General features: G+C 45.3%; 3 protein-coding genes and 1 long non-coding RNA gene across 6 annotated transcripts; 1 reads left to right on the forward strand and 3 right to left on the reverse strand.

Moving 5' to 3' along the window:
- Positions 1-57,894: 57,894 nt before the first annotated feature.
- LOC142917316 (E3 ubiquitin-protein ligase CCNB1IP1-like) lies at positions 57,895-68,178 on the reverse strand. Of its 2 annotated transcripts, none has more exons than XM_076061949.1 (5): positions 68,099-68,177; positions 65,439-65,572; positions 61,200-61,562; positions 60,034-60,373; positions 57,895-59,464 (listed from the first exon to the last, which is right to left on the reverse strand). In XM_076061949.1, the coding sequence occupies exons 3-5, from the start codon at positions 61,494-61,496 to the stop codon at positions 59,250-59,252; spliced, it is 852 nt and encodes a 283-aa protein (XP_075918064.1). In that variant the 5' UTR covers positions 61,497-61,562; positions 65,439-65,572; positions 68,099-68,177; the 3' UTR covers positions 57,895-59,249. The 2 variants fall into 2 exon arrangements, with proteins under 2 accessions (XP_075918064.1, XP_075918065.1); XM_076061950.1 differs by having other exon boundaries at positions 59,385-59,464; positions 60,044-60,373; positions 68,099-68,178.
- Positions 68,179-72,102: 3,924 nt separating this feature from the next.
- Positions 72,103-100,600, forward strand: LOC142917300 (uncharacterized). Its single transcript, XM_076061932.1, has 8 exons — positions 72,103-72,196; positions 80,687-80,792; positions 83,432-83,850; positions 89,627-89,633; positions 92,255-92,467; positions 94,803-94,963; positions 98,661-99,796; positions 100,312-100,600. Exons 2-8 carry the CDS (start codon positions 80,687-80,689, stop codon positions 100,598-100,600), a joined length of 2,331 nt encoding a protein of 776 aa, XP_075918047.1. The 5' UTR covers positions 72,103-72,196.
- Positions 90,315-95,990, reverse strand: LOC142917317 (uncharacterized). The gene is made up of 4 exons (XR_012936965.1): positions 95,883-95,990; positions 94,633-95,188; positions 94,012-94,145; positions 90,315-92,323 (listed from the first exon to the last, which is right to left on the reverse strand). It is a non-coding gene; the product is annotated as an uncharacterized LOC142917317 (long non-coding RNA).
- Positions 100,601-108,877: 8,277 nt separating the features above from the next.
- LOC142917318 (uncharacterized) lies at positions 108,878-113,446 on the reverse strand. 2 transcript variants are annotated; one of them, XM_076061952.1, is made up of 3 exons: positions 113,075-113,446; positions 112,116-112,249; positions 108,878-111,239 (listed from the first exon to the last, which is right to left on the reverse strand). In XM_076061952.1, exon 3 carries the CDS (start codon positions 111,223-111,225, stop codon positions 110,347-110,349), a length of 879 nt encoding a protein of 292 aa, XP_075918067.1. In that variant the 5' UTR covers positions 111,226-111,239; positions 112,116-112,249; positions 113,075-113,446; the 3' UTR covers positions 108,878-110,346. The 2 variants fall into 2 exon arrangements, with proteins under 2 accessions (XP_075918067.1, XP_075918068.1); XM_076061953.1 differs by having other exon boundaries at positions 112,111-112,249.
- Between the last annotated feature and the right edge of the window lie 5,225 nt (positions 113,447-118,671).

Consider the following 118,671-nt stretch of genomic DNA (forward strand, 5'->3'; position numbering starts at 1 on the left):
CTTGTGTTGTGGTTATTGCAAACATGATGCCTTGAATAAAGGTGTCAGTTTTTGTGCCAGTTAAAAGGGTAAAACCTATTCTTATATCTTGTTTCTGGCAAAGGAGGTCTCATAATGTTAATGCTCACCCCGAGCCCTCAATGGTCTGAGAGTGCGCTGTTTTTGAGTTGTACGCCTTTTGGCGTCTTCTGGTCCAACACCAATGGAGACTAGGCTCTAAGAAAAGCTGTCTCGGGTGTGGACCAATCAAATTCAAGGACAGTGCATATTATTATCAGAGTTGTCTTTTTTGTTTGCATTTTGACTGCTTGTGTTGTGGTTATTGCAAACATGATGCCTTGAATAAAGGTGTCAGTTTTTGTGCCAGTTAAAAGGGTAAAACCTATTCTTATATCTTGTTTCTGGCAAAGGTCTCATAATGTTAATGCTCACCCCGAGCCCTCAATGCTCTGAGAGTGCGCTGTTTTTGAGTTGTACGCCTTTTGGCGTCTTCTGGTCCAACACCAATGGAGACTAGGCTCTAAGAAAAGCTGTCTCGGGTGTGGACCAATCAAATTCAAGGACAGTGCATATTATTATCAGAGTTGTCTTTTTTGTTTGCATTTTGACTGCTTGTGTTGTGGTTATTGCAAACATGATGCCTTGAATAAAGGTGTCAGTTTTTGTGCCAGTTAAAAGGGTAAAACCTATTCTTATATCTTGTTTCTGGCAAAGGAGGTCTCATAATGTTAATGCTCACCCCGAGCCCTCAATGCTCTGAGAGTGCGCTGTTTTTGAGTTGTACGCCTTTTGGCGTCTTCTGGTCCAACACCAATGGAAACTAGGCTCTAAGAAAAGCTGTCTCGGGTGTGGACCAATCAAATTCAAGGACAGTGCATATTATTATCAGAGTTGTCTTTTTTGTTTGCATTTTGACTGCTTGTGTTGTGGTTATTGCAAACATGATGCCTTGAATAAAGGTGTCAGTTTTTGTGCCAGTTAAAAGGGTAAAACCTATTCTTATATCTTGTTTCTGGCAAAGGAGGTCTCATAATGTTAATGCTCACCCCGAGCCCTCAATGCTCTGAGAGTGCGCTGTTTTTGAGTTGTACGCCTTTTGGCATCTTCTGGTCCAACACCAATGGAGACTAGGCTCTAAGAAAAGCTGTCTCGGGTGTGGACCAATCAAATTCAAGGACAGTGCATATTATTATCAGAGTTGTCTTTTTTGTTTGCATTTTGACTGCTTGTGTTGTGGTTATTGCAAACATGATGCCTTGAATAAAGGTGTCAGTTTTTGTGCCAGTTAAAAGGGTAAAACCTATTCTTATATCTTGTTTCTGGCAAAGGAGGTCTCATAATGTTAATGCTAACCCCGAGCCCTCAATGCTCTGAGAGTGCGCTGTTTTTGAGTTGTACGCCTTTTGGCGTCTTCTGGTCCAACACCAATGGAAACTAGGCTCTAAGAAAAGCTGTCTCGGGTGTGGACCAATCAAATTCAAGGACAGTGCATATTATTATCAGAGTTGTCTTTTTTGTTTGCATTTTGACTGCTTGTGTTGTGGTTATTGCAAACATGATGCCTTGAATAAAGGTGTCAGTTTTTGTGCCAGTTAAAAGGGTAAAACCTATTCTTATATCTTGTTTCTGGCAAAGGAGGTCTCATAATGTTAATGCTCACCCCGAGCCCTCAATGCTCTGAGAGTGCGCTGTTTTTGAGTTGTACGCCTTTTGGCGTCTTCTGGTCCAACACCAATGGAGACTAGGCTCTAAGAAAAGCTGTCTCGGGTGTGGACCAATCAAATTCAAGGACAGTGCATATTATTATCAGAGTTGTCTTTTTTGTTTGCATTTTGACTGCTTGTGTTGTGGTTATTGCAAACATGATGCCTTGAATAAAGGTGTCAGTTTTTGTGCCAGTTAAAAGGGTAAAACCTATTCTTATAGCTTGTTTCTGGCAAAGGAGGTCTCATAATGTTAATGCTCACCCCGAGCCCTCAATGCTCTGAGAGTGCGCTGTTTTTGAGTTGTACGCCTTTTGTCGTCTTCTGGTCCAACACCAATGGAGACTAGGCTCTAAGAAAAGCTGTCTCGGGTGTGGACCAATCAAATTCAAGGACAGTGCATATTATTATCAGAGTTGTCTTTTTTGTTTGCATTTTGACTGCTTGTGTTGTGGTTATTGCAAACATGATGCCTTGAATAAAGGTGTCAGTTTTTGTGCCAGTTAAAAGGGTAAAACCTATTCTTATATCTTGTTTCTGGCAAAGGAGGTCTCATAATGTTAATGCTCACCCCGAGCCCTCAATGCTCTGAGAGCGCGCTGTTTTTGAGTTGTACGCCTTTTGTCGTCTTCTGGTCCAACACCAATGGAGACTAGGCTCTAAGAAAAGCTGTCTCGGGTGTGGACCAATCAAATTCAAGGACAGTGCATATTATTATCAGAGTTGTCTTTTTTGTTTGCATTTTGACTGCTTGTGTTGTGGTTATTGCAAACATGATGCCTTGAATAAAGGTGTCAGTTTTTGTGCCAGTTAAAAGGGTAAAACCTATTCTTATATCTTGTTTCTGGCAAAGGAGGTCTCATAATGTTAATGCTCACCCCGAGCCCTCAATGCTGTGAGAGTGCGCTGTTTTTGAGTTGTATGCCTTTTGGCGTCTTCTGGTCCAACACCAATGGAGACTAGGCTCTAAGAAAAGCTGTCTCGGGTGTGGACCAATCAAATTCAAGGACAGTGCATATTATTATCAGAGTTGTCTTTTTTGTTTGCATTTTGACTGCTTGTCTTGTGGTTATTGCAAACATGATGCCTTGAATAAAGGTGTCAGTTTTTGTGCCAGTTAAAAGGGTAAAACCTATTCTTATATCTTGTTTCTGGCAAAGGAGGTCTCATAATGTTAATGCTCACCTCGAGCCCTCAATGCTCTGAGAGTGCGCTGTTTTTGAGTTGTACGCCTTTTGGCGTCTTCTGGTCCAACACCAATGGAGACTAGGCTCTAAGAAAAGCTGTCTCGGGTGTGGACCAATCAAATTCAAGGACAGTGCATATTATTATCAGAGTTGTCTTTTTTGTTTGCATTTTGACTGCTTGTGTTGTGGTTATTGCAAACATGATGCCTTGAATAAAGGTGTCAGTTTTTGTGCCAGTTAAAAGGGTAAAACCTATTCTTATATCTTGTTTCTGGCAAAGGAGGTCTCATAATGTTAATGCTCACCCCGAGCCCTCAATGCTCTGAGAGCGCGCTGTTTTTGAGTTGTACGCCTTTTGTCGTCTTCTGGTCCAACACCAATGGAGACTAGGCTCTAAGAAAAGCTGTCTCGGGTGTGGACCAATCAAATTCAAGGACAGTGCATATTATTATCAGAGTTGTCTTTTTTGTTTGCATTTTGACTGCTTGTGTTGTGGTTATTGCAAACATGCCTTGAATAAAGGTGTCAGTTTTTGTGCCAGTTAAAAGGGTAAAACCTATTCTTATATCTTGTTTCTGGCAAAGGAGGTCTCATAATGTTAATGCTCACCCCGAGCCCTCAATGCTCTGAGAGTGCGCTGTTTTTGAGTTGTACGCCTTTTGGCGTCTTCTGGTCCAACACCAATGGAGACTAGGCTCTAAGAAAAGCTGTTTCGGGTGTGGACCAATCAAATTCAAGGACAGTGCATATTATTATCAGAGTTGTCTTTTTTGTTTGCATTTTGACTGCTTGTGTTGTGGTTATTGAAAACATGATGCCTTGAATAACGGTGTCAGTTTTTGTGCCAGTTAAAAGGGTAAAACCTATTCTTATATCTTGTTTCTGGCAAAGGAGGTCTCATAATGTTAATGCTCACCCCGAGCCCTCAATGCTCTGAGAGCGCGCTGTTTTTGAGTTGTACGCCTTTTGTCGTCTTCTGGTCCAACACCAATGGAGACTAGGCTCTAAGAAAAGCTGTCTCGGGTGTGGACCAATCAAATTCAAGGACAGTGCATATTATTACCAGAGTTGTCTTTTTTGTTTGCATTTTGACTGCTTGTGTTGTCGTTATTGCAAACATGATGCCTTGAATAAAGGTGTCAGTTTTTGTGCCAGTTAAAAGGGTAAAACCTATTCTTATATCTTGTTTCTGGCAAAGGAGGTCTCATAATGTTAATGCTCACCCCGAGCCCTCAATGCTCTGAGAGTGCGCTGTTTTTGAGTTGTACGCCTTTTGGCGTCTTCTGGTCCAACACCAATGGAGACTAGGCTCTAAGAAAAGCTGTCTCGGGTGTGGACCAATCAAATTCAAGGACAGTGCATATTATTATCAGAGTTGTCTTTTTTGTTTGCATTTTGACTGCTTGTGTTGTGGTTATTGCAAACATGCCTTGAATAAAGGTGTCAGTTTTTGTGCCAGTTAAAAGGGTAAAACCTATTCTTATATCTTGTTTCTGGCAAAGGAGGTCTCATAATGTTAATGCTCACCCCGAGCCCTCAATGCTCTGAGAGTGCGCTGTTTTTGAGTTGTACGCCTTTTGGCGTCTTCTGGTCCAACACCAATGGAGACTAGGCTCTAAGAAAAGCTGTCTCGGGTGTGGACCAATCAAATTCAAGGACAGTGCATATTATTATCAGAGTTGTCTTTTTTGTTTGCATTTTGACTGCTTGTGTTGTGGTTATTGCAAACATGATGCCTTGAATAAAGGTGTCAGTTTTTGTGCCAGTTAAAAGGGTAAAACCTATTCTTATATCTTGTTTCTGGCAAAGGAGGTCTCATAATGTTAATGCTCACCCCGAGCCCTCAATGCTCTGAGAGTGCGCTGTTTTTGAGTTGTACGCCTTTTGGCGTCTTCTGGTCCAACACCAATGGAAACTAGGCTCTAAGAAAAGCTGTCTCGGGTGTGGACCAATCAAATTCAAGGACAGTGCATATTATTATCAGAGTTGTCTTTTTTGTTTGCATTTTGACTGCTTGTGTTGTGGTTATTGCAAACATGATGCCTTGAATAAAGGTGTCAGTTTTTGTGCCAGTTAAAAGGGTAAAACCTATTCTTATATCTTGTTTCTGGCAAAGGAGGTCTCATAATGTTAATGCTCACCCCGAGCCCTCAATGCTGTGAGAGTGCGCTGTTTTTGAGTTGTATGCCTTTTGGCGTCTTCTGGTCCAACACCAATGGAGACTAGGCTCTAAGAAAAGCTGTCTCGGGTGTGGACCAATCAAATTCAAGGACAGTGCATATTATTATCAGAGTTGCCTTTTTTGTTTGCATTTTGACTGCTTGTCTTGTGGTTATTGCAAACATGATGCCTTGAATAAAGGTGTCAGTTTTTGTGCCAGTTAAAAGGGTAAAACCTATTCTTATATCTTGTTTCTGGCAAAGGAGGTCTCATAATGTTAATGCTCACCTCGAGCCCTCAATGCTCTGAGAGTGCGCTGTTTTTGAGTTGTACGCCTTTTGGCGTCTTCTGGTCCAACACCAATGGAGACTAGGCTCTAAGAAAAGCTGTCTCGGGTGTGGACCAATCAAATTCAAGGACAGTGCATATTATTATCAGAGTTGTCTTTTTTGTTTGCATTTTGACTGCTTGTGTTGTGGTTATTGCAAACATGCCTTGAATAAAGGTGTCAGTTTTTGTGCCAGTTAAAAGGGTAAAACCTATTCTTATATCTTGTTTCTGGCAAAGGAGGTCTCATAATGTTAATGCTCACCCCGAGCCCTCAATGCTCTGAGAGCGCGCTGTTTTTGAGTTGTACGCCTTTTGTCGTCTTCTGGTCCAACACCAATGGAGACTAGGCTCTAAGAAAAGCTGTCTCGGGTGTGGACCAATCAAATTCAAGGACAGTGCATATTATTATCAGAGTTGTCTTTTTTGTTTGCATTTTGACTGCTTGTGTTGTGGTTATTGCAAACATGATGCCTTGAATAAAGGTGTCAGTTTTTGTGCCAGTTAAAAGGGTAAAACCTATTCTTATATCTTGTTTCTGGCAAAGGAGGTCTCATAATGTTAATGCTCACCCCGAGCCCTCAATGGTCTGAGAGTGCGCTGTTTTTGAGTTGTACGCCTTTTGGCGTCTTCTGGTCCAACACCAATGGAGACTAGGCTCTAAGAAAAGCTGTCTCGGGTGTGGACCAATCAAATTCAAGGACAGTGCATATTATTATCAGAGTTGTCTTTTTTGTTTGCATTTTGACTGCTTGTGTTGTGGTTATTGCAAACATGATGCCTTGAATAAAGGTGTCAGTTTTTGTGCCAGTTAAAAGGGTAAAACCTATTCTTATATCTTGTTTCTGGCAAAGGTCTCATAATGTTAATGCTCACCCCGAGCCCTCAATGCTCTGAGAGTGCGCTGTTTTTGAGTTGTACGCCTTTTGGCGTCTTCTGGTCCAACACCAATGGAGACTAGGCTCTAAGAAAAGCTGTCTCGGGTGTGGACCAATCAAATTCAAGGACAGTGCATATTATTATCAGAGTTGTCTTTTTTGTTTGCATTTTGACTGCTTGTGTTGTGGTTATTGCAAACATGATGCCTTGAATAAAGGTGTCAGTTTTTGTGCCAGTTAAAAGGGTAAAACCTATTCTTATATCTTGTTTCTGGCAAAGGAGGTCTCATAATGTTAATGCTCACCCCGAGCCCTCAATGCTCTGAGAGTGCGCTGTTTTTGAGTTGTACGCCTTTTGGCGTCTTCTGGTCCAACACCAATGGAAACTAGGCTCTAAGAAAAGCTGTCTCGGGTGTGGACCAATCAAATTCAAGGACAGTGCATATTATTATCAGAGTTGTCTTTTTTGTTTGCATTTTGACTGCTTGTGTTGTGGTTATTGCAAACATGATGCCTTGAATAAAGGTGTCAGTTTTTGTGCCAGTTAAAAGGGTAAAACCTATTCTTATATCTTGTTTCTGGCAAAGGAGGTCTCATAATGTTAATGCTCACCCCGAGCCCTCAATGGTCTGAGAGTGCGCTGTTTTTGAGTTGTACGCCTTTTGGCGTCTTCTGGTCCAACACCAATGGAGACTAGGCTCTAAGAAAAGCTGTCTCGGGTGTGGACCAATCAAATTCAAGGACAGTGCATATTATTATCAGAGTTGTCTTTTTTGTTTGCATTTTGACTGCTTGTGTTGTGGTTATTGCAACCATGATGCCTTGAATAAAGGTGTCAGTTTTTGTGCCAGTTAAAAGGGTAAAACCTATTCTTATATCTTGTTTCTGGCAAAGGAGGTCTCATAATGTTAATGCTAACCCCGAGCCCTCAATGCTCTGAGAGTGCGCTGTTTTTGAGTTGTACGCCTTTTGGCGTCTTCTGGTCCAACACCAATGGAAACTAGGCTCTAAGAAAAGCTGTCTCGGGTGTGGACCAATCAAATTCAAGGACAGTGCATATTATTATCAGAGTTGTCTTTTTTGTTTGCATTTTGACTGCTTGTGTTGTGGTTATTGCAAACATGATGCCTTGAATAAAGGTGTCAGTTTTTGTGCCAGTTAAAAGGGTAAAACCTATTCTTATATCTTGTTTCTGGCAAAGGAGGTCTCATAATGTTAATGCTAACCCCGAGCCCTCAATGCTCTGAGAGTGCGCTGTTTTTGAGTTGTACGCCTTTTGGCGTCTTCTGGTCCAACACCAATGGAAACTAGGCTCTAAGAAAAGCTGTCTCGGGTGTGGACCAATCAAATTCAAGGACAGTGCATATTATTATCAGAGTTGTCTTTTTTGTTTGCATTTTGACTGCTTGTGTTGTGGTTATTGCAAACATGATGCCTTGAATAAAGGTGTCAGTTTTTGTGCCAGTTAAAAGGGTAAAACCTATTCTTATATCTTGTTTCTGGCAAAGGAGGTCTCATAATGTTAATGCTCACCCCGAGCCCTCAATGCTCTGAGAGCGCGCTGTTTTTGAGTTGTACGCCTTTTGTCGTCTTCTGGTCCAACACCAATGGAGACTAGGCTCTAAGAAAAGCTGTCTCGGGTGTGGACCAATCAAATTCAAGGACAGTGCATATTATTATCAGAGTTGTCTTTTTTGTTTGCATTTTGACTGCTTGTGTTGTGGTTATTGCAAACATGCCTTGAATAAAGGTGTCAGTTTTTGTGCCAGTTAAAAGGGTAAAACCTATTCTTATATCTTGTTTCTGGCAAAGGAGGTCTCATAATGTTAATGCTCACCCCGAGCCCTCAATGCTCTGAGAGTGCGCTGTTTTTGAGTTGTACGCCTTTTGGCGTCTTCTGGTCCAACACCAATGGAGACTAGGCTCTAAGAAAAGCTGTTTCGGGTGTGGACCAATCAAATTCAAGGACAGTGCATATTATTATCAGAGTTGTCTTTTTTGTTTGCATTTTGACTGCTTGTGTTGTGGTTATTGAAAACATGATGCCTTGAATAACGGTGTCAGTTTTTGTGCCAGTTAAAAGGGTAAAACCTATTCTTATATCTTGTTTCTGGCAAAGGAGGTCTCATAATGTTAATGCTCACCCCGAGCCCTCAATGCTCTGAGAGCGCGCTGTTTTTGAGTTGTACGCCTTTTGTCGTCTTCTGGTCCAACACCAATGGAGACTAGGCTCTAAGAAAAGCTGTCTCGGGTGTGGACCAATCAAATTCAAGGACAGTGCATATTATTACCAGAGTTGTCTTTTTTGTTTGCATTTTGACTGCTTGTGTTGTCGTTATTGCAAACATGATGCCTTGAATAAAGGTGTCAGTTTTTGTGCCAGTTAAAAGGGTAAAACCTATTCTTATATCTTGTTTCTGGCAAAGGAGGTCTCATAATGTTAATGCTCACCCCGAGCCCTCAATGCTCTGAGAGTGCGCTGTTTTTGAGTTGTACGCCTTTTGGCGTCTTCTGGTCCAACACCAATGGAGACTAGGCTCTAAGAAAAGCTGTCTCGGGTGTGGACCAATCAAATTCAAGGACAGTGCATATTATTATCAGAGTTGTCTTTTTTGTTTGCATTTTGACTGCTTGTGTTGTGGTTATTGCAAACATGATGCCTTGAATAAAGGTGTCAGTTTTTGTGCCAGTTAAAAGGGTAAAACCTATTCTTATATCTTGTTTCTGGCAAAGGAGGTCTCATAATGTTAATGCTCACCCCGAGCCCTCAATGCTCTGAGAGTGCGCTGTTTTTGAGTTGTACGCCTTTTGGCGTCTTCTGGTCCAACACCAATGGAAACTAGGCTCTAAGAAAAGCTGTCTCGGGTGTGGACCAATCAAATTCAAGGACAGTGCATATTATTATCAGAGTTGTCTTTTTTGTTTGCATTTTGACTGCTTGTGTTGTGGTTATTGCAAACATGATGCCTTGAATAAAGGTGTCAGTTTTTGTGCCAGTTAAAAGGGTAAAACCTATTCTTATATCTTGTTTCTGGCAAAGGAGGTCTCATAATGTTAATGCTCACCCCGAGCCCTCAATGCTGTGAGAGTGCGCTGTTTTTGAGTTGTATGCCTTTTGGCGTCTTCTGGTCCAACACCAATGGAGACTAGGCTCTAAGAAAAGCTGTCTCGGGTGTGGACCAATCAAATTCAAGGACAGTGCATATTATTATCAGAGTTGCCTTTTTTGTTTGCATTTTGACTGCTTGTCTTGTGGTTATTGCAAACATGATGCCTTGAATAAAGGTGTCAGTTTTTGTGCCAGTTAAAAGGGTAAAACCTATTCTTATATCTTGTTTCTGGCAAAGGAGGTCTCATAATGTTAATGCTCACCTCGAGCCCTCAATGCTCTGAGAGTGCGCTGTTTTTGAGTTGTACGCCTTTTGGCGTCTTCTGGTCCAACACCAATGGAGACTAGGCTCTAAGAAAAGCTGTCTCGGGTGTGGACCAATCAAATTCAAGGACAGTGCATATTATTATCAGAGTTGTCTTTTTTGTTTGCATTTTGACTGCTTGTGTTGTGGTTATTGCAAACATGCCTTGAATAAAGGTGTCAGTTTTTGTGCCAGTTAAAAGGGTAAAACCTATTCTTATATCTTGTTTCTGGCAAAGGAGGTCTCATAATGTTAATGCTCACCCCGAGCCCTCAATGCTCTGAGAGCGCGCTGTTTTTGAGTTGTACGCCTTTTGTCGTCTTCTGGTCCAACACCAATGGAGACTAGGCTCTAAGAAAAGCTGTCTCGGGTGTGGACCAATCAAATTCAAGGACAGTGCATATTATTATCAGAGTTGTCTTTTTTGTTTGCATTTTGACTGCTTGTGTTGTGGTTATTGCAAACATGATGCCTTGAATAAAGGTGTCAGTTTTTGTGCCAGTTAAAAGGGTAAAACCTATTCTTATATCTTGTTTCTGGCAAAGGAGGTCTCATAATGTTAATGCTCACCCCGAGCCCTCAATGGTCTGAGAGTGCGCTGTTTTTGAGTTGTACGCCTTTTGGCGTCTTCTGGTCCAACACCAATGGAGACTAGGCTCTAAGAAAAGCTGTCTCGGGTGTGGACCAATCAAATTCAAGGACAGTGCATATTATTATCAGAGTTGTCTTTTTTGTTTGCATTTTGACTGCTTGTGTTGTGGTTATTGCAAACATGATGCCTTGAATAAAGGTGTCAGTTTTTGTGCCAGTTAAAAGGGTAAAACCTATTCTTATATCTTGTTTCTGGCAAAGGTCTCATAATGTTAATGCTCACCCCGAGCCCTCAATGCTCTGAGAGTGCGCTGTTTTTGAGTTGTACGCCTTTTGGCGTCTTCTGGTCCAACACCAATGGAGACTAGGCTCTAAGAAAAGCTGTCTCGGGTGTGGACCAATCAAATTCAAGGACAGTGCATATTATTATCAGAGTTGTCTTTTTTGTTTGCATTTTGACTGCTTGTGTTGTGGTTATTGCAAACATGATGCCTTGAATAAAGGTGTCAGTTTTTGTGCCAGTTAAAAGGGTAAAACCTATTCTTATATCTTGTTTCTGGCAAAGGAGGTCTCATAATGTTAATGCTCACCCCGAGCCCTCAATGCTCTGAGAGTGCGCTGTTTTTGAGTTGTACGCCTTTTGGCGTCTTCTGGTCCAACACCAATGGAAACTAGGCTCTAAGAAAAGCTGTCTCGGGTGTGGACCAATCAAATTCAAGGACAGTGCATATTATTATCAGAGTTGTCTTTTTTGTTTGCATTTTGACTGCTTGTGTTGTGGTTATTGCAAACATGATGCCTTGAATAAAGGTGTCAGTTTTTGTGCCAGTTAAAAGGGTAAAACCTATTCTTATATCTTGTTTCTGGCAAAGGAGGTCTCATAATGTTAATGCTCACCCCGAGCCCTCAATGGTCTGAGAGTGCGCTGTTTTTGAGTTGTACGCCTTTTGGCGTCTTCTGGTCCAACACCAATGGAGACTAGGCTCTAAGAAAAGCTGTCTCGGGTGTGGACCAATCAAATTCAAGGACAGTGCATATTATTATCAGAGTTGTCTTTTTTGTTTGCATTTTGACTGCTTGTGTTGTGGTTATTGCAACCATGATGCCTTGAATAAAGGTGTCAGTTTTTGTGCCAGTTAAAAGGGTAAAACCTATTCTTATATCTTGTTTCTGGCAAAGGAGGTCTCATAATGTTAATGCTAACCCCGAGCCCTCAATGCTCTGAGAGTGCGCTGTTTTTGAGTTGTACGCCTTTTGGCGTCTTCTGGTCCAACACCAATGGAAACTAGGCTCTAAGAAAAGCTGTCTCGGGTGTGGACCAATCAAATTCAAGGACAGTGCATATTATTATCAGAGTTGTCTTTTTTGTTTGCATTTTGACTGCTTGTGTTGTGGTTATTGCAAACATGATGCCTTGAATAAAGGTGTCAGTTTTTGTGCCAGTTAAAAGGGTAAAACCTATTCTTATATCTTGTTTCTGGCAAAGGAGGTCTCATAATGTTAATGCTCACCCCGAGCCCTCAATGCTCTGAGAGTGCGCTGTTTTTGAGTTGTACGCCTTTTGGCGTCTTCTGGTCCAACACCAATGGAGACTAGGCTCTAAGAAAAGCTGTCTCGGGTGTGGACCAATCAAATTCAAGGACAGTGCATATTATTATCAGAGTTGTCTTTTTTGTTTGCATTTTGACTGCTTGTGTTGTGGTTATTGCAAACATGATGCCTTGAATAAAGGTGTCAGTTTTTGTGCCAGTTAAAAGGGTAAAACCTATTCTTATAGCTTGTTTCTGGCAAAGGAGGTCTCATAATGTTAATGCTCACCCCGAGCCCTCAATGCTCTGAGAGTGCGCTGTTTTTGAGTTGTACGCCTTTTGTCGTCTTCTGGTCCAACACCAATGGAGACTAGGCTCTAAGAAAAGCTGTCTCGGGTGTGGACCAATCAAATTCAAGGACAGTGCATATTATTATCAGAGTTGTCTTTTTTGTTTGCATTTTGACTGCTTGTGTTGTGGTTATTGCAAACATGATGCCTTGAATAAAGGTGTCAGTTTTTGTGCCAGTTAAAAGGGTAAAACCTATTCTTATATCTTGTTTCTGGCAAAGGAGGTCTCATAATGTTAATGCTCACCCCGAGCCCTCAATGCTCTGAGAGCGCGCTGTTTTTGAGTTGTACGCCTTTTGTCGTCTTCTGGTCCAACACCAATGGAGACTAGGCTCTAAGAAAAGCTGTCTCGGGTGTGGACCAATCAAATTCAAGGACAGTGCATATTATTATCAGAGTTGTCTTTTTTGTTTGCATTTTGACTGCTTGTGTTGTGGTTATTGCAAACATGATGCCTTGAATAAAGGTGTCAGTTTTTGTGCCAGTTAAAAGGGTAAAACCTATTCTTATATCTTGTTTCTGGCAAAGGAGGTCTCATAATGTTAATGCTCACCCCGAGCCCTCAATGCTGTGAGAGTGCGCTGTTTTTGAGTTGTATGCCTTTTGGCGTCTTCTGGTCCAACACCAATGGAGACTAGGCTCTAAGAAAAGCTGTCTCGGGTGTGGACCAATCAAATTCAAGGACAGTGCATATTATTATCAGAGTTGTCTTTTTTGTTTGCATTTTGACTGCTTGTCTTGTGGTTATTGCAAACATGATGCCTTGAATAAAGGTGTCAGTTTTTGTGCCAGTTAAAAGGGTAAAACCTATTCTTATATCTTGTTTCTGGCAAAGGAGGTCTCATAATGTTAATGCTCACCTCGAGCCCTCAATGCTCTGAGAGTGCGCTGTTTTTGAGTTGTACGCCTTTTGGCGTCTTCTGGTCCAACACCAATGGAGACTAGGCTCTAAGAAAAGCTGTCTCGGGTGTGGACCAATCAAATTCAAGGACAGTGCATATTATTATCAGAGTTGTCTTTTTTGTTTGCATTTTGACTGCTTGTGTTGTGGTTATTGCAAACATGATGCCTTGAATAAAGGTGTCAGTTTTTGTGCCAGTTAAAAGGGTAAAACCTATTCTTATATCTTGTTTCTGGCAAAGGAGGTCTCATAATGTTAATGCTCACCCCGAGCCCTCAATGCTCTGAGAGCGCGCTGTTTTTGAGTTGTACGCCTTTTGTCGTCTTCTGGTCCAACACCAATGGAGACTAGGCTCTAAGAAAAGCTGTCTCGGGTGTGGACCAATCAAATTCAAGGACAGTGCATATTATTATCAGAGTTGTCTTTTTTGTTTGCATTTTGACTGCTTGTGTTGTGGTTATTGCAAACATGCCTTGAATAAAGGTGTCAGTTTTTGTGCCAGTTAAAAGGGTAAAACCTATTCTTATATCTTGTTTCTGGCAAAGGAGGTCTCATAATGTTAATGCTCACCCCGAGCCCTCAATGCTCTGAGAGTGCGCTGTTTTTGAGTTGTACGCCTTTTGGCGTCTTCTGGTCCAACACCAATGGAGACTAGGCTCTAAGAAAAGCTGTTTCGGGTGTGGACCAATCAAATTCAAGGACAGTGCATATTATTATCAGAGTTGTCTTTTTTGTTTGCATTTTGACTGCTTGTGTTGTGGTTATTGAAAACATGATGCCTTGAATAACGGTGTCAGTTTTTGTGCCAGTTAAAAGGGTAAAACCTATTCTTATATCTTGTTTCTGGCAAAGGAGGTCTCATAATGTTAATGCTCACCCCGAGCCCTCAATGCTCTGAGAGCGCGCTGTTTTTGAGTTGTACGCCTTTTGTCGTCTTCTGGTCCAACACCAATGGAGACTAGGCTCTAAGAAAAGCTGTCTCGGGTGTGGACCAATCAAATTCAAGGACAGTGCATATTATTACCAGAGTTGTCTTTTTTGTTTGCATTTTGACTGCTTGTGTTGTCGTTATTGCAAACATGATGCCTTGAATAAAGGTGTCAGTTTTTGTGCCAGTTAAAAGGGTAAAACCTATTCTTATATCTTGTTTCTGGCAAAGGAGGTCTCATAATGTTAATGCTCACCCCGAGCCCTCAATGCTCTGAGAGTGCGCTGTTTTTGAGTTGTACGCCTTTTGGCGTCTTCTGGTCCAACACCAATGGAGACTAGGCTCTAAGAAAAGCTGTCTCGGGTGTGGACCAATCAAATTCAAGGACAGTGCATATTATTATCAGAGTTGTCTTTTTTGTTTGCATTTTGACTGCTTGTGTTGTGGTTATTGCAAACATGCCTTGAATAAAGGTGTCAGTTTTTGTGCCAGTTAAAAGGGTAAAACCTATTCTTATATCTTGTTTCTGGCAAAGGAGGTCTCATAATGTTAATGCTCACCCCGAGCCCTCAATGCTCTGAGAGTGCGCTGTTTTTGAGTTGTACGCCTTTTGGCGTCTTCTGGTCCAACACCAATGGAGACTAGGCTCTAAGAAAAGCTGTCTCGGGTGTGGACCAATCAAATTCAAGGACAGTGCATATTATTATCAGAGTTGTCTTTTTTGTTTGCATTTTGACTGCTTGTGTTGTGGTTATTGCAAACATGATGCCTTGAATAAAGGTGTCAGTTTTTGTGCCAGTTAAAAGGGTAAAACCTATTCTTATATCTTGTTTCTGGCAAAGGAGGTCTCATAATGTTAATGCTCACCCCGAGCCCTCAATGCTCTGAGAGTGCGCTGTTTTTGAGTTGTACGCCTTTTGGCGTCTTCTGGTCCAACACCAATGGAAACTAGGCTCTAAGAAAAGCTGTCTCAGGTGTGGACCAATCAAATTCAAGGACAGTGCATATTATTATCAGAGTTGTCTTTTTTGTTTGCATTTTGACTGCTTGTGTTGTGGTTATTGCAAACATGATGCCTTGAATAAAGGTGTCAGTTTTTGTGCCAGTTAAAAGGGTAAAACCTATTCTTATATCTTGTTTCTGGCAAAGGAGGTCTCATAATGTTAATGCTCACCCCGAGCCCTCAATGCTGTGAGAGTGCGCTGTTTTTGAGTTGTATGCCTTTTGGCGTCTTCTGGTCCAACACCAATGGAGACTAGGCTCTAAGAAAAGCTGTCTCGGGTGTGGACCAATCAAATTCAAGGACAGTGCATATTATTATCAGAGTTGCCTTTTTTGTTTGCATTTTGACTGCTTGTCTTGTGGTTATTGCAAACATGATGCCTTGAATAAAGGTGTCAGTTTTTGTGCCAGTTAAAAGGGTAAAACCTATTCTTATATCTTGTTTCTGGCAAAGGAGGTCTCATAATGTTAATGCTCACCTCGAGCCCTCAATGCTCTGAGAGTGCGCTGTTTTTGAGTTGTACGCCTTTTGGCGTCTTCTGGTCCAACACCAATGGAGACTAGGCTCTAAGAAAAGCTGTCTCGGGTGTGGACCAATCAAATTCAAGGACAGTGCATATTATTATCAGAGTTGTCTTTTTTGTTTGCATTTTGACTGCTTGTGTTGTGGTTATTGCAAACATGATGCCTTGAATAAAGGTGTCAGTTTTTGTGCCAGTTAAAAGGGTAAAACCTATTCTTATATCTTGTTTCTGGCAAAGGAGGTCTCATAATGTTAATGCTCACCCCGAGCCCTCAATGCTCTGAGAGCGCGCTGTTTTTGAGTTGTACGCCTTTTGTCGTCTTCTGGTCCAACACCAATGGAGACTAGGCTCTAAGAAAAGCTGTCTCGGGTGTGGACCAATCAAATTCAAGGACAGTGCATATTATTATCAGAGTTGTCTTTTTTGTTTGCATTTTGACTGCTTGTGTTGTGGTTATTGCAAACATGCCTTGAATAAAGGTGTCAGTTTTTGTGCCAGTTAAAAGGGTAAAACCTATTCTTATATCTTGTTTCTGGCAAAGGAGGTCTCATAATGTTAATGCTCACCCCGAGCCCTCAATGCTCTGAGAGTGCGCTGTTTTTGAGTTGTACGCCTTTTGGCGTCTTCTGGTCCAACACCAATGGAGACTAGGCTCTAAGAAAAGCTGTTTCGGGTGTGGACCAATCAAATTCAAGGACAGTGCATATTATTATCAGAGTTGTCTTTTTTGTTTGCATTTTGACTGCTTGTGTTGTGGTTATTGAAAACATGATGCCTTGAATAACGGTGTCAGTTTTTGTGCCAGTTAAAAGGGTAAAACCTATTCTTATATCTTGTTTCTGGCAAAGGAGGTCTCATAATGTTAATGCTCACCCCGAGCCCTCAATGCTCTGAGAGCGCGCTGTTTTTGAGTTGTACGCCTTTTGTCGTCTTCTGGTCCAACACCAATGGAGACTAGGCTCTAAGAAAAGCTGTCTCGGGTGTGGACCAATCAAATTCAAGGACAGTGCATATTATTACCAGAGTTGTCTTTTTTGTTTGCATTTTGACTGCTTGTGTTGTCGTTATTGCAAACATGATGCCTTGAATAAAGGTGTCAGTTTTTGTGCCAGTTAAAAGGGTAAAACCTATTCTTATATCTTGTGTCTGGCAAAGGAGGTCTCATAATGTTAATGCTCACCCCGAGCCCTCAATGCTCTGAGAGTGCGCTGTTTTTGAGTTGTACGCCTTTTGGCGTCTTCTGGTCCAACACCAATGGAGACTAGGCTCTAAGAAAAGCTGTCTCGGGTGTGGACCAATCAAATTCAAGGACAGTGCATATTATTATCAGAGTTGTCTTTTTTGTTTGCATTTTGACTGCTTGTGTTGTGGTTATTGCAAACATGCCTTGAATAAAGGTGTCAGTTTTTGTGCCAGTTAAAAGGGTAAAACCTATTCTTATATCTTGTTTCTGGCAAAGGAGGTCTCATAATGTTAATGCTCACCCCGAGCCCTCAATGCTCTGAGAGTGCGCTGTTTTTGAGTTGTACGCCTTTTGGCGTCTTCTGGTCCAACACCAATGGAGACTAGGCTCTAAGAAAAGCTGTCTCGGGTGTGGACCAATCAAATTCAAGGACAGTGCATATTATTATCAGAGTTGTCTTTTTTGTTTGCATTTTGACTGCTTGTGTTGTGGTTATTGCAAACATGATGCCTTGAATAAAGGTGTCAGTTTTTGTGCCAGTTAAAAGGGTAAAACCTATTCTTATATCTTGTTTCTGGCAAAGGAGGTCTCATAATGTTAATGCTCACCCCGAGCCCTCAATGCTCTGAGAGTGCGCTGTTTTTGAGTTGTACGCCTTTTGGCGTCTTCTGGTCCAACACCAATGGAAACTAGGCTCTAAGAAAAGCTGTCTCGGGTGTGGACCAATCAAATTCAAGGACAGTGCATATTATTATCAGAGTTGTCTTTTTTGTTTGCATTTTGACTGCTTGTGTTGTGGTTATTGCAAACATGCCTTGAATAAAGGTGTCAGTTTTTGTGCCAGTTAAAAGGGTAAAACCTATTCTTATATCTTGTTTCTGGCAAAGGAGGTCTCATAATGTTAATGCTCACCCCGAGCCCTCAATGCTCTGAGAGTGCGCTGTTTTTGAGTTGTACGCCTTTTGGCATCTTCTGGTCCAACACCAATGGAGACTAGGCTCTAAGAAAAGCTGTCTCGGGTGTGGACCAATCAAATTCAAGGACAGTGCATATTATTATCAGAGTTGTCTTTTTTGTTTGCATTTTGACTGCTTGTGTTGTGGTTATTGCAAACATGATGCCTTGAATAAAGGTGTCAGTTTTTGTGCCAGTTAAAAGGGTAAAACCTATTCTTATATCTTGTTTCTGGCAAAGGAGGTCTCATAATGTTAATGCTCACCCCGAGCCCTCAATGCTCTGAGAGCGCGCTGTTTTTGAGTTGTACGCCTTTTGTCGTCTTCTGGTCCAACACCAATGGAGACTAGGCTCTAAGAAAAGCTGTCTCGGGTGTGGACCAATCAAATTCAAGGACAGTGCATATTATTACCAGAGTTGTCTTTTTTGTTTGCATTTTGACTGCTTGTGTTGTCGTTATTGCAAACATGATGCCTTGAATAAAGGTGTCAGTTTTTGTGCCAGTTAAAAGGGTAAAACCTATTCTTATATCTTGTGTCTGGCAAAGGAGGTCTCATAATGTTAATGCTCACCCCGAGCCCTCAATGCTCTGAGAGTGCGCTGTTTTTGAGTTGTACGCCTTTTGGCGTCTTCTGGTCCAACACCAATGGAGACTAGGCTCTAAGAAAAGCTGTCTCGGGTGTGGACCAATCAAATTCAAGGACAGTGCATATTATTATCAGAGTTGTCTTTTTTGTTTGCATTTTGACTGCTTGTGTTGTGGTTATTGCAAACATGCCTTGAATAAAGGTGTCAGTTTTTGTGCCAGTTAAAAGGGTAAAACCTATTCTTATATCTTGTTTCTGGCAAAGGAGGTCTCATAATGTTAATGCTCACCCCGAGCCCTCAATGCTCTGAGAGTGCGCTGTTTTTGAGTTGTACGCCTTTTGGCGTCTTCTGGTCCAACACCAATGGAGACTAGGCTCTAAGAAAAGCTGTCTCGGGTGTGGACCAATCAAATTCAAGGACAGTGCATATTATTATCAGAGTTGTCTTTTTTGTTTGCATTTTGACTGCTTGTGTTGTGGTTATTGCAAACATGATGCCTTGAATAAAGGTGTCAGTTTTTGTGCCAGTTAAAAGGGTAAAACCTATTCTTATATCTTGTTTCTGGCAAAGGAGGTCTCATAATGTTAATGCTCACCCCGAGCCCTCAATGCTCTGAGAGTGCGCTGTTTTTGAGTTGTACGCCTTTTGGCGTCTTCTGGTCCAACACCAATGGAAACTAGGCTCTAAGAAAAGCTGTCTCGGGTGTGGACCAATCAAATTCAAGGACAGTGCATATTATTATCAGAGTTGTCTTTTTTGTTTGCATTTTGACTGCTTGTGTTGTGGTTATTGCAAACATGATGCCTTGAATAAAGGTGTCAGTTTTTGTGCCAGTTAAAAGGGTAAAACCTATTCTTATATCTTGTTTCTGGCAAAGGAGGTCTCATAATGTTAATGCTCACCCCGAGCCCTCAATGCTCTGAGAGTGCGCTGTTTTTGAGTTGTACGCCTTTTGGCATCTTCTGGTCCAACACCAATGGAGACTAGGCTCTAAGAAAAGCTGTCTCGGGTGTGGACCAATCAAATTCAAGGACAGTGCATATTATTATCAGAGTTGTCTTTTTTGTTTGCATTTTGACTGCTTGTGTTGTGGTTATTGCAAACATGATGCCTTGAATAAAGGTGTCAGTTTTTGTGCCAGTTAAAAGGGTAAAACCTATTCTTATATCTTGTTTCTGGCAAAGGAGGTCTCATAATGTTAATGCTCACCCCGAGCCCTCAATGCTCTGAGAGCGCGCTGTTTTTGAGTTGTACGCCTTTTGTCGTCTTCTGGTCCAACACCAATGGAGACTAGGCTCTAAGAAAAGCTGTCTCGGGTGTGGACCAATCAAATTCAAGGACAGTGCATATTATTATCAGAGTTGTCTTTTTTGTTTGCATTTTGACTGCTTGTGTTGTGGTTATTGCAAACATGCCTTGAATAAAGGTGTCAGTTTTTGTGCCAGTTAAAAGGGTAAAACCTATTCTTATATCTTGTTTCTGGCAAAGGAGGTCTCATAATGTTAATGCTCACCCCGAGCCCTCAATGCTCTGAGAGTGCGCTGTTTTTGAGTTGTACGCCTTTTGGCGTCTTCTGGTCCAACACCAATGGAGACTAGGCTCTAAGAAAAGCTGTTTCGGGTGTGGACCAATCAAATTCAAGGACAGTGCATATTATTATCAGAGTTGTCTTTTTTGTTTGCATTTTGACTGCTTGTGTTGTGGTTATTGAAAACATGATGCCTTGAATAAAGGTGTCAGTTTTTGTGCCAGTTAAAAGGGTAAAACCTATTCTTATATCTTGTTTCTGGCAAAGGAGGTCTCATAATGTTAATGCTCACCCCGAGCCCTCAATGCTCTGAGAGCGCGCTGTTTTTGAGTTGTACGCCTTTTGTCGTCTTCTGGTCCAACACCAATGGAGACTAGGCTCTAAGAAAAGCTGTCTCGGGTGTGGACCAATCAAATTCAAGGACAGTGCATATTATTATCAGAGTTGTCTTTTTTGTTTGCATTTTGACTGCTTGTGTTGTGGTTATTGCAAACATGATGCCTTGAATAAAGGTGTCAGTTTTTGTGCCAGTTAAAAGGGTAAAACCTATTCTTATATCTTGTTTCTGGCAAAGGAGGTCTCATAATGTTAATGCTCACCCCGAGCCCTCAATGCTCTGAGAGCGCGCTGTTTTTGAGTTGTACGCCTTTTGTCGTCTTCTGGTCCAACACCAATGGAGACTAGGCTCTAAGAAAAGCTGTCTCGGGTGTGGACCAATCAAATTCAAGGACAGTGCATATTATTATCAGAGTTGTCTTTTTTGTTTGCATTTTGACTGCTTGTGTTGTGGTTATTGCAAACATGCCTTGAATAAAGGTGTCAGTTTTTGTGCCAGTTAAAAGGGTAAAACCTATTCTTATATCTTGTTTCTGGCAAAGGAGGTCTCATAATGTTAATGCTCACCCCGAGCCCTCAATGCTCTGAGAGTGCGCTGTTTTTGAGTTGTACGCCTTTTGTCGTCTTCTGGTCCAACACCAATGGAGACTAGGCTCTAAGAAAAGCTGTCTCGGGTGTGGACCAATCAAATTCAAGGACAGTGCATATTATTATCAGAGTTGTCTTTTTTGTTTGCATTTTGACTGCTTGTGTTGTGGTTATTGCAAACATGCCTTGAATAAAGGTGTCAGTTTTTGTGCCAGTTAAAAGGGTAAAACCTATTCTTATATCTTGTTTCTGGCAAAGGAGGTCTCATAATGTTAATGCTCACCCCGAGCCCTCAATGCTCTGAGAGTGCGCTGTTTTTGAGTTGTACGCCTTTTGGCGTCTTCTGGTCCAACACCAATGGAGACTAGGCTCTAAGAAAAGCTGTCTCGGGTGTGGACCAATCAAATTCAAGGACAGTGCATATTATTATCAGAGTTGTCTTTTTTGTTTGCATTTTGACTGCTTGTGTTGTGGTTATTGCAAACATGATGCCTTGAATAAAGGTGTCAGTTTTTGTGCCAGTTAAAAGGGTAAAACCTATTCTTATATCTTGTTTCTGGCAAAGGAGGTCTCATAATGTTAATGCTCACCCCGAGCCCTCAATGCTCTGAGAGTGCGCTGTTTTTGAGTTGTACGCCTTTTGGCGTCTTCTGGTCCAACACCAATGGAAACTAGGCTCTAAGAAAAGCTGTCTCGGGTGTGGACCAATCAAATTCAAGGACAGTGCATATTATTATCAGAGTTGTCTTTTTTGTTTGCATTTTGACTGCTTGTGTTGTGGTTATTGCAAACATGATGCCTTGAATAAAGGTGTCAGTTTTTGTGCCAGTTAAAAGGGTAAAACCTATTCTTATATCTTGTTTCTGGCAAAGGAGGTCTCATAATGTTAATGCTCACCCCGAGCCCTCAATGCTCTGAGAGTGCGCTGTTTTTGAGTTGTACGCCTTTTGGCATCTTCTGGTCCAACACCAATGGAGACTAGGCTCTAAGAAAAGCTGTCTCGGGTGTGGACCAATCAAATTCAAGGACAGTGCATATTATTATCAGAGTTGTCTTTTTTGTTTGCATTTTGACTGCTTGTGTTGTGGTTATTGCAAACATGATGCCTTGAATAAAGGTGTCAGTTTTTGTGCCAGTTAAAAGGGTAAAACCTATTCTTATATCTTGTTTCTGGCAAAGGAGGTCTCATAATGTTAATGCTCACCCCGAGCCCTCAATGCTCTGAGAGCGCGCTGTTTTTGAGTTGTACGCCTTTTGTCGTCTTCTGGTCCAACACCAATGGAGACTAGGCTCTAAGAAAAGCTGTCTCGGGTGTGGACCAATCAAATTCAAGGACAGTGCATATTATTATCAGAGTTGTCTTTTTTGTTTGCATTTTGACTGCTTGTGTTGTGGTTATTGCAAACATGCCTTGAATAAAGGTGTCAGTTTTTGTGCCAGTTAAAAGGGTAAAACCTATTCTTATATCTTGTTTCTGGCAAAGGAGGTCTCATAATGTTAATGCTCACCCCGAGCCCTCAATGCTCTGAGAGTGCGCTGTTTTTGAGTTGTACGCCTTTTGGCGTCTTCTGGTCCAACACCAATGGAGACTAGGCTCTAAGAAAAGCTGTTTCGGGTGTGGACCAATCAAATTCAAGGACAGTGCATATTATTATCAGAGTTGTCTTTTTTGTTTGCATTTTGACTGATTGTGTTGTGGTTATTGAAAACATGATGCCTTGAATAAAGGTGTCAGTTTTTGTGCCAGTTAAAAGGGTAAAACCTATTCTTATATCTTGTTTCTGGCAAAGGAGGTCTCATAATGTTAATGCTCACCCCGAGCCCTCAATGCTCTGAGAGCGCGCTGTTTTTGAGTTGTACGCCTTTTGTCGTCTTCTGGTCCAACACCAATGGAGACTAGGCTCTAAGAAAAGCTGTCTCGGGTGTGGACCAATCAAATTCAAGGACAGTGCATATTATTATCAGAGTTGTCTTTTTTGTTTGCATTTTGACTGCTTGTGTTGTGGTTATTGCAAACATGATGCCTTGAATAAAGGTGTCAGTTTTTGTGCCAGTTAAAAGGGTAAAACCTATTCTTATATCTTGTTTCTGGCAAAGGAGGTCTCATAATGTTAATGCTCACCCCGAGCCCTCAATGCTCTGAGAGCGCGCTGTTTTTGAGTTGTACGCCTTTTGTCGTCTTCTGGTCCAACACCAATGGAGACTAGGCTCTAAGAAAAGCTGTCTCGGGTGTGGACCAATCAAATTCAAGGACAGTGCATATTATTATCAGAGTTGTCTTTTTTGTTTGCATTTTGACTGCTTGTGTTGTGGTTATTGCAAACATGCCTTGAATAAAGGTGTCAGTTTTTGTGCCAGTTAAAAGGGTAAAACCTATTCTTATATCTTGTTTCTGGCAAAGGAGGTCTCATAATGTTAATGCTCACCCCGAGCCCTCAATGCTCTGAGAGTGCGCTGTTTTTGAGTTGTACGCCTTTTGGCGTCTTCTGGTCCAACACCAATGGAGACTAGGCTCTAAGAAAAGCTGTTTCGGGTGTGGACCAATCAAATTCAAGGACAGTGCATATTATTATCAGAGTTGTCTTTTTTGTTTGCATTTTGACTGCTTGTGTTGTGGTTATTGAAAACATGATGCCTTGAATAAAGGTGTCAGTTTTTGTGCCAGTTATAAGGGTAAAACCTATTCTTATATCTTGTTTCTGGCAAAGGAGGTCTCATAATGTTAATGCTCACCCCGAGCCCTCAATGCTCTGAGAGTGCGCTGTTTTTGAGTTGTACGCCTTTTGGCGTCTTCTGGTCCAACACCAATGGAAACTAGGCTCTAAGAAAAGCTGTCTCGGGTGTGGACCAATCAAATTCAAGGACAGTGCATATTATTATCAGAGTTGTCTTTTTTGTTTGCATTTTGACTGCTTGTGTTGTGGTTATTGCAAACATGATGCCTTGAATAAAGGTGTCAGTTTTTGTGCCAGTTAAAAGGGTAAAACCTATTCTTATATCTTGTTTCTGGCAAAGGAGGTCTCATAATGTTAATGCTCACCCCGAGCCCTCAATGCTCTGAGAGTGCGCTGTTTTTGAGTTGTACGCCTTTTGGCATCTTCTGGTCCAACACCAATGGAGACTAGGCTCTAAGAAAAGCTGTCTCGGGTGTGGACCAATCAAATTCAAGGACAGTGCATATTATTATCAGAGTTGTCTTTTTTGTTTGCATTTTGACTGCTTGTGTTGTGGTTATTGCAAACATGATGCCTTGAATAAAGGTGTCAGTTTTTGTGCCAGTTAAAAGGGTAAAACCTATTCTTATATCTTGTTTCTGGCAAAGGAGGTCTCATAATGTTAATGCTCACCCCGAGCCCTCAATGCTCTGAGAGCGCGCTGTTTTTGAGTTGTACGCCTTTTGTCGTCTTCTGGTCCAACACCAATGGAGACTAGGCTCTAAGAAAAGCTGTCTCGGGTGTGGACCAATCAAATTCAAGGACAGTGCATATTATTATCAGAGTTGTCTTTTTTGTTTGCATTTTGACTGCTTGTGTTGTGGTTATTGCAAACATGCCTTGAATAAAGGTGTCAGTTTTTGTGCCAGTTAAAAGGGTAAAACCTATTCTTATATCTTGTTTCTGGCAAAGGAGGTCTCATAATGTTAATGCTCACCCCGAGCCCTCAATGCTCTGAGAGTGCGCTGTTTTTGAGTTGTACGCCTTTTGGCGTCTTCTGGTCCAACACCAATGGAGACTAGGCTCTAAGAAAAGCTGTTTCGGGTGTGGACCAATCAAATTCAAGGACAGTGCATATTATTATCAGAGTTGTCTTTTTTGTTTGCATTTTGACTGCTTGTGTTGTGGTTATTGCAAACATGATGCCTTGAATAAAGGTGTCAGTTTTTGTGCCAGTTAAAAGGGTAAAACCTATTCTTATATCTTGTTTCTGGCAAAGGAGGTCTCATAATGTTAATGCTCACCCCGAGCCCTCAATGCTCTGAGAGCGCGCTGTTTTTGAGTTGTACGCCTTTTGTCGTCTTCTGGTCCAACACCAATGGAGACTAGGCTCTAAGAAAAGCTGTCTCGGGTGTGGACCAATCAAATTCAAGGACAGTGCATATTATTATCAGAGTTGTCTTTTTTGTTTGCATTTTGACTGCTTGTGTTGTGGTTATTGCAAACATGCCTTGAATAAAGGTGTCAGTTTTTGTGCCAGTTAAAAGGGTAAAACCTATTCTTATATCTTGTTTCTGGCAAAGGAGGTCTCATAATGTTAATGCTCACCCCGAGCCCTCAATGCTCTGAGAGCGCGCTGTTTTTGAGTTGTACGCCTTTTGGCGTCTTCTGGTCCAACACCAATGGAGACTAGGCTCTAAGAAAAGCTGTCTCGGGTGTGGACCAATCAAATTCAAGGACAGTGCATATTATTATCAGAGTTGTCTTTTTTGTTTGCATTTTGACTGCTTGTGTTGTGGTTATTGCAAACATGCCTTGAATAAAGGTGTCAGTTTTTGTGCCAGTTAAAAGGGTAAAACCTATTCTTATATCTTGTTTCTGGCAAAGGAGGTCTCATAATGTTAATGCTCACCCCGAGCCCTCAATGCTCTGAGAGCGCGCTGTTTTTGAGTTGTACGCCTTTTGGCGTCTTCTGGTCCAACACCAATGGAGACTAGGCTCTAAGAAAAGCTGTTTCGGGTGTGGACCAATCAAATTCAAGGACAGTGCATATTATTATCAGAGTTGTCTTTTTTGTTTGCATTTTGACTGCTTGTGTTGTGGTTATTGCAAACATGATGCCTTGAATAAAGGTGTCAGTTTTTGTGCCAGTTAAAAGGGTAAAACCTATTCTTATATCTTGTTTCTGGCAAAGGAGGTCTCATAATGTTAATGCTCACCCCGAGCCCTCAATGCTCTGAGAGCGCGCTGTTTTTGAGTTGTACGCCTTTTGTCGTCTTCTGGTCCAACACCAATGGAGACTAGGCTCTAAGAAAAGCTGTCTCGGGTGTGGACCAATCAAATTCAAGGACAGTGCATATTATTATCAGAGTTGTCTTTTTTGTTTGCATTTTGACTGCTTGTGTTGTGGTTATTGCAAACATGCCTTGAATAAAGGTGTCAGTTTTTGTGCCAGTTAAAAGGGTAAAACCTATTCTTATATCTTGTTTCTGGCAAAGGAGGTCTCATAATGTTAATGCTCACCCCGAGCCCTCAATGCTCTGAGAGTGCGCTGTTTTTGAGTTGTACGCCTTTTGGCGTCTTCTGGTCCAACACCAATGGAGACTAGGCTCTAAGAAAAGCTGTTTCGGGTGTGGACCAATCAAATTCAAGGACAGTGCATATTATTATCAGAGTTGTCTTTTTTGTTTGCATTTTGACTGCTTGTGTTGTGGTTATTGAAAACATGATGCCTTGAATAAAGGTGTCAGTTTTTGTGCCAGTTATAAGGGTAAAACCTATTCTTATATCTTGTTTCTGGCAAAGGAGGTCTCATAATGTTAATGCTCACCCCGAGCCCTCAATGCTCTGAGAGCGCGCTGTTTTTGAGTTGTACGCCTTTTGTCGTCTTCTGGTCCAACACCAATGGAGACTAGGCTCTAAGAAAAGCTGTCTCGGGTGTGGACCAATCAAATTCAAGGACAGTGCATATTATTATCAGAGTTGTCTTTTTTGTTTGCATTTTGACTGCTTGTGTTGTGGTTATTGCAAACATGCCTTGAATAAAGGTGTCAGTTTTTGTGCCAGTTAAAAGGGTAAAACCTATTCTTATATCTTGTTTCTGGCAAAGGAGGTCTCATAATGTTAATGCTCACCCCGAGCCCTCAATGCTCTGAGAGTGCGCTGTTTTTGAGTTGTACGCCTTTTGGCGTCTTCTGGTCCAACACCAATGGAGACTAGGCTCTAAGAAAAGCTGTTTCGGGTGTGGACCAATCAAATTCAAGGACAGTGCATATTATTATCAGAGTTGTCTTTTTTGTTTGCATTTTGACTGCTTGTGTTGTGGTTATTGAAAACATGATGCCTTGAATAAAGGTGTCAGTTTTTGTGCCAGTTATAAGGGTAAAACCTATTCTTATATCTTGTTTCTGGCAAAGGAGGTCTCATAATGTTAATGCTCACCCCGAGCCCTCAATGCTCTGAGAGCACGCTGTTTTTGAGTTGTACGCCTTTTGTCGTCTTCTGGTCCAACACCAATGGAGACTAGGCTCTAAGAAAAGCTGTCTCGGGTGTGGACCAATCAAATTCAAGGACAGTGCATATTATTATCAGAGTTGTCTTTTTTGTTTGCATTTTGACTGCTTGTGTTGTGGTTATTGCAAACATGCCTTGAATAAAGGTGTCAGTTTTTGTGCCAGTTAAAAGGGTAAAACCTATTCTTATATCTTGTTTCTGGCAAAGGAGGTCTCATAATGTTAATGCTCACCCCGAGCCCTCAATGCTCTGAGAGTGCGCTGTTTTTGAGTTGTACGCCTTTTGGCGTCTTCTGGTCCAACACCAATGGAGACTAGGCTCTAAGAAAAGCTGTTTCGGGTGTGGACCAATCAAATTCAAGGACAGTGCATATTATTATCAGAGTTGTCTTTTTTGTTTGCATTTTGACTGCTTGTGTTGTGGTTATTGAAAACATGATGCCTTGAATAAAGGTGTCAGTTTTTGTGCCAGTTAAAAGGGTAAAACCTATTCTTATATCTTGTTTCTGGCAAAGGAGGTCTCATAATGTTAATGCTCACCCCGAGCCCTCAATGCTCTGAGAGCGCGCTGTTTTTGAGTTGTACGCCTTTTGTCGTCTTCTGGTCCAACACCAATGGAGACTAGGCTCTAAGAAAAGCTGTCTCGGGTGTGGACCAATCAAATTCAAGGACAGTGCATATTATTATCAGAGTTGTCTTTTTTGTTTGCATTTTGACTGCTTGTGTTGTGGTTATTGCAAACATGATGCCTTGAATAAAGGTGTCAGTTTTTGTGCCAGTTAAAAGGGTAAAACCTATTCTTATATCTTGTTTCTGGCAAAGGAGGTCTCATAATGTTAATGCTCACCCCGAGCCCTCAATGCTCTGAGAGTGCGCTGTTTTTGAGTTGTACGCCTTTTGGCGTCTTCTGGTCCAACACCAATGGAGACTAGGCTCTAAGAAAAGCTGTCTCGGGTGTGGACCAATCAAATTCAAGGACAGTGCATATTATTATCAGAGTTGTCTTTTTTGTTTGCATTTTGACTGCTTGTGTTGTGGTTATTGCAAACATGATGCCTTGAATAAAGGTGTCAGTTTTTGTGCCAGTTAAAAGGGTAAAACCTATTCTTATATCTTGTTTCTGGCAAAGGAGGTCTCATAATGTTAATGCTCACCCCGAGCCCTCAATGCTCTGAGAGCGCGCTGTTTTTGAGTTGTACGCCTTTTGTCGTCTTCTGGTCCAACACCAATGGAGACTAGGCTCTAAGAAAAGCTGTCTCGGGTGTGGACCAATCAAATTCAAGGACAGTGCATATTATTATCAGAGTTGTCTTTTTTGTTTGCATTTTGACTGCTTGTGTTGTGGTTATTGCAAACATGCCTTGAATAAAGGTGTCAGTTTTTGTGCCAGTTAAAAGGGTAAAACCTATTCTTATATCTTGTTTCTGGCAAAGGAGGTCTCATAATGTTAATGCTCACCCCGAGCCCTCAATGCTCTGAGAGTGCGCTGTTTTTGAGTTGTACGCCTTTTGGCGTCTTCTGGTCCAACACCAATGGAGACTAGGCTCTAAGAAAAGCTGTTTCGGGTGTGGACCAATCAAATTCAAGGACAGTGCATATTATTATCAGAGTTGTCTTTTTTGTTTGCATTTTGACTGCTTGTGTTGTGGTTATTGCAAACATGCCTTGAATAAAGGTGTCAGTTTTTGTGCCAGTTAAAAGGGTAAAACCTATTCTTATATCTTGTTTCTGGCAAAGGAGGTCTCATAATGTTAATGCTCACCCCGAGCCCTCAATGCTCTGAGAGCGCGCTGTTTTTGAGTTGTACGCCTTTTGTCGTCTTCTGGTCCAACACCAATGGAGACTAGGCTCTAAGAAAAGCTGTCTCGGGTGTGGACCAATCAAATTCAAGGACAGTGCATATTATTATCAGAGTTGTCTTTTTTGTTTGCATTTTGACTGCTTGTGTTGTGGTTATTGCAAACATGATGCCTTGAATAAAGGTGTCAGTTTTTGTGCCAGTTAAAAGGGTAAAACCTATTCTTATATCTTGTTTCTGGCAAAGGAGGTCTCATAATGTTAATGCTCACCCCGAGCCCTCAATGCTCTGAGAGTGCGCTGTTTTTGAGTTGTACGCCTTTTGTCGTCTTCTGGTCCAACACCAATGGAGACTAGGCTCTAAGAAAAGCTGTCTCGGGTGTGGACCAATCAAATTCAAGGACAGTGCATATTATTATCAGAGTTGTCTTTTTTGTTTGCATTTTGACTGCTTGTGTTGTGGTTATTGCAAACATGCCTTGAATAAAGGTGTCAGTTTTTGTGCCAGTTAAAAGGGTAAAACCTATTCTTATATCTTGTTTCTGGCAAAGGAGGTCTCATAATGTTAATGCTCACCCCGAGCCCTCAATGCTCTGAGAGTGCGCTGTTTTTGAGTTGTACGCCTTTTGGCGTCTTCTGGTCCAACACCAATGGAGACTAGGCTCTAAGAAAAGCTGTCTCGGGTGTGGACCAATCAAATTCAAGGACAGTGCATATTATTATCAGAGTTGTCTTTTTTGTTTGCATTTTGACTGCTTGTGTTGTGGTTATTGCAAACATGATGCCTTGAATAAAGGTGTCAGTTTTTGTGCCAGTTAAAAGGGTAAAACCTATTCTTATATCTTGTTTCTGGCAAAGGAGGTCTCATAATGTTAATGCTCACCCCGAGCCCTCAATGCTCTGAGAGTGCGCTGTTTTTGAGTTGTACGCCTTTTGGCGTCTTCTGGTCCAACACCAATGGAGACTAGGCTCTAAGAAAAGCTGTCTCGGGTGTGGACCAATCAAATTCAAGGACAGTGCATATTATTATCAGAGTTGTCTTTTTTGTTTGCATTTTGACTGCTTGTGTTGTGGTTATTGAAAACATGATGCCTTGAATAAAGGTGTCAGTTTTTGTGCCAGTTAAAAGGGTAAAACCTATTCTTATATCTTGTTTCTGGCAAAGGAGGTCTCATAATGTTAATGCTCACCCCGAGCCCTCAATGGTCTGAGAGTGCGCTGTTTTTGAGTTGTACGCCTTTTGGCGTCTTCTGGTCCAACACCAATGGAAACTAGGCTCTAAGAAAAGCTGTCTCGGGTGTGGACCAATCAAATTCAAGGACAGTGCATATTATTATCAGAGTTGTCTTTTTTGTTTGCATTTTGACTGCTTGTGTTGTGGTTATTGCAAACATGCCTTGAATAAAGGTGTCAGTTTTTGTGCCAGTTAAAAGGGTAAAACCTATTCTTATATCTTGTTTCTGGCAAAGGAGGTCTCATAATGTTAATGCTCACCCCGAGCCCTCAATGCTCTGAGAGTGCGCTGTTTTTGAGTTGTACGCCTTTTGGCGTCTTCTGGTCCAACACCAATGGAGACTAGGCTCTAAGAAAAGCTGTTTCGGGTGTGGACCAATCAAATTCAAGGACAGTGCATATTATTATCAGAGTTGTCTTTTTTGTTTGCATTTTGACTGCTTGTGTTGTGGTTATTGAAAACATGATGCCTTGAATAAAGGTGTCAGTTTTTGTGCCAGTTAAAAGGGTAAAACCTATTCTTATATCTTGTTTCTGGCAAAGGAGGTCTCATAATGTTAATGCTCACCCCGAGCCCTCAATGCTCTGAGAGCGCGCTGTTTTTGAGTTGTACGCCTTTTGTCGTCTTCTGGTCCAACACCAATGGAGACTAGGCTCTAAGAAAAGCTGTCTCGGGTGTGGACCAATCAAATTCAAGGACAGTGCATATTATTATCAGAGTTGTCTTTTTTGTTTGCATTTTGACTGCTTGTGTTGTGGTTATTGCAAACATGATGCCTTGAATAAAGGTGTCAGTTTTTGTGCCAGTTAAAAGGGTAAAACCTATTCTTATATCTTGTTTCTGGCAAAGGAGGTCTCATAATGTTAATGCTCACCCCGAGCCCTCAATGCTCTGAGAGTGCGCTGTTTTTGAGTTGTACGCCTTTTGGCGTCTTCTGGTCCAACACCAATGGAGACTAGGCTCTAAGAAAAGCTGTCTCGGGTGTGGACCAATCAAATTCAAGGACAGTGCATATTATTATCAGAGTTGTCTTTTTTGTTTGCATTTTGACTGCTTGTGTTGTGGTTATTGCAAACATGATGCCTTGAATAAAGGTGTCAGTTTTTGTGCCAGTTAAAAGGGTAAAACCTATTCTTATATCTTGTTTCTGGCAAAGGAGGTCTCATAATGTTAATGCTCACCCCGAGCCCTCAATGCTCTGAGAGCGCGCTGTTTTTGAGTTGTACGCCTTTTGTCGTCTTCTGGTCCAACACCAATGGAGACTAGGCTCTAAGAAAAGCTGTCTCGGGTGTGGACCAATCAAATTCAAGGACAGTGCATATTATTATCAGAGTTGTCTTTTTTGTTTGCATTTTGACTGCTTGTGTTGTGGTTATTGCAAACATGCCTTGAATAAAGGTGTCAGTTTTTGTGCCAGTTAAAAGGGTAAAACCTATTCTTATATCTTGTTTCTGGCAAAGGAGGTCTCATAATGTTAATGCTCACCCCGAGCCCTCAATGCTCTGAGAGTGCGCTGTTTTTGAGTTGTACGCCTTTTGGCGTCTTCTGGTCCAACACCAATGGAGACTAGGCTCTAAGAAAAGCTGTTTCGGGTGTGGACCAATCAAATTCAAGGACAGTGCATATTATTATCAGAGTTGTCTTTTTTGTTTGCATTTTGACTGCTTGTGTTGTGGTTATTGCAAACATGCCTTGAATAAAGGTGTCAGTTTTTTGTGCCAGTTAAAAGGGTAAAACCTATTCTTATATCTTGTTTCTGGCAAAGGAGGTCTCATAATGTTAATGCTCACCCCGAGCCCTCAATGCTCTGAGAGCGCGCTGTTTTTGAGTTGTACGCCTTTTGTCGTCTTCTGGTCCAACACCAATGGAGACTAGGCTCTAAGAAAAGCTGTCTCGGGTGTGGACCAATCAAATTCAAGGACAGTGCATATTATTATCAGAGTTGTCTTTTTTGTTTGCATTTTGACTGCTTGTGTTGTCGTTATTGCAAACATGATGCCTTGAATAAAGGTGTCAGTTTTTGTGCCAGTTAAAAGGGTAAAACCTATTCTTATATCTTGTTTCTGGCAAAGGAGGTCTCATAATGTTAATGCTCACCCCGAGCCCTCAATGCTCTGAGAGTGCGCTGTTTTTGAGTTGTACGCCTTTTGGCGTCTTCTGGTCCAACACCAATGGAGACTAGGCTCTAAGAAAAGCTGTCTCGGGTGTGGACCAATCAAATTCAAGGACAGTGCATATTATTATCAGAGTTGTCTTTTTTGTTTGCATTTTGACTGCTTGTGTTGTGGTTATTGCAAACATGCCTTGAATAAAGGTGTCAGTTTTTGTGCCAGTTAAAAGGGTAAAACCTATTCTTATATCTTGTTTCTGGCAAAGGAGGTCTCATAATGTTAATGCTCACCCCGAGCCCTCAATGCTCTGAGAGTGCGCTGTTTTTGAGTTGTACGCCTTTTGGCGTCTTCTGGTCCAACACCAATGGAGACTAGGCTCTAAGAAAAGCTGTCTCGGGTGTGGACCAATCAAATTCAAGGACAGTGCATATTATTATCAGAGTTGTCTTTTTTGTTTGCATTTTGACTGCTTGTGTTGTGGTTATTGCAAACATGATGCCTTGAATAAAGGTGTCAGTTTTTGTGCCAGTTAAAAGGGTAAAACCTATTCTTATATCTTGTTTCTGGCAAAGGAGGTCTCATAATGTTAATGCTCACCCCGAGCCCTCAATGCTCTGAGAGTGCGCTGTTTTTGAGTTGTACGCCTTTTGGCGTCTTCTGGTCCAACACCAATGGAGACTAGGCTCTAAGAAAAGCTGTCTCGGGTGTGGACCAATCAAATTCAAGGACAGTGCATATTATTATCAGAGTTGTCTTTTTTGTTTGCATTTTGACTGCTTGTGTTGTGGTTATTGAAAACATGATGCCTTGAATAAAGGTGTCAGTTTTTGTGCCAGTTAAAAGGGTAAAACCTATTCTTATATCTTGTTTCTGGCAAAGGAGGTCTCATAATGTTAATGCTCACCCCGAGCCCTCAATGGTCTGAGAGTGCGCTGTTTTTGAGTTGTACGCCTTTTGGCGTCTTCTGGTCCAACACCAATGGAAACTAGGCTCTAAGAAAAGCTGTCTCGGGTGTGGACCAATCAAATTCAAGGACAGTGCATATTATTATCAGAGTTGTCTTTTTTGTTTGCATTTTGACTGCTTGTGTTGTGGTTATTGCAAACATGATGCCTTGAATAAAGGTGTCAGTTTTTGTGCCAGTTAAAAGGGTAAAACCTATTCTTATATCTTGTTTCTGGCAAAGGAGGTCTCATAATGTTAATGCTCACCCCGAGCCCTCAATGCTCTGAGAGTGCGCTGTTTTTGAGTTGTACGCCTTTTGGCGTCTTCTGGTCCAACACCAATGGAGACTAGGCTCTAAGAAAAGCTGTCTCGGGTGTGGACCAATCAAATTCAAGGACAGTGCATATTATTATCAGAGTTGTCTTTTTTGTTTGCATTTTGACTGCTTGTGTTGTGGTTATTGCAAACATGCCTTGAATAAAGGTGTCAGTTTTTTGTGCCAGTTAAAAGGGTAAAACCTATTCTTATATCTTGTTTCTGGCAAAGGAGGTCTCATAATGTTAATGCTCACCCCGAGCCCTCAATGCTCTGAGAGCGCGCTGTTTTTGAGTTGTACGCCTTTTGTCGTCTTCTGGTCCAACACCAATGGAGACTAGGCTCTAAGAAAAGCTGTCTCGGGTGTGGACCAATCAAATTCAAGGACAGTGCATATTATTATCAGAGTTGTCTTTTTTGTTTGCATTTTGACTGCTTGTGTTGTCGTTATTGCAAACATGATGCCTTGAATAAAGGTGTCAGTTTTTGTGCCAGTTAAAAGGGTAAAACCTATTCTTATATCTTGTTTCTGGCAAAGGAGGTCTCATAATGTTAATGCTCACCCCGAGCCCTCAATGCTCTGAGAGTGCGCTGTTTTTGAGTTGTACGCCTTTTGGCGTCTTCTGGTCCAACACCAATGGAGACTAGGCTCTAAGAAAAGCTGTCTCGGGTGTGGACCAATCAAATTCAAGGACAGTGCATATTATTATCAGAGTTGTCTTTTTTGTTTGCATTTTGACTGCTTGTGTTGTGGTTATTGCAAACATGCCTTGAATAAAGGTGTCAGTTTTTGTGCCAGTTAAAAGGGTAAAACCTATTCTTATATCTTGTTTCTGGCAAAGGAGGTCTCATAATGTTAATGCTCACCCCGAGCCCTCAATGCTCTGAGAGTGCGCTGTTTTTGAGTTGTACGCCTTTTGGCGTCTTCTGGTCCAACACCAATGGAGACTAGGCTCTAAGAAAAGCTGTCTCGGGTGTGGACCAATCAAATTCAAGGACAGTGCATATTATTATCAGAGTTGTCTTTTTTGTTTGCATTTTGACTGCTTGTGTTGTGGTTATTGCAAACATGATGCCTTGAATAAAGGTGTCAGTTTTTGTGCCAGTTAAAAGGGTAAAACCTATTCTTATATCTTGTTTCTGGCAAAGGAGGTCTCATAATGTTAATGCTCACCCCGAGCCCTCAATGCTCTGAGAGTGCGCTGTTTTTGAGTTGTACGCCTTTTGGCGTCTTCTGGTCCAACACCAATGGAGACTAGGCTCTAAGAAAAGCTGTCTCGGGTGTGGACCAATCAAATTCAAGGACAGTGCATATTATTATCAGAGTTGTCTTTTTTGTTTGCATTTTGACTGCTTGTGTTGTGGTTATTGAAAACATGATGCCTTGAATAAAGGTGTCAGTTTTTGTGCCAGTTAAAAGGGTAAAACCTATTCTTATATCTTGTTTCTGGCAAAGGAGGTCTCATAATGTTAATGCTCACCCCGAGCCCTCAATGGTCTGAGAGTGCGCTGTTTTTGAGTTGTACGCCTTTTGGCGTCTTCTGGTCCAACACCAATGGAAACTAGGCTCTAAGAAAAGCTGTCTCGGGTGTGGACCAATCAAATTCAAGGACAGTGCATATTATTATCAGAGTTGTCTTTTTTGTTTGCATTTTGACTGCTTGTGTTGTGGTTATTGCAAACATGATGCCTTGAATAAAGGTGTCAGTTTTTGTGCCAGTTAAAAGGGTAAAACCTATTCTTATATCTTGTTTCTGGCAAAGGAGGTCTCATAATGTTAATGCTCACCCCGAGCCCTCAATGCTCTGAGAGCGCGCTGTTTTTGAGTTGTACGCCTTTTGTCGTCTTCTGGTCCAACACCAATGGAGACTAGGCTCTAAGAAAAGCTGTCTCGGGTGTGGACCAATCAAATTCAAGGACAGTGCATATTATTATCAGAGTTGTCTTTTTTGTTTGCATTTTGACTGCTTGTGTTGTGGTTATTGCAAACATGCCTTGAATAAAGGTGTCAGTTTTTGTGCCAGTTAAAAGGGTAAAACCTATTCTTATATCTTGTTTCTGGCAAAGGAGGTCTCATAATGTTAATGCTCACCCCGAGCCCTCAATGCTCTGAGAGTGCGCTGTTTTTGAGTTGTACGCCTTTTGGCGTCTTCTGGTCCAACACCAATGGAGACTAGGCTCTAAGAAAAGCTGTTTCGGGTGTGGACCAATCAAATTCAAGGACAGTGCATATTATTATCAGAGTTGTCTTTTTTGTTTGCATTTTGACTGCTTGTGTTGTGGTTATTGAAAACATGATGCCTTGAATAAAGGTGTCAGTTTTTGTGCCAGTTAAAAGGGTAAAACCTATTCTTATATCTTGTTTCTGGCAAAGGAGGTCTCATAATGTTAATGCTCACCCCGAGCCCTCAATGCTCTGAGAGCGCGCTGTTTTTGAGTTGTACGCCTTTTGTCGTCTTCTGGTCCAACACCAATGGAGACTAGGCTCTAAGAAAAGCTGTCTCGGGTGTGGACCAATCAAATTCAAGGACAGTGCATATTATTATCAGAGTTGTCTTTTTTGTTTGCATTTTGACTGCTTGTGTTGTGGTTATTGCAAACATGCCTTGAATAAAGGTGTCAGTTTTTGTGCCAGTTAAAAGGGTAAAACCTATTCTTATATCTTGTTTCTGGCAAAGGAGGTCTCATAATGTTAATGCTCACCCCGAGCCCTCAATGCTCTGAGAGTGCGCTGTTTTTGAGTTGTACGCCTTTTGGCGTCTTCTGGTCCAACACCAATGGAGACTAGGCTCTAAGAAAAGCTGTTTCGGGTGTGGACCAATCAAATTCAAGGACAGTGCATATTATTATCAGAGTTGTCTTTTTTGTTTGCATTTTGACTGCTTGTGTTGTGGTTATTGCAAACATGCCTTGAATAAAGGTGTCAGTTTTTGTGCCAGTTAAAAGGGTAAAACCTATTCTTATATCTTGTTTCTGGCAAAGGAGGTCTCATAATGTTAATGCTCACCCCGAGCCCTCAATGCTCTGAGAGCGCGCTGTTTTTGAGTTGTACGCCTTTTGTCGTCTTCTGGTCCAACACCAATGGAGACTAGGCTCTAAGAAAAGCTGTCTCGGGTGTGGACCAATCAAATTCAAGGACAGTGCATATTATTATCAGAGTTGTCTTTTTTGTTTGCATTTTGACTGCTTGTGTTGTCGTTATTGCAAACATGATGCCTTGAATAAAGGTGTCAGTTTTTGTGCCAGTTAAAAGGGTAAAACCTATTCTTATATCTTGTTTCTGGCAAAGGAGGTCTCATAATGTTAATGCTCACCCCGAGCCCTCAATGCTCTGAGAGTGCGCTGTTTTTGAGTTGTACGCCTTTTGGCGTCTTCTGGTCCAACACCAATGGAGACTAGGCTCTAAGAAAAGCTGTCTCGGGTGTGGACCAATCAAATTCAAGGACAGTGCATATTATTATCAGAGTTGTCTTTTTTGTTTGCATTTTGACTGCTTGTGTTGTGGTTATTGCAAACATGCCTTGAATAAAGGTGTCAGTTTTTGTGCCAGTTAAAAGGGTAAAACCTATTCTTATATCTTGTTTCTGGCAAAGGAGGTCTCATAATGTTAATGCTCACCCCGAGCCCTCAATGCTCTGAGAGTGCGCTGTTTTTGAGTTGTACGCCTTTTGGCGTCTTCTGGTCCAACACCAATGGAGACTAGGCTCTAAGAAAAGCTGTTTCGGGTGTGGACCAATCAAATTCAAGGACAGTGCATATTATTATCAGAGTTGTCTTTTTTGTTTGCATTTTGACTGCTTGTGTTGTGGTTATTGAAAACATGATGCCTTGAATAAAGGTGTCAGTTTTTGTGCCAGTTAAAAGGGTAAAACCTATTCTTATATCTTGTTTCTGGCAAAGGAGGTCTCATAATGTTAATGCTCACCCCGAGCCCTCAATGCTCTGAGAGCGCGCTGTTTTTGAGTTGTACGCCTTTTGTCGTCTTCTGGTCCAACACCAATGGAGACTAGGCTCTAAGAAAAGCTGTCTCGGGTGTGGACCAATCAAATTCAAGGACAGTGCATATTATTATCAGAGTTGTCTTTTTTGTTTGCATTTTGACTGCTTGTGTTGTGGTTATTGCAAACATGATGCCTTGAATAAAGGTGTCAGTTTTTGTGCCAGTTAAAAGGGTAAAACCTATTCTTATATCTTGTTTCTGGCAAAGGAGGTCTCATAATGTTAATGCTCACCCCGAGCCCTCAATGCTCTGAGAGTGCGCTGTTTTTGAGTTGTACGCCTTTTGGCGTCTTCTGGTCCAACACCAATGGAGACTAGGCTCTAAGAAAAGCTGTCTCGGGTGTGGACCAATCAAATTCAAGGACAGTGCATATTATTATCAGAGTTGTCTTTTTTGTTTGCATTTTGACTGCTTGTGTTGTGGTTATTGCAAACATGATGCCTTGAATAAAGGTGTCAGTTTTTGTGCCAGTTAAAAGGGTAAAACCTATTCTTATATCTTGTTTCTGGCAAAGGAGGTCTCATAATGTTAATGCTCACCCCGAGCCCTCAATGCTCTGAGAGCGCGCTGTTTTTGAGTTGTACGCCTTTTGTCGTCTTCTGGTCCAACACCAATGGAGACTAGGCTCTAAGAAAAGCTGTCTCGGGTGTGGACCAATCAAATTCAAGGACAGTGCATATTATTATCAGAGTTGTCTTTTTTGTTTGCATTTTGACTGCTTGTGTTGTGGTTATTGCAAACATGCCTTGAATAAAGGTGTCAGTTTTTGTGCCAGTTAAAAGGGTAAAACCTATTCTTATATCTTGTTTCTGGCAAAGGAGGTCTCATAATGTTAATGCTCACCCCGAGCCCTCAATGCTCTGAGAGTGCGCTGTTTTTGAGTTGTACGCCTTTTGGCGTCTTCTGGTCCAACACCAATGGAGACTAGGCTCTTAAGAAAAGCTGTTTCGGGTGTGGACCAATCAAATTCAAGGACAGTGCATATTATTATCAGAGTTGTCTTTTTTGTTTGCATTTTGACTGCTTGTGTTGTGGTTATTGCAAACATGCCTTGAATAAAGGTGTCAGTTTTTTGTGCCAGTTAAAAGGGTAAAACCTATTCTTATATCTTGTTTCTGGCAAAGGAGGTCTCATAATGTTAATGCTCACCCCGAGCCCTCAATGCTCTGAGAGCGCGCTGTTTTTGAGTTGTACGCCTTTTGTCGTCTTCTGGTCCAACACCAATGGAGACTAGGCTCTAAGAAAAGCTGTCTCGGGTGTGGACCAATCAAATTCAAGGACAGTGCATATTATTATCAGAGTTGTCTTTTTTGTTTGCATTTTGACTGCTTGTGTTGTCGTTATTGCAAACATGATGCCTTGAATAAAGGTGTCAGTTTTTGTGCCAGTTAAAAGGGTAAAACCTATTCTTATATCTTGTTTCTGGCAAAGGAGGTCTCATAATGTTAATGCTCACCCCGAGCCCTCAATGCTCTGAGAGTGCGCTGTTTTTGAGTTGTACGCCTTTTGGCGTCTTCTGGTCCAACACCAATGGAGACTAGGCTCTAAGAAAAGCTGTCTCGGGTGTGGACCAATCAAATTCAAGGACAGTGCATATTATTATCAGAGTTGTCTTTTTTGTTTGCATTTTGACTGCTTGTGTTGTGGTTATTGCAAACATGCCTTGAATAAAGGTGTCAGTTTTTGTGCCAGTTAAAAGGGTAAAACCTATTCTTATATCTTGTTTCTGGCAAAGGAGGTCTCATAATGTTAATGCTCACCCCGAGCCCTCAATGCTCTGAGAGTGCGCTGTTTTTGAGTTGTACGCCTTTTGGCGTCTTCTGGTCCAACACCAATGGAGACTAGGCTCTAAGAAAAGCTGTCTCGGGTGTGGACCAATCAAATTCAAGGACAGTGCATATTATTATCAGAGTTGTCTTTTTTGTTTGCATTTTGACTGCTTGTGTTGTGGTTATTGCAAACATGATGCCTTGAATAAAGGTGTCAGTTTTTGTGCCAGTTAAAAGGGTAAAACCTATTCTTATATCTTGTTTCTGGCAAAGGAGGTCTCATAATGTTAATGCTCACCCCGAGCCCTCAATGCTCTGAGAGTGCGCTGTTTTTGAGTTGTACGCCTTTTGGCGTCTTCTGGTCCAACACCAATGGAGACTAGGCTCTAAGAAAAGCTGTCTCGGGTGTGGACCAATCAAATTCAAGGACAGTGCATATTATTATCAGAGTTGTCTTTTTTGTTTGCATTTTGACTGCTTGTGTTGTGGTTATTGCAAACATGCCTTGAATAAAGGTGTCAGTTTTTTGTGCCAGTTAAAAGGGTAAAACCTATTCTTATATCTTGTTTCTGGCAAAGGAGGTCTCATAATGTTAATGCTCACCCCGAGCCCTCAATGCTCTGAGAGCGCGCTGTTTTTGAGTTGTACGCCTTTTGTCGTCTTCTGGTCCAACACCAATGGAGACTAGGCTCTAAGAAAAGCTGTCTCGGGTGTGGACCAATCAAATTCAAGGACAGTGCATATTATTATCAGAGTTGTCTTTTTTGTTTGCATTTTGACTGCTTGTGTTGTCGTTATTGCAAACATGATGCCTTGAATAAAGGTGTCAGTTTTTGTGCCAGTTAAAAGGGTAAAACCTATTCTTATATCTTGTTTCTGGCAAAGGAGGTCTCATAATGTTAATGCTCACCCCGAGCCCTCAATGCTCTGAGAGTGCGCTGTTTTTGAGTTGTACGCCTTTTGGCGTCTTCTGGTCCAACACCAATGGAGACTAGGCTCTAAGAAAAGCTGTCTCGGGTGTGGACCAATCAAATTCAAGGACAGTGCATATTATTATCAGAGTTGTCTTTTTTGTTTGCATTTTGACTGCTTGTGTTGTGGTTATTGCAAACATGCCTTGAATAAAGGTGTCAGTTTTTGTGCCAGTTAAAAGGGTAAAACCTATTCTTATATCTTGTTTCTGGCAAAGGAGGTCTCATAATGTTAATGCTCACCCCGAGCCCTCAATGCTCTGAGAGTGCGCTGTTTTTGAGTTGTACGCCTTTTGGCGTCTTCTGGTCCAACACCAATGGAGACTAGGCTCTAAGAAAAGCTGTCTCGGGTGTGGACCAATCAAATTCAAGGACAGTGCATATTATTATCAGAGTTGTCTTTTTTGTTTGCATTTTGACTGCTTGTGTTGTGGTTATTGCAAACATGATGCCTTGAATAAAGGTGTCAGTTTTTGTGCCAGTTAAAAGGGTAAAACCTATTCTTATATCTTGTTTCTGGCAAAGGAGGTCTCATAATGTTAATGCTCACCCCGAGCCCTCAATGCTCTGAGAGTGCGCTGTTTTTGAGTTGTACGCCTTTTGGCGTCTTCTGGTCCAACACCAATGGAGACTAGGCTCTAAGAAAAGCTGTCTCGGGTGTGGACCAATCAAATTCAAGGACAGTGCATATTATTATCAGAGTTGTCTTTTTTGTTTGCATTTTGACTGCTTGTGTTGTGGTTATTGAAAACATGATGCCTTGAATAAAGGTGTCAGTTTTTGTGCCAGTTAAAAGGGTAAAACCTATTCTTATATCTTGTTTCTGGCAAAGGAGGTCTCATAATGTTAATGCTCACCCCGAGCCCTCAATGGTCTGAGAGTGCGCTGTTTTTGAGTTGTACGCCTTTTGGCGTCTTCTGGTCCAACACCAATGGAAACTAGGCTCTAAGAAAAGCTGTCTCGGGTGTGGACCAATCAAATTCAAGGACAGTGCATATTATTATCAGAGTTGTCTTTTTTGTTTGCATTTTGACTGCTTGTGTTGTGGTTATTGCAAACATGATGCCTTGAATAAAGGTGTCAGTTTTTGTGCCAGTTAAAAGGGTAAAACCTATTCTTATATCTTGTTTCTGGCAAAGGAGGTCTCATAATGTTAATGCTCACCCCGAGCCCTCAATGCTCTGAGAGCGCGCTGTTTTTGAGTTGTACGCCTTTTGTCGTCTTCTGGTCCAACACCAATGGAGACTAGGCTCTAAGAAAAGCTGTCTCGGGTGTGGACCAATCAAATTCAAGGACAGTGCATATTATTATCAGAGTTGTCTTTTTTGTTTGCATTTTGACTGCTTGTGTTGTGGTTATTGCAAACATGCCTTGAATAAAGGTGTCAGTTTTTGTGCCAGTTAAAAGGGTAAAACCTATTCTTATATCTTGTTTCTGGCAAAGGAGGTCTCATAATGTTAATGCTCACCCCGAGCCCTCAATGCTCTGAGAGTGCGCTGTTTTTGAGTTGTACGCCTTTTGGCGTCTTCTGGTCCAACACCAATGGAGACTAGGCTCTAAGAAAAGCTGTTTCGGGTGTGGACCAATCAAATTCAAGGACAGTGCATATTATTATCAGAGTTGTCTTTTTTGTTTGCATTTTGACTGCTTGTGTTGTGGTTATTGAAAACATGATGCCTTGAATAAAGGTGTCAGTTTTTGTGCCAGTTAAAAGGGTAAAACCTATTCTTATATCTTGTTTCTGGCAAAGGAGGTCTCATAATGTTAATGCTCACCCCGAGCCCTCAATGCTCTGAGAGCGCGCTGTTTTTGAGTTGTACGCCTTTTGTCGTCTTCTGGTCCAACACCAATGGAGACTAGGCTCTAAGAAAAGCTGTCTCGGGTGTGGACCAATCAAATTCAAGGACAGTGCATATTATTATCAGAGTTGTCTTTTTTGTTTGCATTTTGACTGCTTGTGTTGTGGTTATTGCAAACATGATGCCTTGAATAAAGGTGTCAGTTTTTGTGCCAGTTAAAAGGGTAAAACCTATTCTTATATCTTGTTTCTGGCAAAGGAGGTCTCATAATGTTAATGCTCACCCCGAGCCCTCAATGCTCTGAGAGCGCGCTGTTTTTGAGTTGTACGCCTTTTGTCGTCTTCTGGTCCAACACCAATGGAGACTAGGCTCTAAGAAAAGCTGTCTCGGGTGTGGACCAATCAAATTCAAGGACAGTGCATATTATTATCAGAGTTGTCTTTTTTGTTTGCATTTTGACTGCTTGTGTTGTGGTTATTGCAAACATGCCTTGAATAAAGGTGTCAGTTTTTGTGCCAGTTAAAAGGGTAAAACCTATTCTTATATCTTGTTTCTGGCAAAGGAGGTCTCATAATGTTAATGCTCACCCCGAGCCCTCAATGCTCTGAGAGTGCGCTGTTTTTGAGTTGTACGCCTTTTGGCGTCTTCTGGTCCAACACCAATGGAGACTAGGCTCTAAGAAAAGCTGTTTCGGGTGTGGACCAATCAAATTCAAGGACAGTGCATATTATTATCAGAGTTGTCTTTTTTGTTTGCATTTTGACTGCTTGTGTTGTGGTTATTGCAAACATGCCTTGAATAAAGGTGTCAGTTTTTGTGCCAGTTAAAAGGGTAAAACCTATTCTTATATCTTGTTTCTGGCAAAGGAGGTCTCATAATGTTAATGCTCACCCCGAGCCCTCAATGCTCTGAGAGCGCGCTGTTTTTGAGTTGTACGCCTTTTGTCGTCTTCTGGTCCAACACCAATGGAGACTAGGCTCTAAGAAAAGCTGTCTCGGGTGTGGACCAATCAAATTCAAGGACAGTGCATATTATTATCAGAGTTGTCTTTTTTGTTTGCATTTTGACTGCTTGTGTTGTCGTTATTGCAAACATGATGCCTTGAATAAAGGTGTCAGTTTTTGTGCCAGTTAAAAGGGTAAAACCTATTCTTATATCTTGTTTCTGGCAAAGGAGGTCTCATAATGTTAATGCTCACCCCGAGCCCTCAATGCTCTGAGAGTGCGCTGTTTTTGAGTTGTACGCCTTTTGGCGTCTTCTGGTCCAACACCAATGGAGACTAGGCTCTAAGAAAAGCTGTCTCGGGTGTGGACCAATCAAATTCAAGGACAGTGCATATTATTATCAGAGTTGTCTTTTTTGTTTGCATTTTGACTGCTTGTGTTGTGGTTATTGCAAACATGCCTTGAATAAAGGTGTCAGTTTTTGTGCCAGTTAAAAGGGTAAAACCTATTCTTATATCTTGTTTCTGGCAAAGGAGGTCTCATAATGTTAATGCTCACCCCGAGCCCTCAATGCTCTGAGAGTGCGCTGTTTTTGAGTTGTACGCCTTTTGGCGTCTTCTGGTCCAACACCAATGGAGACTAGGCTCTAAGAAAAGCTGTCTCGGGTGTGGACCAATCAAATTCAAGGACAGTGCATATTATTATCAGAGTTGTCTTTTTTGTTTGCATTTTGACTGCTTGTGTTGTGGTTATTGCAAACATGCCTTGAATAAAGGTGTCAGTTTTTGTGCCAGTTAAAATGGTAAAACCTATTCTTATATCTTGTTTCTGGCAAAGGAGGTCTCATAATATATATTTTTAATGAATCAAACCCGTAAGCCAGAAACACGAAAAACCAGATGTCGGTCATAAACAGGCCATATATATAAAGAAATAATAAAACTCTCAAGGCGAGGATGTAACAGCTATCGGCGAAAATCCCCAGATGAACAAGAGTTTGATGGGCCCCTTAGGAAAGGTCCCTCCGAGGTCAGAACACCAAGAGAGCAGACACGGAGACGCCAACAGGGTAAATCGTATACATATTTTCCTTATTTGCCAGTAAAACAAAAAAAATTAAAAGGCAACAACAAGAATAAGATAAAATTAGCGATCCTAACGCTCACTCCAGTTAACAACAGGCCACCAGACACATCAGTGAATTATTATCTAATGATTAATTCGCTATCAAATGATTTTCACCTTTAATACTTTTACTGTTAAAACAAAGCTTGGAGCAGGAATACCGAGTCACATCAAAGGTTTTTGAGAAGGAATGAGGCGAACGGGCAAACTTGCGAAAGAGTTTAAACAATATCCCAAGCGCGGAGAAGCAAGAATTACACCTTATCACAATGGGCCATCTGGAAAAGCCAGCCGGGTTTGATGAGGAGACACACCCCACCCCACACACGGCAACCAGGCAAACAAAGTTTTAAAGAAAATTGCAATATAATATTAATAATAAATACGTGTTAACCTTACACGATATTCCATTATAGAACCTTACAGAACCAAGGGATATGGATTCCAACAATCAAGAAACGGACCTCTTAAACTCAGGATGATAATTATTTTTCTTTTTAATAATTCCATCATAACAATTCGAACCTCGGTAAAACCGAGAGGTGTCGGGAGGACGTAGTTACAAAAACGAGTCTTGGCGAACATGGGACCAAATGGTATTTGAGAAATATAAGTCGAAAGTATAAAGAGGTGCTCCCGACCACCTTTGTCTCTCCCGAAGAGCGCGAGAGAGGAATTTCACGCCAGGGCAAACAGATCGTTATCGCGGGCACCATCTGCCACACACGGGACTTAGTAGTGGCCCCCACCCCACCCTGCACACGGGCAGCAAAAGAGCGAGCGAGCTTTAAGTTAAACTGTCACACATTTATAAACACACAAAGTGACGAAAATTAATAAACTAAGTAAGAGCCAAGGTAACGGGGTGGATTAGGCTGGTAGAATGTGGAGTCGAAATGATATTTGCAAAGTATAGAGAGATGGGAAGATCCCGGCCACCTTTGTCTTTCCCTGCAGCACGTGATAAAATGCATACGCTCGGAAGAGCATCTTCACTTGGAAATAAATCAAATACTATGAATCACAAGCAGGATCATAACTGTGTATGATAAGATACCAACTGTGATGTGAAATGTTAAACTTAAAACAAAATCTTAACCATTTCTTTGTGCGTCGAAAACGTGTACGAAAAGGGGGGGGAACCCGCCCCTCTCTCTGTGTGGATGGAGTAGACAACCAGACGCCTTCAAGATGAATCGAAGTGTCTGTTGTCTTGATGTTTATGGCTTGAGGAAAGACCCGAACAGAACCGTGTCATAAATGACACACACACAAACATACACACTGACACACGAAGCCCCCCCACCACCGACACACGAACTCCCCCACCGACATACGATCAGGTCAAAGATAGCTCCGCCTCGTGAGGGGGAGCCGAGAAGGAGAGAGATTTTTGGCATAAAAAGGAGCCGTTTCAGCATTGAAATCAGCTCATCAGCCCTCGGGGCCAGCTCAACAGAAGAAGACTCATCTCAACTCAGCTCAACAGAAGAAGACTCATCTCAACTCATCTCAGCAGAAGACCCGCTCAACTCATCTCAGCAGAAGACCAGCCATCACCGACGCCGGAGACGCCTCTACAACTCGCCGAATTGGCGAGTGTCGCCGATTGGCGTCCCGCTGCCGCTGTTAGCGGCCAGCGCAACCACGAGCGAATCGTGAGCCTGCAATCTACAACCGCCGACGACGGAGCACCAGCGTGCCAGCTGCTCGCAGACGCACTGCGCGCATTACCTACCGTCCGCGTACAACCGCGCCGCTGCGGGCGTGCTTCTAACGCCGTCTACCAGACGGTCATCGCAGCTACAACAGCGTATCTACTCATTCACCAACGTCCGTCGAGTCCGAACCAACTACTGAAAGAAGAATCAACTGATACGTATGATACACTGCCCCCCACTACACGACAAACCAGACGTCTGCTTGACGCAAAGAATCGATTCCGAACATTGGCCTACTCTTTCACCACTCATACCATTCAACACACACACACACACACACGGGTCATTAACAAAGCTAAAATCTCAAGCCATTGAACCATCCGTGATTGTGGAAACATCGCAACGACCGAGTGAATAATCCATCGTTTTTAAGAGTGTTCATAATTTTCCTCTGTAATATTGTGCTGGGGCTGTACTTATAACCGCATAAATTACCAACTGACCCATTAACAAGGATTAATTCTTGGCACCTCACCACGGAGCGCCGCTCGCGGGGGTGAAGAGCGTGCTCAACCGGTTCCCTGTCAGGGATCTGGCCACAATTAATTAAAAGATTGGCCCGAGATAAGGATCTAAAAAGGAAACATCGCCACCCATTGAGTCGCGTTGAGAAGTCGATTAGAAATACTTGAGTCGTTCGTTAATATTTTTCTTTCTACATAATCTTGCTGGTATCCACGAATGAAATAACGAATTCAAAAGCATATTTGTGCCTCCAAGAATAATACTGGTTGGAGTGCCCTTTCAACGAGTAGCGTTGCATAATAATCAGTCATCCTATTGTTAACAGCATGACAATAATTGCGTTAAGGGCCGCGCATGATCAATGACCGAATGCTGTGTTGTGTGACAATTCAAGTAACGAAGCATTGCGGCCATCGAGTGGTGTTGATAAGGTAATTAGAAGTATTTCAGTCGAACGCTTTAAATTCATAATCGTTATGAATCAATGAACGAACATCAACGTGGTACTGTGCTGACGATTTAAAGCATAATAACTTCGCATATCAGAATGTATTAAGGATTGGATACGAATCAAAGACCAAGTGCCGTGTTGTGTAACAATTCAAGTATACGAGTTTGCATATTATAAAGTTAAGGTTTGATAGAATAGTTCGCATGTTTTTAATCTCTCTCTCAACAACCGATCGATTGCGTTACGCGTCGGGAATTAACCACAGGTGCCGCTATCGAGGTGAAACAACGCAATCGTGATGTTATCATGTTAACGCTGTGTTGAAATTCCAAATCCCGAGATTGAGTTTTCATATTATCCAAAAATTAAAGTTAGCTAGAAATAAAATGCATTAAAGCAGAAGGTTTGTGTGTGATTCTTCCTGAAATCCTGCATAATATTGTTCTGCGTATGAGATCTGAATCCTGGGGACCTATCATAAGCACACTATCACCACACATAATCCATAACACACATAATTCATAATGTTCAATCGAGAGTAATCGTATCCTTATGCGTCACTGCATACGATTAATTGCGTTATTCCAATTCATAACACAATCCTTGTCACCGAGGCTCGACCTTATAATCCATAACGACCTGCATTATCATAACCACGCCCACTCGCATAAATTAAAACGATTATCTCTCGAATCAGTAGAATTTATTCGCATAATTACACCAATTAACATAATTTCGGATAAATTATGCAAATTTCAAATTTCATTTAATTTTCATTATTTTCATCAATTTTCATAACACCTATATATACAACAATGCCCGGCCAGAAAAATTGCAACCGCAACAACCCAATGGTCTTATGAACACCCAGGTGCAATAAACGCTCATGCGCCGCCCATACGGCCTTGCATCGCAAGGCGGATGGCACGACGATTTTATGTTGACACGAGTCAGCATCCCAATGCATCAACAAGCCGTGCTTCATGACAAATGAATTAAATTTGCCCTGTCTTGGAGTTGCATTATTCGCGTGGCGACGCAACCTCAATAACGACATGTCCTTGCTCTGGTGCCGACCCCATTCGGCCAAAGTTAGCCCCAGCAAATCGTCACTGGCCATTGGATCTGCATGATCCAACATCGGCGCTGAGGCGGCGGGAAGTGCGGCTGACACCGTTGTGAGAGGCGCGACCTGCGCAGGCAGTGGCGGCTTACAACGGCCCGAGCCCAAAAAACACGCACATTTTTGAGCCAGCGGGAGGCAAGACAACGCATCGGCATTCGTGTGTTGTGCACCCCTACGGTAAGTGATATTGAAATCGTAGTCCTGAAGGACTTTCGAGCCACCGAGAAAGCTGCCCGGACGGTTGTTCAACTCGCAGAGCGTACTGTAAAGCCGAATGATCAGATCGCACGGTAAAATGCTGACCATACAGGTACGGCCTGTATTGCTGAATAAAAAAAACAATGGCCAGCAGCTCACGTCTGGTCACACAGTATCTTTGTTCAGCAAGAGACAAGACTCTGCTACCATAAGCAACAACCCTTTCAATGCCATCAACTTTTTGGGACAGAACACCCCACTTCTGACACCAGTTGTAGTGTTGTAAGGACGAGCAGACTTCTTTAGGAGGCACACTCTGTTTATTGTATTATTTCCTTATACAACGCTTAACACACACAGAGGGATATTCGGTCCCCTCACCCGATACCCTAGGGAGGTACAGCCTCCGGACCTGGCGGGACTCACACATCTACCGCTAACCTCCTTGATACCTAAGGAGGTACAACCTCCTGACTTGGCGGGACTCACACGTCTACCGCTATCCTAGTCCTCCGGCTAGGACCTAGGGGAGGCTATCTGACCCACCGCTGGCCCGGTTGGTCCTGACCACTGGGTATGCCGAGCCTTAGCCCTTAGAAGGGCTGAAAGGCTGGTCCAGGGTCCTAGCTAGGCTTCAGCCCGGTCTTCTATCTTCGTGCAGGGAGAGAACTCCCCGAGGTCCGTTGGGTCACCTGTCTTATACTCCTTCGTGGCCAGGTAGAACCAATCATACATTCACACGTGGAACCGTCTGATTGGCTCGTACCAAACCCTGGCCACGATCCGTTTCACCTTGACTGACCCCAACCGTTGTACCCAGGGGTAATGCTGCACTGCCCTGGTGGCAATGCAGGTTACGCAACAGAGCGTAGTTAACACCTCTAAACATACATGGAAGCCATCTAGCACTGCTAAAGTGAGAACAATTAAATGTAATCTTTGGGGCCATCCCTTGACATGATGAGGCTGTCTCTTACAACTGCTGTTAACTTGTGTCCTAACAGACGAGGATGATGATGACAATGATGACGATGATTTTGATGAGTACGAGTGGGAAGATTGAGCTGGCGAGGCTGCTACCTACCCATGTCTCTCCGGACCCCTCCGCCTCTCCACGTTCCAGGATAACGTTAAATGTTATCCGTGCCCCTCTCACCTTCAAACCAAGATTCATCTCTCACCGGCTTAGCCTGTCTTTACCCTCATGCCTCCACCTGAGTGACACCAGCATGGGCATCGTGTGTCCACCATTGATGTGAGCACCACCAGGGCCTCTAGACCTGCATCAGAAACTTGCCCACGACAGGCCCCCTTAATCCTAGAGAAAGAAAAATAGAGATCAACGTTTTTCAAAAGTTAAGCGTTTTAGCGCAACGTGTGGTTGAGCCTTTCAGCTGCACACACTACTTGAGCATTTAACACTTTTTTTCGTTGGGGGTTCTTATCAGTATCGATTTCTCATGTAATTAAACATTCATTGAATCTAATATAAAATAATATATTTATTTGAATGTGTATGAAATGGGCTCAAGACCACTGCAACATTCACTGCAATGTTATAATTGTTTTAAATTGCGGCAATTCATCTAATCACGAGGTGTAACTAGTGGCACCATTGTTACACCTATATCAGAGAGCCACCTTGCATTTTTCGTTTCACTTAATTTTGATTCGACCAACTCTGAGAGTGAAATATAAGTAGCACATGTTAGATGACTGACACGCATTGAACTGCTCTAATGGAGCACAGGAATGTGCTGGTTAAGTGTGACCTCTTGAAGAGATGCCAGAAGATATTCTCGTGGTGTTTCTTGTGGCATCTTTCCTAATTAAGACATCGATCTGTTGCCAGTAGGAATTTCCCTGCCTTGTGTATTGGCTTCGATATTCCAATTCGGAGCATTAGTTATGCATGCAGAAAAATAGTAAAATAAAAAATACAACTGCACATTAAACATGTGCTCAGACACATTTGGCTAATCAGGGTGGAGTCTAAGGTGAAACTGGCTGTTTCCAACTGGAAAATTAATTAAGCAACTGCACTCTTTGTTTGACTGTAACCATTTCTGCGTAAAAAAAACAAATTGCATTGTCTAAGCGTATCAGCTTTCCCTGTTCCTTGGCTGTTTGCTCTGAGTCTGGCTTTTTTGTGCCTTTGCCCAAGGCCTTGCCATCTGCATGTCTCCATCACACCCGCGTTTTGAATGAGAGCTACACTTTTCCTTGCTATTGAAAAGGTCACCTGCATTATAACTTAATTTTGGTCTTGCTCTGGATCTAAATAATATAATTCCTAAGTTCTGTAACCAAGTAGGTTTGGTAAACAGGACTTATTGGCTACACAACTTCTGATGTGTTCTCTTTACATTTTGTATCTTGCTGATTGAGTATTCTGAGCCAAATTTGACGGGTCACCAAATGCTCAAATGTGGGTTTGGTGGTCCTTATCTCTGTTAGCACCTCCGAGCTAGTTGTGGAAACTCCATATTCCATTGGTGGGGCCATTCCTGTCTATAGCACCATCACAATTGAGCTTCTAGTAAGTGGAACTTGGTCAACTATGTATTTGGAGTCAAGCACTCTTATCCCCTGGCCAGTTAATGTTAAACATGATGGCATTCTGTGACACAAGATGTGTTCTTTTGATGATCAAAGCAGCCCCTTAATGCTTAGAGTTATTTGGTTTTAAAACTTTTGACTGTGACATTTTAAGCAAAGGTGTCCGACAAATAGCTAAAGTATGCCACACGATGAGTGTGGAAATTAACTGAAACATTCACAAATAAGATTGTTGTTTTGATTTAAAGCTGTCGTGACTGCAGGGATTCATATTCTTGTTTCCCTTCTGCGAGACTTTACCGGAAGAACCAAGAATATGAATCCCTGCGTTCACGAAAGCTTTAAATCAAAATGTATAAATAGTGTTATTCTTCTTGATTTGAAGCGTTCGTGACTGCAGGAATCCATACTCTTTGGTTCTTTTGGTAAAGTCATCAAGTAGTAGTTACAAAATAAAATAAATCACGACGTTTCGGGTGCAACACAACAAGCGACCGTCATTTTATTTGATACCTACGTGACTTTACCGAAATAACCAAAGAGTACGGTGTTATGTTGATTGCGTGCACAGTATAATAATAATAATACGCGAGTCTAGTGTCCTGTTTGTCAGTTAAGTTTATTTACATTTGAGCCGTGACATTGCCCCAACCATACAATCTACTGTCTTGTTTAAACAGAGTTGGCGTCGTTCCTAGTTCCGATTGCATCACGTGGCTGTTATGGTTAAATTAAGGACATTTGTTTGATCCCATGTATACGGAATTTAAGTTGTTGCATCTTCACTGGTGAGATGGAGTTGTCTTCTAATCGGAAAGTTAAAGATGTATGCTGGACTTGTTATTCTTGAAATGTTGGTATTTTTTTTCATTTGAACGAAGCTCAATTTTTATGAGAGGTTTATTTTTTCTCAATTAAGCCAACTTGCAGATATCCAGAATGTGAAAACTGCATGGCAATAAATTACACTTCTAATGCTGCTGTGTGTAAATAGTTATTTGTGAAGCTAGTTCATTTTAACCACAGCTTGCAATATTCACAAGCAATAAGTCATTGTGCACCACTGCCAATGCAGTATCACCAAATATTTGCTTTAGGATTTTTTATCGACCACTTCAGCCCAATTTTAAAAGTGTAGTGACGCAGTTCGGAGACAGTAGTAATTGGAGGCACCTTGATTCCACACACAATGGGGACCACACGCACCCTACGTGGGTGTACACTGTGTATATATCTCAAACAGAACCGTCCATCGTCAGCGGCACTATCTAGCTAGAACAGTTGGCAGGCTGTCTTAGCTAGCGGCATCTGGCGATGGTGAAGACGGCTGCGACGATGGTGGCGAGACGACAGCACGGCGAGGGAAGCCGCTTCCGGCGACAGCCCCGAGCTCTCGCCCGGGGCTCCCTCTTATCCCCCCGCCGTGGCCTTGCTCCGTCCTGGCCACGCCCCCCCTTCTGGAAGCTAAGAGCAGTTCAGAATCAGAATCAGAAAGGGTTTTATTCGCCATGTAAGTTCACACCGACACGGAATTTACTTTGGCAGGATGGTGCATACATTCAACATATAGGAATCTAAAATCTTAAATAAGTTTTAAACAAGTCTTACTATAATAAGGGTTAAAAGTCTAACACCAAGGGGCTGAAGTATATAAAATTGAATAAATATCGAATATAAAATAGCTTTAAGATATAATTTAAAAATAAAAAATACAAATAGGTTAACATAGTTAATATCGGCAAGGTGTCATTATGTAGATAAAATGTTAAAAACAGTGTAAGCCCTTGGCCTTGTTTAACAGGCCAGCAGCAGATGGGAAGAAACTGTTTTTATGGCGTGAGGTTTTGGTCCTGATGGACCGAAGCCTTCTGCCGGAGGGGAGTAGCTGAAACAGAGAGTGTCCAGGGTGGGAGAAATCGGCCATAATCTTCCTCGCTCGCCTCATGGACCTTGTCGTGTGCAGGTCCTCGAGGGTTGGTAGATTGCAGGCAATTACCTTCTCAGCAGTGTGGATGATACGCTGCAGTCTGCTCTTGTCCTTGGCAGTGGCAGCAGCGTACCAGACGGTTATGGAGGAGGTGAGGATGGATTCAATGATCGCTGTATAGAATTGCACCATCATTGTCTTTGGCAGGTTGAATTTCTTCAGCTGCCGTAGAAAGTACATCCTCTGTTGAGCTTTCTTGGTGAGGGAGCTGATGTTCAGTTCCCACTTGAGGTCCCGGGAGAGAATAGTGCCCAGGAAGCGGAAGGACTCTACAATTTTGACTGGGGAGTCTAACAGGGTGATGGGGGTGAGTGGGGCTGTATTCTTCCTGAAGTCCACAACCATCTCAACTGTCTTTAGAGCATTTAGCTCTAAGTTGTTCTGGCTACACCAGGTCACCAGATTGTCAGCTTCCCACCTATAGTCAGACTCATCCCCACCAGAGATCAGCCCAATGAGGGTGGTGTCATCCGCAAACTTCAATAGTTTGACGGACAGATGATTGGAGGTGCAGCTGTTGGTATACAGGGAGAAGAGCAGAGGGGAAAGGACGCAGCCCTGAGGAGTTCCGGTGCTGATGGACCTGGAGTCAGAGACTTGTGTTCCCAGCTTAACGCACTGCTTCCTGTCAGACAGGAAGTCTGTGATCCATTTACAGGTGGTGTAGGGCACGTTCAGCTGGAAGAGCTTGTCCTGAAGCAGGGCAGGGATGATGGTGTTGAAGGCAGAGCTGAAGTCCACAAACAGGATCCTGGCGTAGGATGCTGGGGCATCCAGATGCTGTAGGGTGAAGTGGAGGGCCATGTTAACTGCGTCGTCCACAGACCTGTTGGCTCTGTAGGCAAACTGAAGGGGGTCCAGGAGAGGGTCTGTGATGGCTTTGAGGTGTGCCAGGACCAGGCGCTCAAAAGACTTCATTACCACAGATGTAAGGGCGACCGGTCTGTAATCATTTAGTCCTGTTGGCCTTAGCTTTTTGGGCACAGGGATGATGGTGGAGGACTTGAGACAGGCTGGTACATGGCATGTCTCCAGGGAGGTGTTAAAGATGTTGGTGAACACCGGAGACAGCTGGTCAGCGCAGTGCCTGAGGGTGGCTGGAGAGACAGAGTCTGGCCCGGCTGCTTTGCGTGGATTCTGCCTCTTGAAAAGTCTATTAACTTCTCCCTCCTGAAAGGAGATAGTCGTCTCTGTAGTATTGGTGGGGGATGGGGCCTCTTGGGTTGGAAGGGGTGGTTCAGGACAGTCCAATTGTCTTTCAAATCACAGTAAAACTCGTTCAGGTCGTTGGCTAGGCGGGAGTCGTTAGTGGTGTGGGGGGCTCTGGGTTTGTAGTTGGTGATCTGCCTGAGCCCTCTCCAGACAGAAGCAGCGTCGTTTGTAGAGAACTGGTGTTTTAGTCTCTCTGAGTACAGTCGTTTAGCCTCTCTCACCGCTTTGCTAAACCTGTTCTTCGACTCCTTGAATCTGTCTCTATCTCCACTCCTAAACGCTTCCTCCTTCTCCAACCTCAACCTTCTGAGCTTTGCTGAGAACCAGGGCTTATTGTTGTTAAAGTTCACCCTGGTACGTGTTGGGATACAGCAGTCCTCACAGAAGCTGATGTAGGACGTCACAGCCTCTGTGAGTTCATCCAGACTATTGGTAGCAGTCGTGAACATATCCCAGTCAGTACAGTCTAAGCACGCCCGCAAATCTTCCACAGCCTCACTGGTCCACTGTTTAGATGTCCTCACAGCAGGTTTACAGAGTTTTAGTTTCTGCCTGTATGCAGGAATCAGGTGGACCATGGCATGGTCAGAGTGTCCTAGTGCTGCTCGGGGGACGGCGTGGTAGGCTCTACTGACTGTAGTGTAGCAGTGATCCAGAGTGTTCCCTTCTCTGGTTGGGCATTTAATGAATTGTATGTATTTGGGGAGTTCGTGGCTGAGATTACCTTTGTTAAAGTCGCCAAGTACGATAACCAACGAATCTGGATTTGCTCGCTCCACACTCAGAATCTGATCGGCGAGCATGCGTTGGGCCTCTTTAACCTGAGGACAAGGCGGCAAATAAACTCCGACCAAAATGAGCGACGCGAACTCGCGAGGCGAGTAAAACGGTTTACAGGTTATAAAAATGGATTCAAGGAGTGGAGAACAATGTTGCAGAATCACTGTGACATCTACACACCAGCCACTATTAATGTAAAAACAAATACCACCGCCTTTCGTCTTGCCGGAGAGTGCTATGTCACGATCCGATCTTACAAGATGGAATCCTGCTAGTTGTAGCGAAGTGTCCGGAATCAAATCACACAGCCATGTTTCCGTGAAGCACAAAGAAGCTGAAAGAAAGTCTTTGTTTTTTACCATCAGTAGCTGAAGTTCATCCATTTTGTTGTACAGTGAACGTACGTTGGAGAGGAAAAAGCTCGGAAGCACTGTTCGGATCCCGCGTCTGCGTAGCCGTACTAGAGCCCCCGACCGTTTACCCCTTGGGCGGCGTTTCTCTGCTTGAGCAAAGCCTAGCGCGGCATTGACTAGAATGCCTACTAATTCTGCCGCTGGAAGCAGAAAAGTAGGAATTAAATCCACAGGAGTTGTTTCCCTGATATTTAAAAGTTCGTCTCTTGTTAGAGAACTCCGAAAATCTTGGCAAAACACTGAATTGACAGACAAAACAAGACAAAACAGGGCGCACCGACCGGCTGAGGCTACTATCATCGGCGCCATCTTCGCACCAGCACGGGTGTGCTGAACAGCAGGACTCTCTCACCAGCACTGGTGTGTTGAACAGTAGGCCCCTCTCACCAGCATGGGAGTGGTGAACAGCAGGCCCCTCTCACCAACACGGGTGTGATGAACAGTAGGCCTCTCTCACTAGCATGGGAGTGAACAGCAGGCCTCTCTCACCAGCACGGGTGTGTTGAACAGCAGGCCCCTCTCACCAGCACAGGTGTGTTGCACAGCAGGCCCCTCTCACCAGCACGGGTGTGTTGAACAGCAGGCCCCTCTCACCAGCACGGGTGTGCTGAACAGTAGGCCCCTCAACACGGGTGTGCTGAACAGCAGGCCTCTCTCACCAGCACGGGTGTGCTGAACAGCAGGCCCCTCAACAGCAGGCCCCTCTCACCAGCACGGGTGTGCTGAACAGCAGGCCCCTCAACACGGGTGTGCTGAACAGCAGGCCTCTCTCACCAGCACGGGTGTGCTGAACAGCAGGCCCCTCTCACCAACACGGATGTGATGAACAGCAGGCCCCTCTCACCAGCACGGGTGTGCTGAACAGCAGGCCCCTCAACAGCAGGCCTCTCTCACCAGCGCAGGTGTGCTGAACAGCAGGCCTCTCAACAGCAGGCCTCTCTCACCAGCAAGGGTGTGCTGAACAGCAGGCCCCTCAACACGGGTGTACTGAACAGCAGGCCTCTCTCACCAGCACGGGTGTGATGAACAGCAGGCCTCTCAACAGCAGGCCTCTCTCACCAGCACGGGTGTGATGAACAGCAGGCCTCTCTCACCAGCACGAGTGTGTTGAACAGCAAGCCCCTCTCAAGACAAAACTGGACAAAACAGGGCGCACCAACCGGCCGAGGCTGCCATCATCGGCGCCATGAACTCTGTCCTAGTGGTCTTCCCCCCATGTGTACTGTCGCCTGCTGACGTATGTACTGCCGTACACTGTATTTATCACTTTCAGTCAGCAGACGGCGCTATTACGCTACATTTGGAATGTGCTAACCCAGCGGCCCCCAACCGTATTTGTGGCGTCCATTACATTAAGACGGGCAAAGTGCGTGTAATTTGGAGACGGACAAAGGCATCTCGGGGATCACAGATAGCTTGGTGGTGATGGCTATGCTGTACGTAGCCTCTAATCCAGCACCGCAGAGGCAGTGAGGGTGGCTGGACCGCACACGTTTTGCGAAAATCCCTTCCCATGGACGTCGAGGAGGTGCCACTCCCCGGCACGCCGGAAGAAGGCAGTACAGCAAAGTGCAGACTAAATATTGTAGGTCCCTTCTGTATGCATGTATGTTGAACTTCTTTTGCATGGTACGGAGCCAATTGTGCTAATTGGAGGTATCAACACTCATTAACTTAATTTGCAGAGGACTGCAGAGCTTGGCTAATTGTTGGTGTTGGCTCACAGCCTGTATGCCTGAGGTTCCTCAGCGATGGTGAGATGCAATTTGCAATGAATGATGACGCGATATGAAACTAAACATGAGTATTATCAATAGGTGATGTTTTAGTGCGTTAAACGGTGGCTGGATCACACGCACTCAGAGGTTCTGATTTGTAATCATGTTGAAAAGCGTAGATGAAGGCGCTATTTTAGTCAGTATTGGCGATGTAATGCGGGTTAAAGCTTGCGCACCAATTGGAGGCTTTGGAAGATAAGCCTATAGAGGTGTTTCACGATAACATGCCATGTCACTTTCATGCAGTAGAGAAGCAGCAGCTCGCCTGCGTTTAAGTGACTCTGTACAATGGTGAGCACAATGCTTGATAAGTAGGGACGTGCTCACCCAGCCATGGATAGAACTAAATAATGAAGCAATTCTGCTGGAGCTTTTCTTTTGTTGGCGGCAGGTTACCTATCTGTAATACCCAATTCTGACGTGGCATTGTGCTTGCCACTCACCCCTTCATGTGCCATGCCGGCCTGTTAAGGCTATATGGGGGATCTTTGTATTTGTGGAGAGAGTGAAGAGTTTTCCATACCTGGGCAGTGTGCTCATGACCAGCTCCGGTTTGACAACAGAGGTCTCATTCCGAGTCAGTCAAGCGGCATTAACTGTCCATCAGTTGCGTAAAGCTACCTGGTCTGTCACTCCCTATGAAGCTTCGGATCTTCTCGGCCAGTCATGCCCTCCCTTCTCTACTCTTGCAAAATGTAAACTCCCCTAAAGGAAAATCTTCCCTGGTTAGAAACATTTAGGCTGGCCTGCCTACGATCCATCCTAGGTTTAACCAGGCTGGATTGTGTGAGGAGCTCACAGATCTTTGAAAGATCTGGACAAAATCCCATCGGTGAGCTCCTCTGGCAGGCAAGGTTGCATTAGTTGGGTCATGTAGCCCACATGCCTAAACAGCTTTTGTTCGGCCAGATAGAGGGGGCTAAATGAGCATGGCACGAGCTAGAGAAGAGATGGAGTGATGTGGTACAAGAGGATGTGGAGCTGAGTGGACTGGTACCAGTGGTGTCTAGATCGGCCTAATTGGAGGAGGCTCGTGAATGCTGCTGCTGGGCAGTTGGAGGCAGCTGCCCTCCAGCAACAACGTGCAGAGCGCCGGGTGGCTGAAGCACAGCAAGTTGGCACAGTACAGGGCACAGGTGGTGCATCGGCCATTCATTTCAGTCAGTGGACCCCTGGCACCTGGGTCTGCCCCATAACCTCCTACCAGCGGGCCTTCGACACTTCACGTGGTCTCAACATGCACATAGCCTGGCACAAGCGACGTGGTGAGGTCACCGCCACTTAGTGGCGAATGGCGGTTGTTGTGTCGACCTGCATGGGTGGTCTGTGTAATGTAAAGGAAGGGTTGTTGGCGGCCGCAAAGTCCTAAACTTTTTAATGAAAAACAAATGGAACAGGTTCCCTCCTGTGAACAGCACTTACTCCAACACAGCATCGAGAAACAACGCGCACCACGGTAACTCCCGGGTCGGCCGCAGCGAGATTCTAAACGGCACCACCCCTCTGTGCCGTCACGAGCGCCGCCACCACCGGCCTGTCCCCCATCCCCCGAACGCCAACGACGACACCCGGCAACCTACCCGCCAGAAAAAAATTCACGGTGCTCAAGCGGTAAATGTCGTGGGTTTACTCTCCAGCACGCAAAGCGGCGGGATCGAAAGCGGTCGCTCATCGGCCACGGTTTATAGCAGCAGCTGTCAGAGTCGGGATCGAACCCACGACCTCCTGTAGACCGGGCGAGGTAGTTAACATCTCATAGCCACTGTGGTGATAATGATGATGAGAGAGTGAGAGAGACGCAAGCTCCAAATATACGGCAGCAGCTGTCAGAATTGGGATCGCACCTACAACCTCCTGTAGGGCTGCACGGATTCCTCCAGTACAGACAAAAGTTTCTGATGGATGTGAAAGTGACGTAACCCTGTGAGCCCCACCCGGCACGGCCAATGGGAGACGTTTGTCACTTGAACGGAGTGCGGTCGTTTAGTTACTGCCGCTGGTGGTGATCACCAAGCGGGACGTCAAACTCCACTGTCAACGTTGTGGGTTTGCTCTCCCAGAACACAATTGGTGTGCGCTAAAGTAGTAATGAATTGAAACTATTAAACTCAATTTTTTTTTCATTTTACCAGGCGAGGACCCACCGGCCCACGCAGCTATTTTCATAAGCGACCTGGCCATCACAAACGATAGCTCAATGACGCGGCGTTATCGTCGTCGTCGTGCGTGAGAATCTCCAGCGAGCGGCTCTCCGAACACAACTGACGGGGGCGACGAGGCGCGCGCTCGCACGCGTGGACCCCGTGACGCTTGTGCACGACGTGGTTTTTTTTGTATGTTTGTCGCTGTAACGTTTTTACCCCGGGGCCCCCGACCAGAAGTCTGTGGGAAAAGAGCTTTACAGCTTGTCGGATTCCTACCTCCAGCGTAAATAAATATTTCCGATTCGGATTCCGTTTGCGCTCAGGAGGCAATCGACTGGCGGTAACGACGAGAGGCTCCTGCCAAGCACCACAGGGAGTAAGCAGATGACCTGCGGGCAGCGTTAAGACCACAGGAATCTGATGCGCGGTGAGGCCAGTGGGTGAGGTCCTTTCTGCGTCGTTTTTTTTCCCCACGAGTTTTTTTTTTGGGGAACCATGCGACCGCATTGGAGGGCGGGAGGCGGGCGCGAAGGGAAGGAAGGACTCTCGCGTTGTTACCGGGGGGGAGGTCACTTCCTGGCTCCGGTCACCGCGGCTTTGGCGGGGAAGGGGAAGCGGAGGAAGCCATCGGAGTGCGGCGACCTGCCCGGGGGGCTGCCGTTGAAAAACAACGGCCTTGGCGCAAACTCCGTCTCCCCGGGGCGGCAGCGCGGAGGCGTTGTCATCATCCAGCTCCACGCGTTTCGCTCCGCGCCTTGCGACGTTCGCGGGGTTGACGTCTCTGCTACAGGGGGGGGGGGGGGGGTGGGGGAAAAAAATGACATTACGTACAAAACGTCACCGTATGAACCTATCCCCATTTTCCCTGCTTGGTCGGTTCCTAACAAAGTTCAAATATATCATTATCAGAGTTGTTTCTTTTTGTTTGCATTTTTGACTGCTTGTGTTGTGGTTATTGCAAACATGATCCCTTGTATAAAGGTGTCAGTTTTTGTGCCAGCCAAAAGGGTAAAAACCTATTCCTATATCTTGTTACTGGCAAAGGAGGTCTCATAATGTAAAGGCTTACCCCGAGCCCTCAATACTCCCTGATGGTGCGCTGTTTTTGAGTTGTACGCCTTTTGGCGTCTTCTGGTCCAACACCAGTGGAGACTAGGCTCTAAGAAAAGCCGTCTCGGGTGTGGACCAATCAAATTCAAGGACAGTGCATATTATTATCAGAGTTGTCTCTTTTGTTTGCATTTTGACTGCTTGTGTTGTGGTTATTGCAAACATGATGCCTTGAATAAAGGTGTCAGTTTTTGTGCCAGCTAAAAGGGTAAAAACCTATTACTAAAGTTCAAACGGCCCTACCGAATCTCACTATGAATGGCGAGGACGCCGCGCCGTTCGGAGCCTCCTCCTCCTCAGCGCGTCTCCCCTCGTCGATAGTGGAGGATCGCAGGCGGAGGCGATCGTACGAGACCTGCAGTTTCTTCTGCTCCCGGTCCCTCTCCAGCAGTTTCTCGGCAGCCTCGTTGTACCTCTTCTTGAACTTGGCCAGCTCGCTCTTGGCAAGCGAGAACTGCCGCTTCAGAGTGGCGACCTCCGTGACCTTGTTCTGGATTTCCTGCTTGAAGCGGTCCTCAGACTGCACCCCGAGCCTCTTTGATTTCGCGGCCAAGTGTTCCTGATACAGTCTCTCCCGGTGCATCTGCGAGATGGAAAATTTGATGAAATGTATTTTTAATCGGTTAAAGAGCCGTACGCGCAAGGGGACTTACGTGTAGAAGAATAACTCGGTTAATGATGCCTCTGGGAACGACGAAGCTCCAAAAAAATATCGAAAGAATGAAAACAAATATTCATAATTTTCTATTTAAAGCTTTCGTGACTGCAGGGATTCATCTTCTGGGTTCTTTCGGTAAGGTCACGTAGAATGGAGATAAAATAATAATAACAGAATTTGTTCTGTAATAACAAAAAAATAACAGAATAAATTCTGTTATTTTTATTATGTTATCTCCATTCTACGTGACTTTGCTGAAAGAACCCAGAAGAAAAATATTCATAAATCACGCAAATTAATTCAAGAGTGACATCTTAAACGCTGTACATGTTCTAAGTAGTGCCGCCGATAATAGACGGACTAAATATTAACTGCGTCATTCCAATGGTGCTCACTAAATAAAGAAGTGCCTCCAAGTCTTTTTGTCTCCGAGTTAGTCACTACTTATGTTTGGAGTTTGCACGTTCTCCCAGTGGCCGTGTGGATTTTCTCCAGGTCCTCTGGTTTTTCCCTCCCAATGTTTAGAAACGACATCTAACGCGTTTTAGAGTATTTGACTGCTGTAAATTTACACGTGATGATAACAGCCGCTTGGGTTGGGCTATCATTCGTGATGGCCAGGTCGCTTCTGCAAAAAAAAGAGGTTACGTAGCTCAGTGGGACTTTATCCGCTAAAATATAAAACATTTCAGTTTGTTACTTTTTAAAAATATTTTTTATTTTTAAAAAGTCACCGATCCGTCGCCGATACCTGAAAGATCCAGAATGAAAGCGCCCGCGAACATATCTCCTGGATGACGTCCGGCCCTAGGCCCGCCAGCACCATGGACTTGTGCTCCTCGGGGGGGTTCAAGCAGACCCGCACCACGTCCAGGATGCCGCGCGGCAAGGCGCCGCACGCCGGGCAGGCGGCCGCCCCCATCTTGAACTCGCGTTCGCCGTCCTCGTCGCAAAAGAGGTGCGAGCAGGAGGTGACCCAGGCGAAGTCGCCAACAATGCGCCGGCACTTCCTCAAGTTGCACAGCAGAATTTCTTCGTGCGCCGACATTTCCTCCCCGCCTGACCACTGGCCCCGGGGGGGCCGCCAGTTCTTCTGTTCCCAGTCGCCGCCGTTCTGGTTGAGGGAAACGAATCGCGGGTGAAACACGTTTTCGCATGGAGCGCGCGAAATGCGTTCGCGTTTTTTTTTGCGAGCTCCTGCCGTTTACTGACCGGCTGAGAGCTCCAGAGAGAGCGCCGGGGTGCGTGCTCGTTCGTTAAGGGCGGCGAGAGATCTTGGTCAGCGTAATGACGGAAGCAAGTGAGGTAAAGTACGATGGCGAAGCAAACAGAAATCAGTTGGGAGAGCGACGGTTTTAGAGGCTAAATTGCTGAGCAGGGGGAGTGTTCTGACCTGCGGTTTGGTGAGTGGGTGGATGAGTTTGTGGGTGAGTGAGCGAACTTGTAAGTGGCTGATGGGCTGGGTGTATGCACGTTGAACTTATTTCACACCGTACAGAGCGAACCGTGCTAATCGGAGGTACGGGTAGAGGACAAGAAACTAAACACAAAGACCAGTGCAAAAGAAATTAGTTTTCAATCTAGATGATTTTAAAATGCACAGTTTCAGTGGATTCCTAATAGCGGAAGGAAAATGGTTCCAGACGGACGCAGAAGCGCATCTGAAAGTGCGCAACGCTTGCCCAAAAACCTCTGCGAGGGTGAGTGTGTTGTGACCTGCAGGGTGGTGGGGTGAGTGGATGGGTTTCTGGGTGAGTGAACTTGTCAGTGGCTGACTGGTTCAGTGAGTGTCTTGTTGTGCCTGCAGTTTGGTGAGTGGGTGGGTGAGTTAGTGGGTGAGTGAGCCTGTGAGTGGCCGACTGGCTTTAGTGTGCTGTCGTGACCTGCAATGTGGTGAGTGGGTAAGTGGATGCGTGCGTGGGTGAGTGAGTGAACTTGTCAGTGGCTGGTTGGCTCAGTGAGTGTCTTGTTGTGCTTGCAGTTTGGTGAGTGGGTGCAAGTGAATTAGTGGGTGAGTGAGCCTGTCAGTGGCTGGCTGACTTAGCGTGCTGTCGTAACCTTCAATGTGATGAGTGGGTGGTTGGATGAGTGAGTTAGTGGGTGAGGGAGCTTGCCAGTGGCTGACTAGCTGCGCGAATGTGCTGCTGTGACCTGCAGTGTGGTGGGTGAGTGAGTTAATGGGTGAGTGAGCTTGTCAGTGGCTGACTGGCTGTGTTGAGTCCTCACCACTTGAGATTGGGACGAATTGGGGAGGCTTTCGTTCCAGAAGTCGATTGACAATGGCAGAGGATAATGACTGCATGCCACACTCAATGTGCCGTCTGTATTCATCCGTATTGTTAATGTATGAATACGCCTGTTGCTCAGGAAAGCCCCACTGAGTCTCAACTCTTCTTCAGGAGGGGTCCTGCCAAGTTTGCACAAGAGGGGGCGATGTTGCTGTGATCCCCCCACTGAGTCATTTCCAGGTAATCTGTTAGCTTTGGGATGTGGTTCTGGCAAGTACCAGTTCCACTGTGTTTGTGGGTTTAGCTATGGGAGGGAAACTCGGAGGAAACCAATGGAGATCACACACATGCCACTCTGTAGTACAGAGAGTGATCACACAAACCATTGCCGGACAGCTGGGATCACTCCGTGTACAGTGCTGTACAGTATCTAAATGTGTAGGGGCCATCCCTTTTGTGCGTACGCAAAAATCTGTCAAAACCTGACCCCGTACGCACGCGGACTTTTTAAACACCCCCCCCCACCTGCCTACGTACATTCGCCTGACGCATCACCCCCCCACCCCCTAGAATCCTGTAGAACGGCCGATATGTAATCCATGCAGAAACGATCAATTATTAATATTAACGTGTTTAAGCAAACAGATAGTCCACCGCCGGCTGCATTATTATCGAGGCTTCAACCCCCCCCCCCCCCCATTTCCTATGCGTACATTGTGAGTAGACCCCCCCATATGCAAGCGTACGCATTTTGGGTATCCCCCTCCATGACAACGAACTAAATGGATGGCCCCGTATCGGGAAAAATCGGAGGACCCTGAGACAAATCCACGCAATCAACATGGGGAGAGAGACGCAGACTCCAAATATACAGCAGCAGGAGCAAGCGTGGTCAGGGCCTGGGCGCGAACCGACGATCTCCTGTAGGCCAGGCGAGGATGTTAACATCTAGTCACCGTGATGATAACAGGCGAGGTAGGTAACATCTCCTAGTCACCGTGATGATAACAGGCGAGGTAGTTAACATCTCCTAGTCACCTTGATGACAACAGGCGAGGTAGTTAACATCTCCTAGTCACCGTGATGATAACAGGCGAGGTAGTTAACATCTCCTAGTCACCGTGATGACAACAGGCGAGGTAGATAACATCTCCTAGTCACCATGATGATAACAGGCGAGGTAGTTAACATCTCCTAGTCACCGTGATGACAACAGGCGAGGTAGTTAACATCTCCTAGTCACCTTGATGACAACAGGCGAGGTAGTTAACATCTCCTAGTCACCGTGATGATAACAGGCGAGGTAGTTAACATCTCCTAGTCACCGTGATTATGACAGGTGAGGTAGTTAACATCTCCTAGTCACCGTGATGATGACAGGCGAGGTAGTTAACATCTCCTAGTCACCGTGATGATAACAGGCGAGGTAGTTAACATCTCTTAGTCACCGTGATTATGACAGGCGAGGTAGTTAACATCTCCTAGTCACCGTGATGATAACAGGCGTGGTAGTTAACATATCTTAGTCACCGTGATGATAACGGGCGAGGTAGTTAACATCTCCTAGTCACCGTGATGACAACAGGCGAGGTAGTTAACATCTCCTAGTCACCGTGATGATGACAGGCGAGGTAGTTAACATCTCCTAGTCACCGTGATGATGACAGGCGAGGTAGTTAACATCTCCTAGTCACCGTGATGATGACAGGCGAGGTAGTTAACATCTCCTAGTCACCGTGATGATAACAGGCGAGGTAGTTAACATCTCCTAGCACATTCCAAACCCTGCACAGCAATCGAATCGCTGGGGATGGGAGGGGGGGTGTAAAACGTCGTATTTCCAAGCAAAGTAAAATGTTGTGGACCCCATGAGGCTGATGAAAGTTTCGCCCTCACGAAAGCGATGCTGGGTCGTGGCTCACAGGGCGATACCAAATAAAAAATAAAATAAATGAATTAAATCCATCGCCTCACAACTTTTTGAGGGTTTCCCGCGCTTTTTTTATTGTTTGTGTTTAGTGAGTGTCTCATCACTACTATGAGGCGACTTTTACTGGTAGGAAGGAAGATTGTAAACTGAGTGTACCAGCCTGCAATAGATTAATGTGTCCGTCCGTCCGTCCCCTTTCAATACTCTAACGAAGTGAAATCTCGTGTGACTGTCATCCTTTATTTAACCACGTGAGTGACGTCATTGAGAGTCACTCTCTTGTCACTGTCATCCTTTGTTTAACCACGTGAGTGACGTCATTGAGAGTCACTCTCTTGTCACTGACATTCTTTATACTGGTAGTAGCGAAGATTGTAAACTGAGTGTACCAGCCTGCAATAGATTAATGTGTCCGTCCATCCGTCCCCTTTCAATACTTTAACGAAGTGAAATCTCGTGCTGTTGGGGTGTAAAATCAGCAATAGACAGCGCAGAGACTTGACAAAATTCCAATGTTCCTACCAGCCCACCATGCAGGGACCTGTTAACCCCTCCCCCCCAGCGTGTAATATTGTTTTTGTAGTTTATAAACACTCGTATTCCCGCACTTTTTATCGCTTGTTTCGTGACCTTCAAGGGGTGAGAAAAAATTAAGAACAAAAAACCCCCCTCAGACGTAGCAACTCCGAAGTCTTAAAAAAAAAGACGTGTAAAATTGTATTTATAATCAAACTACTCGGCAACGTAAAATAACAGCCCTCTGCTTGATATGAACCCCGAAGTGTTTAATGTGAGATATAGAAAAAAATATATAGTTTTGTGTTGTTTTTACCTCACAGCAATCCACACGCTCGGTGACGTCACCCTGCAGCTGCGCTCGAGAGTGGTTGCGGGCGACCGTGTGACGTCACGGACCCCCCCCGCACCCCTCCCCTTCCGCGTGACGTCACCCCTCGCGCTCGTGACCTGAACAAGGCAGTTGTTTCGATTTAAAGCTTTCGTGACTGCAAGGATTGATCTTCTTTGGTTCTTTCGGTAAAGTCACCACCACGTAGAATGAGAATAAAATAATAAATTGATAAAATAACACAATAAAATACTCACGACGTTTCGGCCACAACACAAGCGGCCTTCATCAGGTGAAGGGACAAGACTGTCTGGAGGACAGCGCTGGAGCGAACACAGCCAAGCTCAGACCGCGACCTTTAAGCTGTGTGAGAAGAAACAGAGCGCCTTGACAAAGGAATTAGCATAGAATTGAGCATTGAAATAGCTGAGTGATTAGCTAAATTCAATGCTAATTCCTTTGTCAAGGGGTGCCTCTGCAGATGTGTATGCTTTAACTTTAACATAGCCATTTCTGTGACCAGTCACAAGCTAATCACTCAGCTATTTAAATGCTAAATTATATGCTAATTTCTTTGTCAAGGCGCTTTGTTTCTTCTCACACAGCTTAAAGGTCGTGATCTGAGCGTGGCTGTGTTTGCTCCAGCGCTGTCCTCCAGACAGTCTCGTCCCTTCACCTGATGAAGGCCGCTTGTGTTGTGGCCAAAACGTCGTGAGAATTTTATTGTGTTATTTTATTTTATCAAGCCTGTGTGTGTGAGAGATTGTCAGTCTGTGTGAGTGTGAGATTGTCAGACTGTGTGTGTGTGAGATTGTCTGCCTGTGTGTGTGAGATTGTCAGTCTGTGTGAGTGTGAGATTGTCAGCCTGTGTGTGTGAGAGATTGTCAGTCTGTGTGTGTGAGAGATTGTCAGTCTGTGTGTGTGAGAGATTGTCAGTCTGTGTGAGTGTGAGATTGTCAGTCTGTGTGTGTGTGAGATTGTCTGCCTGTGTGTGTGGGTGAGATTGTCTGCCTGTGTGTGTGTTTGAGATTGTCAGTGTGTGTGTGTGAGATTATCTGTCTGTGTGTGTGTGTGAGATTGTCAGTCTGTGTGTGTGTGTTAGATTGTCAGCCTGTGTGTGGGTGAGATTGTCTGCCTGTGTGTGTGTGTGTGAGATTGTCAGTCTGTGTGTGTGTGTGTGAGATTGTCAGCATGTGTGTGTGTGAGATTGTCAGTGTGTGTGTGAGATTGTCAGTCTGTGTGTGTGAGATTGTCTGCCTGTGTGTGTGTGAAATTGTCTGCCTGTGTGTGTGAGATTGTCTGCCTGTGTGTGTGGGTGAGATTGTCTGCCTGTGTGTGTGTGAAATTGTCTGCCTGTGTGTGTGAGATTGTCTGCCTGTGTGTGTGGGTGAGATTGTCTGCCTGTGTGTGTGTTTGAGATTGTCAGTGTGTGTGTGTGAGATTGTCAGTCTGTGTGAGTGTGAGATTGTCAGTCTGTGTGTGTGTGTGAGATTGTCAGCCTGTGTGTGTGGGTGAGATTGTCTGCCTGTGTGTGTGTTTGAGATTGTCAGTGTGTGTGTGTGAGATTATCTGTCTGTGTGTGTGTGAGAGATTGTCAGTCTGTGTGTGTGTGTGTTAGATTGTCAGCCTGTGTGTGGGTGAGATTGTCTGCCTGTGTGTGTGTGAGATTGTCAGTGTGTGTGTGTGAGATTATCAGTCTGTGTGTGTGTGAGATTGTCAGTCTGTGTGTGTGAGATTGTCTGCCTGTGTGTGTGAGATTATCAGTCTGTGTGTGTGAGATTGTCTGCCTGTGTGTGTGAGATTGTCAGTCTGTGTGTGTGAGATTATCAGTCTGTGTGTGTGTGAGATTGTCTGCCTGTGTGTGTGTGTGAGATTGTCTGCCTGTGTGTGTGAGATTGTCTGCCTGTGTGTGTGGGTGAGATTGTCTGCCTGTGTGTGTGTTAGATTGTCAGTCTGTGTGTTTGTGTGAGATTGTCTGCCTGTGTGTGTGTGAGGTTGTCAGTGTGTGTGTGTGAGATTGTCTGCCTGTGTGTGTGTGAGATTGTCAGTGTGTGTGAGTGTGAGGTTGTCAGTTTGTGAGTGTGAGGTTGTCAGTGTGTGAGTGTGAGGTTGTCAGTATGTGAGTGTGAGGTTGTCAGTGTGTGAGTGTGAGGTTGTCAGTGTGTGAGTGTGAGATTGTCAGTGTGTGTGAGTGTGAGGTTGTCAGTGTGTGAGTGTGAGGTTGTCAGTGTGTGAGTGTGAGGTCAGTGTGTGAGTGTGAGATTGTCAGTGTGTGTGAGTGTGAGGTTGTCAGTGTGTGAGTGTGAGGTTGTCAGTGTGTGAGTGTGAGGTTGTCAGTGTGTGTGAGTGTGAGGTTGTCAGTGTGTGAGTGTGAGGTTGTCACAGTGTGTGTGAGGTTGTCACAGTGTGAGGTTGTCAGTGTGTGTGAGTGTGAGGTTGTCACAGTGTGTGTGTGTGAGGTTGTCACAGTGTGTGCGAGTGTGAGGTTGTCACAGTGTGTGTGAGTGTGAGGTTGTCAGTATGAGTGTGTGAGGTTGTCAGTGTGTGTGAGTGTGAGGTTGTCACTGTGTGTGTGTGAGTGTAAGGTTGTCAGTGTGAGTGTGAGGTTGTCCCAGTGTGTGTATGAGTGTGAGGTTGTCACTGACCCTGGTGAATCTTCGTCGTTGTCAAGGCCGCAGGCTTCACCTCCCTCACGACTCTCAAAATGGCGGCGAGCGAGGAGGGGGAGGAGCCAGAAAACTTCGCGTCACGTGGGAGGGGAGAAACTGAAACCTGATTGGCTCCAAGGCGGAGAGATTTTTATTTTTTTTACGGGAAAACTTTATTGTTTTTAACCGTACGATGAATTTACAAAACTCACCATCAACAATAAACACTCGCGTTGGCATTGGCGCGGTCTGAATAAATAAACACAAATTTTTATTGGTTATGTAAATATTTACAAAACGCGGTAATATCACCCAAATGATATTCTGTAGTTAAGATTCTTTCCCGACTCGATCCATCAGAATCGATCTGCGGCTTAATCCTCAAATCGATTCTCTCCATTCTTTCAATGCATTAACAAACGATTCTTAGATTCTATCGTCGATTCCAGCACACCTTTAGCTAAACAGTGTCTGAATCTGATCTCCTGTTGATGCCCCCACACCTGAAGATGACTGCTTTGTGTTGAGACTGGCACGTCGAGGTTTTTTATTCATTATTTTTAATTTATTAATTTTGAAACCCCCCGTTGACTTTACCGAAAGACTCAAAGAAAATGAATTCCTGCAGTCACGACAGCTTTTAAGTCAAGATTCAAACAAACCTCTATCATGGTTATATTTGGTTGTCAGATGGCTTCTCACATTTAGTTGGCACGCGTCAAACGAGAAATTGACAAGAATGCAGCAGGGACGTGGCCAGACTCCACCGAGAGACTTGCAAGACATCCATTCTGGTCAGCACCCACGGTGGCTAGGAGATGTTGACGACCTCGCCCGGTCTACAAGGAGGTCGTGGGTTCGATCCACGACCCTGACACTGCCTGCTGTTGCTACTGCTACTGCTGCTGTATATTTGGAGTTTGCGTGTTCCTCTCTCTGAGCGATATCACGGTACGCGAGCACTGGCCACCACCGAAAATCGCCACGTATGCCCGTACACGCCGCACAGTACTGTACACAGTTGCACGGGTGCGCGATCGCAACGCAGTCACACTGGTATGCGAGCGCTACGCGCTATTGTAAACAATCGTGCGGGTACGTAAACACCACACACTTCGTCCCGAGGTGAACAGCCGCGCATACACGTAGACACCCAGCACACTCTGCCCTCCACTTCACGCTCCCAAAAGACCACACAACACAGTTTAATCCCCCCACTAGCGAATTTGATTTACCTGAGCAACTCGTTTAACTACGCGTGTGTGTGTACGTCAGTGGCTGCCAGCCTACCCTCCCGGGGATTCTAGGCTGAACCTACTGTCTATCGCTCCGCTCTCTACTCCCGATTAACTGACTCCGGACTCACTTCTCTTACACACGCTTACTTCCCTTAAGCTGCGCTGAACGTTGTAGAAGGAGGAGATGGTAGGTCGGCCTCGTCGAGAGTGGAGCCTGGCTGCGTTGGAGTTCGTCACACGGACGTCCCGAACGGCTGACTCTGTTGCTCCGTAGACCGCTAAGATTTTGAAGAACTCACCTTGCTACCTGAATCCCCCTTCCTTTATCCCACCTACAACAAAGGAATTCCGCCGTTTCGCTCCCTTGGCCTCCCGTCCAATCAGGGGCTCGGATTTTCCCGCCCTTTCGATACCCGGATCCCAGCTCGGGTGACGTCGCCGCAGTGATCTCTCCGACGTCCGCTCTCTGTTCTCCCGCTACCAGTCCACTGACCCGTGCTTGTGCGTGTGTGGCTCCACTCGTGGTGGCTCGATGGCCCTTGCCGTGACCATGCAACTTTAATATTAGGTCGCGGCGCCGCAGTGCATGTCAGCTACAGGGGGAAGATCGCCCAATTTCCCGGCCGCAGGAAACCATGAAGTTCGATCCCATTAGGGACTTCTGGAAAAAAACCTATCGGCCGGGTGACCTCTCCTCTCGGCTCTACGTGGGGCGTGTGTGCGTTCATGTGGGGGGGGGGGGGAAAGAGGGGGGTTGCGAGGGTGCGCCGCGTCGGCATCCCCCGGTGGCGGCTTCACGGCGGCGGGCATGGCCTCGGCAGAGCGGCTCTGCTGCGGCGGCCTCGTGACTGTGCAGTGGGCAAAACGCGGACGTCTGAGAAGGCACCGGCCCCGGGAGAGTGGCGGGAAATCCAAGGCATCGGTGACAGTGTCGCGCCGGTGGGTACGGCTCCGCTGTGGCGGCACCACAGCTATACCAAATAAATGAAACTATGAAATGAAAACTATGCACTATAGACTCAGCACCAGATCTTATTTATTCACGATGTACTTACAAAAAAAATCCGCAGACTACCTACTGGATCTCCTCTCTTGTTTCAAAGAACAAATTTGACCTCAGGTCTTCGCTCAGCTACCAGCTTCACATTCCCTATTGCCGTACAAAAACCGGAGGAAGGGCCTTTGCTATTGATGCCCCCAGGGTCTGGAATGCTATTGCCAATAAACTGCAACTTGAATCACTACCTATGAGATCTTCACTCAAAACTGCTCTAGAGGAGTTGTACAACCCTAGCTGCCACTGCTATTCAGTGGCCTAAAATATGGCTCTAGATTTTGGTGTTATAATTTATTTACGTAGTTTATTGTAAAAAATGTGGTCACAGTCCCTATGATCACTGTTACATTGCATTTATGGCTTTTATTTTGGTGATTTCGAAAACGTTTTTTTGTTTTGGCCATTTTTTTGTTTATTGTAGTACGGAGTTAGACTGATGACCTTAATCTTAGTTGTCTTGTGGTTGTTATTGTTTGACTTGCATCCCACTGGGATTTTTGCACACAGCGTTGGTGTATGGTGCTATTTCAGGAATATTTTGATTGTTTTTTCCTGGATTTTCTGTTTGCACAGTCACATAATCACTTTAAGATGTTTTCTTGTTCATGTTTTTGTTTGTTGAGGTTGCACCCGATTCAAGAGCCGAATGGCTCACAGGGCTATACCAAATAAATAAACTATGAACTACACCATAGACTCAACACTGCACCATAGACTCAGCACTGCACCATAGACTCAGCACTGCACCATAGACTCAACACTGCATCATAGACTCAACACTGCACCATAGACTCAGCACTGCCCCATAGACTCAGCACTGCACCATAGACTCAACACTGCATCATAGACTCAACACTGCACCATAGACTCAACACTGCCACCCATAGACTCAACACTGCACCATAGACTCAACACTGCACCATAGACTCAACACTGCCACCCATAGACTCAACACTGCACCATAGACTCAACACTGCCACCCATAGACTCAACACTGCACCATAGACTCAACACTGCACCATAGACTCAACACTGCCACCCATAGACTCAACACTGCACCTGCAAATCATCTGAAAATCACGGACTGGACGTTGGAGGGCATTATTTACCTCACAAGTGGAGAGACCTCGCACTCCGGGCCGATCGTCGTCAACTTATCAACTTATCAACACAACTCCATGGCCACTGCCTTCACCCCCGGCCCCCCTAAAATGGCGGCGGGCGAGGGGGAGGAGCCGAAAAGTTTTGGCGGGAAAAAAAACTTCGCGTCACGTGGGAGGGGAGACACCCAACCAGTGTGAGTCCAAGGCAGAGGCGACTTTGAGGAAATATTTTAAAGTACCGAATTGCAGAAAAAAACTCAACAATAAAACTCCCGTTGGCATTCGCGGAGATGTAAATTTAAAAAAAATTGCTTTATTGTTGAAGTACATTAAATAAACGCGGAAATATCAGAAGTAAATTTCAATACAAAATTTACTCAAACGTGATTCCGTAGTTTCGAATCCTTCCCGACTCCAGAATCGATCAAACGGCTTGATCACCAAATCGATTCTCTCCAGTCTGGGTATCCAATAACAAACGATGTATCGATTCGAGCATCGATTTTCAACGCCCCCTTTGATTTACAGTGGTTGAATCGTGTTGAGCTATGATTAAGAATCGAATCGGCTACAACGTGGTCTGCGTGGCTGAGCCAATAGAAGCGCACGCTGCTGGAAGGCGCCGTCCAATCGGAGGAGGCGATGGTGGCTCCAGGTGCACCTAGCATGGCACCAGCTCTGCTGCTTGGACCAATTGGTGAGCTTCAAGATGCTCCCCCTTACTCGGTCTCGTCGCGACTGCGGCTCTAGGTGCACTGAGCCTGGCAACAGCTCCACTGCTACATCACTACAGTAGCTGCACTGCGCCTGGCACCAGCTCCACTGCTACATCACTACAGTAGCTGCACTGCGCCTGGTACCAGCTCCACTGATTCTTCACTACAGTAGCTGCACTGCGCCTGGCACCAGCTCCTCTGATACATCACTACAGCCAATCAGTGAGGGTTGTCACGTCAACAGAACGTGCCAATTCGTGACTAGTACAGCACACCGATGATGGTGTGGCTTTGATCTCCAACACACCGGTGTGCTGTACTAGTACACTACACTATACACTACACCAAGGCCGTAATCTTCCTCTATATACAGTATATAAAAGGGAAATTTTTGATTGTGCCTGTTCAAAATGTTTAGCGTACTTCCCGACATGCACCAAACTTTATATTTGCCATGTGGGTACTTTCCAGACTGTACACCATGCAATAATTATAAAAATACACTTTTTTTGGGGGGGGGGGGGGTGGGCGCAATAATGCATTTATTTTGCACGGTAAGTGAGCTGTCATGTGACAGATGTGACCCTATGCGGAAGCGTAACAGAGTATGCCTGCTGATGTCCCCCCACACCCTCCGCGGGTAAAGTGAAATACAAATGTGTTGCAGGTCTAAGTAGTAGTGTAGCGGTAAGCGCTACGAACCCGGCGACCCGAGTTCGATTCCCGCTCACGGCCAACCCCGTTGACGATTATTTGAACCGGTCCTGGGCCTCTTCTAGGTCGACTCAGCCCCAAACGAGTAACTGTTGTGGTGTGAACATCGCCACTGGGGAGACAAAGACGGCCGGGCGTGCTGAATCCAAGTCCCAGGCGAAGCTGGGTAGTACAGCTAGTTATAATATATTGGGGGGCACACATCCCCCCCCGATATTCAAATGTGCTCAAAATGTCCCCCCCAATATATTGCTATAAAAAAATGTTTTAAAAGTAATAATTGCTATGCAATTTGCTAAATCTTGGCCACAACATCTGGACTTGTCTTCATATAAATCAATGCATAGATTTCTGTTTATATGATTGTGGTTATGGTTGTACTTTATTAATCCCTAATCTCAAACATTACATACAATGAAGCAAGAAATGGTAAAAAAGTAAAAACAGAGCAATGGAATACACTATTAGACATTATTGTAAATAAAAAGTCTATCCCATGTGTTGGTGAATTTTTAATATTTTAGGCAGGAAATGGCAGGAAATAATTTTTCAAATTGAGATATTTTTCTGGGGGGCGGGGGGGAGGGACCCCTAGACCCCTTGGAAGATCTGGTCCCCCCCAATGTTGACTCCATGGCTACGGCCTTGCACTACACTATACACTACACGATACCTTACCTCTAAAAGTCATTTTTTGTCTGTGTGTCTGCGTGTCTGTCTGCGTGTCTGTCTGCGTGGGTACCTTGTGACGTTTTTCACTTACAAACTGTGGGGTTTACGCATCGAAAAAGTACACAGATACCACGCCGTATGCCCTGGGACGAAAAATTGCTCTTCGTATTTCACGTCTGTCAAGTTTAAAGTAGTTAAGTGAACAATTTATTCCGTTTTATAAGCACGGAGTGGTGCCAGAGCACGCATCTGCGCATGTGCGAGAAAGTCGGCTCCGCGGTGGTGATTGCCCCTAGCAACGCACACACGCCATCGGGTTGGCGGAATTCTCGTTCGTGTTAAAAATGCAACAAAAATACCCAACGCTGAGGTCAATTCTTCAGTGTGATGTCTTCTCCCCAATTGTGCACTTACTACTATAGGGTCGGTAGATGCTACGATTATAGTGCTTGGATAATATTATTGTTGAGCGGGCGGGGGGATGGTGGGGGAGGGGGGTAGCAGCCCACCCCCAGCCTGCAAAGGTGCCACATCAGCCGGCTGGGCAATCTAGGAGAAACCGGGGACACTGCACCAGGACTGGGCCTCACCACTACACTCTGTGAAATTAGTACTATTATAGAGTCGATATATACTATTGTAGTGGGTATAAAACATGCGGAGACTTCTCTCTTCTGGAGGCAGCACGTAACAATAACACAAAGGGGTACGGCCCCTTCCGATAATTATGGAGAGATTCCTCCGGCTAGCCTACCTAACATTGGCTATGCTCTAGCACTGCCTCACCTACAAACAAAATGAGGGTACCCCCATGGGTTCTCCCTTATCACCAGTGATAGGCAATGTTTTCATGGAGAAATTTGAATCAGATGCCATCCAGACTTCCACTCTCAGACCTTCCCTGTGGAAGAGATATGTGGATGACACTTTCGTCATTTGGCCACATGGCCTCCCAGCTTTGAACCTTTTCCTACACCACATCAATTCCAGACATCCCGCCATCAAATTCACCATGGAAGTGGAGAAAGATGGCAAGCTACCATTCTTGGATGTTCTGTTTGAGAGGAGACCTGATGGCTCACTAGGGCATTCTGTCTACAGGAAACCCACCCACACAGATTCCTACTTGAAACCTGAATCCCACCACCACCCAGCTCAAAATAATTATCTCATCAAAACGTTATACCACAGGGCACATTGCATTTTGGACCAACACCACCTGACCAGTGAATTAAAACATATACACCTGGCCCTCAAGAGAAACGGATACTCTGACTGTACCATCCGCCAAGCTCTTTCTCCCTCCATACAGAAACATCCACTTGATACTCTGGTCAAAACCATCACACTACCATATATAGCAGGCATTACTAAAAAGATCTCCTAAATTCTAAACAAACACAAGATCCTGGTCCGGTTCAATACAGTACACAAAATCCGTGACCTGATCCCATCCGTGAAGGATGTCGTTCCTGACTTACAGTACCCCGGGGTTTACAAACTGAGCTGCACCTGTGGTGACTACTATATCGGGGAGACGAAACGACATGTCTCTGACCGAATTCGCGAGCACAAATCAGATTCGAAACACGGCAGAACGAATTCTTCTGCCGTAGCTGATCACTGTTACAACGCTGTGGATGATCACGATATAGTTTTCTCCGATACCAAGGTTCTCTGCAAACTCACGGGTTTTTATCAGATTTGTCCACGAGGCAATTCAGATTTACAAACACAGACACAATTTCAACCGAGAGAATGGTTTCAAATTAAGCAATCATTGGAAAGATGTTCTAAATCAAACCAAACATTAAACTAATTTTCAATGGTACAGTATATTTATTCAAGTAGTGGTATTCCAAACTTTCACAGCAGCTTATTTCCCTTCACACCAACATTATGTAAACTCCCCTCCACCGTGCCGGTCCAGTACATCATTGTATGCTAATTCCTTTGTCAAGGCGTTTTTTGTTTCCTCCCACACAGCTTAAAAGACGCGACCTGGGCTTGCTGTCTTCACTCCAACGCTGTCCTCTGGACAGTCCAATCCCTTCACCTGATGAAGGCCACTTGTGTTGTGGCCGAAACGTCGTGATTTTTTGTTATTTTATTTTTTACCTACGTGACTTTACCGAATAGAGCCAAAGAGTATGCTCTAGCCTCTTCACTGGTTAAGCTTTTGGTTCAGCCCTTTGGGCTCTTCGCTTCGGGTCTTCAAGGTTACAGCTCCAGGGTGGCTCTTGAGTTATTAAGATGTTATTAACCAAGTAAAATTTACCTGTTCAAAGTTGCTCCATCTTATTTGCCGGGTATTAGTCTATTTTACCTAGCAGTGTGGCTATTTTGCTTTGGATGTCATCATCTATCTTGGCAGAAATTATGTTGCCCTCATTACTCTCAGCGTCTCTGCTGTACTTGCAGCGTTCGCACTCCTCGCACCATTCACCCCCCCTAGCCTCCCCCTCTCTGACTTATTTAACTGCCCTAACCCTGGTCTCTCTCACACTTCAGTGAAAAATTCCTTGCTGTGGTTGTCACACCTGATGATGATTGCTTGTGTTGCAATCGTAACGTCGTGATTTATTTATTTCATTAATTTTTTTTCACCTACGTGACTTTACAGAAAGAACCAAAGAGTATGGCTCTTGAGTCTTCAGGTGAACGACGACTGCCGTACCCGTTCAGCGGACTGTCTTTTATACCGGATTCTGCCTCACCCGCCCCTGGCCACTCCTCCCTTCTGGAACCGTCTTCCTGGGGGTCTGGGGGTTTGTACTTGTGGTCCCGAGCTGCCTTAGGATTACCTTAGCTCAACGGCCAGACTCATCACCCTTAGACTCCCTTCTGCTCCCTGTTGACTCGAGGCCGTTATTACACGCTACAAGTAGTGGCAATCACGTACAGCGCTCAACGATGCCGCTACATTATAGCAGCCCAGCCCCAGCCTGCCAAGGCGCCAACTACACTATTATAGAGTCGGTATATACGACTATAGAGAGATACTACTGTAGAGTAGGTAGATACTACTGCAGAATATTTAGTTACTTCTACTGTAGAGTGGGCAGTGGGGGGGGGGGGGGGGGTATAGCAGCCCAGCCGCAGCCTGCTAAGGCACCACCTCGGCCAGCTGGGCAATCTAGGCAAGGCCGGGGGCTCTCCACGGGACTAGGCCTCACAACGACACTTTGTATACTTACTAGATACTATTATAGAGTCGGTAGATACGATTATAGAGTCAGTAGATACTACTGTAGAGTCGGTAGATACTACTGTAAAGTCGGGAGATACTACTGCAGAGTCGGTAGATGCTACTGTAGAGTCAGTAGATACTGCTATCGAGTGTGCAGATACTATACTCTTTGGGTCTTTTGGTAAAGTCACGTAGATAGAAAATAATAAAAACCATGACGTTTCGATCGCAAACGTCTTCAGGTGAAAAAAATACAGCAGGAGAAATATAGCGAGAGAGCTGCTGCATCAAGAGGTTATATAGGTTTGAGATGGGTGCAACCCAAGGGTAAGTGGGCAGGGCTAGAGATGGAATTTGCATGTAAATGTAAGATCGGAGAGCCTGATATACCTCACGACTACGGTGCTAAAGAGGCGCACGATTGTATTGCAGAAGATTAGCATGTCAATCTGTTAATGTAACCCCACGAATAGGGTGCTGAAGAGGCGGCTATTGTATTGCTAGAAATTATAGATTAGCATGTCAATGTGAGATGGCTCCCGCAGTAGCGGCTGTGTTAATGAGAAGATTGGCAAGTCAGTGTCAGAGAACCGGGCACAAAAGCCACCTCGTGCCCTGTTCTCTAACATGCCAATCTTCTCATTAGATATTGCTATAGAGTCAGCAGTTACTGCTATAGTTAGTTGATACTACTTTAGAGTCAATAGATATGACTATAGATTCAGTAGATACTACTATAGTCATTAGAAACTACTGTAGAGTTAGTATATACTATAGAGTTGGTTGATACTACTATAGTCAGCAGATACTATTGAGTCAGTAGAAACTACTGTCCTCAGTAGGTACCACTACGGTCAGTAAAGACTGCTATAGTCAGTAGATACTACTATACAGTCAGTAGATACTACTATGGTCAGTGGATACTACTATAGAGTCAGTAGATACTCATTGTTTTTTTCGGTAAAGTCACGTATGTAGAAATACAATAAAATTATATTAAAACAAAAAAATCACGACGTTTCAATCACAATGCAAGCGATCTTCATCAGGTGTCAAGAACAAATCACGGAGGTAAATACAACAAAAAGATGAGAGATGAGAATTCAACAAACCTGAAAAAACATTATGTGAAGCACATCCAGTCAGGCCAACAACACAGACACTTCCTGGCAGACCACGAATTTCAGAAGAGTGTTAAATTTCATGTTCAACCTTTGGATTGCACATACCAGCATAGATAGAATGAAAAATACGAGGTACACGGTCAGTAGAAATACATATACAAGTCCAGCAAGAGGTAAGGAGGGAGGAAAGACGGACAGGGAGGCAGAGAGAGAGGGGGGGCCGGAGGGATGAACAGAAGCTTAAATAGGAAATACGGTTGGAGGGGGGGAGGGGCCAGAGTGAGAGCGGCAGCTCAAACACGCACATCTTACACATACAAAACGGCAGCTCAAAAAAGGACCACCTCTTGTAAATACAAAATGGCAGCTCAAAAAATGACCACCTCTTGTAAATACAAAACGGCAGTTCAAAAAAGGGCACATCTTACACGTAATTACAACGGTAACTTCCCCGTAGAAGTGTGATAATAAAGTATTAAAGCTTTCGTGACTGCATAAAATTACTCATTGGTTTTTTCGGTAAAGTCACGTATGTAGAAACACAATAAAATTATATTAAAACAAACAATCATGACGTTTCGATCACAATACTAGCGATCTTCATCAGGTGTCAAGAACAAATCATGGAGGTAAATACAACAAAAAGATGAGAGACGAGAATTCAACAAACCTGAAAAAAACATTATGTGATGCACATCCAGTCAGGCCAACAACACAGTTAAACACTTCCTGGCGGACCACGAATTTCAGAAGAGTGTTAAATTTCGTGTTCAACCTTTGGATTGCACATACCAGCATAGATAGAATGAAAAATACGAGGTACACAGTAGAAATACATATACAAGTCCAGCAAGAGGTAAGGAGAGAGGAAAGACGGACAGGGAGGAAGAGAGAGGGGGGGGGGCCCGGAGGGATGAACAGAAGCTTAAATAGGAAATACGGTTGGAGGGGGGGAGGGGCCAGAGTGAGAGCGGCAGCTCAAACATGCACATCTTACACATACAAAACGGCAGCTCAAAAAAGGACCACCTCTTGTAAATACAAAACGGCAGCTCAAAAAATGACCACTTCTTGTGAATACAAAACGGCAGCTCAAAAAAGGGCACATCTTACACATAATTACAACGGTAACTTCCCCGTAGAAGTGTGATAATAAAGTATGAAAGCTTTTGTGACTGCATAAAATTACTCATTGGTTTTTTCGGTAAAGTCACGTATGAGTAATTTTATGCAGTTACGAAAGCTTTAATACTTCAGTAGATACTACTATAGAGGAGATACTACTGTAGCATTAGTAGTTACTACTATAGTCAGTGGATACTCCTACCATCAGTAGTTACTACTATTGAGTCAGTAGATATCACTGTTGAATTAGTAGATCCTCCTACAGTCAGTAAATACCTCTACAATCAATATATACTATAGATTCAGTAGATACTACTATAATCATTAGATACTACTTACAGTCACTATTTACTACCATAGAGTTGGTTGATACTACTATTGAGACAGTAGATACTACTGTAGAGGTAGTAGATACTACTACTATGGTCAGTAAATACTTCTACAGTCAGTAGATACTATTATACGGTCAGTTGATACTACTGCAGTCAATAGATACTACTATAGTCTGGATACTACTATAGAGTCATTTGATACTCCTGCAGAGTCAGTAGATACTACTATAATCGGTAGATACTTCCGTAGATTCGGTAGATACTACTATAGAGTCAGTAGATAATACTACAGTCAGATGCCACTACAGTCAGTATATACTGCTGCAGAGTCAGTAGATACTGCTTTAGAGTCAGTAGATACTGCTATAGAGTTAGTAGTTACTACTATAGCGTCAGTTACTACTGGAGAGTCAGATACTGCTGTAATGGTTCGACAGAGGCGTGCACACTCTTGTGGAGGCAACACTTATTTATTTAACACAACTGCAACACAACTGCAACACACCCTACACATGAGGTGGTGACCACCGCCTACTCTCGCTAACACTCGGGTTCTACTTGGCGTGGCCAAGCCAGGAGGGCTTCTGCTTGGCCACGATGACTGGAGGCTTCTTCCTTCAGATTCTTCATGAGACGTCTTCATCCCAGGCATGAACAGCTCAGCTCTCTGTGCTGAGCCGGCTTATAAGCCCCCCTGGCGTGGCTGGCCACACCCTAGCCACGCCCTCCTCGAACCCACAAGAAGGCTCCACTCCCTGACCACGTAACCCCCAGGGTCCCCCAGGGCCCCTGGCCCCCACCTGGATCTGGTCACGTGTCCAGCCGGGGTCACTCAGAGTGCCACTACTACACACCGCACCAGGTACTCATTTGAGGCCGAATCGACCTAGGGGAGGCCCAGGACTGGTTCAGATCATCGTCACTGGTGTTGGCTATGAGCGGGAATCGTACCGGGGTCGCCGGGTGCATAGCGCAGCGTGCTAACCGCAACACTACCACTCCCCCATGCACGACACTATACACTACACTATATGCCACACTATACACTGCTATGCACTACACTATACACTACACTATAAACTATACACTACACCATACACTCCACACTAGTGCTGTACTTCGTAATGAATTAGCACGTTCTGTTCACGTGGCACTAAACCTTAGTAAATGGCTGTGTCGGGTGGTGGCGGGTTTATCGACAGCGCAACATTTATATATTTACGCCATCTAACCCAAACAAACAAACCTCTATTATGGATCTGTTTGGTTGTCTACGTTCATTGTCGTTGTTTTTCTTTGCTTTCCCCCTGCCAGATGGCTTCTGACATTCAATTGGCGTTCGTCAAGCAAGAAATAGATGAGAATGCAGGGCTTGGGACGTGGCTAGATTTCATGGAGAGACTGCAAGACATTGATGCTGGTGAGCACGGTGGCACCACGGTGGATAGCAGACGTTGACTACCTCGCCTGGTATACAGGAGGTCGTGGGTTCGATCCCGACCCTGACACTGCCTGCTGTATATTTGGAGTTTGCTTGTATCTCTCTCATCAGCATCACGGTGGCTAGGAGATGTTGACTACATCGCCTGGTATACAGGAGGTCGTGGGTTCGATCCCAACACACACACCTCTCTGTGCCTGTGTGTCTCTCTCTCTGTCTCTGTGTCATCTCTCTCTGCTTATGTGTCTGTCTATGTGTCTCTGGTTCTGTGTTTTATCTTTCTCTTAAATTTGGCAATCTTTGGAAGAACGTGATCAACCAGGTAGGGTGTTGACTGTTATGTTGGCCGACTGTGTGTGTTGTATTGCATTATATTTCTAAGTTTACTAGGTTTGTTTTCTCTTTCATTTGTACCTGATGATTATTGCTTGTGTTGCAATCGAAACGTCGCATGCTATTATTTAATTAATTATTTCCTCTTTATACGTGACTTTACCGAAAGAACCAAAGAGTACATTTTGATTTAAAGCTTTCGTGACTGCAGGGATTCATCTTCTTGGTTCTTTTGGTGACTTTACCGAAAGAACCAAAGAGTAATTCCTGCAGTCACAAAAGCGCCAAATCAAGTTTGTTCAATAACAATTACTGCGATAAATAAATAATCCATTAAAAATAACTGTGTTCTTTAATTACCTTTGATGATGATGATGATGACGATTTGAAGACGATGGAGGTGGTGGTGGTGATGGCTGGGCCATGTAGGCCACCTGTCCAGCCACCACAGCTTGTTCGGGGGCTAAATGGGCACGGCATAAGCTAGAGAAGAGATGGAGTGATGTGGTACAGGAGGACGTGGAGCTGAGTGGACTTGCCGTTGGGGGAATTGGCACGCATCTAGTAACTTGCAAATTTGCGAAACTCAACGAATCCAGCGTTGGTGCGTAGCGTAGGTTTACTGTAATCAAACCTTTAGTTTAACACCTAGCCGGCTTTCGCAACCGACATCATCCATAATTTATATATTTTTGTTAATTGGATTGCGTAAATATAAATGTGTCGTTAAACCTGCCACCACCCGACATAGCAAATCAGGAAGCACCAGTGTATAGTGTACTAATGGGAAGTACCCGGCATTGCCTGGGGGGAAAATATATTTCGAAACTTGTCTTCTCTTAAAAACATAACATACACAAATACTAAGCTGTTGTGGAAGCCCGGTGTTCCATTTGTCTGTCCATTTGTCCGTCAACAAAATTATTAGAGGCTTGCAGAAGTCCTGAATCAAAAAGTAACAAAGTGGGGGGTAAATAGTTGATCTAAAAGGTTTCCGAAAATTGTCGACCCCCCCTAAAATAATGTTTTTACCCACCATAGGCAAATATACCTACACACCCTATATACAATAAAGTGAGTAGTATCTATTGATTCTATAGTAGCATCTATTGACTCTATAGTTGTATCTCGAAACTCTTTAGTAGTATCTATTGACTGTACAGTAGTATCTACTGAGTATAGTAGCATCTACTGACTGTATTGTAGTATCTATTGACTGTAGTAGTATCTACTGACTGTAGTAGTATCAACTGCCCGTAATAGTATTTACTGACTCTAGAGTCGTATATAGCAACTCTATAGGAGTAGAAACTTGATTTGGAGCTTTCATGACTGCAGGAATTACTCTTTGGTTCTTTCGGTAAATTCACATAGAAAGAAAAATAAATTAAATAATAGCATAGTATCTACTGATTATGGTAACTACTAACTATAGTATTATCTGCTGACTCTACAGTAGTATCTGCTGACTCTATAGCAGTATATGCAAACTCTATAGACGTATCTACTGACTCTGCAGCAGTATATTTTGACTGTAGTGGTATCTACTGGCTGTAGTATGTCTACTGACTCTATAGTAGTATCTAATAACTGTACAGTAGTATATACTGACTATAGTAGTATCTACTAACTCTATAGGAGTATCTACCGACTTGATAGCAGTAGAAACTGACTATAGTAGTATCTACTGACTGTAGTAGTATCTTCTGACTCTGTAATATAATCCATCGACTCTATAGCAGTATCTGCTATCACTACAGTAGTATATACTGACCATAGTAGTATCTAACTCTATAGTAGTATCTACCGACTCTATAGCAGTATATACCAACTCTATATTAGTATCTACCGACTCTATAGTAGTATCTACCGACTCAATAATCGTATATACCGACTCTATAAAAGTATATATCGACTCTAGCAGTATCTACTAACTATACAAAGTGCCGTGGTGAGGCCTAGTCCCGTGGAGAGCCGCCGGCCTCGCCTAGATTGCCCAGCCGGCCAAGGTGGCACCTTTGCAGGCTGGGGCTGGGCTGCTACCCCTCCCCCACCATCCCCCCACCCGCTCTACAGTAGTTGTATCTAAGGACTATAGTAGTAAGTGCACACATTGGGGTGCACTTACTACTGTGTTGGGTGGTGGCGGGTTTAACAACGTGATCTAACCCGAACCTTAAGCCCAAACCTTAAGCCCAACGCTGACGGGAAGCCACGTACGGGCACAATGCGCCCAGACAACGCTCCCACCACACCGCTCACCCCGCCCGTCCATACCTTTGCAGGAGACAAGAAGACTGCGAGCGCCCCTGGCGACAAGCGGCACGCGTGCGGGCAGTGCGGCAAGTGCTTCATGGGTGAGACGTCGTACGTGTGCCTTGAGTGCGGCAAGGGCTTCGCGCAGGCCTGCAACTTGAACTTGCAAGTGAGGACGCACACGGGCGAGAGGCCGTACGTGTGCATGGAGTGCGGGAAGAGTTTTCCCAGGTGCTCCAACATGAAGAAGCATGCCAGGACGCACACGGGCGAGAAGCCGTACGTGTGTGATGAGTGCGGGCAGGGGTTCACGCAGGCGCACAGCTTGCACCCGCACGCAAGGGCGCACATGAGCGAGAGGCCGTACGTGTGCGCCGTGTGCGGCAAGAGTTTTGCTTTTCGTCGCCACCTTCTGCGGCATTCGGTGACTCACAGGGAGGGGCCAGCCGTATGAGGAGTCCAGGGAGGGGGTCTTTTTTCCGAACACCGTTTTGTGGCGCACGCTGGGACGCACTCACGCGGCCGTGAGCGGCCGTGGGCTCGGGGGGCGTCGGGAATTATATCAAGAAAAAACTCTCCGTGTGCACGGAGACTACGATGGGAAGTACCTCGAGGAGTCTTAAGGAAATGAGACGTTTCGAAATACACCGCGAAAGTGCAGTGTATTCTACACTATACACTACACTACTATACACTACACTACTATACACTACACTATACGCTACACTCCTATACACTACACTACTATACACTACACTATACACGACACTATAGACTACACTATACACTACACCACACACTGCTATACACTATTAGTATATGAAATATACTAGTAACTAATTGGCGCGTTGTTTACGTGACAAACCTTACTGGCTGTGTCGGGTGGTGGAGGGTTACAACACATTTATACTTAATGCGATCTAACCCAAAATACTTTATGATTAATAAACACGCTGTCCCGACATTCACTGCAATCAATCTAATTTTAAGGAAACGTTTCCCAACACAGCTGTAGGTGTGGGTGATGATGACACTGCATCGACACTGCTCTTCAAGGTCCCCGTAGTTTGTTCGCGTAAGACTTTACCTTTAACACCGCCGGAGCTAAAACATCGAATGGCATTAAGTCGGGCGAACGGGCGGACTTTCCGCTATATCAGAAACTGGGGATTTTAACCTGAAACAAGTGCCAATTGATATATTCACAAACTAAAACTCGTAAGTCTAATGTATTTATAGAGATAAAATGTATGTCAGCATCACGAATAACAATTAAACTATTCAACTATAATAAGGGTTTTTTGGGTTAGATTTATACGTGATCTAACCCTTAAAAAACCTGTATTGTGGATGATATTGGTCACGAAAGCCTACGTGTTAAACTAAACTATTCAACTTCTTTGTATATTCATGTCGGACACCCTGTATATCTTATACCCCCACACACACACACACACATGTTCCTATTGAGTTGTTTTGTTCACATTAACATTGAGTCAGGATAATAATTTCTTACTGGTCAAGCTCGTAAGTGAGCAAGCTTTGGTTTCCCGCGCTTTAAAAACGACGCCTGTTATGAATAAAAAGCCTTTATTACCCTCTCCGGCAGTAATACTGGAGGTGTTGAGATATTCACACACCCAACAGACACACACCTCGTGCAGGGCATCATGGAGCGTCCACGTTATAACCACGCGCGTCACGCTTGTGGCAAAAAACGTGGAAACAAAGATGCTTTGAAAACAATGTGCGGCGTTGTCCTTAGACAGCCGATTATCCGACACCCAGACACGGCAATCCTTCATTGCCCTGTCTCTGCACCGGTGTTAGGAGACCAGAAACAACACCGGTGTTAGGAGACCAGAAAACAACACCTTTACAAGGGCGAGCAGTCCAAGGGCAATGCAAATATCAGATCGTTAACATGGCTCAGGCTGAGCAGTCATATAATGTAATAATAGGGTTTTTCCCCTTTTTTTCTGGCAACAAAACTGAAACCTTTTTGCAAGGATTCATGTCTGCATTAACCACAATACCTGCAGTCAAAATGCAAACAAAAAACATACTATGATAATATATGCATTGTCCTTGAAACTGATTGGTCCACACCAAGGGACGGCTATCTTTTGAGCCTCGACCCAACTGGTGCTCGACCACATGACGCCAGAAGGCGTACAGCTCAAAGACAATGCACTATCAAAGTAATGAGGGCTTGGGGTGAGCATCTACATCATTAGACCTCTTTGCCAGTACCAAAATGTAATAGTGTTTTTCCCCTTTTTTTCTGGCAACAAAACTGAAACCTTTTTGCAAGGATCATGTCTGCATTAACCACAATACCTGCAGTCAAAATGCAAACAAAAAACATACTATGATAATATATGCATTGTCCTTGAAACTGATTGGTCCACACCAAGGGACGGCTTTCTTTTGAGCCTCGACCCAATTGGTGCTCGACCACATAACACCAGAAGGCGTACAGCTCAAAGACAATGCACTATCAAAATAATGAGTGCATTGTCTTTGAGCTGTATGCCTTCTTGCGTCATATGGTCGAGCACCAATTGGGTCGAGGCTCGAAAGAAAGCCGTCCCTTGGTGTGGACCAATCAGTTTCAAGGACAATGCATATATTATCATAGTATGTTTTTTGTTTGCATTTTGACTGCAGGTATTGTGGTTAATGCAGACATGAATCCTTGCAAAAAGGTTTCAGTTTTGTTGCCAGAAAAAAAAGGGAAAAACCCTATTACATTTTGGTACTGGCAAAGAGGTCTAATGATGTAGATGCTCACCCAAGCCCTCATTACTTTGATAGTGCATTGTCTTTGAGCTGTACGCCTTCTGGCGTCATGTGGTCGAGCACCAGTTGGGTCGAGGCTCAAAAGATAGCCGTCCCTTGGTGTGGACCAATCAGTTTCAAGGACAATGCATATATTATCATAGTATGTTTTTTGTTTGCATTTTGACTGCAGGTATTGTGGTTAATGCAGACATGAATCCTTGCAAAAAGGTTTCAGTTTTGTTGCCAGAAAAAAAGGGGAAAACCCTATTATTACATTTTGGTACTGGCAAAGGAGGTCTAATTATAGTCATATAATGTTGAACACGTAGGCTTTCGCGACCGATACCCATCAGGCTTTTTTGGGTTCGATCGCGTAAATATAAATGGGTCGTTAAACCCACCAATAATAGGTGGTGCATTTTCTGAGATTAACCAAAATTCATTGAAGCGTTAATGCCTACATCAACCCCCCTCTGGTCTTCGCATCGGATAGGCCCACAATGATAACACCATCACTCACCCAGGTTTAAAACCTCCTCAGTGTGCCGGGAAAGGTCCTGGCAAGGATTATTCAACATCGCCTTGCCAGGCACGCTGAGGAGAGGTTTGCGGAGCCCCAATGCAGTTTCAGGAAAGGGCGGTCCTGCACAGATGCCATATTTTCTATCCGTCTGCTACAGCAGAGGTATAGGGAATTCCAAGAAGACCTACATCTCTGCTTTATTGACCTGGTCAAGGCCTATGATACCATCAGTAGGCCTGGGGTCTTGGTTGTTCTTTGTGCTTTCGAAGTCCCTGGCCCTCTGCTCACGATCATTAAGGACCTTCATGATGGTGAGCGGGCCTGTTCAGTGTTGTATATGTGGGTGTTATGAAAATTGATGAAAATAATGAAAATTAAATTAAATTTGAATTTGCATAATTTACCCGAAGTTATGTTAATTCGTGTAATTATGCGCATAAATTATGCTGATTGGAGAGATAATCATATTACTTTATGCGAGTGGGTGTGGTTATGATAATGCAGGTCGTTATGATAATTAGGTCCAGCCTCTGTGACGAGGATTGTGTTATGAATTGGAATAACGCAATTAATCGTATGCAGTTTCGTAGGTGTTATGAGCATGAATGAGAGAGAGTCGGTTCGACTCTGCTATTTAATTCCGTATTATCGATAAGGATACGATTACTCTCGATTGAACATTATGAATTATGTGTTATGGATTATGTGTGGTGATAGGTCCCCTCAAGGTTCATAATCTCATTCGCAGAACAATTTTACGCAGAATTTCAGGAAGAATCACACACAACCTTTATGCTTTAATCAATTATATTTTCTAGCTAAACTTTAATTTTTGAATAAGATGAGAACTCTCAAATATCGGGATTTCAACACAGCATTAACATGGTACACATCACGATTGCGTTGTTTCACTTCGATAACGGCACCTGTGGTTAATTCCCGACGCGTAACGCAATCAATCGGTTGTTGAGAGATTAAAACATGCAACTATTCTATCAAAACCTTAACCTTATAATATGTAAATTCGTGTTTAAACATTGCCCACACAGTACCACATCCATTAATTGACCTTCAAGTCAATTCTTATCACATTGTTAACAGTAGGACGATTAGTTATTATGCAACTCAATGACAGCAGTATTTTTCGTTATGAATTGATTTTTAATGCACCACCTTGGAGTGGCAATCCTTCTTGATTATCCCGATATGCGTATCATGTGTCTTCTTTATGACTGGTTCAAATCTTTGCGTAAAGTAGACGCCGAGGTTAGCATCTCTTGTGTCCAAAATGTGTTTCCTGTGTGTTGCGGCGTGGTGGGGGAGTGAGGGGGAGAGTGTGGGGGAGGGGGGGGCATACGAACGGCTTTGTCACAGTTTCTGTCCACCGCTGGCTGGATTAGTCAGCACGACGCTTGCCGTCGTTGCACGATGATGGGTGTCGAGTGCGGGCCCGCTGCCCTCTCAGCGCTGGTGCTGATGGCGTGCGCTCTCTCTCCTTGAAGATGCGCGAACGCGCCCATGCTGGTTCGCTGACAGCCGTTCTCTCCACTGCTGGATGAGCTGCACCGGCGCGCGCTCTTTCTGTGGAGCTGCTGACACTTTGTTGGCGGCTGGCCAAGCTTTTTCTTCTGTTGAGTGAGTTGAGTCGCACTGCGTGTTTTTCAGCAACGCGCGCGACGTTTCGCCCCCAGGTGCTGAGGTCTTCTTCAGGAAATGAACGTGAAACATTTTCAGCACAAACTCAACGATACAGCGAAAACCTACACAGCGGTGTCAACTCCGAGGTCTTTTAAACAGCCTCCTGCCCTTTGGGAAATATGATCTATCTACTTTGCTGGCTACATCCGACGATTTGACAAATGAAGGGACAACCTTAATTGTCGCTTTTTTTGCCTATTTTACAAGCAAAACATCGAATTCGGCAAATGACACTGGCGTGCACAATGGCCCGCCCTTGTAAATTTATGTTACAAAGACTTTAATGCCAGTTGCAAATTTCCTAAAGAAATTACTGGGTGGTTTGTGAAATTGATCGGTCAACTCCACGCAAAACTGTTCCGGTGGTGAGCAAACTGACTGTTCAACCTGACCACAGAGCTATGTTAACCTGAGGAGGCTGCCCTTACTCGGTGCTTAATTTAGGCCTGGTTTTACCGAGTTTTTTTTTTTCCAGTGGGTGCAGAACATTGATGCGGCTGGCTCCTACTCCGTGGATCCCGCCATACAACTCCTCCATTGCTTGAATGTTTTGGGTTTAGCAGAAATGCCTTTTGCCCAGCCATGCAAAGGCACGGTAATGAGAATTAATGAGGATTGAGACAGGGCCTGCGTTCATGTGTGCTGGGACTGCTAACCTGTGCTATATCCTGGGGGAATCCCAGTGTTATGACAGCCCGTGAATTATGGCGTGTCCTATAATGCGACCTGATGTTTGTATGGCCAGGACATATTAAATGCCTTGAAAACAGCTGATTCACAGATGCATTCTGCAGCGGTGTGCCAGTGATCGTGATTCTTATCTAAAAGTAAAAAAAAAACGTAATCAAGCCTCAACATATTTGTCATTAACATTGCTTTTGAAAGAAAAAGTATATAATTGGTGATGTTTTTGGGCAATGTCCATTCTTTATAATACGTAAACAGAGAGGCCACACAGAGAGAGAGTGAATCAGGGATGGAGACTACACTTGACACCATCGGGCCGAATGAGAATCAAATTTTAAAAAATCGTAAAACAATGTGGGAAGACTGTCATCCAACAGTCGAGTGACAAAGGGGTGTACATTATTTTTTCGTTAATAATGTATCGGCTTCACCGTGTCTCTTAATGATGACTGGTTTATTGTTTGTGGCCTCTGTTTTATATGACACAGTCCATACAAACCATTACGCTTAATTGTAAATCGTGTTTGCGTAGAAAGGAGGTTGCCTTTAGCAGAAAATCAGTCTCTTTCTCGAAGTAGATGTGGCATTTTCTTGTTATAACACTTAGATAAAAACTAAAATCTCCATCTCAATAAGATGAAAATTAAGATTATAGTCATTTACATTCAAAATGTGAACAAGGTGTCCACTATTGATATATAACGATGGAGAACCATTAATGATGTGAAATGCGAAAAAAATGCTTGAATATTTTTTACAACACTGACCTTTCACCGTGCGATGATAAAGTCAGTCGGTGATTAACAGAAAAAGTGGTGGTGGTGGCGGCAGGTTGTCTCATTGGGACATTGCTTTGCCTTTGCCCAAGCACCGGATCGGCTACTACTTGACATCTTGGGTTTGACTCTGACTGGCCAGATGAGATTAAAGTAAGTTGCCAAGGCTCGCAAGTTTGTTATTTCAGTTCTGTTACCAATGACTACAAAATCTAATTATGAAAAAAATATCTTACCCATTTTAGTCTAAATGCAACCCATCGAGCTGCCCATTTCTGCCCATGAATAGAAGATCAAGGACTTAACAAACTGTGAATGTAGTGAGGTGCAAACAATATCACTGATGACTGCCCCAATACAACAATTGTATTCTGGTGGAACAAGCAGACTCCACACAGCTACCACCTCGGATGGAATGTCATGGCTTACAACGCTAAACATACATTTGTAGTCCTGTTGCTTTATTCTAACGCGATATGAAAGAAGAATCCTGTGTATATGAACAGAGTCCATGTGAACCACTTGCTCATCTGCAAAGTGTCAAATTGCTCTCAGACAGATCCCTCAAATGTGTCAAAGGATGTTTGTGTCACTTATGGACAATATTATGACATGAAATTTGATTTTAATGATGCAAGGCTGCAATAAACAAATAATGATTTGATACTTTTATGAAAATTAGGAAATTAATATTTTTTTACAAATGGCAAAAATTTAAAGGACAATGTACCAATTTACATTAAAAAAACTACAATTAATAAAAAGTCTGCCAGGGTAGCATTGACCCCCCGTCCCTCTCGTCATCGCACCTGATTGGCTCACAAGTGATGACATCACATCTATCCCCACCTCTATTTAAGACCGAAACAGGAGGAGGATTCCACCAACAACTCTCTGTTGTCACGTAAACAAAACGTGCCAATTAGTTACTGGTTCAGCACACCCGGTGTGTTGGAGAGTAAATCCGCAACGACGTTTACAAATTTGAGTACCGTGACGTATCATCGGTAATTATATCAGCATCATAAGGCAACGGCCAGAGTTGTGGAGAAATCCTCCCGCCTCGGTCTTAAATAGAGGGGATAAATGTGATGGAGTCACTTGCGAGCCAATCACGTGCGAAGGTCATAAGGGGGGCATGGTGGAGGGTTAATGCGTGCATATAAATTACAATGGGTATCCATTACCGATTGAGTTATTCATAGGGTAATCAACACACATTATCTACAATACAGGTTTTTTAACTTAGATAAAATTAGCACGTTCTGTTAACGTGACAAACCTTATAATTGGCCGTATCGGGTGGCGGCGGGTTTAACGACACCACATTTATATTTACGCGAACTAACCCAAACAACAAAAACACCTGTGCTATCGATGATATTGGTCATGAAAGCCTCCCAACGCGTTAAACTAACGCACATCATGCCACGCACACCACGCCTGTATGACCAAACGAGCCCCTTCGTGCCGGGAGACGGCAGATGACCACCGCACCCGGTACGGACCGTGTGCGCGCAAGACGATGTGTATGTGCGTGGGTCGATGTATGTAAATCGATGTGTGCGTGTGTGCGTCCATGTGTATAAGTCGATGTGTTTGTGCGCACCGGGCGAACGACCCCTGCCCGCTATAGGGCTTTGCCTGGTAGGGTGGGGGATGGTTTAGTTTGTTGTATTTGTCTGAGTTTAGGCGATTCGTTTGCCTTTCTTTGGACTTTGCACTCCTATCGTGTTAGTTGTAAACTGTTCGTTGCCGTTACGTTCTTACCCCCCGTGCCCCGACTGGGCATCATGCGAAAAAGAGCTTTGCAGCTCAATATATTCCTCCAGTATAGATAAATATTCTGATTCTGACCTCCCTCAGGTGTTTGACCAAAACTATTAACCAACATTTAAACGATTTTATGATGCCAGGTGTTAGGACCATTGAGTTGCTTTTTAGCTCTTCTTCAGAAGTGACCACCTGGCTATCACAAACGATAGCTCAACGAAGTGGCTTATCGCGTGGTAATTTAAATTCAGCCAAATACTCTAAACGCGTGTTTCTAAATGTGTAAGGAAAAAACCGGAGGACCGGCAGACAAAATCCACGTGACCATGGGGACAGAGGCACGGAAATTCCAAATATACATCAGGTGTCAGGGTCAGAATGGAACCCACTACCTCCTGTCTTCCAGGCGAGGTAGTCAACATCTCCTAGCCACCATGGCGCTTGCCCCCCAAGTGCCACCCCTCTCCCCACTACACGAGGGCAGACTACAGCGCCGGGGAAGGCCTCCACCCACTTCTACGTAACAGCAGCAGCACAAACCGTACCGGAATAGTAGAAGCCTGCGTACGCCAGCTCATGCGGGGACACATTGGCGGTATGCGGCCATCTAGCGAAGGATCTGAGTCGCGCCCCGAACGAACGCATCTCTGGACTCAGCGCGGAGCTGGCGGCAACGGGGCCTGCGGGAAAAAAGGCACCACCCAGGGACAAACGCAACGACGACAATGGTGACGATGACGACTACAACGACAGCATCAATGGCGACGACGAAGCAATGAGCTCATCGAATTTCCCCGCCCTTTGGAACGGCTCCCCAGGAAGCCGTGAGGGCATTATAATCATTTTTTTTAAACGACATCTTCAAAACAAAACCTTTTTAGACTGGCCTTTTGATTAGGGCTTTTAGTTCGTCACGTAACTTTTGTTTACGTATTAACAAGGAATCATGTCTGCATTAACCACAATACTCAGAATGAAAAAAATACACTGATAATATATGCATTGTCCTTGAAACTGATTGGCCCACGCCAGAGGGGAAAAAACCTATTCTTATATTTTGTTTCTGGCAAAGCAGGTCTCATGATGTAGATAACCTTACTCTTGTTTGAATTATGTCGGTCGCTGTTCATTTGTCTTGTAAAGCACTTTCACACACGAATCGCGGTGTGTAAGTAAAGTTTGATTTGTTTCATCGATTGTTAACATTAATTCTAGATTTGAAGCTTTTGTGACTGCAAGGATTTATACTCTTTGGTTTTTTCGGTAAAGTCACGTAGATAAAATAAAATAAATGAAAACCACTAAATTAAATCACGACGTTCGGAGGCAACACAAGCTTCCGTCTTCAGGTGGAACAGACACAGCAAAATTAGCTGTATCAAGTGAACAGCTCTGGGACACACGAGATTATATATTCCAAGTCAAACTTTAGCTGGCTTATAATTATTCAGCCATTTCCGTTTCTACCAGAATTGTACTCGCTCTCGTGCAGCACGCCATCACCCTCCCCCTGAACCCCCTGCAGCATAACAAAAGGCGGCTTAACTTAGCCCCCTTCCTGGCTCCTCCCCCTCGTTAACCTCTAAATAATCTCGTGTGTCCTAGAGCTGTTCACTTGATACAGCTAATTTTGCTGTCTGTTCCACCTCAAGACGAAAGCTTGTGTTGTCTCCGAAACGTCGTGATTTAATTTAGTTTTCATTTATTTTATTTTACCTACGTGATTTTTCCGAAAAAACCAAAGAAGTGTGTTAACATCAAGTCATATTTTTTTTAACACGTAGGCTTTCGCGTCCAATATCATCCATAAGAGGCTTTTATTTTTGAACGAGGTCATCTGGAATCAACGGTATAAGCACAGGGTGATCCAGTTATGAATACCCCACCAAATAGTATGGGGGTGGGGGAAATTATAGAGAAAATAACATCACAGTAGAATCTTGATTTGAATTACAGTAGACTCTGGATTATTGGTTTGTTCAATTTGCAGATGAACCGCACACCTGAAATTTTGACGGAGATTAAAAACTTGTGGATATTCAAATAATCTAAAAACAGTTTATACATTGGTAATTCTTGGAAATTTTTATTACAAGTCACGCGGTGCTTAAACCGAACAAATATGTTGCCCCGGTTAATCCGAAATCCACGTGATCGCCTTTACAGCACAGCAGTTGCAATGTCTTTACAACAGTGGGCAGAGTTTAATTGATTTTGTTGTCGTGGCTCTGCTGTCAAATGAGCCGACTCTTCTGCGCGGAAGCAGGAAAGTCTTATCACAGGAACATGGTTATAGGCACAACGCATTGAAGAATTGAGACTCATCCACAAGGGCGCAGTGGTAGCTAGGAGATGTTAACGACCTCACCTGGTATGCAGGAGGTCATGGGCTCGATCCCAACCCTGACACCTGCTGCTGCCTATTTGGAGTTTGCGTGTCTCTCTCTCTCTCTCTCCCCCCATGGTCGCGTGGATTTTTCTCCGGGACCTCCGGTTTCTCCCCTACACATTTAGAATACAGGTCACGTGTAAAGGTATTCGGCAAATATAAATGTCCACGCGACGATGGTGAGCCCACTTCGTTGAGCTATGTCGCTGCTTTGTGTGATGGAGAGGGTCGGCATCTGAAACAAATAGCTATGTCATCGCAGCTCAGTTGGGCCCTCACCAGGTTAAGAATAATTGTTTAGCACAGGGTGCTTAAAAAAAATGTTCACACTTATTTGGGACAATTGTTTTTAATTGAACAAAAATATGACCACAAATGTATGCCAATAGAGTCACAAAGTCAGAGAGTCTCCACTTGTTCGCCATCGTTTTCGAAACATGCCTGGAATCCTCTCCAGATGGTACCCAGAGCCCGGAGGCACATTCCTTTGTGGCATTGTTGCAAATTTTCAGAAGCACCCTGCATTAGTTTTAGGAAGGACCCAGCCTTGCCCCAAACGAGCGTCAGGACGTTACCGGCGCCCTCGCTGGCGTCACCCACCGTGAAAGCGCAGGCAGGGAAGTGCCTGGCGTGCTCCCGAGCGGGGTCGTCTCCCGCCTCCCAGTGATGCATCGTCCCGCCGCAGTGGAAACAGGCCACCAGGTCGCTGGGTCCCATGCGGTAGAGTCCGGCCCGCGCCAAGCCCGCGGGCCATACGGGGGACGACTCAGGCCACCCCTCGGAGAACAACAGCAGCCTGGCCGCTTCGGCGTGCATCTCCGAGGCCAACGGTCGCGGGATCCAGTCGAAGTGGGACGTCGGAGGAGCGGAGCGTCTCCCCGCCAACGCTCTGCGAAAGGCCCGATTGTCTACGATGTGCGACATCGACCGGGCGAGAAAATACGGGGCAATTTGGGGGAAAAGAAGTCGTCGTGCGAATGCTTTTGCAATGGACAAGTCCGCCCGGGCTCTCTTGTTAAAGATCACTCGAGAAACGTCGTGCCTTCTCCTTTCCGACGTAAAAGAGATCCCGGGGCTCGCAGCTCGTAGCTCGATGGGTAGTTTAAAAACCGGCGATGGGAAATGGCACGACTCCTGTTGTCACCCTTGACAGCTCCTGAATACGGGAAAAAAATGTTGGGCGGCAAGCATCATTAAAAGCGGACACCTTTTAGTGACTTGAAATGTTTGGTTAAAACAATTAATCCATAACAGAGGTTTTTTGGGGGTTAGATCGCGTAAATATATTAATGTTAAACCCGCCACCAACCTCTATTATGGATGATATTTATCGCCAAAGCCTACGTGTTAAAAATTAAACAGTTCAGTCTGTCACTTCTGACAAACGTCTGCACAGCAATAAACGGGGGCACGCACAGTCTGGAAGGTCCTGTACCAAACGGAGTTTCGAGGGTTATCTGGTGTGAGAAAAACCAACACTACCCATAGACTCAACACTGCACCATAGACTCAGCACTGCCCATAGACTGAACACTGCCCATAGACTCAACACTGCACCAGACTCAACACTGCACCATAGACTCAGCACTGCACCATAGATTCAACACTGCACCATAGATTCAACACTGCACCATAGATTCAACACTGCCCCATAGATTCAACACTGCACCATAGACTCAACACTGCCCATAGACTCAGCACTGCACCATAGACTCAACACTACACATAGACTCAGCACTGCACCATAGACTCAACACTACACCATAGACTCAACACTGCACAATAGACTCAACACTGCACCTGCAAATCATCTGCAAATCACGGACTGGATGTTAGAGGACATTCTTTACCTCACGTTTTCTCTCAAAAGTGGTGACCTCACACTCCTAGCGGGTCGTCGTCCTCGTTAATTGATCAACAAAAATCAATTTTCCGGCGTCTGCACCCCCCTCTCGAATTAAAAAATGGCGGTGGGTGAAGGGGAGGAGCCAAAACTAATTGGCGGGAAAAAAACTTCGCGTCACGTGGGAAGGGAGACGCCAAATCTGATTGGCTCTGAGGCGGAGCGACTTTGAGGAAAACTTTTTTTTAAAGTACGAAATTACAAAACTCAACATCAACAATAAAACTCGCGTTGGCATTCGCGCGTTGTAAATAAATGTAAAAAAATAAAAGTTTTATTGTTGACGTACCATATTTAAATAAAATGTTTTTTTACTCAAACGCGATTCCGTTGTTTCGTTTCCTTCTCGTCCTGAATCGTGTCGAGCTATGATTACGAAACGCGAATCGTGGTCCGCGTTTGCTGAGCCAATAGGAGCGCAACGCTGCTGAAGGCAGGGTCCAATAGGAGAAGGCGATGGTGGGAGGTGGCCGGGTGCCGCTTGGACCAATCAGTGAGTAGGACGTTCAATGTTTCCCGCTCTTTCGGGTTTTTTTTTAAATCACAAAACAATATTTAAACCCCGGGGTAAAAGTTATGGAGAGCATTGTTTCGATAAGTGTGTAGTCGGCAAAGTTTGCACGTAAATTATATTTAAACAGAGGAGCAATAACAATAATATAACTCCACCAATATTATCCCAATGGTAATCGATTCCATCAGCTATAATCACTACCACCATCTCGATTCCCGCTTTATCCCCCCCCCATTGAAAATCGATTCCACGAGCTTCATTCACCAACAATCGATTCCCATGTTATCAACAACGGGAATCGACTCCATCTAAAACGTCGGAAGCCGCAACGGGAATCGACTCCATTTAAAACTTCGGAAGCCGCAACGGGAATCGACTCCATCTGAACGTCGGAAGCCGCAACGGGAATCGACTCCATCTGATCTTCGGAAGCCGCAACGGGAATCGACTCCATGTTATTTTTTAACAATAATGTCTAAGAGTGTTATTCTATTACAACGTTGCTTTTCTTCATAACCACAATCATATAAACAGAAATCTATGCATTGTTACATGAAGACAAGTCCACATATTGTGGCCAAGGTTTATAAAATTGTTATTTTTATTTACATAGCACAGCAATTATTATTGTTTAAATATTTTGAATAGCAATATATTGGAGGGGCATTTTGAGCAATATTTTTTTTTGGGGGAAATCTATTTTTATTCTTCTACAAGCCGCCACAACATGTACACTTAGCCAGCTCTTACAATGAACAATACTTCAATGGTACACGTTGAAACTTAAGCCTAAGGTGTTTCTCCCCTCTGAGAAACACTTTCAAGGTCCCTCTTGTCATTTCAATATATCGTTGATACTCCGCCCATCTCATTCCACCAATGGATGAAGGCTTCCCCAACTCCATGGCGGTAATGGGGAGGAGGTTGTTTGACCATACTTCACCACTGCGGGTCATGTACAAAGCTTCATTTCAGCCAGATCTGTCCCCAAGTCGGCTGGGCACGCCGCATCCGCCACTCTTGTCACCCACAGCTGTGACCACGAGCCACGAGCCTACTCCAGTCCACCAGAGACACAGAGAATATTCTTCAGCGAGATGCTCTTTGGTCCTTTCAGGTTAAAGTCATCGCGTGGTAGGTACAAAATAAAATAAATCACGACGTTTCGGGCGCAACACAAGCTAAATTTTTATTTAAAGCTTTCGTGAGTGCAGTAATTTATATTCAATATATAAAAAATATATAAAACGTCGTGAGAATTTTTATTGTTTTATATATTTATTATTGTATTGTTTCCCTTCAACTTGACTTTACCGAAAGAGCTAAGAATATAAGGGACAAGTCCTTAGTAACAACTCCTTACGAACAACTCCCTACTTACTAACAACTCCCTACTAACAACTCCTTACATACTAACAACTCCCTACTTACTAACAACTCCCTACTAACAACTCTTATCATTTTTCATTGCTGAAGGGGTTGCCCCTCCTACCTGAAAATCCTGGCTCCACCTCTGAGTGTGTGACAGGGTCAAGTTTGTATTTGCAGTAAAGTCTAACTCTATTGAGCACGGAGGTTATATAAAAACAGTAGTTTATTTTTGTTTTCCTCTGCTACTCTTTCTAAGAATGTAGTCGGGAAGTTATCACAGCACACGTGCAGCTGAAGTCGGAACTGTTCATCCCAGCATTCAAGGACATCTGTGCCTGGCTTCACACCTCTAAGTTGTGATTGAACATTAATTTAGGCATTTCTGCATAACAAAAATAGTATTATTTTCCAAACCCCTTTGCTATGTCACCTGAATTTAGCTTTCATAAATATTCATTTTGAAGCCAGACAGCCGAAATTGTGTGCTCGGAGTTTTGGGTTAACATTCATTTTGAAGATACGAGCGCTTCCAGGCACGTTTATGACATTTGCCCTCATTGCGTGCCATAACAGCTCGTGTGATGAATTTGGGACACTTTTTCACTATAACATGAATATATGAATAAGTATAGACGTGTTCGTCACGTGTGACTGTATATATGCATTCCTCTGTGCATCGATACTGACATGTAGATGGTGTGGATATTATTTTTTTCTCTCTGCAGCTGTCGCTTCCTCTGCAGAATTTTACTGATGGAGCAAAGGCACTCGGTGCAGCTCGGTGCAAAAAGGCATCAATGCGACCGGTGTCCATACAGCACAAATCGTACTGAACATTTGACATTGCACCAGAGAACTCACACAGGGGAGAAACCCTTCAAGTGCAGTGTGTGTGGGAAGGCGTTTTCACGTTCATCTACTCTTGTAACACACCAGAGAACACACACGGGAGAGAAAACCTTCAAGTGCAGTGTGTGTGGGAAGGCGTTTTCACAGTCACCAAATCTTCAAAGACACCAGAGAAGACACACGGGAGAGAAACCCTTCAAGTGCGGGGTGTGTGGAAAGGCGTTTGCACAGTCACCACATCTTCATGTACACCAGAGAACTCACACAGGAGATAAACCCTTCAAGTGCAGTGTGTGTGGGAAGGCCTTTTCAGTTTCATCTGCTCTTGTAACACACCAGAGAACACACACGGGAGAGAAACCCTTCAAGTGCAGTGTATGTGGGAAGGCGTTTGCACATTCATCTACTCTTGTAAAACACCAGAGAACACACACGGGAGAGAAAACCTTCAAGTGCAGTGTGTGTGGGAAGGCGTTTTCACAGTCACCAAATCTTCAAAGACACCAGAGAACACACACGGGAGAAAAACCCTTCAAGTGCGGGGTGTGTGGGAAGGCGTTTGCACAGTCACCACATCTTCATGTACACCAGAGAACTCACACAGGAGATAAACCCTTCAAGTGCAGTGTGTGTGGGAAGGCGTTTTCAGTTTCATCTGCTCTTGTAACACACCAGAGAACACACACGGGAGAGAAACCCTTCAAGTGCAGTGTATGTGGGAAGGCGTTTGCACATTCATCTACTCTTGTAAAACACCAGAGAACACACACGGGAGAAAAACCCTTCAAGTGCGGGGTGTGTGGGAAGGCATTTGCACAGTCACCACATCTTCATGTACACCAGAGAACTCATACAGGAGATAAACCCTTCAAGTGCAGTGTGTGTGGGAAGGCGTTTTCAGTTTCATCTGCTCTTGTAACACACCAGAGAACACACACGGGAGAGAAACCCTTCAAGTGCAGCGTGTGTGGGAAGGTGTTTGCACATTCATCTTCTCTTGTAACACCCCAGAGAACACACACAGGAGAGAAACCCTTCAAGTGCAGTGTGTGTGGGAAGGCGTTTTCACAGTCATCAACTCTTCATGGACACCAGACAACACATAAGCATCAGAAGATCAACAAGGAGTGGAGTCTGAAATCAGCTTGTGAAAGTCAAAGTGCCGCAATGAGCCCATCCCTCATGAAACAAGAACCGGAAGAAAATCCCAGCTTGGACACTTTTAAAGATATCGAGGTGAAATATGAAGAGGTGAAGGTGAAATGTGAAGAAGTGATGGTGAAGAGTGAAGAAGTGATGGTGAAGAGCGAAGAAGTGAAGGTGAAATGTGAAGATGAAGATTCAACTCCACAATGGGACCTTCACATCGATGGAGGCTCATGCCCGAACCGCTCCTGGGCCTCCCTTTCGCCAACCCGTGTGCTCAAACATGCGCCCCCCCGTCTCGAGAGAAGGGGCTGGCAATTTCAAATGAACATCGTCCAGACAAATCGCAGCGGCGTACGCAGCCGCTGCAAGAAAACCTGACAGTTTTTTCAGCTCTCCTTTAACGAACACGTGGAAGTTATCGAACAGTGACATTTTATCTTTCCAAACATCGCCAGGCCCCTCGGTGGACATCGACGGCGAATCGCCCCGCCAGCCGTCCCGAGTTCTCGCCGCCGTCCGTCGTCGGCCTCGGCCTGGCGGAGAATCTCGGCGCCGCGGGCGCCCTCCTCGACTCCGGCTCTCCCTGCCGCGGCGCCGAGTCGCCCTCTGGCCTCCGCTCGAGCCGGCGCCCCGAGCGCGAGCCGGGGCCGCCCCTCCCAGCCGGCGCTCGCATCGGACGGCGGCGCTCGCACGCGCGAGAGACGAGAGATGCCCCGTTTACCGTGCGAGCGGTGAATGGGGCACACTTAGCTTGGCGCGAGCGCCGGAGGCCACTGCGCTAGTAGTCCGGCTTCGGCCGTGCCCTCCCCGCGGTCGAGCACGCGGCCCGAGGTCCGGCCGCCGGCCTCGCGTTTCTGTTTGTCGTCGTTCAATTTCCGCTCGGCACGTGCGCCGGTCCGGTTCCCGTTCACTTTAAGATATTTTCATGTTTTTTTTTTATGTTCGTTGCGGTTGTACCCGATTAACAAAAATAAATGAAACTAAAACAAAATCAATCGTGCGCTGCGCATGGTGCTGGTTAGAGCCCTGCGAGTCTCGATATGAGGGGGCGGCGGTGGTGGTGGTTCTGTAACCGCGAGCGTGGTTCGCTCACCGAGCGTGGTTCCATTACGACGCGAGGGCCTCTAGCACCACGGTCCAATCGGTGTCGGCGCGCGGCTCACGTCGACGTGGTGACGTCGCCACGGGCAGCTCCATCGCCGTGGTTTTACGTTGCCGCGGTTACGTCGCACCGCCGTGGCGGCTACGTCACCGCGAGCGGTTCCGCCTGGCTCTGTGACGGCAAGCGGTTCTGCCTGGCTCTGTGACGGCAAGCAGTTCCGCCCGGCTCTGTGACGGCAAGCGGTTCTGCCTGGCTCTGTGACGGCAAGCAGTTCCGCCCGGCTCTGTGACGGCAAGCGGCTCCGTCTCCGCGGGGCGCGGTTGCTGCCACGGCCGGCTCACCGCCCCACCCACCGCTCCGCCCCCACCCCCCCCCCCGCCATGCCCCCTGGCACGGCAGCTCTGCTGAGCCGGCGCCCAGTGCTGAACCCAAATAGGCACTTAAATAAATGTTGTACTCGGCAAGTTAACAGCTACAGAGGCCAAGCTCAAATCAACATGGTTATTATTATTTTAATATATATAAAGCTTATATTTCCACAGCGCTGAAAACGGGGCAGGAGGCCTCATTGCTTGCTGCCCCAACTCCACCGCCTAAAAGTGATTAGTCGTGATTAGAGTCGTGATTAGAGTCGTGATTAGTCGTGATTAGTCGTGATTATAGTCGTGATTAGTCGTGATTAGTTGAACCATTCAAAACGCAGGCGGTGGCACACCGCAAGGTTGCACATCACCGCCTGCTGGCAACCACGTCTGTCGGTAGAGCCCCGACACCCCCCCCTCCCACCCCCCGGCTGACGTGATTGGTTGGTACAGTCCCATAAACTCATTATCCATGCGACTATACTGGCAGGGGCGGGGGTGGGGTAAGAGGAGAGACGTCATTGTCTCGGCCAACGATGGTTCATGAGGCTGGAGTTGTGGAGTACGTGTGTGTGTGTTTGGAAGTAACCTGTACAGAGAACTCAGGTGAGACCCGTTGTTCTTGTGATACAGGTCAAAGGGTACTTTTGTGTTTCACGAAGCGTCTGCCTCTGGAGCAACTCATCGTCTTTGAAATAGGAAGCACGCTCGGATCATTCATCAGTTACAAGGCATACCACTTACAAGCTACACGTATAGGAGGAGGTACATTCTCTACAACACAAATTGTAGTTTTGTCTTGCGTGTTGACGTAGATTTTGTCTAACTAGGGCTAGAAATAGTCCTTGCTGATTCACGTCTGGATGTTCGTTACCTATCGATTGAAGCAAACCCCACTGCTGTTGTTGAGACGCTGTGCACCATTTAAGCCACCCGGCGCTCCGCTCGTTGTTGTGAGCATCGCTCCTCCGCCCTCCGTTGGAGGGCGACCGCCTCCAACTGCCCAATAGCGTCCTTCACGAGCCTCCTCCACAGAGGCCGATCTTGACACCGCTGGTACCAGTCATCGGCAAGTCCACTCAGCTCCACGTCCTCCTGTACCACATCACTCCATCTCTTCTGTAGCCCGTGCCGCGCCCGCTTTGCCCCCTCAATCCGGCCGAACAAAAGCTGTTTCGGCATGCGGTGGCTGGGCATGCGGGCTACATGACCCAGCCATCGCAGCCTTGCCCGCCGGAGCTCACCGATGGGATCTTGCCCAGATCTTTCAAGGATTTGTGAGCTCCTCACACAATCCAGTCTGGTTAAACCCAGGATGGATCGTAGGCAGGCCAGCCTAAATGTTTCTAACCGGCGAAGATGTTCCATTAGGGGGGTCCACGTTTCGCAAGCGTAGAGAAGGGAGGGAATGACCGTGGCCGAGAAGAGGAGAGACGTCATTGTCTCGGCCAACGATGGTTCATGAGGCTGGAGTTGTGGAGTACGTGTGTGTGTGTTTGGAAGTAACCTGTACAGAGAACTCAGGTGAGACCCGTTGTTCTTGTGATACAGGTCAAAGGGTACTTTTGTGTTTCACGAAGCGTCTGCCTCTGGAGCAACTCATCGTCTTTGAAATAGGAAGCACGCTCGGATCATTCATCAGTTACAAGGCATACCACTTACAAGCTACACGTATAGGAGGAGGTACATTCTCTACAACACAAATTGTAGTTTTGTCTTGCGTGTTGACGTAGATTTTGTCTAACTAGGGCTAGAAATAGTCCTTGCTGATTCACGTCTGGATGTTCGTTACCTATCGATTGAAGCAAACCCCACTGCTGTTGTTGAGACGCTGTGCACCATTTAAGCCACCCGGCGCTCCGCTCGTTGTTGTGAGCATCGCTCCTCCGCCCTCCGTTGGAGGGCGACCGCCTCCAACTGCCCAATAGCGTCCTTCACGAGCCTCCTCCACAGAGGCCGATCTTGACACCGCTGGTACCAGTCATCGGCAAGTCCACTCAGCTCCACGTCCTCCTGTACCACATCACTCCATCTCTTCTCTAGCCCGTGCCGCGCCCGCTTTGCCCCCTCAATCCGGCCGAACAAAAGCTGTTTCGGCATGCGGTGGCTGGGCATGCGGGCTACATGACCCAGCCATCGCAGCCTTGCCCGCCGGAGCTCACCGATGGGATCTTGCCCAGATCTTTCAAGGATTTGTGAGCTCCTCACACAATCCAGTCTGGTTAAACCCAGGATGGATCGTAGGCAGGCCAGCCTAAATGTTTCTAACCGGCGAAGATGTTCCATTAGGGGGGTCCACGTTTCGCAAGCGTAGAGAAGGGAGGGAATGACCGTGGCCGAGAAGATCTGAAGCTTAGTGCGGAGCGACAGACCAGGTAGCTACCACACAGCGTTACGCAACTGATGAAATATATTGCCGCTCGACTGATTCGGAGTGAGACCTCTGCTGTAAAACTGGAGCCAGTCATAAGCACACTGCCCAGGTGTGGGAAACTCTCCACTCTCTCCACAACTGCCCCATCACCGATCGGGAGTTGTGGGGGTGGAGTGTCCGATGGTACAAAATACCCAGGCAGGTGCTTAGTTTTGGTGGGGCTGATGGTAAGGCCCCACCTCTTAGTGGCACGCTCCAGTCTCAGCAGCAGCGTCTCCAACTGCTCCTCTGAATGAGCAGCTATTACCATATCATCAGCATACATAACGTGGTTGAGCAATAAGGAGCCATCCCTTGACCGCACCCGGGCGTCGATCAGCCTCCCATTATATCTGTACCATACGGAGATTCCCCCGGTACAGCTATTGAAGGCTTCACGAACTACGTGGTCAAAATAGATGTTAAATAATGTGGGAGGCAGAGGACATCCCTGTCGCACCCCAAGGTGTACAGGGAATGGCTCTGACTCCCGGCCACGTAGTTTTACCCGGGCCCGCTCACCATCATGAAGGTCCTTAATGATCGTGAGCAGAGGGTCAGGTACTCCAAAAACACGAAGAACGACCCAAAGCCCAGGCTTACTGATGGTATCACAGGCCTTGACAAGGTCAATAAGGCAAAGATTTAGGTCTTGTTGGAATTCCCTACACCTCTGCTGTAGCAGACGGACAGAAAATATGGCATCTGTGCAGGACCGCCCTATCCTGAAACCGCATTGGGGCTCTGCAAGCCTCTCCTCAGCGTGCCTGGCAAGGCGATGCTGAATAATCCTTGCCAGGACCTTTCCCGGCACACTGAGGAGTGAGATGCCCCTGTAGTTGTTACAGTCTGTGCGGTCCCCCTTCTTATAAAGTGGGACCACCAGGGCATCCTCCCAATCCTGCGGAACCCGTCCAGTGGTCCAGACTGTTGTTATGATGTCATATAGGGCAGTCTGTGCACAAACGCCACCCTCCCTCAGCATTTCACTTGGGAGATCATCTCTGCCCGCTGCCTTTCCTGGTCTCAGACTCCGGATCGCCTTCAGTACTTCCTCAACAGATGGCACCTCAGCCAGCCACTCACAGGGGGTGACTTCTTCCAATATTTGAGGCACCGCAGCCTCAGCAGGGTCATCCTCACTTTGTGCCACGATGTTTTCCTGGCTGAGGGATTTTCCCTCCCCCAGGACCTCACAGAAATGCTCAGCAAATCTGCAAACCAGTTCCTGGGGGTCGGAGATTGGATCACCGTTTTTTCCCCTAATGATGGTAATAGGTGTGGCGCTGCAGGTTACTTTTTTGATGGAGTTAAATAGAGATTTGTGATCACGGGCCACTGAGGCAGACTCCATCTCCTCAGCAACCCGCGACCACCACCCATCCTTGCAGCGCCTCACGGCTCTCCGAACCTCCGAGTGAAGGCTGCGGTAAGCCTCCTCATTCTCTGACGTGGGATTCTGTAGCCGATGGCAGTGGGCCTGTCGCTTTTTCTCAACCATCCTGAACACCTCCTCTGTCAGCCAGGGTCTCTGGGGAGGTCTGGACTTGTGTACCCAAAGAAGCCATTGCAGCTGCATGAGTCACAGTCCTAAACATCGCCCATTTACCCTCGACATCAGGAGGAGTCGGGGACGATGCCAATCCCAGCCGCAAGCGATGATGAAATTCTCGCTTGCAACTTTCATCAGATAACTGAGATCAGGCCACTTTAGGTCGGAATGGGGCCCTGGGTGTACACCCACCACCGGAGTGGAAGAATGGCAGGCACATCTTACAGATGACTAGTCGATGGTCAGAGGGCAGATCAGCTCCACGGTAGGTCCTGGTGTCAAGGACATGGGCTCGCATCCGCTGGTCCGTCACTATGTAGTCCAGCAGATGTTCTTGCTTGGACCCGGCATGCATCCATGATGTTGTGTCGATGCGCCGATGCCGGAACAGCGTGTTGGTAATTACAAGCCCATGGGCTGCACAAAAATCTAGCAGCCTCCTACCGTTGTTATTGAGCTGATCTGGCCCATGCCCTCCAATCACTCCAGACCAGGTGCCAGTATCATGACCAACTCGGGCATTGAAGTCACCCAACATGATGACTCTATCCCAAGGGGCCACTTTAGCCAGCACCTGTGACAGGAGGTCATAGAAGGAATCTGACTCATCGGCTTTGCCTGCATCCCTCCACGGATGTTCATCTTCGGTGGGGGCATAAGTAACCACGACCACCATTCCTCGCCTCCGGTTGATGGGAAGGCGAGCCCAAAGTAGCCTGGGGCTTACAGCTTCCCACACCTCACCGCCACGCTCCCACACCCCCTTCATTCTTTTGTTCAAAAGAAGAGCCACACCCTGTTGTTTGGCAGTCTGCTGCCCCGAGTAGAGGACTGTCCACCCCTCATGGTGGCAGGATCCAGAGCCGGTCCACCGGACCTCCTGAATGCCGCATAGATCCAGGCGGTACCGGTCCAGCTCCCGACAGAGGAGTGGCAGCCTCTCCTCCGCAGTGAGCGTTCGAACATTCCACGTGGCCACCCGTAGTGGCTTTTTGTTGTTTCTGGAGTAGCCCCGAGGGTAGGTATTCAATCTCCTGGCTCCGCCAATTGGGGTTTGGCCAGGAGACGTCATAGACGCCTGGCCCCCCGGGGCCTCCGGCACAAGCTTATTAGTTACATATTTCAGTTTAACTCGTGGTTTCGTGGTAATTAATTGAAGGTGCAGGGGTTACCAGCCCCTCGCACCCGTCCAGAGCCCTCGTTTAGCCCCTGTGGTGGTGACAGACGCCATGAGGAGAGGAGCCAATCAAAATTGGATCTCCCCCCACAGCACTGTCCACGATAGAGTTGCCCGTCCGGCACCGCGAGGAGGTAGGGGGTTGTTTTGCCGGACTACAGACACACAGACACACACACAGACACACACACACAGACACACACACAGACACACACACAGACACACACATACACACACAGACACACACACAGACACACACACAGACACACACAGACACACACACACAGACACACACACAGACAACGCTAACCGCTACACTACAATGCGTGACGCTTCCACGTGCGCGGGTCACGTGACAGATTTGACGTCACAGCTCACTTGCCGTGCAAAAAATCTATACATTATTGAGCTCCCCCCCCCCCCCCCCCCAACAAAAACACAAAAGTGTATTTGTATAATGTTTGTACGGTATACAGTCTGGAAAGTACCCACATGGCAAATTTCCAGTTTGTTGCATGTCAGGAAGTACGCTAAACATTTTGAACAGACAACACACACAATCACAACTTTGCCTTTCATATATATTTGGAGATGCAGTGAAAAACGTTCCCAAAATTCATCGCGCGGTTTCAGTTTTTTTTATTTTCAGTTTGATTTATTTTGGTTATAGTCCCGTGAGCCATTCGGCTCTTGAATCGGGTGCAACCACAACAAGCAACAAAACAAAAACACGACCAAGAAAAACATCTTACAGTGACTATGTGTGACTGTGCAAACAGCACTGTCATGGCACGCAATGAGAGGGCAAATGTCATAAATATTCCTGTAAGCCCTCGCATCTTCAACATTAATCTTGCCACGGAAACGTTGTGGGGTTTTTTGCTTCATTGTAAAAAAAGAAAAATTATGTTATTTTTATTTAATTTTCTATCTACGTGACTTTACCGAAAGAACCAAGAATATTAATTCCTGCAGTCACCACAAGCCTCACCTTGTGTTGTTGTGGGCAGGTCGCTTCTGATAACAAGAGCGGTATAGCAGCTCAAGCGGGCTTGGCCTGCTAACAAAAGAACGAAAATAAAAACTGCGTGAATATTTACAATAAAACAAAGTTACAAAGTGGCGAGCCGGGTGAAGACAAATTAAACTTAAGCGAGATAATTAAAGTAAACGCAATCAGGCGAGGGCAGGAGGCAAGGCCCCGCGTGGCTAGGCCCCGCGTTGTAAAGTTCCAACCTGGACATCGATTTCCATGCTCGCTGCTACTCAACTGACATCCCTACGAGAGAGAGCGAGGCTCTACCTTGGTAAACAACAACAACAACCACCACCACAACCACCACCACCACAACGATGAGAATTTCTCACCTCGGATTTCAGTGCAAGCGCGCACACGGCAGCTTCCTGTTGCCTCGCGACAGTAGGAAGTAGTATGACGTCACTTCCCTCCCACGAGCGGCTGTGACTGATTCAATTATGTTAATGAGGCCGGCCCATATGTCGAGGGATGGGGGCGTGGGCGCTGAACCCGTCGCAATAAACTCGCGACAGCTTTAACGGACACATTATGTTAATGAGCCACCAGTCACTGGGCGTAGCTTTGCCCAAATAAAGATTGCCACTGGAACGATATCGGAAGTGACCCAAGCGGAGGTGACGTCACGCTCAAGAGCGCGGTGGACGGGGGTCGGGGTGAATACCTTGGTGACATAACGTCACTAGCGAGGTACACCTCCCCCTGGCGTTTCACGCCGATGAAGTAATGCAGAGTGGTGACGTCACAGAGTTGGAGTTGATTTAGATTCATTTTTCATTGCTCCCTCCCTTGGGTGTGTGAGCTCAGCAACAACGTGAACATTATTGTGTATACACTGTGTGTGTGTACACTGTGTGTGTACACTGTGTGTGTATACACTGTGTGTGTACACTGTGTATACACCGTGTGTCGCTGTGTGTCGCTGTGTCACTGTGTGTGTAACTGTGTGTGTGTACACTGTGTGTATATATACAGTGTGTGTACCCTGTGTACACTTTGTGTATATACAGTGTACCCTGTGTGTACACTGTGTATATACTGTATGTACACTGTGTGTACAGTGTGTGTGTACACTGTGTGTGTACAGTGTGTACACTGCGTGTGTACACTGTGTATACTGTGTGTACACTGTGTGTGTGTACACTGTGTGTGTACACTGTGTATACTGTGTGTATACACTGTGTGTGTATACTCTGTGTGTGTACACTGTTTGTGTCCGCATTGAACCAAACCCCCGGCAAGGCCATCTACTTAGTGACGAGAGAAAATTCACATGAAATGTCCTTTTCAATGAAGTCTTCCAGATGTAAATTGATACAAGCTTTTAATGAAGAAATAAAATCATCTAATTCAAAACACAACACAATTCAAAGATGTTTCATTTTAAAACTTCAAAACGGAGCATGGGGTACTTGCGTGAATGCGTCCTTCGTGTGCAAATGTTGTGACTTTCCTGGCCTGAAGGCCGTCAATGTGATGGACTATTATTGGTGCACAGCGTCTCAACAACAGCAGTGGGGTTTGCTTCAACCGATAGGTACGAACATCCAGACGTGAATGAGCAAGGTGAATTTCTAGTCCCAGTTAGACAAAATCTACGTCAACACGTAAGACAAAACTACAATTCGTGTTGTAGAGAATGTACCTCCTCATATACGTGTAACTTTTAAGTGGTATGCCTTGTAACTGATGAATGATCCGAGCGTGCTCCCTATTTCAAAGACAATGAGTTTCTCCAGAGGCCGACGCTTCGTGAAACACAAAAGTACCCTTTGACCTGCATCACAAGAACAACGGGTCTCACCTGAGTTCTCTGTACAGGTTACTTCCAAACACACACACACACTTTGTCCTAACATCACTTAATCTAGATTTGACCCTCAGACAAAATGTTACATGCACACGCACAATCAGACAAGTATTCATTCTAAATTATTGACAGGCATTTTAACAAAATTGAATTACTGCAGTGAAATAGACTGCATCAGGTTACATCGTATTAACAAAAAGCTATTTTTAAAAAGATATGCGCCGTCTGCTTAACAGTGTATGTACAACGTACTATTGCCATTTGCATGCTGGCATCTCGGTCAAAATTGATAACATTCTAAACATTACCTACAAAGTCACGTAGAAGGGATATAATAAGATAATAAAATAATCAAATAAAAATTCTCACGACGTTTCGGCTTCTTGCGAACGTCGTGAGAATTTTATTTATGTTTAATTTTTATTATCTTATTATTTCCCTTCTACGTGACTTTACCGAAAGAACCAAGACGAAGAATCCCTGCATTCACGAAAGCTTTAAATAGAAAAATTACCTACAAACTCCACAACCAAGATGCCAAATCAACCAACACCCGCTACTGACAGGATCTTGTTCACATGCAGGCCGGTGCAGGGCCACCACCTTGTACCACACAGGGGCAGCTGCTACTTGGGGATGCTCTTCGAGTGTCTGAAACGGGATACAAAACTCCGAGTTGCTGAGGTAATCTTGATTTGAAGTTTGTGACTGCAGGGATCCATACTCCTTGGTTCTTTCGGTAAAGTCACGTAGGGGCGATTAAGCAGGCACCATATAAATGCAATTGATAAAATAGTGAATGCTGGGGAGCTTATTGGCTCTCGCTCCTGGTTAGAGATCAACCCAACCCACAGGTCCACAAAGACTGGCCGCTCTTACTCTGCAGGTTGAACCTAGGACCTGAGTGTTCAACTTCGCATTCTTTTCATTAAAGGCCTGTGACAAAGGTGCATCTATTGTAGCGACATCGTCTCTGGCTTACACATCTACCAGGTCTCCACTTGACTTTGTATTGTCTCGGAGAGTCCACCCGCACCTCCACTTCCACAAACTGCTGGGAGTTGCCTCACTCTGCCTCAGTCAGAATTCTCCTCCTGCTTCACGATGTAAAGGTCCCATTTTGCAGTTGAATCTTCATCTTCACATTTTACCTTCACTTCTTCGCTCATCACTTCTTCCCTCTTCATCATCACCTCTTCATATTTCACCTTGATAACTTTAAAAGTGTCCAAGCTGGGATTTTCTTCCGGTTCTTGTTTCATGAGGGATGGGCTCATTGCGGCACTTTGACTTTCACAAGCTGATTTCAGACGCCACTCCTTGTGGATCTTCTGATGCTTGTGTGTTCTCTGGTGTACTTGAAGATTTGATGAATTTGCAAATGCCTTCCCAGACACACTACACTTGAAGGGTTTCTCTCCCGTGTGTGTTCTCTGGTGTGTTTTAAGAGCAGATGAAACTGAAAAAGTCTTCCCACACACACTGCACTTGAAGGGTTTCTCGCCCGTGTGTGTTCTCTGGTGTCTTTGAAGATGAGATGAATCTGAAAATGCCTTCCCACACACACTGCACTTGAAGGGTTTCTCTCCCGTGTGTGTTCTCTGGTGTCTGTGAAGAGTAGATGAATCTGAAAATGCCTTCCCACACACACTACACTTGAAGGGTTTTTCTCCCGTGTGTGTTCTCTGGTGTGTTTTAAGAGCAGATGACTGTGAAAATGCCTTCCCACACACAGTGCACCTGAAGGGTTTCTCTCCCGTGTGTGTTCTCTGGTGGGTCTCAAGAACTAATGGCCATGCAAATGCTTTGTCACACACAGTGCACTTGAAGGGTTTCTCTCCTGTGTGAGTTCTCTGGTGCTGTGTCAAATTTCCAGTCCGATCCGTGCTGTATGCACGCCGGTCGCATTGTTGACTTGTCGTACCGAGCTGCTGAGCTGAGGGCCTTTGCTCCATCAGACCAGCCTCAGCTGCAGACAGAAAATAAGAATATCCACACCATCTACACGTCAGTATCGAGCCATGAAGGAATTAATATATACAGTCACACGTGACTTACACGTCTATATTCATTCATATATTCATGACTAGCTGTACTACCCGGCTTCGCCTGGGACTTGGATCCCACGTCCGGTCGCATTTGTCTCCCCAGTGGCGATGTTCACACCACAACAGTTACTCGTTTAAGGCTGAGTCGACCTAGGGGAGGCCCAGAAGCGGTTCAAATAATCATCACCGGTGGTGGCCGTGAACGGGAATCAAACTCGGGTCGCCGGGTTCGTAGCGTAGTGTAGCGCTAACCGCTACACTACAATGAGTTACGCTTCCACACACAGACACACACAGACACACACAGATACACACACACAGACACACACAGACACACACACACACACAGACACACACACACTGACACACACACACACAGACACAAACAGACACACACACACAGACACACACACACAGACACACACAGACAACGCTAACCACTGCACTACAATGCGTGACGCTTCCACATGCGAGGGTCACGTGACAGATTTGACGTCATAGCTCACTTGCCGTCCAAAAAATCTATACATTATTGAGCTCCCCCCCCCAAAAACAACACAAAAGTGTATTTGTATAATGTTTACACGGTGTCCAGTCTGGAAAGTACCCACATGGCAAATTTCCAGTTTGTTGCATGTCGGGAAGTACACTAAACATTTTGAACAGACAACACACACAATCACAACCTTGCATAATTTTATATATATGGAGGTATGCAGTAAGAGCCAATTTGTTAATCCATTGCCGGACGAGGGTCTCCCCACGCCGCCCCGGGTCGTGATTTGACCATACTTCACCACGCTCGTCCGTGTGGCGGCTTGGTGGAGGAGGGTAGCGCAGACGTGGGAGCGTAGTGACATTGTACTCTACAATGGATGTTGCCCCCACCGCTCCTATGCCGCTCACCAACGTTGCACAGTCCCGCAGCCGCCTAAAACAACAACAACAACAAAGTCCCATCACAAGGGAGAAACACACAAATAGAGATTCACTTCGAGTACACTCACCACCACGTAGCTGTCAACCCACTATCAATCAGTGCCCCTACCTTATTACAGATCAATTCAGACCGTATCTGCCACCACGTGTCTTTATAAATATCAACGTTCGTCCTACGGAGTCCCATCACAATGTAGAAACACAAACAAACAGACAATATTGTTACTAAAGAATGTTTTTTTTTGCCCGTATTGAAACGGCTGTACCCCGTATGGTCGTGAAAACTCAATGTCTCTGTAGAAGAATACGGGGTAAACCGTACGGGTTATGACAGCTGTGATGCATCAAAAGATAACTTGACCCGTGGTTGTGTTACCTCGTTTAACCAAAGGCTTCAAACTCGCGTGGAACAGCCCAAAACCCAAAGACGGGTATATCACGAGAGAAAAAACCCCTACATATTTACCAATAACACTGCCCTTAAAAGTAAATACGGTAGTAAATAATCGGGCAATGGCCCTTTTTTCATAACGCCTCTGTGACTGACGATTGTATTTCAGCCTTTCTTCTTACGACTGCTGCCTGTGTATCTTACTGTGAAAACAGTTCCACAAGGCATGTATAAATGTTTATTTTCTTTGTGACAGACTAGGCCCGAGACGCCAGGGAGGGCCTGAATGGCCTGGATTGCCTACCGAGAAGGAGACGCCTTCCCCGGCGGGGAGCAACCACAGCCTGCGGTGTCACCGCCGCAACGGGGGTCACACAACACCGGATTTTTTGTGGTCAAAATTTTTAAACCAAAACACCCACTTACCGGTTCGCGTGAGTTCAATCCTGCTCAGAGTTTTAAGGGGCGAGAGGAATTGTTCGTGCAAGTTTAGAGTTTAGGGTCGGGGGTGGGGAGTCGTTATGTTCCGAACAGTTTAGAAGCGTCCTGGGAGCCGGGCTTGAGGCGTCAGCCATTGGCACTTGGGAGCTACCACTCCCAGCCAAGGGTTGACGCTCAAACTATCAATCTTATACTTTCACTTCCATCGTTCAAACAATATATGCTGAATGATCTACTGTGATGTCACGGTCGCTCAGTCATTGTATTGCTGTTGGAGATGTATATATATTTTAAAAAAATATTACTGCGTCTGCCACCCCCCCCTATTTAAAGCGGTAAGTTGGTTCGTTCCAAATTATGACGTTCACACAACGCGATCAAAGTTCGGAACGCTCTTGCAGAATTGTACAAACATTTAACTCCGAAAGTTATCGCGATATGGCGATACTACGATATTACATAATCATATCCAACATAAGCGTATTGTACAATTTGTTTCCACACGGCACGTGCACACACTCAAAGCATTTGCAATTCAAATTTCGATTTAAAGCTTTCGTGACTGCAGGGATTCATCTTCTTGGTTATTTCGGTAAAGTCACCACGTAGAATGGAAACAATAAAATAATAATAAAAATATTTTGATCCCCTGCTGATTTTGTACGTTTGCCCACTGACAAAGAAATGATCAGTCTATAATTTTAATGGTAGATTTATTTGAACAGTGAGAGACAGAATAACAACAAAAATCCAGAGAAACGCATGTCAAAAATGTTATAAATTGATTTGCATTGTAATGAGTGAAATGAGTATTTGACCCATCAGAAAGATTTCTGGCTCCCAGGTGTCTATGTGTACACTGTGTGTGTGTACACTGTTTGTATACACTGTGTGTGTACACTGTATACAGTGTGTGTGTACACTGTGTGTATACACTGTGTGTGTCACTGTGTGTGTACCACTGTGTGTACACTGTGTGTACACTGTGTGTGTGTACATTGTGTATACACAGTGTGTGTACACTGTGTGTGTGTGTACACTCTGTGTGTGTACACTGTGTGTACACTGTGTGTGTGTGTACACAATGTGTGTGTGTACACTGTTTACGTATATACACCATGTATGTACATACACACTGTATATACTGTGTGTGTACACTGTGTGTGTTTACACTGTGTGTATACACTGTGTGTGTACACTGTGTGTATGTACACTGTGTGTGTGTGTACACTGTGTGTTTACACTGTGTGTGTTTACACTGTGTATATACACTGTGTGTACACTGTGTGTTTGTACACTATGTGTGTGTGTACACTGTGTGTGTACACTGTGTGTGTGTACACTGTGTGTATACACAATATGTGTGTGTGTACACTGAGTGTTTGTGTACACTGTGTGTGTGCACTGTGTGTACACTGTGTGTGTGTGTACACTGTGTGTATACACTGTGTGTACACTGTGTGTGTACACTGTGTGTGTGTACACTGTGTGTATACACTGTGTGTACACTGTGTGTGTGTACACTGTGTGTATGTGTGTACACTGTGTGTGTACACTGTGTGTGTGTGTACACTGTGTGTGTGTGTACAATGTGTGTGTACACTGTGTGTGTACACTGTGTGTGTGTACACAATGTGTGTGTACACAATGTGTGTGTACACTGTGTGTACGTATATACACTATGTATGTACATACACACTATGTGTATATACTGTGTGTGTACACAATGTGTGTGTGTACACTGTGTGTGTGTACACTGTGTGTGTTTACACTGTGTGTACACTGTGTGTGTGTGTGCACTGTGTGTGTGTGTACACTGTGTGTGTACACTGTGTGTATACTGTGTGTGTATACACTGTGTGTGTACACTGTGTGTGTGTGTGTGTACACTGTGTGTGGGTGGTGAGTGTGTGAGCGACTGGGTGAGTGAGTGTGTGGGTGGGTGAGTGAGTGGGCGACTGGGTGAGTGGGTGGGTGAGTGGGTGGTGAGTGTGTGAGCGACTGGGTGAGTGAGTGTGTAGGTGAGTGGGTGAGTGAGTGTGTGAGGTGAGTGTGTGAGCGACTGGGTGAGCGACTGGGTGAGTATGTGGGTGGATGAGTGGGTGGATGACTGTGTGAGTGAGTGAGCAACTGGGTGAGTGAGTGGGTGTGTGAGTGTGTATGTGTGAATGGGAGAGTGAGTGGGTGGGTGACTGTGTGAGTGAGTGAGCGGATGAGCAACTGGGTGAGTGAGTGATTGTGTGTGCGACTGGGTGAGTGAGTGGGTGTGTGAATGTGTGAGCGAATAGGTGAGTGTGTGAGTGAGTGAGCGACTGGGTGAGTGTGTGGGTGGGTGAGTGTGTAGATGAGTATGTGAGCGACTGGACGAGTGAGTGTATGAGTGTCTGGGCGAGTGTGTGGGTGAGTGTGTCGGTGAGTGAGTGAGCGATTGGGTGAGTGGGTGAGTTTGGTGCAGTAGGAGGCACAGGTGGTGCATCAGCCAGTCATCTCAGCCGTCTCAGTCGACCCGTGGCACCTGCTGGGCCTGCCCCGTGACTTCCTGCCAGCGGGCGTTCGACACTTCACGTGGCCTCAAGGTGCACCTAGCCTGGCACAAGCGTCGTGGTGGCGTCACCGCCACTTAGTGGCGAATGGCGGTTGTTGTTGTTGTTGGCAAAAACAACTCCCTACCTCCACGTGGTGCCGGACGGGCAACGTTGTCGTGGACAGTGCTGTGGGGTGGAGGGCCAATTCCAATCGGCCTCTACTCTCAGGGCATTTGCGACCACCATAGCGGCTAATTAATTGAAGGTGGAGGGGCTGGTAACCCCTCCACCTTCATTTACTTAATTGAAGGTGGAGGGGTTACCCACTCACCCACCCACTCACCCAGACACTCACACATCCACCCACTCACCCAGTCGCCAACCCACTCACCCAGACACTCACCCAGACACTCACACATCCACCCACTCACCCAGTTGCCCACTCACTCACCCACCCACTCACCCAGACACTCACCACCCACTCACTCACCCACCCACCCACTCACCCAGTCGTCCACTCACCCACCCAACCACCCGCCCACACACACACCCACTCACCCAGTCGCCCACCCACTCACCCACCTACTCACCCAGACACACATCCACCCACTCATCCAGTCGCCCACCCACGCACCCACCCACTCACCCAGTCGCCCACTCACACACCCACCCAACCACATGCCCACACGCTCGCTCACCCACTCGCTCGCCCATCCACTCACCCACCCACTCGCCCACCCACTCAGCCACCTGCCCACTCACCCAGCCACTCACAACCGCCACTAATTGGCGGTGACGTCACCACGACGCTTGTGCCAGGCTCACGTGGTTAGCATTAATTAATTAAACCATCTCCACCTTCAATTAATTACCGCTTACCACGTGACCCTGGCACAAGCGTCGTGGTGACGTCACCGCCAATTAGTGGCGGTTGTTGTGAGTGGCTGGATGAGCGGCTGGGTGAGCGAGCAGGTGAGTGAGTGGGTGAGTGGCTGAGAGAGTGGGTGAGTGGGTGGGTGAGCGTGTGGGCGACTGGGTGAGTGGGTGGGTGAGTGGGTGGTGAGTGTGTGAGCTACTGGGTGAGCGACTAGGTGAGTGTGTGGGTGGATGAGTGGGTGGGTGACTTTGTGAGTGAGCAACTGGGTGAGCAACTGGGTAAGTGAGTGGGTGTGTGAGTGTGCGTGCGACTGGGTGAGTGAGTGGGTGTGTGAGTGTGTGAGCGAATAGGTGAGTGTGTGAGTGAGTGAGCGACTGGGTGAGTGTGTGGGTGGGTGAGTGTGTAGATGAGTATGTGAGCGACTAGACGAGTGAGTGTATGAGTGTCTGGGTGAGTGGGTGAGTTTGGCGGAGTAGGAGGCACAGGTGGTGCATCAGCCAGTCATCTCAGTCAGTCGACCCGTGGCACCTGGGTCTGCCCCGTGACCTGCCAGCGGGACGTTTGACACTTCACGTGGCCTCAGGGTGCACATAGCCTGGCACAAGCGTCGTTGTTGTTGTTGACAAAAACAACTCCCTACCTCCCCGTGGTGCCGGACAGTGCTGTGGGGTGGAGGGCCAATTCCAATCGTCCTCTTCTCTCAGGGCATTTGCGACCACCATAGCGGCTAATTAATTGAAGGTGGAGGGGCTGGTAACCCCTCCACCTTAATTCACTTAATTGAAGGTGGAGGGGTTACCCACTCACCCACCCACTCACACATCCACCCACTCACCCAGACACTCACCCAGACACTCACCATCCACTCACCCGCCCACACACATCCACCCACTCACAACAATCGCCACTAATTGGCGGTGACGTCACCACGACGCATGTGCCAGGCTCACGTGGTTAGCAGTAATTAATTAATTAAGCCCCTCTCCACCTTCAATTAATTAACCCCTCCACCTTCAATTGATTACCGCTAACCACGTGACCCTGGCACAAGCGTTGTGGTGACGTCACCGCCAATTAGTGGCGATTGTTGTGAGTGAGTGGCTGGGTGAGTGGCTGGGTGAGCGAGCAGGTGAGTGAGTGGGTGAGCGTGTGGGCAACTGGGTGAGTGGGTGGGTGAGTGGGTGGTGAGTGTGTGAGCGACTGGGTGAGTGAGTGTGTGGGTGGGTGAGTGAGTGAGTGGGTGAGTGAGTGAGTGTGTGAGGTGAGTGTGTGGGCGACTGGGTGAGTGGGTGGGTGGTGGGTGGTGAGTGTGTGAGCGACTGGGTGAGTGAGTGTGTAGGTGAGTGGGTGAGTGAGTGAGTGTGTGAGGTGAGTGTGTGAGCGACTGGGTGAGCGACTAGGTGAGTGTGTAGGTGGATGAGTAGCTGGGTGACTGTGTGAGTGAGTGAGCAACTGGGTGAGCAACTGGGTGAGTGAGTGAGTGTGTGAGGTGAGTGTGTGGGCGACTGGGTGAGTGGGTGGGTGAGTGGGTGGTGAGTGTGTGAGCGACTGGGTGAGTGAGTGTGTGGGTGAGTGGGTGGGTGAGTGGGTGGTGAGTGTGTGAGCGACTGGGTGAGTGAGTGTGTGGGTGAGTGGGTGAGTGAGTGAGTGTGTGAGGTGAGTGTGTGAGCGACTAGGTGAGCGACTAGGTGAGTGTGTGGGTGGATGAGTGGGTGGGTGACTGTGTGAGTGAGTGAGCAACTGGGTGAGCAACTGGGTGAGTGAGTGGGTGGATGTGTGAGTGTGTGAGCGAATGGGTGAGTGTGTGAGTGAGGGAGCGACTGGGTGAGTGTGTGGGTGGGTGAGTGTGTAGATGAGTATGTGAGCGACTGGACGAGTGAGTGTATGAGTGGTTGGGTGAGTGTGTGGGTGGGTGAGTGGCTGAGTGAGTGGGCGAGTAAATGGGTGGGTGAATGTGTGAGCGACTCGGTGAGTGAGTGGATGAGTGAGGAGGGGTACTGCGGAGGGTGGGGGGGGTGTACAGGGGGTGAGGGGTAATGATTATTATACAGGGCGGTACAAAAGTCAGGTCACAGTTTCTTGGGTTTCTTTTTAAGTTCATTGTGATTTTTCGAGTTTATATAGTTTAACACGTAGGCTTTCGCGACCAATATTATTCATAATAAAAGTTTTTGGGTTAG

Source organism: Petromyzon marinus, unplaced genomic scaffold, assembly GCF_048934315.1.
Source record: "Petromyzon marinus isolate PM22_M1 ecotype Great Lakes invasive population unplaced genomic scaffold, UKy_Petmar_22M1.pri1.0 PM_G_Scaffold_45, whole genome shotgun sequence".
NCBI classification, from domain to species: Eukaryota; Metazoa; Chordata; class Hyperoartia; order Petromyzontiformes; family Petromyzontidae; genus Petromyzon; species Petromyzon marinus.

Coding starts and splice junctions, on each gene's coding strand:
- LOC142917318 (XM_076061952.1), bottom strand. CDS start 111,225: ATGGAGCAAAGGCCCTCAGCTCAGCAGCTCGGTACGACAAGTCAACAA.
- LOC142917300 (XM_076061932.1), top strand. CDS start 80,687: ATGGCTTCTGACATTCAATTGGCGTTCGTCAAGCAAGAAATAGATGAG. Junction 92,468..94,802: donor GAACGGCTCCCCAGGAAGCC/GTGAGGGCATTA, acceptor GGGACGACTCAG/GCCACCCCTCGGAGAACAAC. Junction 99,797..100,311: donor CATCAGAAGATCAACAAGGA/GTGGAGTCTGAA, acceptor TCGCCCCGCCAG/CCGTCCCGAGTTCTCGCCGC.
- LOC142917316 (XM_076061949.1), bottom strand. CDS start 61,496: ATGTCGGCGCACGAAGAAATTCTGCTGTGCAACTTGAGGAAGTGCCGG. Junction 60,374..61,199: donor TTTCATTCTGGATCTTTCAG/GTATCGGCGACG, acceptor TCCATCTCGCAG/ATGCACCGGGAGAGACTGTA. Junction 59,465..60,033: donor GCCATTCATAGTGAGATTCG/GTAGGGCCGTTT, acceptor CCCCCCCTGTAG/CAGAGACGTCAACCCCGCGA.